The sequence below is a fragment of the Felis catus genome, chromosome B4, assembly GCF_018350175.1.
Source record: "Felis catus isolate Fca126 chromosome B4, F.catus_Fca126_mat1.0, whole genome shotgun sequence".
In the NCBI taxonomy this organism is placed as follows: domain Eukaryota; kingdom Metazoa; phylum Chordata; class Mammalia; order Carnivora; family Felidae; genus Felis; species Felis catus.
This window is the reverse complement of record NC_058374.1, coordinates 123,394,447-123,522,739: the sequence shown is the minus strand read 5'-3', so window position 1 is coordinate 123,522,739 and position 128,293 is coordinate 123,394,447. Positions and strand designations below refer to the sequence as shown.

The 128,293-nt window shown below is 41.2% G+C and overlaps 1 protein-coding gene across 1 annotated transcript; it reads left to right on the top strand.

The window, feature by feature from the left end:
• The first annotated feature begins 6,950 nt into the window (after positions 1-6,950).
• CB4H12orf42 (chromosome B4 C12orf42 homolog) lies at positions 6,951-87,624 on the top strand. The gene is given in 6 exon segments (XM_045033175.1): positions 6,951-7,087; positions 66,194-66,408; positions 82,825-83,216; positions 83,927-83,987; positions 87,002-87,249; positions 87,251-87,624. Coding segments are annotated over 6 exon segments (1,275 nt in total). The 3' UTR covers positions 87,473-87,624.
• Positions 87,625-128,293: the final 40,669 nt, after the last annotated feature.

The following is a 128,293-nucleotide window of genomic DNA, read 5'->3' as shown; positions in this document are numbered from 1 at the left end:
CTCAAAAAAAGGGTGCATGATAGTGGAGGTGGTAGGAATCTTGAGAATAGATTTTTGGTGGCAATCATCAGTGGTTGCATTTGGAGAATGCTAAGCTTGAGATGCTTAGTAGTTAATGTCATATTAGTTAGAACTTAGTCTCATGGTCAGTGAGACTGCAAGAGAGGTGAGGGAATGTCCACTAACTGGGCACATTGTGGCTTCAAACTAGTGCTCTATTACAGAGGAAGAGCAGAGAAAGAATGTGAGGGTAGGTGCCTTACAGTATCTGCCCCAGAAATAAATAATAAAAATATGACCCACAATATGGCTTCCAAAAATAATTACGTTGGAATGATTCATAGGTCAAAGAAGAAATAATGATGGAAAAGAAGGAAAATACTCAGGATTGAATGATAATAATTTTAAAAACGTGAGATGTAGCTAAAGTGGTTCTTAGGGGATAGATTTATGCCTTAAATGTCATATTAGAGAAGAATGGAGATTGAAAATTAAAGAGTGAGGCATTCAACTTAAGAGTTACTCAGACAACAAAATGAATTCAAAGGGAGCAGAAAGTAGGAACTAATCAAAGTAAGAAGAAAAAATCACCAAAATAGAAAACAAATGCAACTAAAGATAATTTAAAAAGCCAAAAGACTGTTATTTATTGGAAGGGGTGTATAAATGAGATAATCCAAGCAAGACTGGTCTAGAAAAAAAAGAGAAACAATATTATGAATGAAAAGGCAGATATAAGTACAAATACAATGGAGACTTATAAAATCCAGAGTCAATACTATATAAATAACTTGTGTCAACAATTAAAAACACACTACTGAGTCAATATTCAGAAATTTCCATACCCTCAAAAATAGCATGCTAAGAGTTTTGTAGCTGAGTTTTATTAAAATTTCAAATGTGAGATCACCCTTATTTGGAGAAAGAGAAAAAGCCCCCTAAGTTAATTTTTGAAATTAGCAAAACATTTAAAATAAAATGGGATAAACTATGGCTCAATCTCATTTATGAAGAATATTAAATTAAGAACTAGCCAAATTATATTCAGCGATGTATACAATAAAATACCAAGTAGAATTTATTCTAGGGATGCAAGAATAGTTTCATGTCAAAGCATCAATTCGTGAAATATATATTAATAGATTTACAGAGTAAAGTCATAGAACCATCCCAGTAGATACTTCAGCATTAATTTATGAGAGGAAAAAAATCTTTTTAGAATACTGGAAATAGAAGGGAACCTCCCTAACTTGAAAAAAATCTGGGGTGCCTGGGTGGCGCAGTCGGTTAAGCGTCCGACTTCAGCCAGGTCACGATCTCGCGGTCCGGGATTTCGAGCCCCACGTCGGGCTCTGGGCTGATGGCTCAGAGCCTGGAGCCTGTTTCCGATTCTGTGTCTCCCTCTCTCTCTGCCCCTCCCCCATTCATGCTCTGTCTCTCTCTGTCCCAAAAATAAATAAACGTTGAAAAAAAAAATTAAAAAAAAAAAAAAAGAAAAAAATCTATAAAAATCTACAGAAAAAATAATTAGATTTAACGGTGTGTTTTTGGAAACATCTACATTAAAGTAAGGGAAAACAAGGGGCTCCTGGGTGGCTCAGTTGGTTAAGCATCCAACTTCAGCTCAGGTCATGATTTCACTGATCGTGAATTTGAGCCCTTGTCAGACTCTGTGTTGACAGCTCAGAGCCTGAAGCCTGCTTCTGATTCTGTGTCTCCCTCTCCCTCTCGGGTTCTGTCTCTTTCTCTCAAAAATAAATAAACGTTAAAAAATTTTAATTAAAGGGGCGCCTGGGTGGTGCAGTCGGTTAAGCGTCCGACTTCAGCCAGGTCACGATCTCGCGGTCCGTGAGTTCGAGCCCCGCATCAGGCTCTGGGCTTGATGGCTCAGAGCCTGGAGCCTGTTTCCGATTCTGTGTCTCCCTCTCTCTCTGCCCCTCCCCCGTTCATGCTCTGTCTCTCTCTGTCCCAAAAATAAATAAACGTTGAAAAAAAAAAAGAATAAAAAAAATATAAAAAAAAATTTTTAATTAAAAAAAAGTAAGGGAAAACAAGAATGTTTACTATCTTTGCTTCTATTCAAAAATGTCCTGGGGGCCCAAGGCAATGAAATACAAGAAAAAAAAAAAGAGGTGTAAGACTTTTTTGGAAAAAAAGATAATATCTATTATGTACCCTCAAAATCTAAAATTATACTCATATTACTAAAACTTATAAATTATTAAAACCAAAAGTATAAATTACTTTGGAAAAAACCTAACAAAATGTTTGTAAGACCTACAAGGATGAAAGTACAAAGCATTACTTAAGGATATACAATGGAGGGTCTGAATACAGGAAGGGATGCTATACTAATGAATGAAAAGATTATCACGGTACTTTGATGAAGTTAAAGAGCTGATCCTACAAGTTACATGAAAGATAAAAGACTAAGAGAAGAAAGAATTATGAAGAATAAGATATGGGAGAGCTTATCTGACCAGATATCAAAATTTTCTATAAAGCTACAATAAGACAATGAGCTATTGGCTCAAGAATAAGTTGATGGAATATAATAGAATACATAAATCTGATGTGTGAAAGAAGGGACATTAGAGACTAATGGAGAATGGAAGTACTACCTAATTAATGGATCTGGACAACTGACCATTCCTACAAAAAAAAGGGAAATTAAATGCCTACTTCACACTATATAGCAAAGTAAATTTGGAGGGTTCCTGGGTGACTTAGTCAGTTGAGCATCTGACTCTTGATTTCGGCTCAGGTCATTATCCCAGGGTCATGAGATCGAGCCCTGTGTAGGGCTCCGTACTGAACATGAAGCTTGTTTGGGATTCTCTCTCTCTCTCTCTCTCTCTCTCTCTCTCTCTCTCTCGTTCTGTTTCTCTCACTCCCCTACTCCTCCCCTGCTTGCATTCTCTCAAAGAAAGAAAGAAAGAAAGAAAGAAAGAAAGAAAGAAGAAAGAAAGAAAGAAAAGTAAATTTGGCATGAGTTTAAGACTTAAACATGAAAGGAATAACTTTTAGAAGAAAATAAAAAACACTTTTGTGACCTTAAACCCTTAGGAAGGATTTGTTAAAGAAGGCATACATACAAAGCACAAACTTTAAAAGTACATCGATATGTTTACTACATTAAAATTAAAATGTTTTATTCACCAATATTTATAATAAAAGCCAAAAGACAAGTTATAAGTTAATGATAAATACTGGAAAAGCAAATACTAACAGGAGATTGGTATTTAGCATTTATGGAGAATTCCTAGCAGTTGGTAAGAGGAAGGTAAGTAATGAGGTTGGAAAATGAGCAAAGGATATGAATTGACAATTCACAAAGAGGAAACCTAATATCCAATAAGTGTGCAAACAAATGCTCATGCATGCTAGTGTTGAGGGAAATGCAGATAAAAACCATAATTAAGGATCGTTTCATATTCATCAGTTGACATGAGCTAAAAAGTTTGTTGATAACAAGTGTTGGCAGAGGTGTAGAGAAATGCTCATACCCACTGTTGCAGAATCGCTTTGGAGAGTGTTTTCAGGATCCAACACAGTTGTATATTCCACAGACACCTTTGACTCAACCATGTCCCCTCAAGTGTGAAATTTGAGACTAAGTGTAGTCAAGCAGACACATAGAATAGTTCTGTTGCATTGATTTTTGATAATAGAAGATTGAAAGGACATACATGTCCATTAACGGGAGAATGGATAAATACATTGTGGTCTGTTTATACAGTAGACTATTGCAAGTAGCTTAGAGGAATGAATGAAAACTACATATATCATCAAGGATAAATCTCAATAACCTAATGCTGAGTGGAAAAATCAAGTTATAGAATTAACTCCATGTTTAGTGTGATAGATAGTGTCATTTAGGGGATAAATTTATACGTCTTTGCTGTCCCTTCCCAGTTCAGAGTCATTTGAGATATAGACTCACAAATCAGACAGATGGTGGTAAAAATATATTCCAGGTCAAAGATGGACTTAAGGACTTATTAATGTTTCCCAAAATATAAACAGATCATATCATCTTCTGTTCACAAATGGCCAATGGTCTTCGATTTCACTTCCAATAAAATCCAAAGTCTTTATTATGACTCCAAGATGCTATGCAGTCTGGGCCCCACTACCCTTCTGACCTTGTCACTTACCCTTTTCTCTCCAGCCATTCACTACTTCAGCCCTTCATGGATACTTCCCTCCTAGTCCCTCTGCACTTATTGTTCTGTCTACCTGGAATGCACTTTGCTCCCTCCCTTCTTTCAGGGCTTGGCCCCACTTGCCTCAGAACCAGCAAAGCCTGGTCTGGAGGGACATGCAGGGCTGGTGCTCTCCTCGGTGAATGGATTTGAAATTACCTACCTGCTAGTCTGTGCCCAAGGATCTAAAATAACTGTGTCCAAATTTTAATTGCAAACTCTTAGCAATGAAAGAAAAGTTCCCATTTCCAATATATTTATATTTATTTATGTAACATATTCTACTCCATTCATTGGAATGTTATAACTATATTATAACTATATTATAAAATATGTATCCCATCAAATTTAAAAATAAATGGGACCAAAGTCAAAGTGAATATTATTTTTTCGCGTCTGATCATGATCATTTCATACTACCTTTAATTAATATGCTAAGAAATATTATACACAAGGGTCATTGTTAAAACAGGATATAAAATCTTTATATAAAGTCTTCAGTAAGTCTTCTTACTAAATTTCAAATATTTTGGCCAACTTCTTGACAACCCATTTGAGATCATCATTTTTTTTTACCCTGTAATGTGGTGGATGAAGACATTATACTAGAAAAAAGAGAAGTGCTAACACAGCCATTTTCTTCAACCGATTAATTCAACAAATATTGATTCAAGGCCTGCTATGTGCTAGAATGTAAACTTTGTAAGGGCAGGGTGTAGGCTATTTGTTTTACTTTTGGTTGTGTCTCCTTACTTTTGGTTGGACGCCTGATACATATTAGATGCTCAGTTGGTATTTGCCGAATAAATGAGTGAATGAGCTGGGCACTCTGCTGGTGCTAGAGATAGTCTGGTGAGCCTTTGTCCCTGATTTTCTACTGCTGTGTTTAGCTGTTGTTTCTAGCATGACCTTGCTTTGCTTTGCAAGCTCCCCCATCTGTACCACCACTTCCACTGGTCTTGTTTCCCAGCATGTAACCCCACACTGGATGGGATTTGTTCTACAGGGTTTGGAGTCAGCCTCAGTTGTTGCGTCCCTCCTCAAGGCATGGGGATGGAGAGGGGATTCCATCCAAAGAGCTTCCCACCAACTCCATCCTTCCAATGCTTGCTTTTCCTCATAGCATTGTTGGGATACAACTGTTGGTACTTGTGGAAAAAATTGCATTGCCTTCTGGAAAGTATGGTTTCAAGTGATTCCACATTTTAAACATTTAGCCAAATCAGTGATTGCACGCTAAGCACATATTTTAAAGTTATGTGCAATTCAAGGCTTGAATACAAGCTGTGGTGGTTTCGAATGGGAAAACATGGAGGAGAGTTGGTCATAAACAGGTTAGTAACTTGGAATGCATCGTTTCCATTGCAAGTATTAAGAATGAGCCAGGAAGTAGGTATTCCGTGGATGAGCTGAGGGCTGCGAGAAGTAAGGTAAATGTAGGGCAGGTCATGACACTTGTGACCTAGAAAAGAGCATCAGTTTCTCAGCAGGTGTGAGTCAGATTTGCACAGGAAGACATTTTCAGATCTTCTGTGAATGAGTAATTTGAGAAGTGGAGTGTCTTCATCTCAGCATGCCATGGTAGCAAGCTTGTTCTCTATCTCCTGTGTGATTTCGGCAGGAAATTAATCCTGCTGTGTCTGAGATGGTCTGGGGACACCTTTTATATTCAACTAAGTGCTTCTCCAGATGTTTAAGTGTGGCCCCTGGATGATTTTAGAAATGTTTGGCTTTTCTAATATCCACTATGAAAGTCTGAAAGAAAAAGAGAGGAATGTCCATTCACTTAGACCCAAAACCAATAGTAATTGGCCCAGATGATAACTGGCAAGTCAGTGCCCTACAGAAATGACACAAGGAGCTTATCTGCATCCCTGGAGGAGGTCCCACTAGAGACTCTGCTGGTGTCCAGGAATTGTCTCTGCCTGTACTCATAGGGTACGAGTTGCATTGCAGGGTGGAATCATTGGCATAGAAACTGAATGAACACCCTCAGTTTTGCCTTTTAACAGACCTGAGTTGTTGTCTGTGTTAAATGAGTTGACAAGAGTTAGATGTTTCATTCATCCAACAAATTGCATTAAGTGAAATATGTACCAGGCATGGTTTTAGGCAGCTAGCAGTGAACAAAATAAAAGACTGTGACCTCATGGAGATTCCATTTCAGTGTGAAAGTCAGACAGTACATCAACAGGTCAGACAGTGGTAAGTACTATAGAGAAAAAGTAGGACCAGAGAATGGGTGCATGGGCCATTGTTGATAGTGTATCAGATAGGATTCTTATTTGCACTCAAGAAAAGCTAACTCTGGCCAATTAATCAGAAAAGGGAGTGAGCAAAATGAAACTGGGTGGTTTACAGGATCTTCAGGAGGGCTACGGAACCAGATCCAAGGGTGAGCTTCCAGGAACAGTGACTCCAAGTCCACTGCAGAACTGAGCTGATAATCTGCTGTCACCTCCACACCTCCACAGCTGAGAACCAGATGCCCAGACCGCACTGCCGTCACTTCCATGCAACACTCTAACTTGCAGCAGAAGGAGAAAGAGCTTCCTGCCCTTTCCTTGCATGTTACCAGCTCATGAGTCTGGCTGCTGCTGTCAGTGTCTGTGCCTTGACAGTGTCGGTTAGTCAGATTTATTTCAAGATCAAAAGAGTTAGGGCTTTCTCTGCCCGACCGCCGCTGCACCACCATCAGGGTCATGAGCTGTGTGCAGTCTATCAAGTTGGCCTGGGTCACCAAGGATGTGTGGCAGGACCGGCTTCCAGGGACAGTGTACGCAGGTGCACATGCAGTTCATGGACGACAGGAGACACTCCATCATCTGCAACATGAAAGGCCCCATGTGTGAGGGATACGTGCTCACCCTTTTGGAGCCAGAGTGAGCAGCTCAGAGTTTGCATGAACCTGTGGCTGGGTCCTGGATGTCTGGGTTGACCACTTGGCTCACGGGGATGATCTGTGATTGTTAATAAAGTGTTTATGTTGTACGTTAAAAAAAAAGGATCAAATAAGTTAGGGTTAATAAACAACTTCAGCCAGGCTGCAGGACACAAATTCAACCAAAAAACCGGTTGTGTTTCTGCACGCTAGCAATAAACAATCTGAAAAGGAAATTAAAACAATTCTATTTACATATGTATCCATTTACATACTTAGGAATAAGTTTAACCAAGGAAGCTTAGGTTTTATATGTTGAAAATTATTAAAAAATGCTGAAAGAAATTAAAGAAGACCCAAATAAACGGAGAGGCATCTGCATTCATAGATCAAAAGGCTTAGCATTACTAATATGATACCACTATCCAAAGTGATCGAGAAATGTAATGCGACCCTATCAAAATCCCAACTTTTTCTTTTAAGAAATAGAAAAAAATCATCCTAAAATCCATGGAATCTCAAGGGACCCCAAATAGCCAAAGCAATGTTGAAAAAGTACAAATTAGGAGAGCTCACACTTCTTGATTTCAAAACTTACTACAAAGCTACAATAATCTAAACAGTGTGGTACTGTCATAAAGACAGACATAAAGACCAAAGGAATAGAACTGACAGCCCAGAAATAAACCCTCCCAGATATGGTCAATTGATATTTGACAAGTATGCTAAGACCATTCAATGTGGAAAGGTCAGTCTTTTCAAGAAATTGTGCTAGAAAAACTGGATATTCACATGCAAAAGAATGTAATTGGACCTTACACAATATATAAAAATTAGCTCAGAGTGGATCAAAGACCTAAACGTAAGAGCTAAAAAGGTAAAGTTCTTAGAATAAAACAGGGAAAAATCCTCATTATTCACCCTCATTGCCATATTTATGGCCATGACTTCTTAAATATGATATGACAGGCGACAAAAGAAAAAATGAGTTGGACTTTATCAGATTAAATACTTTTATGCATCAAAGGACACTATCAAGAGAATGAAAAGACAACCACAAAATAGGAGAACATATTTGCAAATTTTTATCTGGTAAGGGATTAATATCCAGAATATGTAAAGAATTCCTCAACTCAACTACAAAAAACAAATAATCTGATTTAAAAATTGGCAAAGGACTTGAATAAACACTTCTCTGAAGAACTTATACAAATGGCTAATAAACATATAAAAAAGATATTCAATACCATTAGCCATTAGGGAAATGTAAAAACAAAACCACAGTAAGATATTACTTTATACCCATTAGATGACTATTATTAGAAAAACAGAAAATATCAAATGTTGGCAAGAATACAAAAAAATTGGAACCCCCTGTGCATTGCTGGCAGGAATGTAAAATGGTATAGCTGCTGTGGGAATATGTCCAAATGAACTGAAAACAGAGATTCAAACAGATATGTGTGTGACAATCAGAGCAGCCCATTCACAATAGCCAAAACATAGAAGCAACTCAGGATCATCAACAGATAAAGGAATAAACATACTGTGATGTATACAAACAATGGAATATTATTCAACCATTAAAAGGAATGAAGTTTTGATACATGCTAACACACGGATGAAACTTGGAAGCATTATGCTAAGTGAAAAGTTCTTTTTTTAATTTATTTTGAGAAAGAGAGAGAGAGAGAGAGAGAGAGAGAGAGAGAGAGAGAGTAAGGGGAGGGGCAAAGAGAGAGGGAGAAAGAGAATCCCAAGTAGGCTCCATGCTGCCAGTGCAGAGCTTAATGTGGGGCTCGATCCCATGAACTGTAAGATCATGACCTGAGCCAAAATCAAGAGTTGGGTGTTCAACTGACTGAGCCACCCATGCATCCCCTGAGTGAAAATTATTGTATGATTACACTTACATGCAGCATGTTGCCCCAAGGTCAGGAACTAATTGGGTGCCTTGTTGAATGAATGCATAAACATTGGGTAGAAAGAAGAGGGGAACTCAAGGGCAGTTCTGTGGTTTTCACTCATGGAAAGAGAAAGAATGGAGCTGGTAAACAGGTCCTTGGACAGTCAAGTTAAGAAGGTCACTACATAAAGAGTAAGCATGTTCCAGGCAGAAAGGATGACAAGTGTAAAGTCCTGAGACAATAACAAGTCTAGGATATTGAGGGAATAGCAAAGCATCTGGGGTAGAGTCCCGAGGGGAGAGTAGTAGATGAAGTAAGAGAGGTAACAGGGACTTCCCTCTTTGCCCGGCAGAGTCCAGGTTTACACCTGTTGTTTCAGGATAATTATTGGTAGGCTCCCTTTTTATGCTAAAAAACACACTGAATTGGTCAAAGCCATTATGTGTGCACCAGATCCTGTTCAGATTGTCTGTATGTGTGCGTGCAGGTACCAGTCCTATTAAGTTCAGTAAGAAGCCATTGGGGATTGTACTCTGAATGAAGTGAGGAGCCGCTGGGGGGCTGTGAGTGGCAGGATATGATTTCCCTTTAACAGGACCATTCATCTGACTTCTGGAGGTGACAGACAAACTAGCAGGTGTGGATTTCCCCCCAAGAGAGGGGGCTTCTGCAGGAAGCATTCCCAGGGAGCTGTCCTGACTCTCAAGACATCCTCCCATGTCTAATACCTGGAGCCTCAGTCAACACTCCAGGGTACCTACTTGAGGGTGTTCAACCCACTTCAAAGATGCGTTGCCTTATGAGGGAGGGAGGGCGACTTCAGTCAGCTCTGTGTCTTTTAAGCAATCCCATAGTACAGGATGGGTTGCTATAATTGGGATCATGTCAACTCTCTTCTGTGATACACTTTATGCCTGAGGATCAAGGGCTCACATTAACAACTATTTCAGGAAGGCTGTGAGTGGCAGCCTCCTTCACTAATGGTGGATGTCACATTGTTCAGATGATTTTGGGGTTTTAGAATGTTGAGAAAGGATGAAATAAGCCAGAGATAACCAGGGGGCAGGACAAGATGGGTCTCCAAAAGGCCAATTCACTTCCAGAGTAGAGTTTGGAATTACCATTGAGCTCTTGCCTGTATTCCAGGTTCCTTAGCAATGTGATGCTGAGGATGTTGGCACCTGCTTTCAGATGGCTATTGCTAGACTGGGTGGCAAATGGAAAAAATGGTGAAGGGTGGTGATTATACAAGCAAATCCTGGGGTCAATCTTGGCTTTGCTGCTTTCTGCTCTGTGAGGTAGGTCTTGCCTTCCTATGTCTTAGCTTCCTCATCTGCAAGATGGGATGATATTAGCACCAACCTCGAATGTTGTTGTGGGAATTGAGTTCAGCGTATCTCTCAAAATTAAATAAATGTTAAAAAATAAATAAATAAACCTGTTGTCCTTTTGTTTTTTGACTCACACTAACTGATATTGAGTCATATAGACTAATGTATTGAAGGCTGGTTTTTTGAGACTGGCCCATTTTGATCACTGTGATTGAGATTGCTGTCGTCTTTCTGTTTGGGGAAGTAGGTGGGTTGTTTCCTATGGAGGGCTCTGCACGTCTATCAGCCAACACTGTTGGTTTTAAATAAAGCCAAGCTTAGCCTTTGTCTCAAATTTTCATTTTCATTTCAAATTTGAGGAAAATAAAACCAAACTTGTCAAATTTCAAGGTAAAACTTTTTTTTTTTAAATCTGATGAGACAGGTAAAATTTAGAACCTCGGTAAACAGAAATGATGACATCAATTATCCTAAGAAAAATAAGGCAAAGATTCTCTAATATAGAAGGTGACATCATTACAGTTCGTTATAATCATTTAAAAACTTTATTGAGTATGATCTGGATGTATTTATGAATCCTGTTTTGCCTGAGTAGTTTGCATGTTCTGTTAATGGGTTACTTATCACACAAGAAAGAGTACATCTCGAAGAAAGATATATTTGGATCCATTACTCATCATAAGTATAATTATTGTTTAACAATATTATGAAGGGCTAATGATGAGATGCAGGTGTTTAAACATGCAGTGCCAATAGATTTGACACGGTATTCAGTTCTAGGCATATACATTTTTAAAGGCTCCTATTCACCAGGGGGGACAATAAAACTCCACACAATGGTAAGTGTGTTTGCTAAAAACATGACGTGACTGGTTAAGTTTTAGTCTTTAGATTTTAAAATGGATTTTTTTTTTCAGTGATACTTGTTTCTTAACTCACTGGCCTATACTTTAAAATTCAGAGTAAAAACCAAAACAGAGCTATATTGATAAAGGCCACTTCTCTGGGCCCTTCCAATCATATCTGGAAGGTGTTGGGAGGTTGGAGGACCCATGTGCAGTTCACCCTCAGACTGAGCAAATAAACTCCAAAGTGGTGTTCTGAAGTTTTGACAAGTACCATTTACCTGGAATTATTGGTACCTTAGAAAGGATGCAGCTTCACCTTCTAGCTCCCCAAGTGAGAAGACCGAGTCTGGAAAAGGTCATGATTTGTCTAAGGAAACATGGCTGGCGGACCACACTTCGTAGACTCAAACCGGAGCCTTGAATTGTTGTGCCAGAACTTTTCCTAGTGTGCTATGTTGCCTCTTGTCAAACGTGAGACTCTAATTATTTGAATTCTTGATTAGTACACCCGATCGATAGACATTTTTAAGTATTTACTATGTGCCTAATTGAGGCTCTAGGATCTCTGAAATTCTCAGACTTGGTTTTGATGTAACTATTTTGCTCTTTATTTTCTTATGTGCTAATAATATTGTCTTCATTAAGTTCTGTGAGGGTGTTAATATGTTTTTGGCTTGTCTTGAATCTTTAGCCCTTAATTGGGAAGGAATAGAAGAAACCAACACTTACTACACAGTGCTTTACACTTGATATGTGTTACTTTTATGAAAAACTTACAAAGTTGACATTGCACCCTAGAAAAAGAGACGCTAAGTCATTTTTTAAAAACCTTTCTTCTTAATGTTTATTTATTTTTGAGAGAGAGAGAGAGACAGAGACAGAGCGTGAGTGGGGGAGGAGCAGTGAGAAAGGGAGACACAGGATCCAAAGCAGGCTCCAGGCTCTGAGTTGTCAGCACAGAGCCCAAGGCAGGGCTCGAACCCATGAACCGTGAGATCGTGACCTGAGCGGGAGTTGGATGCTTAACTGACTGAGCCACCCAGGCACCCTGGGAAGCTAAGTCATTTGATAAGGTTTAAGTATCTTTTAAGTGAAAATGAAAGAGATTTGTTTACTTAAAAGTTAGGATAAGTGTCTGCCATTCAAACCACTTAAATTTTGTTGAATGAATGAATGATTGAATGAACGATTGAATGCTGGGCTTTGAACTCAGGTCTATGTGGCTCCAAAGATCTTTCCACAATATTTAGTTGCCTTCTTTGTATCCCCTAAGGTCAAGAACACAATGGCTTAAATATTAGCTAGCATATAAGCAATGGTTTAATAAATGTTTTTGCTTATGATGGCATATCAATTCCCTAAGGCTTAGAATACTTTATAGCTGTCATTATAGATTTCTTCTAAGAATAGAAACGATGCACCTAAAAAAATTAATTTTTGAAATTGTCATTGGAAGATCAAAGGACATAACAATGGCCATAACAGGGCTGTGAATACTACCCAAAATCCTGGAGGCATGAACATGCCCTCCAGGGATTGAGGCAGCTCTTTCTGCACCAAACACTTCTGGTGATTTTCCGTATCCATGAAAGGGTCACGGCACCCAGACTCCACTTAAACATTTTATGTGGACATATGATTTTAGTTCAATAAAAGCTTACATTGGCCTGGGTTCAGCACCTTTTTGATGTCATTTAATCTAATCATTCAACAGTATTTAAAAGCATGTCCCCATTTTACAGGTGAAGAAAGTTGCATTCAAGAATGGCTAAGTAGAGATTAAATCCTATTGTACAAGCCCACTGTTATGTCATTTACCTTGGTTGTGGTTTATTATCACATTCCTAGCTATTTGCTGACTCATTCATTCATTCATTCATTCATTCATTCATTTAAAGAATGAGTATTAGTTGTTATTACATCATAGGAAGCGGAGCCAGAGAAACACAAGTCAAATTGTTGTCAAGAGCACATCTATACTCCCTCATGTATCAAGAAATATGTGGACAAGAAATATGTGGGCAATTATTCATTGCAGTATTCCTTAAGGTAGTCTCAAATCAGAAACAGCCTATATATTTACCAGCAGGGACTGGTTAAATGCATTCTCAACACTATATGATACCATGTCCTTTGAAAAAGAATGAGGCAGAACACCATGGGCTGAAGAGAAAACATGCCTGTGATGAATTCATAAGTCGAAGAAGCAAACTGTAGACAGTATCATATCGTGACAAGGGGGACAAGGGCAAGATGTGTGTGTGTATTCACAACCTTGACCTCTCCACTGGCTTTTGGAAGAGAAAAGTGCCTTTGCTGCTTGGGCCCACTAGCCATGTCCAGCTTTTCATTGGGTTCATCCAGTATTGGCTCTAGAGAAGAACTAAAAGAATCCTAGGAGGACTATTGATTTTGGAATGAGCTAAAGCTATGAAGGGATAAAAGTATATTCAGGAGAGGAAGGAGGAAAGGGGGGAAAACTAAAGCTAGCATGGATTAAAATTTGAAGAGTTTCTGTTTTTGTTTTTTGATTTTGTTTTGAGTAGGGAGGACAAAGGGTGTGAGAGAGGGGAAAAGGCAGAGGGGGTGGGTGGGAAGGAGGGAGAGAGAAATAGACAGAGAGAGAGAGAGAGAGAGAGAGAGAGAGAGAGGGAGAGAGAAAGAGAAAGCTATCATGGTGTGAAGAGCAGGACCTTAGGGAGAAAGGGGAAGATGTGAGACACAATTTCAGAACACATTGCTATTTGCCATGCAAGGCAATACTTCTTTTATTTGCTGATTGTTTATAATACTGATGGGAAGATTTTACTTGCTTTCCTACTAGTTTTTGGATGTAGGGCCTGGCCTTGCTTTCTTTTGAGTGTGGCACCCATGCTGAAGTGGTGGACCATGACAAAACAGTTTTATCTGGGTTCCATCGTGCTCTCATTTGTGTAAAAAAAATGTATGTGTATAATGGCAGTCTATATGCATCAAAACTTTCTGAAAGCAACCCAAGAACATTTTTGTAATTTTAATGACTTCTTGAGAGTAGTGGGATTGTCACACTCATCTATACTGTTTAAGATTTTTAGAGGGAGCACTCATTACTTTTATAATTAAAAAAAATAGGTGTATTTTAGTGATACCACTTTATTTCTGATAAATGGAATAGCAATATTAAGAGGAGGCGCTGCCCCAAGCAACAGTTATATTTCTTGCCTCTAAAGGCTTTAAATATGTAAGACTGTGGAGAAAACTGCTTCTGATGCCTATCTTAAGTTTAAACAATTGCACCAAGACTTACTGGAAGGGGAGCAGTGCACAGACCAAAAGGAAGATGTAGCTAAACCACCAAGGGTTTAATTCCTCACAATGGCTCTAGGGAGTGTATCAGGGAGAATCTTTATATTTTCAAACTGCAGAAAGGACCTGAGGGGTTCATAGCATCTAAGTGGATCTAGACAGCTGAGTTTGGAAAACAGCATGAAGGCATTTCTATAGGTTGAGAAACAAAGATATTTGCCAAGGGTTGAGGAGATGATGGAAGGTCTGTCTCTTCAATTTCTGCTGGGTGCTGCCTCCTGACATAGCGAAGAATTGGTTTGATGCTGAATAGACCAGAAAACAAAACAACCAACAACAACAACAACAACAACAACAACAACAACAAACCAGACACATGTTTATATTGGGGTCTAAGGGATCAATACACAGCTCTCATTTTTATTTTGCATAATTTTGAACCAGGGAGAGACAGAGTAGCTGGCTGATAGACATTGAAATATCAAATAGGTTAGGAATGTGATTTAGGTGTGTGGCCAAAATGGGCTTTCTATTCAGACCCCCAGAATGGCAGCCTTGCCTGAACCAAGACGATAGCTCTCGGAAATGGCAGCACTCCCCTGAAGGGTGGGAGACAACAGACAATTCCTGACAAGCTTCACGCATGACTAAAGGCAGACTGGAGTCAACTGATTTCTGTAGACCCCAGAGACGAAGGAGAGTGAACGGAGTCAACCATGCTCATTTCTTTCCTCCAAACTCCTCCATCAAGTAGGTCACTGTACCTGTAGAGAGTGATGAGAAGGCAGGACTGATTTTTCAGGCAGAGTCTTCTCTCCAGTATAAAACTGAAGCATATTTTTTTCTAAAAAAAAACCCTGAGAGGTTTAATGGGGGAGGACCTGGACTCTTCATATAAGAACTGGTGTCTTAGCATGAAGCCCTCTTGGGGCACCTGGGTGACTCCGTTGGTTAAGCGACTGACTTTGGCTCAGGTCATGATCTCATGGTTCATGGGTTTGAACCCCACATTAGGCTCTCTGCTGTCAGCACAGTGGCTACTTCTGATCCTCTGTCTCCCTCTCTCTCTGCCCCTCCTACACTTGCTCTCTCTCTCTCTCTCTCTCTCTCTCTCAAAAACAAATAAACTTAAAAAAAAAAAAGAATGAAACCCTCTCATTCTGTTTGGAGGAGCCCCAGCCAGCCCACCCACCCACCTAGAAGTGAAGCCAGTTGGTTCCATGTCTTGGCTGCCTCTACCAAGCTCATGGTCATGGGAAGAAACCCCGAATTCTCTAATAAGAGAAGCACATTTGCACAAACAGAAAGGAAATTCATCAACTAGGCTTTTATTCACAATACAGGCATACCTTGCAGATACTGAGGGTTCAGTCCGAGACCACTGCAATAAAGTGAATATCACAATAAAGTAAGTCAAATGAATTTTTTTGTTTACAGTGCATATAAAAGTTATGTTTACACTATACTATTATATATATAATAATTCTGTTATTATACAGAATTAAGTGTGCAATAGCATTATGTCTAAAAAAAACCCCATGTTTATACCTTAATTAATACTTTATTGCTACAAAATGCTAACCATCATCTGAGCTTTCAGTGAGTTGTAATCGTCAATCACAGATCACTATAACAAACATAAGAATAATTAAAAAGTTTGAGATATTATGAGAGTTGCCAAAATGTGACACGAACACAGGAAGTGAGCAAATGCTGTTGGAAAAATGGTGCCCATAGACTTGTTGTATGCAGAGTTTCCACAAAACTTCAATTTGTAAAAAATATAATATCTGTGAAGCACAATAAAGCAAAATGCTATAAAGTGAGGTATGCCTTTACCAAGAACTACCAGAATTTAAGGAAAGCTAATTGCACAAAAAGGACCAAGAAGACCCAATAGAGAAATTGACATTCGAAGAAACTGACATAATTCAGAAGCCAGAAGAAACTTTTCACTTTAGGAGATATCTAATTAGCGCCTTCTGGGGAATGCTGAGGAGATCTATAAAATAAGAACAGCTCTGTCCTTGAAAAAGAAGCGCGGAGCAAGTAGAAAGAGTTCATGGAATCAAATATATGCTGGCTAAAAGTAAGTAGTTTAACAGAAGACTGCAAGAAGAAGTTGCAAAATATCTCCCAGAATGTAAGGCAAAAAGAAAAAAACAAGAAAAATTCAAGAGGAAAAGTTAAGGCATGGGGAATCAATCAAAAAGTGATCAAAGCAAACATAGAAAATAGGAAGTCCACAGGGTGGACCCAGCCTGAAGCACCAATGATTCCTTACTGGTGGATCTGTGAGTCTGGCAGCAGGAGGCTGTAGGGCCGCCAGGCCCAGGTACCCACACTTGTCTCCTTCCATCAAGTTCTGTTATCATCCCCTCTCCTACTTCCATTGTTCCCATTTGACTTCTGTTTAACAGAGAGCTCAGTGATCCGCCCCAGGTCGGAGCGCTCATTGTTAAGGCCTGAGCCCACAGAACTACCCTGACCAGTCCTAAGGAACCTTTGGCTTCAGGATGGTGTCAGAGGGAGCATTGCTGTAATACAAGTAGCCTGGGTATAAATCACACAGAATAAATTCTGGAAGCCCCAGGGGAAAAATTATTTGAGCTAAAGTTTAGAAGTTTAATATCTAAAACCAAATCCAGTTATGAAGATGACTAAAATTGAGATTTTGTTAGATATATTTGTATGTGTGTGTTTGGAACAGTGGGAGCCATTGGGCAGTTACTGCACCTCTGTGGGATTCATTTTCCTCCTCTGTGAAATGGGAAGAGGAAAGTATTGGCTTCATCGGGTTGCCATAAGGATTTGATGAATTCCTATGTCTAAAGTATTTAAAGCAATGCCTGGTCTATACCAGGTACTCAATAAAATGTTTGTTGCTACTGGTTTATAATGAGTAGTAGATCATTAATAAAAGCTACTCCTAAAAAAATAAAAATCTATAGAGAAGGACAAGCATGCTTTTTCTTCTAAAAAGCAGGTGACTCTTCATGTTTTGGAGGATCTCAACATTCTTGTCTGAAATTTTAGAAATTTAGAAATTTAGAAATTTCCGAAATTTCACAACTTGATTTTCTTTTCATCCTCTTCATTAGATATGGGCTTATATATCAAACCTCTAACCCCTATTTCAAATAACTTTTTCCCCCTGAGTTCCCCAAATTTATTCTGCATGATATATGCTCAAGTTGCTTGCTTGTATTACAGCAATGCTCACTCTGATACGATCAGCTTTGCCAAGAAGTGCTTTTCAGTCTTCAGGTTTTTGGTATTGTTTGGTAGGAAGCATTGTATTTATTTTCCACAGCACAGGATTAAGAAATAACACCTTACGAAAGAAAAAAAAATCTCACGGCAGAAGCTTAACATCTGTTTGTGCAATGGCCTCAATAGGTAACTCTGAATCCCCTTTGGTAAACTTCCTATTAGAATTCTGGCTGGTCTACTTCTTATTTGTTAGAAATAACTTTCACCAGAGGAAATTGGGCCAAAAACCTTGCCAGCGCATTTAACTCTTGTCCTTTAAGAAATTATACTTTGATTTTCGAGGTTTGACTTTGCTAGATAATGAAATTATCATGGTGGAACAAGCCATAGAAATAATAAATACAGTAATTCTTCTTTGCCTATTGTGTGTCTTTGCTATTCATAAATTTTAGGGCCTTAGATATTAGATACACTTACGTAAGGCCTCACGAACGGTAATTATCTTTTGGCCAAAGAAAAAGCCCAAACGAATGCTAAGCTGCATTATCGCTTGGCTTCTGACATGAGCTGATAATCAGATTTTCTTGCTTAAATCCATGGTGCTCGAACAATGCTACCCACTGTCTGTGCTTCCCGATATTACCCTTAATTAGAAAGAACAGAAACACAAATCTGAATTATTTCAAAATCTGGTTTCCATGGTCAGTGGTTTGAAGGGCTTAACTTTATTATAAATAAACCTGGCTTTATTGGCTAATGAAATCTGAAATGTGAAGCCTGGGATACAGGGAGTGTAATACTCTGATGTTTACACATCAAAATATCCAGTGTGGGCAAAGTGTTTTGTAATAAATCTTTGGATAATTGAATTATGATTCCTTTGTCCGAGTACAATCTAAAACCCCAGCCCTAAGGAGAACCTGAAAGGAACTTCAGTTTACGTTTCCTTGAGACGTGACACCTTTAGGCTTAATAATGTATGTACTCATAGCTGTCAAGGTGTTGACCTTTTATTTATTTTCTTCCACTTTAGTAGGTTTTTTTTTTGACACGTTAGGGCACATAGTTGTAAGTGTGTGATGGTCTGGCCTTGTACACATACACATACATCCCTCAATGTATTAGCTTTAAATATTCACATTGGGCCCTTTGTGCTACGTAGAATAGTGTGTGGGCTGGCATCTGAGGATAAAATGAGAGATCGGTTGTATTTTTATTTATGGTCATGTAAAAAGAAGGCAAGGATACCTGACCCTATTTGAAGGGCTAATCAGTAACTAAGTGAAGATGGTGACTTTGTTAGTTTCCTGGAAAACAACATCGAAGCTAATTCCTAGAACTTCTATTGCATAGAAGGACCTCAGTGCTGTTGACAAATGTGTACACACATACACATCCCCCCCCCCAAATATATATACATATGTCCTATTTTATACATAGCATATCTCTCTATATCCTGCTTCTCTGTGGCTGGTGAGGTCCTAAGTATCAGCGTGTTTGTAGACTGTGGCCTTGATCCCTTTCATTCTCCGTTTAATGGTATTTTTTTCCAAGACCCTATCTTTTCTTCTTTGTGAATATTACGCTTTTCCTTTCAACCCCTCAATATTTTCTCCCCACTCATTCCTTCATGACCTCTGTGCTATAGGTGCTTTGTAGTTGCTTCATCACCTAAACATTCCTGGCAGCAGGAATTACTTTTCCATCTGTTTTCCAGAGGAAGATATTGAAGCTTAGAAAGATAGAATAATTTTCCTAGGATCACATATCCAGTAAATGGTGGAGGCAGGATTCCAACACAGATACCATTAATTCCAAATCCCATGATCTTGAGCACTCTGTTGTACTGTCCCACCAAATGGTATGTATGTTAGTTTCTTTGGGTTTATTTCCTTTGTCTTCATTGCAGTTCTATTTCATTGGCTGGGCTAGATGCCCTCTTTCTCCAGTTACCAGGGACCAGACTGGATTGGATTTGTCTGGAGTTCAGGCTCCTGTGATTTAAGAGTTATCATGGAGCTAGGTATTTGCTTTAGATGGAGGTATTGGGGTAAGAAGCATCGCTTTTACTACTTCCTGGGATAGCAATCATAAGTGCCTATGGCGCTCCTGGCAGGAAGTATCAGGAAGATGCCATTTGGAAAAGCTAGATGGATCCTCCAGGACTATGAAATGGATGATCACAGGGGGAAAAATACCACCTAACCTGGATAATATAGGAGACTGAGCAGTGAGCGGTGGCTGGTTAAACATGGTAGACTGACCACATCTACTTATCTCCTCTCCCTCTCTCCAAACGCCGCAGAATTAGCAACAGAACAAAGCCTCTCAGATGGTATGCTGCAAATGGGTCACAGGTGGGCAGAGATATTAATTTATTTAGTCCTCTTGATAGTATTATGAGGGCTGGGATAGCAAGTAAAGTCAGACCAGTTGGCCTTGGCCTTGAATAGTCTTATCCATTTACCCCAGTGTTCCCTACAAATGCCATCTACTTTTTGTCTTATGTGATTTTGAAAATAATTGGGAACCACTGCTTTTAAACAAAATGCATTCACTCACCAGAAAGAAAAACAAAGAGAGGAGATAACATCAAGTGAACAATCTGAACAATTCTTTTGAAAGCTGTGAAGTTGGCTAAAATGTGGTCGCTGACCTAAGAGAATGGAGTGATTCCCAACACAAGTCTACATGGGGGTCCTACAAGGAGAAGTGAATCAATTCATTCTACCACCAAGAAACCTGGGACTTGAAGGTTTCACATAGCGTCTAAAGCAGGAAAGGAGCAAGGGGCTTAAAACAAGGGGCTGGTGGCAGTCTGGATCCAGAACTCCATTTTTCCTTTGCTCACCCTTGCAGAGTCAGACAAGGATTCATTCTCTGGCAAAATTAAGGCAGAGTGGCTCTCAACCCAGGGACAGTGGGCTCAGAGATGAGGTGGACTCTCCAAATAGGGGTTTCTTGAAATTTTAGGTGGTAGTCTGTGGGACCTTCAGACCCTTTTTCCTGGTCTATTCCCAGAATTCGATCAACCAGACAAATATTTCCTGGAGCATTCTTCTGTGGAGAAACCAGAGAAATGCCCTTCACATTCTGACCTCGAGGGATCTGTCATGGGAAAGTCAAGCTCACTGCTTGTGATGCAACAGTGAAGCCGGGTAATCAACAAGCGAATCTAGAGTTTGCAGATAGCTTGTAGTGCCTTACTATTAAATATCAATGGATAGCCAAAATTGCAAATAAGTTTTTATAATTTTTAATTTTCAGAAGAATTTTTATGCTGATGCAACTGTTACTCAAGCTGTTAAGAGTATTTTTAGAGATGGTGACAACATTGGGACACATTTATGATAAATTGTTTTGAAATATAAATTTTAGTATGTCTAGAGTTGATGATTTTTGCAGACAATTTTTCTAAAAATATTTAACTCTTCATACAAATCTGTTTTGTGTAAATCTGAATTTAATTTTAAATTTAAATTTATACAATGGTATTTTCAGGTTTCCTCTGGACATTTCTGTAATTTGTGAAGGTCTTACAAGAAACTAAAAGTGGCTTGATGTTTTTCATATAATTCAAAACACTTGTTATGCAATTCCATGTAGATCTTCCTACCTCACTGCACATAGGGAGGCTGGTTTTAGCTCCTTACACTGTGGTTCAGTCCATATATTGACAACAGAAAAATACTCCTTTATTTTAGTTGTAAGGGTTTGTAGCAAATGTCATCTTTTTCATTTGGGGGCTAAGGAAATGACCTAGGATTTTTGGGCCCAGCTAATTGGAGAATGATGTCAACTAAGGCAAAGTGGGCCTCATCCTTATCAGTATCAGTACTATCTTTATCAGAATTGATCAGTTTTACCAAGAGTGAAATAAACCATTCCATGACCACAGAATCCTCATATCATAAACAGGTCCCTGGGCACCAGGCAGAACAGTCAAGAGAGTACACTTCACCCAACTCAAGCCGTCCTATGCAAAAAGCAATTCAAAGCCAACATGTGCTTGCCTCATTGGTAAGGTGGCGGTGGTGGCCCCGGAGTCTGTAGTGTCCCACTGTCAAACCTTGATACTGGAAGTCTCAACAAAACCTCATGATATCCCATTGGTTCTGAATTTCAATCCCTGCAGCCAACAAAATGTAATGGGCTATTGTAATCAGATGTGGACATTTGCTTTATCCCTGAAGTCTGGGGGGAAGCACTCAATGTAAACCACACGGATCAAGATTTGAAGTCACGTAGGGGTGCCTGGGTGGCTCAGTCAGGTGGCTCAGTCGGTTCAGCATCCCATTCTTGGTTTTGGCTCAGGTCATGATCTCATGGTTTGTGAGTTCAAGCCCTGCATTGGGCTGGGTTTCTCTCTCCCTCTCTTTCTGCCTCTGCTTGCTCTCTTTGTCTCTCAAAATAAATGAATAAACTTAAAAAAAATATTTGGAGTCACATGGATGCCTAAATACTTGTTCCTAGAAGTAGAATAAAAGTATGTAGAGTCTGAAAAGTAACAAATGCCTTCCCCAGGGGTGATGGTAATGGAGGCTGTACCCCTCTCATTGAGTGAGAAGTCAGCTTTGGGCTAGAGAAAGGGCTAAAGTTTTAAACGTAGACTGTCCCTACACTCAGTTTTTCATCGATGTTGGCCAGTCACAGTGACTGGCTGCAGTGCATTTTACTCTAATGTTGAGTGGGAAGAGATTAAGAGCAGTGATTAAGACCACACAGGGCATGATCCTACTTCCCCAAATGGTGGGTAATGCTTCACATAGAAGAAATAATCTTTTTATTCTATATTTATATTTAGACCCCCAGGGTAATATTCTAAGTGGCTATTTTCAATCACAATTCGAATTTCCTCTTGCTGAAATCCCATCCTTATTTCTTACTGTGGGTCTTCACGTTTAGTTAAAGGAAGGTTTTGGATTTCCCAAAATCAAGTTTAAGCACTCTGTGCCAAATACTACGGTATTGAGGAAATCCCAACTTTTCTTTCTGGATTGCAGCGGTGGTCCATTTTCATTATCACGTGGGGACACATACTCAGACAGAGAAGCCCCAATTTCTGTTCCTCTCTTCCCGTGTCTCTAATTACAGTTGCTGCTAGGTGTCCTGAAGTTGATGCTTCCCCTATAGATTTTGCCAGGAGAGAAAGAAAAGTCACCGTCATTGGCTACTGTACTTAGAATGGTTCCTAAGCCCAAGCAAGAAAACCACAGTGATGTTGGCAAGCAAACAATTGAACAGTACAGGTGCTGGCAGTAGGCACTGCCCCAAAATCAACATGACTTGGGAGGAGAGGGGGTTGGAGAACAATGAAAGGTGCTTTTCATTCAGAGAAATTTATTTCTTTTAAATATTTGCAATCTGCGGCCGATGGCACAGGAGGCCACTTGGCATTATTCCCCCACAAAGGGGAGGGCTGGGTGGTAATGAGCAGATGCTCGAGAGGCCTGTGGCGTGAGGTGCACCATCCGTCAAGAAGATCAATATTGACTGTTCTTGTATCTTTGTGGGGAAAGTTTGCTCTTCTTAAACAAAACAAAACACAAAAAAAGTGGGGGCTGTGCCTTAATATATAGAGCATGGATTTGACTTCAGGCAGTAAATCAACTGCGAACAGCAAGGACTTCAGAGGTGGAACTGAGTACTCCCCTCCCCCACCCAGTGAGGACACGTTCAGCGTTTTAAGGAATAAAATGTATCTGGCTCGTGACACTGATCGTCTTTGCTCCCTCCATTCTTTTTCACTCCAGCTAAATCAGACCTTGACGACGATACAATACGGCTGTAATACTGTACTTCAAAATCTGTTTAAAAATATGCGTTAATGTAGTTCACTTTGACTCCATGTGTATCAATAAAGCAGCATGTCTTTTGCCGCAGGGAGTGTGCTATGCACTGGGGTGACCAAGGTGAAGAAGACAGCTGCTTTTGTGCCTCAGTTTCTCCAGTGTGTCAAACTTAGATCACAGCAAGAATGCTGGTCATGACTGGCCTCTCATACCACGGAAAATTTTGTATTTGATTCTTTAGATCAACGTGTAGTCTACTTCTTTAATATGCATACAAATCAGGGCTGCCTAGATGGCTTAGTCAGTTGAGCGTGTGACTTCAGCTCAGATCGTGATCTCAAGGTTCGTGGGTTCAAGCCCCACATTGGGCTCCCTGCTGTCAGTGTGGAGCTCACTTCGGATCCTCTTTCCCCCTCTCTCTCTGCACCTCCCCCTCTGTCTCCTTCTCTCTCTCTCAAAAATAAACAAAATAAAACATAAAAAAAAAAAACATGCATACAAATCAGCTGGGAACTTTGTTAAAATTCAGATTCTTATTCTAAGGCCAGGCCACAGAGTCTCCATTTCTAACAAGCTCCCAGATGATGTTAATAATGCTGGTCCATGGACACACTTTGAGTAAGAAGAATCCACATATTATTGTACCAATCACCTGTGTGACACCTGTTAGCCATGTACATTCCTGGGTCCCCTTCTCAACTTTTTGAATCAAAATCTGCACCTTATTTACTTTTAAGTTTATTTTGAGAGAGAGAGAGAGAGAGAGAGAGAGAGAGAGAGAGAGAGAGAGTGGCAGAGAGAGAGGGAGAAAGAGAATCCCAAGCAGACTTTGAGCTGTCAGCCCAGAGCCTGACGCGGGGCTTGATCTCACAAACTGTGTGATCATGACCTGAGCTAAGATCAAGAGTCAGAGGCTTAACCGACTGCGCCACCCAGGCACCCCGATCAAAATCTGCATTAACAGGGGCGCCTGGGTGGCGCAGTCGGTTAAGCGTCCGACTTCAGCCAGGTCACGATCTCGCGGTCCGGGAGTTCGAGCCCCGTGTCAGGCTCTGGGCTGATGGCTCGGAGCCTGGAGCCTGTTTCCGATTCTGTGTCTCCCTCTCTCTCTGCCCCTCCCCCGTTCATGCTCTGTCTCTCTCTGTCCCAAAAATAAATAAACGTTGAAAAAAAAAATCTGCATTAACATGTTCTCCAGGTGATATTTATGCATACTAAAGTTAGTTGATCATCAATTAGTTGATGGGAAACCATTGGACAGTTAAGAAGGTGAGTGCTTTGTTTATTATTGTATTTATTATGTTGGATTGTAGAAAGAGGAGGTGTAAAGGGAATCCCAGTGAGGTGAACCACAGGCAGGAAATGGGTGGAGAAGCTAAGACAGGACTGTAGGGGGGGATGGGTCTGAAGGATACTGAGAGTGTAAGGCTGACAGGATTCACGCTTGATCTTAGCCAAAAGGCCAAGAAGCGATGAGGCTGACAGGATTCAGTTATGAGTGGATCTACGGGTCAAGAAAGTTGGGGGAGGCCACAGTGACCTTCTAGGTTCTGGTTTGGCTGTCTAAATTGCTGGTTGTGCCAATAAGATGGGGAAGCAATGGGGTGCGAGGTTAAGGACACGGGCTGGGGAGAGGGAAAGAGTAGATTTGATGCTGTCTTTAACGCTGACTACTTACACAGACTTGGCAAGTTCATTTTTCATCAGCAAAACATGGACGATGGTGTTTGTGAGGTAACATTAGGCCCATTTTGCAAAGGTAGAAATGGAGGAGTGGGGAGGGTGAGTTGTCCCAGCTCCCCTGGGTGGAGAGGAGTGGAGGTGAGGTTTCCATATGGACCTTCACTGTTTGGCAGTCCCCGCTCTGAACGTTTAGCTCCAAGGTTTGTCCACGGAGAGATGCTCTCAGGTAATCAGAGGTACTCACCCAGCTATGAAAAGTTCCTTCTCATTTCACATTCTCTCGAGGTTTCTTACTTCACCCCTGAGCTACCCCTGCCTCTCTACAACTGTAGAAAGCCCTTCCCTTTCATTTCCCTTAGCTCATCTAAGATGATTTTCAGAAAGACTTGACTTAAGATGGAACAAATACTGCTAGAAAAAAATGCTGGCAGTGGAGGAAATTTATAAGCTACAGGTTTCTGAGCTTGCCTCAGTTAATCTCTCACACCCTGTTGCTGGGGCAGCTGGCCTGGGGTACTCGGTTCCTGGCCCTCTTCCCACCTTTTAACAGATTATGTGTCCTCTTAAGTTTCATCCCTGCAGGTCTGCCCTGCTCCTTGGTTTGTCGTCATGGCCAAGGGAGAGTTCTTACTCATTTCCTCCTAAGATCCTCCTTCTCGGTGTAAAGGTTCTGGCTTGCAATACAAGCCCTTTCCTCAGGGAATGGATGGGCTGGGGGAGTATGGGTGTGCGGTGAAAACGTCACCTTTCAGGTAAGATCCTATTCCTCGTACAAGAGTGGTTTGGACTCATAGATCCACTGGGTTAACACCACCTTAAACATACAGCATCCAAACAATAATACCCAATCATATCCAAGCAACCAATCTCACACACAAACATTAATAGGAAGTTAGAACTGACTACATGTTTGCTGAATTGTTTTATTTAAAATTGAATCAGATTGTCCTAATTTATGACCTGATTCATGTTAATTATCTGATACCTTTCTCCCCTTTATTTTCCATTTTTATTTTTTATAATATTATTTCAAGATGGCAAAGCCCAACCTGAAACCTCCTTTTGCTTCAGCTTCTGTTTTCCTTCCCTATGGCCTGTGTCTCCCTGTGCCCTATGACTGTAGTTGGAGTTACCCCCATCAAGAAATCACATGGCTGCCCCGTCTCTGCTTTCGAATCTTTGCTTTAAAGCCCCCTTGTCCAAGAAAGCATCTCTTATTTCTGTATATAAATTAGTACACTATCCTTAACATTTTTCCATCCCCCTTACCTTGTCTTGCTTTTCTTCTTAGCAATAAAACAATTGTCATCAGATATATTATACATGTATTTATTTTTATGTCATCTCCACTAGAATGTCACTTTTATGAGGACAGAGACTTCATCTATTACCAGTTTCTAGAATAATGTCTAGTATGTAGTATAACTCAGTAAAAATACGTTGAATGGACAGATAAGTAACTTAATTAGCTGCATGAATAAAATATATGGGAAGGATGTGCATGTATAGGTAATGGAAGTTCATTGCTTTCAGGATCATCTTATTTAAAGGATAAAGAAGCAAAAAAAAAAAAATTAAAATATCACTTACTTATGGAAGTAAGAATGGCAGATGGCATGGATTATTTTAGGAACCAGAGACCTAATTTTATTTTGTATATTTCCCCTCTACCTTATAGCCCAGCACTTCTCATGAGAGAACTTGCTTACCTTCCTTCAGATTCTCTGATCACATGAAGAATTTGTTGTTTTCTGCATTTTCAGGTAAATTAAGAAACAATCCCAAGAAAGACCAGAGTTTCTTTAGAAACTCTAGAATATGTACAAATAAAAGCATAAAGACTTTGTTGAGGAGCATTTGAAATATGTTTCAAATAGCAACAATGAAGAATTCATTGGCCTATGAAGTTGGTAAATCCACGGGACCGACTGGGTCAAAGCATGGCTGGATCCACTCTTCACTGATATTATCACAATTTTCTTTCTTTCTTTCTTTTTTAAATCTCCATTTGATATAATTCTCACTTTGGGTTTATTTTCAGAATGGATAGCAATAATGGGTCCTGGCAGCTATAGGCTTATAAAATCCTTAGAGCTTCTAATTTGAAAAGCAGAGAAACCTTCTTTTGCTCTGCATCTTTAACAATCCTCACCTCCCACCCAGTGATTCTGCTTGGCCAGACTTGAGTCTCATGTTCATTTCTGGAGCAATCAGGTTTGTGGGAGAATAGAGCACACTGGTCAACTTTTGGTACTTTGGCATTTAACCTCGACGGCTGCATTAATTACACAAAATACATGTGTGTGTGAGGGGTGGGTGGGTGGAGAGGACAGTGGGAGGCATAGTTTCCCCAAATAAATTGATACAGGACATTTTACTTTGACATTTTGTGTCAAGCCAAAATAATACACACATGCATTAATTATATTCTATACAATGCGGCCACCTGAAGTATTATGACAACTTTGGACCATTTCGCTGACCTGAAAAGATAAATTAATTTACATATCCAGTTTCCTACCTAAGAGAAAATAAGTTTTTAGGGCAATTCATAAGGCTGATAACTGTTACACTCTCATTTGGACAATGTATCATTTTAGAATGTATTTGTTTATTTACTTGTATTTATATAGCAACAAGTCTGTTGCTTATGTGTAGATACCAGGATTATTTGAAAGGTTTTGTTTATTTAATGATAGTTTCAAAGACCTGGAGTAATGCAATTTGAATGAGATCTGTTGAGAATCACACTGTGATGCCCACTCAAACTCTTTTTTTTTTTTTTTTAACAACACGTTAGGAAACTGAGTGGAAGGCAGACATATATTCACCTGGTTCAAAACCCCAAATATAAAGAGGTATTGTTCCCCTTTGCTGAAGTCTGCCTCATTCCCCTTCCCCCACAGGAAGCCACTTTTCCTGGTTTCTTGGGAATCCTTCCACATTTTTCTCTACGCAAATAAACGTGTGTATATGAGCAAATACAAGCGTGCAGGTAAGCTGCAGCAGTCTGGACTTTGCTGTCTTCACTTAACATAATAACTTGGGGGCTCTATACATAGCAGTACACCGAGAGTTTACTTCTTCTTTTTCTTACAATTTCAGAGTAACATATTTGAAGAATATACCTTAATTTAGCCAGTCTCCTTGATGGACCCTGGTGATTCCCCCTCATCCTCTCCCCTCCCCAATTCCCCAATCCCAATGAAATAATTAGGATTTCATATTTTGAAGCCTTGATGGCATGTATTAAAATTTATTAAAAAAATAAAATATAAAATAAAAATTATTTAGATTTTTGACCCAGTCCACTTTCGTTAGTTTTATAGAGAGTAATTTGGGCTTAGTGCTAGCCAACTGATGTAATTCAATTCCAACCTCCTAATTATTTTCAAAATACAATGAAAGGATGGAAAATAACTGCCACTACTGGTCTCTGAAAAGTGTGTGGCTTCAAGAGTCGGTATACAGAATTTGATGGTTTTGATGGGCAACCATACCTTTGAGAAACATCATGGTTAACAATTACGTGGCTTGCTCTGAAAGCTCTAAATTCCTTGCCATGTTGATATTTGTCTTAAATTTGGGGACATGAAGTCTTCAGGCATGCCGGGATTGAAGGGGCACCCCCTTGAGGGGTATATGAAGACAGCAGGGACTCTGCAGAGATGAGGGGCTTACTTGGCTATAAACAGCACAGATGAGCAGCAGCCTTTGGTCCTGGGAACCAAATCTAGATAGGAGCAGAGCCCTATAAGTAGCAAGGAGGGCAGTTAATGTTAGGCACCTGGGAGCAGAGGAGAGTGGAGCTAGTTTGGTTCGGTTGTGAGGCAATGGGGAAGCATTTCTTTTTTCTTTCTTAAACAAAGGAGTGATGTAATTCAATTGTACCTAGCAGCAGCCATAGGCAGTGATTGAGGGGGCAAGCTTGCAGCCAGGAAAACCATTTTGGAGGCGATTACAATCATCTAAGTGAGGAACAAGGAGAGCAGAAACACAGCAGGGGAGTTAGAGGAAAGGGAGTGACTAAGAGAGACATTTAAGGGGTAACACCCATAGGACGTGACCATGGATTACAGATGAAGACTGAGGGAGAGGGCCAAGTTGGGGAGGGTTATATATTCATTAAGCCTTTCAACAAAGGAAGATTGAGCACCTATTTGGTGACTGGCCCCATGCTAGCTTCTGGAGACATACAAGGTTTCTGTCCTGTTGGGATGTGTCTTTTGAGAAAGGCAGAAATTACCAAGTGAACAAATAAGCAAGATGGGTGAGTTGCCTCATGCCTCTTCACAATCAGCTTCTCCTCTACCCCAGTCTGAGACAACCACTGATTTATTTAACGTTCCTATAGTTTTGCCTTTTCCAGAATGCCATATGCATAACTGTGAAAATGGTTACAAATTTGTATGTGTTTGATGAAACTCATACAGCTGGACACTAAAAAGAATGAGGTCTCCTCTATATAAATCATGCCTCAGTAAAACCCACATGAAAAAAGCCTGTATACCAAAAATGTAAAAAAATAAGAAAAAGATAAGAAAAAATGGATTAATGGATAAGAATAACCGGCATGGCAGAGGGCTGGGGGTATTTAAAATATGGAGGTCAGGAAAGCTGTCTATGAAGAGTTTACATTCTGCCCACGATTTGTATATTTCATGTGTTCGGGGGGGAAAAAGAAAAAGAGACCATTGTGGCTAGAATATAGTTAATAAAGAAGAGAGTTGCATAAACTGAGATTAAGAGGCAAGCAAAGTGCAGATTGTGAAGAGCTTTTTAGGTCGCAGTGAGGAGCTCTGGATATTATCCTAAATGTAACGGGAGGCCATTGAAGATTTTGGGTGGAGCTGTCCCATCTTCTGATTTCCTTTTTTAAATGATCTCAGTGTTGTCATTTGGGTAATTAACTATAAAGGGAACAAGTGCGAAAGCAGGGAGACCAATTAGGAGACTACAGTAAAAGTCCAAGTGAAAGATGAAGGGGAACCAGATGGCCACTATGGCAGTAAGATGGGAGCAGGTGGGCGGGAGTTAGAAATAAGTTGTAGATGGATAAAACCAATAATCCTGCTGATGGTTAGGATATGAGGATAAGGGGATCCAGAGTGATTCTTATTTCTTTGGTTTGAACCAACTGGATGATGGTACTGTCACTTACCTGGTTGGAGAATTAGTGAGGATTCATTTTAGGGAGGAGAGTAAAGAGTAGAATAAGATCTTATTTCCCTCATAGACACAAAGAGAGTCACAAAGTTTGGGAGATTTTGGAGGTTGCCATTGCCATCTTGATTAGTCTAGATCAATCACATTCACCCTTGAAATGGCTTCTCCCAGATTTTGTCTCTCAACGCACTGTTCCTTGAATAACCCCAGTAATCTCACATCCCTGGATCTTTCAAGCTTCTATTCTTGTGGACTAAGGACAATCCACAAAATTACAAAAATGGCTGCAATAATTCATTGCACCCCCAAAAGTATGCCTCTTTAAAATGGTTTTTTCGCTGTTTAAATTTTTTTTTTTCAACGTTTATTTATTTTTGGGACAGAGAGAGACAGAGCATGAACGGGGGAGGGGCAGAGAGAGAGGGAGACACAGAATCGGAAACAGGCTCCAGGCTCTGAGCCATCAGCCCAGAGCCCGACGCGGGGCTCGAACTCCCGGACCGCGAGATCGTGACCTGGCTGAAGTTGGACGCTCAACCGACTGCGCCACCCAGGCGCCCCTAAAATGGTTTTTTTTTCAATCCTCCTATCAAGAGTTAAAGCTCATTTCTCCACTCCTTGAATCTGTGCTTGGCCAAATGACTTATTCTGGCCATTGGAACCTTAGAAAACATGACCTAAATAGAATGTTGAAAAGTACTTGTACATTGAGGCTTGTCTCTCTTACTGAAGGAAACTCTTCCATCTTTCCATGAATGAGCCTACCTTCCTGGATGATGCGAAACTTGAGGTTGTCACTCCAGCTAACGTTATCAATAGAACATTAGCCTTGGACTTTCCTTTCTGGGCTATGATCGCAATGTCAGATGCCAGGCCCAAGATGGTGGCAATGGTCAAAGAAGGAGTTTTTGGAGTCCCAATTGGCCTACTAAGCAACCAGGATCTTCCCTTCAGCAGACAGATGGAATGTTCCTCTTGTAACACACCTAACCTTTTGGTTAAAAGCAACAAATGCACATTTACTTAAATAACAAGAAGGAATTAGAGTGCTATTTTTGCTCTAAATGAACCAAACCCAAGTGGCATGAAGAGAAAAAGGAACCTAAACCTATTTTCTTATTAGCTGAGCAGAAGTTAGCGAAGGAGACCGTTCTGTCTAATGGAACTGAACAGACACATTCAAATAGGCATATTTATAGATGTTTTATTTGTTTGTCACTTAGAATAAAGCTCTGAACTCGAGGAAAATATTGTGAAGTCCTGAGAAGGTTGTAAGGAAGTCTTGGGAGCAGATGACCTGATTAAGAAAGGGAAGAAAATCTGGGGGCTGAGATCAGAACTCAAAGAAATAGTATGTAAGGAGTATGCACAGGAGGGGAATTGAGAAGGCAAGATCTAGAATGGTGAGGAAGAAGCAGAAGCCAACAAGAGGCATGGCGATTTGAAGTACCCAATCGATATTTAGATTTTTGAGTTTGAATTCCAGAGTAACCAATGACTAGCTGTGTAATGTTGGGCAAGTTTCTTAACCTCTCTTTTCTTTAACTTTCCTAAGTTAAAATGGGGGGATACTAATATATTTAACTCCTAAGGTTTATTCCTAAGGTTTATTGTGTGGGATAAATATCACAATATAGTTAGAGTTTTTGGAACAGTGCCTGGCCCATAGTACATACCTAGTAATCATTAGCATTATTGTCATGACACTTAAAGGAGGCAATGGGTTTCAACAAGGAGTGAGAAACTATCTGTCATCAAATACTAAGGAAAGACGAGTAAGAAACACACTAAGAATGTTTATTTGATCTAATAACTAGATGTGTTGGGAACACTGGCAAGAATAGTTTTCCCAGAGTCATAGAGCTCAAAGTAGGCTGCTGAGACTTGAGGCTCAAGGAGGAAATGAGACTTCTGGTGATCCAGGCTTGGCTCCATCGTTGGCTGTGTGACCTTAGGAAGCTTGTGCAAGGATCAGTGTGTGTACTTGTGTACTGAAGCTGGTGTACTCATCAGTCTTCTCTGCTATAAAGCAGGAGGAGGAGGAGACTTGGTGATCTGTTCTCCATTTTGAAATGTTGTCAGTCAACCAATGGGAATTCAGATGGTCAGTCAGCAAAATGTTCTAGGAGTGATTTTTAAAAAATTTTTCAGATGGGAGGGTCGATGACCAGCCAAAGTTTATGGCTTCCCACTTCTCATTTTCCTTGGTGCTGCTCCTTTCAGAGCCAGACATGCATGCCAACATAGTAATAAATGCAGACGAGAGTGCGTTCATGTATGGGTGCACCAACAAACACAAATTGTGGTCCTGAGACCCATACAACAAGACTATACATAAGCAGATTATGTCACAGACCACAGATTCGATCCTCCACCTGCTAAAAACCTACCGTGTCCTGGGTTTTCTGCTAGATATTGGGGGACACATGGATAAATCCATTAGGATGGCTGTCATTGAAGAGCTTATAATTTAATGGGATGGTTAGGAATTTACCAAAGACAAGGTAGCTGACTGTTAATAAGATCTATGATACAATTCAACAAATATTTATTGAATGCTCTGTCAACAACTGTGCTGGGTACTGGGGAGAGAGGCCTGAGAAAAATAAGGAGAGTGTAAAATTATTTCTAATCAGAAGTCTCATAAACTTTGTTTTTTTTTTTTCTATGAGGTACGTTGATTGATAGTCACCAGGTGATCTCAACATGTCACCTGGGAGGTCTGCTGCTGGCCTCAGTCTTTGCAGTAGAGAAAGGGAACCATGGGAAGATGGGGGTTGGGATGGGGGGACAAGCTGGGATCTTGCTTTCCTACACTCACCCAGTTTCACTGGGAAGCCACCATTCTCTTTCCAGAACTGAGAGGGTAGCACTTCCCACATCCGTAAGTGTGCTTTGGGAAGGTTTCTGTGATCACTACCCTGCTCCACTATTCTGTTGGCACTGATATCAGCCTCAGCACAATTCATTGTCTGGAAAAGTCTCACCAAGTTTGGAGACCCCTGTGTTGGAGACCACAGAGGCTTCCTGGGGAAGACTCATTTCTGCTCTCCCCATAAGAGAGGAAATGGCTTCAAAATAAGGAGACATATCTCCTGCCAGTTCTCAGAATCACATTATAGCCGACTAAGGGCGGATGAAGCTGATTGGGTCTTGCAGGGTCTGTGTCCCTGAAGCTCTCTTGCTCTTTCTTTGTCATATCCAGAGGCTCTCATTCCTCTCCTACTAAAACTTGTGAGAAAACTCTCCGATTCTGACAAAACTCTTTCAGGTCACTTGCCCTCATGAGGAAATGGTGGCTCTCACTGGAACCTTAAATGTGTGGTTCTCACCCTTTCTTGCAAAGAGCTTGGGGTGAGACTTGCCATCCACCCATCCCTTGGTGAAAACCACTTTTCATGGGTTGACAGAAATCTGCATTTGGGGGCAATTTCCAGTCATTTGGCTTTTGAGAGGAAATGGTACAAATACAAATCCAGGGATTAGTTCTTGGGAAATTCAGGAAGTGTTTTGCAGAAAGGGAGGGGGAGAAGGACATTTGTCAAAGTGCCTGTGCTGCTAGTCCTCATATAAATGCTCTCTCTCCTTTGTTCCTACCGGACTCTGAAGAATACCACTCAAGCACAAAGCAAAGGAGGCACTGGCAAGTGAATGCAACAGTGTTTTCTAATCTGTGTGGATCAAAATCACACAAATTTTGATTCTGTAAAGAGTCTTCCTTAGCATGCTGGATTAATCGCATGGATTAATAAAACACAGTCGCCTCCACTCACTGGTGCCTCCTGGCCTTTGTACTTGCCTTTCCCCCACTGCCTTGCTTTTTTAAATTCTATGGAAAAAAAAATTCTATGGAACTTTGAAGGAACAAAAGGCATTTTCTATGAGTAAATTTCTCATTTTCTATGAGGCATTTTCTATGCTGGCCATTGGTCCATCGGTTCAACCCGCCTAGAAGGTAGGCTCTCTGAGTTTCTCAGTGTGCAGAACCCTTGTTTGAGCTTGTATGCCAACCTCTGTGCCTTGGGGAAAACCCAGGTGTCTTTTGGACCCTACACTTTGCATAGTTTGCTGTGAGTGAAGAGTAGCACATTACAGAACAAAGACTAAATTAAAGGCATGTAGTGCATGGTGAAGGATACTAGATAAGGGCTCGGTTAGGAATGTGTATGCTGGTCTCGACTCTGTTTTAGCCTATTTAACTTTCATAAACCCAAGCCGCCTTGTTTTCTGGGATAAGATCATTCAGCCCAGGTCTAAATGAACAACAACTAATTTTCGATGAGTGGGACTGTGGTACCGGACGTTGTTTTACGCCTACACCTGAAGTATTCATTTAATCCTCAGAGACCTTGTGAGGTGCCATGGTATAATTTCTATATTCTGAAACAGTAATTGGGACCAGCGATGTCCAGTATCTGACTGGAGTTCATGCCACTGCTGCGGGGTGGAACTGAGACAAGGCTGAGATCCAGCATTCTCCCAAGCTGTGATCCTAACCAGTGGTACTTCCTAGCCTAGAGCTGGTTCGTTTAAGCCTTGTTTAATGGTGCCTTCATCCAGTAGATAGATTTCTATGCTTCGTCTGCACACTTCTTTAAAAATTTTTTTTAATGTTTATTTTTATTTTTGAGAGAGACAGAGAGAGAGAGCATGCATGTGCACACACACACACACACACACACATGCATGAGTGGGGGAGGGCAGAGAGAGAGAGGGAGACACAGAATCTGAAGCAGGTTCCAGGCTCTGAGCTGTCAGCACACAGCCCAAACCCACAAATGGTGGGTTTGGGTCAGCAGGGACCAAACCCACAAATGGTGAGATCATGACCTGAGCCGAAGTCCAAAGCTTAACCAACTGAGCCACCCAGGTGCTCCCTTTGTAAAAAAAATTTTTAAATGTTTTATAAATTTATTTTATTGAGTCATCTAGGCACACTGAGGCAAGAGGGGGCCACAGGTGGGCTCCCCCTTTAGGAGCTACCTGCTACCCATCTTAGAATCTCCGGGTGGTGGGTACACGTGCCATCTTTTTCTTGGTCCAGCTTCAGCGTCCTCAGTAAAATACGGGGGGCATGCCCGTTGTCTCTCTTTGTGCATATATGGGGTAGCTGGTCTCTTTGCTTTTGATTCAAAATCGTATTTGCCGAGTGCCCACTCTGTGCCAACCACTAGCAAGCAAGACATGGTCTTTGACATTTCAGAACTGGCTTTGTAGGAGAGGATGCAGCAGATGAAGCCACTAAAATGTATAAGCAACATAATTATGGATTGTGCAAAAAAACACAATAGAGGTAAACTTGGCACAACTCCCTGCAAAAGTGACGGTTAAGTCTGTATCAGAAAAATACGGAGGACCTAGTTACATGAAGAGCTCGGGGAAGAAAAGTATGTTACTAATTTTTAGGGCAAGACCTAGGAAGTCTATTTTTAATAAGATTTCCTCGCATCTCTCTTTGAAAAAAAATAAAGTCTTCAGAAAGATCAATAGAATGTATCCAAACTGAACAGAAGAGAGAAAACGGACTGCAAAGAAAAGAACGTTCTAGTGGTTATGTGGCACAGGTACCAAAGTGTTTATTGTTGGAAGCCCAGAAAGGGGGGAGGAAGTGAGGCTGAAGAATAATTTGAAGCAATAATGTCTGGAAATGTGCTAAATTTGGTGAAAAATGTAAACACACACGTTCAAGAAGCTATGAGAATTGCAAATAGATAAACTCAAAGAAATCCACATAAAGACACATCCAAATTCAACTTCTGAAAACTAAAGATAAAATCACCATGATCTGTTACCCTTAAATGCCTGGTGTAAATTTTTTAAAAGTGCAGATTTGGGGGCACCTGGGTGGCTCAGTCAGTTAAGCATCTGGCTCTTCATTTCTGCTCAGGTCATGGTCTCATGGTTTGTGAGTTTGAGCCCTGCATCAGGCTGACAGTGGGGAGCCTGCTTAGGATTCTCTCTGCCTCTCTCACTCTCTCTCTCTCAAAATAAGTAAATAAATAATTTTTTAAGAGTGAAAATTTAGTGTTTTAAGGGCACAGAAAAAGTGATAACTGGTTGTATTAGTAGGGCACAGCAAGAAATATTTGGCACACATTCAAGGGTTTCACAGATAATAATTCAGTGAAAGGGACAATAGGCAGAGAGGGGTCTTGCCCATCTTGAGAGGAATGGCACATTCATTTATCCTTTCTTCTGAGGGAAGATTTTATTCATTTATTTTTAATTTAAAACAATTTTTTTAATGTTTATCTTAGAGAGAGAGAGAGAGAGAGAGAGCATGAGCAGGGGAGGGGCAGAGAGAGAGAGGGAAACACAGAATCTGAAGCAGGCTCCAGGCTCCGAACTGTCAGCACAGAGCCTGATGCGGGGCTCAAACTCACAAACTGGGAGATCATGACCTGAGCCGAAGTTGGACGCTTAACCGACTGAGCCCCCTAGATGCCCCTGAGGGAAGATTTTAATCTGTCTATACCTTTTCCTCCTACTGTAACACTCAGATTATAATAGGGTCTTATGTTAGCGGCAATCTTTAATATTTTATGAAATATTCTTCGATATGTATTTCTAGGATGGAAAATGTATGCAAAAAGTGTATTTTGCCTTTTCCTTCATAAGCAAGGAATTTAGCAAACCATGCTTATTCCCAGTGCCCCTTAACTTCCCAGTCTGTAGTTATGTCATTTAGAACTTGGATTACTATTTATTAAAGTAAATCTTTCATTTAATTAATTATAAGTACATTGATTTTAATTCAACTATATAGCTCCCCTGATGTGTTTGAACCATATTATTTACCACAATCATTTAAAACCAATTTTTATGTTTTCTGTGTTCACCCTCAGCCTTCTGCTAACTCTGATTTTTAATTTTTTTTTAAGTTTATTCATTTTTGAGAAAGAGAGAGAGACAGAGCATGGGCAGGGGAGGGGCAGAGAGAGAGAGAGAGAGAAGAGACACAGAAAATCCAAAGCAGGCTCCAGGCTCTGAGCTGTCAACACAGAGCCCTACACCAGGCTTGAACCCACGAACTGCGAGATCATGACCGGAGCCAAAGTCGGAAGCTTAACATACTGAGCCACCCCAGCGCCCCACCTTTCATTTTTAATTCTTACTCTTGATTAACTTTTCAGGTTATTAGGGACACTATCAAGTAAAATTTTAAACGAGTATACTTATTTGGTTTGTTCTTTTAAAAAATTTTTTAAATGTTTATTTATTTTTGAAAGAGAGACAGAGTGCAAGCAGGGGAGGGGCAGAGAGAGAGGGAGATACAGAATCCAAAGCAGGTTCCAGGCTCTGAGCTGTCAGCACAAAGCCCGACACGGGGCTTGAACTCACGAGCCATGAGATCATGACCTGAGCCAAAGTTGGATGTTTAACCGACTGAGCTACCCAGGTGCCCCTGGTTTGTTCCTTCTTTATTTCACAAGGCGTGAGCTTCCTGTTTGTCCTCCATACCAGAATTCTTTTAAATCCAACCAGCAGAAGCCTGCCAAGCGCAGTGCGGGGGCCTGCTTTCAAATTAGTTCCCCTCCCACTAGTAAGACAGACTTAACCTTCTAGAAGAAGAGCTGTCTTCCGGGTGCGGTCATCTTCCTGAGCAAACCCCTCTACGGAGCCCCCAGCCGACCTGCCTGCAGGTCTCATCGCATTTAACTGAGTCACGTGTCCTCCTCTAGGCTAATCATGGTGAACAGAATGAGATTATCATTAACAGAGATTTTTCCTCAGACTGGGGGTCAGGCTACTTCTCAGAGGTGTGGCTACCCGAAAGAAAGGTGGCTTCTGTTTGCAGACAACCTGGTGTCATGCATGCTGTAGCTGTTTTCACAACAGCGTCTGCTGCATTTTCCTTACTATTGATTTGGGGGTTTTGTTTTGTTTTGTTTTGTCTTTGTAATGTTGGTGATTCCGTTTAGTCATCTCAGGAAGATCTTGATGTTGTTATTGGACATTTAATTTACTTGGAAGTGGTCCTTATGGTGCTCTGTCTTGTCTCTGCTTACTAGCTTTGCCTGGCATCCTGTTGTTTTTAGTCACCAAATGCTTCTGTGCTTTTGTCTCATCCTGTTCTTTTGCAGGTTTCTGATCTTATTCAGTAAGGCTATGTTCTTCCCATTAAGGACGCTGAGCTCTGTTTTGTTGGTTTGTTCATTTGTTTTTTCCTTACTCAAACCCTACTTAGTCTTTCTCCATCAGACACTTTTATTTTCCTTCCAAATTCGAAGCTCCCCTCTCCGGAAATCTCTTCCGCTCTCCAGCGCAATGGTGCCTCCCTTCACGTGCATTTCCTGCCCTGAGCCTAAGACCGTCCAAGCAGTTTGACAGCTGGATCTACCATATCATCTTTCATCATTGAACTGGGCAAATGCAGACGTCTTCCAGCCAGCCCTGAAAGCCTGCCTCCATAGAGCCTTCGAAACCCTTCACGTCATCTCTCTCTTCCTCAAGGTCTTTCGGTGACTTCCAGTCTCACGTTCCAGTTTGTGAAAGGATGTCCTGCTTGCAGGACTCTGCCTCTCGCCGGCCAGGAAAACCAGTCTGTGTCTACATCTCCAAGCTCTGTTTTTTTCAAATTCCCCAAATGATTGGTTGCGGGAGGTTTTTTTGTGAGCCTTCAGGATGATTCATTCTCTCCTTCCTTTTGCCGTATGTAACTACATTTCCATTTTATACAGCATTATATAAAGTCATATTTTTTCATCTTTGAGTGAGCAGCCGTCTGTGGTCCTTGGTGCTTTCTAGAAGACATGATGTACAAGTGCCATTTGCCTCTGTTCATTATCCACCCGGAAGCTGTTAGAATCTTTTTCAGGCCTACTGCTGACAAGTAGGTTGATGGTACAGAGCCGGACCTCTTCCCAGGGTTTAGCCTCCATTGTACCCCGAACCACACCTCCACCTGGTGTTGCTTTCCCAAGGTGAGGTGGGACCTCCCACCCGCTGCCTGATTCTCTGGTACTCCTAGATTGTAAGAGGGATTACAACTCCAGCAAGCATCATTACCACGAAGTTAGCCTCTGTCGTAACACTTGACATATAGGATCATATCTTTTGGGATAGACTGTTCATCTGCTACTCTCCTCTGTCCCTCATAGATTCAAGCACGGTGTTAGGGCATGGATCAGAGAAATACATGGCCTGCCTCAAAATCTCGGTGTGCAGTACATAGAGGTGACGATTTGTTTTTATTTTTTTTCTGGCCCACAGACCCTTGTTATCGGGGCTGGGCTGGGTGGACAACTGGGTGGGGGAAATATCTCCCTCCTATTTTCCCATTAGCTGGGGCTCCTTTGTTAATCTTCCAAAGTAAGGCTATGGCATTGGCAGTTGCTCTCTTTCCATCTCATTCTTCATAAAAATGCTCTTAGAATTCATCATAGAGTGTCTCACAGGCTTAGCTTTTCATAAAATGTGAGGAGAGGCTGTACCGGGGAATGATGGCCAGAAGTTCACACTGTTCTTCCAATAATGGATTTTTACTCGGAAATGTTGAGATGATAGAACTTTTGCTGTGTAACCTCATTTACATTTTACAGCATCCACAAAAGTGGTAATTACATGGCACAGGCTGTCCGTGACTCTGTGATGTCAGCTCTGAGATGGGCTGACAACAGCTCCTCCATACTTCTCATGGCGTGGTAAATCACTTCATTTTTCACACTGAGCTTCTCGCCCCTTTCTCTCACCATTAAGGCTTGGAATGAGACTACACAGATAAGCAAGAATGCATTTTTGACGTTATGTAGTGAAACTTGTCTTCATTCATAAATACCTTGTGAGCTAGTCTTCGCTTCAACCTGTGACTCTACCAAGATTCTACCTGACATGACAACAGAATTCACAGGAGCAATGTCACAGAGCATCTGGACACAGGAGGCCTACTTAGTGAAATCATGTCAATTGCTGAGGGGTTCTGCCCAGGATGGCCAAGCCACTGGAAACCGATGCATTTGTGTAGGAGTGCCTCCTGAAGTCACACGGAGGCTTCTAGAGAGGAATGAAAATTCTTCTTTGCTAACTACATCTGTTAGAGGCTTACTTGATTTCAACATTTTCTAGCATGGCATTGAGATGATTTATAAAAAGAAAGCTCTTTTGCACATTTGAGTCTTGAGCAACATAAGTTTAAACCACATAGGTCCACTTATATGTGATTTTTAAAAACATACAGTACTGTAAAAATATTTTCTCTGCCTTATGATTTCCTTAATAACATTTTCTTTGCACTAGTTTATTTTATTGTAAGGATGTAGTATATAATACATATAACATACAAAATATGTGCTAATCGACTGCTTATGTTATTGGTAAGACTTCTGACCAACAGTAGGCTATCAACAGTTAAGTTTTTGGGGAGTCAAAAGTTACTGCTCAAGGGCTGATGCTCTTAACCCCAAGTTGTTCGAGGGTTAACTGTATATAGTTAAGTGCTAGTGTTTATAATGTTTATCCACTCATGCACCACAGTTATATGCTGCAATGAATTAAGGTGAGTTAGCCCACAGTTACATCAGCAATAACATATTATTTATTTAAAGATTTAATTTTTTTTAATTTAAAAAATTTTTTTTTGTTTTTTATTATTTAAAGATTTAAACTTTGACAAATTTTAATTTAACATTTAATGGAGTGTAATTAAGGAAAGTGACCACTGTCAAAACTATGGAGGAATGGGTACCTGGGTGGCACATTTAAGTTAAACATCCAACTCTTGATCTAAACGCAGGTCATGATCTCACAGTTTGTGGATTCAAGCCCCACATCAGGCTCTGTGGTGATGGCATGGAGTCTGCTTGGGATTCTGTCTCTCCTTCTCTCTGCCCTTCTCCTGCTTGTGCTCTCTCTCTCTCTCTCAAAATAGTAAACTTAAAAAAATTCAAAAAAAGCAACACGTTAAAAAAAACTGTGGAGGATTATCATAAGCTTCCTCTATATTTGAAAACAACAGGACTTGTTTTCTATGACTTTTTCATCATTAAATGTTGGAAGAATCTAATTAATAGATCACAATATAATTATTTATATTATTATGAAAAAGTCATTGCAGAAAGTATGGCCAAAGCAGTGAGTTTTCAGATCCTCCTGACTTGACAAAACTTATCATTGTTTCAAAGACTTATTTAGACTTTCCCCATATGTGTAGGTATTACCAGAACTTCAATCATAGAAAATGTAAAACTGTATATATTCTGCTTTAATTTACCATCACATCATTTTTCTATAATGCCTCATCGTGTTGTCCAGCAAACATTTTTACATATTTTTTAAAAAAAATATTTATTTTGAGAGAGGGAGAGAGAGAGAGAACAAGCAGAGGAAGGAGAGAGAGAGGGGCAGAGAGAATCCCAAGCAGGCTCCATGCTATCAGCACAGAGCCTGATGAAGGACTCAATCTCATGAACCTTGAGATCATGATCTGAGCCGAAATCAAGAGTCGGATGCTCAGCCAACTGAGCCACCCATGCACCCCCATTTTTACACATTCTTTTAATGGTTCAACAATGCTATACCCAGTTGGCTTTCCATCACTGAATTAAGCATCTCTCCCTTATGGGACAAACAGGTTGCTTTTATTCATTTTTTTCCTTTCATGAATAACTTTGAAATGCTTGCCTGGATAGAATTCAAGAACCACATTAACATAAACTATTGCTCTGTGTCAGCATATTTAATAGGAGTGTCAGCAAGAATAGCCCTAATGAAGCATCCAAGATTTACAAAGTCCTGAACGGAGGCAAGAATAATTCTATCATTTGCTGATGAACTAGCTTAATCTGCAAAAATGGTGATGTTGAAAGCACTGCCGGGTTCTGCAAAGCACTGGGATGACAGTAATAATAGCAGTAGTAATTAACAACAATGTCAACAATGCTAATAATGACAAATAAAATTTATGAGCCTTCACTTTATGCCAGGCGCTCTTCTCTGTGCTTTCTGTGTTCTTACAGCAATGCTGTGAGTTAGATATCATTATTATTTTTATTTTGTAGAAGTGGAAACATACACAGAGAAGTTAATAATTCCTTATTATTGTAGAGCTGGTAGTTCTTGGATACCTTATGTCATTGACTTTACTAACTGCTTTACATGTATCCTTTTATTTATTCCTCCCCAAATCCTTATTAGGGGTAGAATTTCAATTTTTCATGTGAAGTATTTGAAGTCAAAAAGGACAAGTCAGGTGACTGAGGTCACAGTGCTTGTGAAGATCAAAGCACAGATTTATTTATTTATTTTTTTATCTTTATTTTTTATTTTTATTTTTTTATATGAAATTTATTGACAAATTGGTTTCCATACAACACCCAGTGCTCATCCCAAAAGGTGCCCTCCTCAATACCCATCACCCACCCTCTCCTCCCTCCCACCCCCCATCAACCCTCAGTTTGTTCTCAGTTTTTAACAGTCTCTTATGCTTTGGCTCTTTCGCACTCTAACCTCTTTTTTTTTTTTTCCTTCCCCTCCCCCATGGGTTCCGGTTACGTTTCTCAGGATCCACATAAGAGTGAAACCATATGGTATCTGTCTTTCTCTGTATGGCTTATTTCACTTAGCATCACACTCTCCAGTTCCATCCACGTTGCTACAAAAGGCCATATTTCATTTTTTCTCATTCAAAGCACAGATTTAAACCCAACTTTGCCAGACCCCAAAGTTGCTGAAGAGAGCTTAGCTGTGAGCTATACTGTCAGCATGGAACCAGAAGTGAGCAAAGTCAAATGATTTATACGGAGCTACCTCATGAACAGCAGAAGATCCTGGATTGGAAGGCATCTGCTTTCTCCTAGGCAAATGCCCTTTCCCGCACCCTGTTGTGATTTCTATTGTCTTTTCTCATCCCCTTTTCCGGGGTTGCTCACGTGCACTCGCTTTCTCTCTTTCTCTCTCTCCTTCTTACTCCACGCACACCCGCTTCACTCTGCTTCTGTAGACCACCTTCCTCTGCTGCACTTATACTTGAACTATCACAGGCAGCCCCAAGTGTGCCCTTATCCACGGGTCTACCAGACTTTTCGGCCAGTTGATTTAGTCCCTGGGTCTGGATTTCAGATTTCTGAGACTGGGGGGTCTGTTTGGTCCAATCTGGCCCAGGATTATCCAACCACACCCATGCTGGGTGAGTGTGGGTCACATGGTACAAGGTTGTGGTGGGCCTGTTTCTCTCAGGAGGGGTATGGGCAGCAAAGCAGAGGGTGACGTATTTGTTACTGATTGGAATCAGGTAGGCAAACCTCAGAGCTTCCCAAGGAGAGGACAAGGACTGCCTTGCCACCTACTGGCGCTTTTGTTGATCAGCCCACAGAGTTCTCACACACAGTGAAGACTCCTGGAAGACTTCAGTGTCCATTGGCCACGCTCTGGCATCATCATGACCATTTCAGCAGTGGCCCCCTTTGTGCCATGAGAACACAGCTTGGGGACACTTGATTAGATTAGTTTTCATCTTTGTGGATGAGGTCTGGCAGATTTCTTTATTTTGATCCAAGACCCAGCTGCCCCACCTTCCCTATTTATTTGTATAACAAAGATGAAAACCACCGAAAAACAATTTAGTTTTTTTAGAGAGAGAAAGAGAGAGAGAGAGTACAAGCGGGGGAGGAGCAGAGGAAGGGTGAGAAACAGAATATTAAGCAGCCTCTACACTCAGCACAGAGCCCAGTGTGGGGTTTGATCTCATGACCCTGGGATCACGATCCGAGCTGAAATCAAGAGTCCGACGCTTAACTGACTGAAGGAGAGGCTTCAGATGCATGGCCTTTCTCTATTGTGGTCACATCAGCTGGTAACATGCTTGAACTTGGCCACTACTTCTTGTCCAGATTTAAAGATGAAAAAGATAAAAACCTTTGCTTCTGGATATGTACATTCAGGGCACATAGATATACTAATTGGTAGTGCTTATTGTGGTGCCAGTTCAATAAGTTTGTACCATTAAAACTAGCAGCCCTGGAGAAAAATGTTGGACTTTCTCCCCATGATTCTTTTCAAGCATTACTACAATTCTGGTTTCTGAAATGCCATTAAAATGCATCTCAGGAAGTATTCCATAGCTGACCCTACTGCTTCTGTTAAGATGTTCAACTACATGATGACTTTTATAAATATTCTGTTTCAAATGGAGAACTTTGTCCACAGTCTGATTTGAGAAAGATCTTTGATTTTTCCCTTTTTAAAGCAAAGTTTTAATTTTGTGGCACTGAATCTTCCCCCAACCCCTCGCAGGGTAAAAAGAAGTCAACTCGAATTGATTTTGTGCTTCAAATGCCTATATGGAAACAAATTAAAAGAAGATATTAAATATCTCCTTTTTTTTTACAGGAAGTTATTTGGGGGAATCATTTTGTGTCTGCTGGAATATAGAAGAGCTTTGCTTTCATTCATGAGCATTAGAACTTCATCTTGTTATATAACGTTGGCCACAAACATTGAAATTTTGAAAGTGGATCACTGTATTTGGATTTGTACTAAAATTCTAACAGTTATGTATTTTCCTTTTATTTTTTTCAATATTACAACATCTCTGACAGGTTTTTAACGTTTTATTTATTTTTGGGACAGAGAGAGACAGAGTATGAACGGGGGAGGGGCAGAGAGAGAGGGAGACACAGAATCGGAAACAGGCTCCAGGCTCTGAGCCATCAGCCCAGAGCCTGACGCGGGGCTCGAACTCCCAGACCGCGAGATCGTGACCTGGCTGAAGTTGGACGCTTAACCGACTGCGCCACCCAGGCGCCCCATGACAGGTTTTTAAAGCTCTCTGCCCTCTGGACGCAGAGTAGGAGTTGTAAGCAGGGAGCAGGCAAAGTGCTCTCAAGCAGTGCCCTTGAATCTGTCCCCGGTGCTTGTCTGGTTATTTTCTTTCTGGCGTCTGGAAGGGTGGCAGAGACCTGGTGACAGGACAATGAGGTTTTCCTATCAATGCTGACCCTCAGAAACTGACGTCATCTCTGTCATTTAATTCGTCTAGCTGTCTCTGCATTCTGTAGCCTCTATCGTGGAGTTTTGTTCAAGAGTGGGCTTGTTTTTATAGAAAGATAGAAGAAAATGCGTATGTGGTCTTTGAATTTGCATTTTTTTTATCTTCAAAGAGCAAGGGTGTTTTCTAGTTAACAAATTTTCAGATTAACTTCGCTCAAGTTTCTTAAGGAGCATGTATTATGAGGTAATAATACTCAGGTACATTTGAGGACTGGAGATTGTATATATAGAATACCTAGTTCGGTGCCCAGTATAGTAGGTTCTGAATATATATTCATTTTTCTCTGTCACCTCTGTATTTGAGCATCATTTGTAATGGGATCTGGTAAGGCATCCTTCCTTGTCTAGATCTCCATAATCCCAGACTACACGGGATGAGAGATGAAGTGTGACACCGCTGCTTGATCTCTTTACAAGCTTTTCAGTCTTAGGAGATTGTTTCTTCTGTTAAAAGGTTGAGAAGGCCCATAAGTGTTTTGAGTATCTACTGAGTCTTGAGGTTCATCATGTGCTAGAGGTATCCAACCCAGTACCCTTCTAGCCGGGAGATCTGTAGAAATGCAAACACGCTTGCAAATTGATCAGTTTGGTGTAGATGTTTTATCCATCTGTCCAGCCAGCCAGCCAGCCAGCCATTTCTTCCTTTATCTTCTTCCTTTTTTTCTTTCTCCCTTCCTTTCATCCTTCCTTCCTTCCTTTGTCTCTTTTTCTCTTTCTTTCTTTCTTTCTTTCTTTCTTTCTTTCTTTCTTTCTTTCTTTCTTCTTCCTTCTTTTCTTTCTTTCTTTCTTTCTTTCTTTCTTTCTTTCTTTCTTTCTTCTAGTTTTTATTCTTTCTCCTCTTCCTCTTCTTCTTTATCATCATCATCTATTTATTTATTTGAAGTATTGATTATACTAGCATGGTAGGTAGTGAATATCATAGACTAGGAAGAAACTGAAAGATGATGGGCCTATAACACCAAAGTACATTCCCTCTAGTTAAGGGAACTTTTCTCTCTTTCTTTTTAAAATGTAAAATGGACTTAAGCTAGGCAATCTTTTAATCAAGGCATGATTGGCATAAAATAAACTGCACATATTTAAGGTACACAAATATAATAAATTTTGACCTATGTATACACCTGTGAAACCTCCAGCTCACTTCATGACAGTGAATATATCCATCACCCCCCAAGTTTCCTCATTTTTCTTTTGTAATCCCTCCTTCCCATCCCTCCATGCTTCCCTTCCCCGGGCAACCACTCATTGGTCTGCTTTCTGTCACTAAAGGCTAGTTTGCATTTTCTAGAATTTTATGACAATGGTGTAACAAGCAGTATGTGCTGTGTTTTTTTGTTTGTTTGTTTGGTGGGTTGGTTGGTTTTTTTGCGGGGGAGAGGACCTGTCGTCTTTCAGTGTCATTATTTTGAGATTCATCCATGGTGTTGCACATACCGGGGGTTTGTTCCTCATCCTTGCTCAGGAGTGTAGCGTTTTGTAGCACATCACGGTTTATTCATTCACCTGTTGAAAGGGATTGGGTTGTTTCCAGTTCAGAACTATTACAAATAAAGTTAGTGCAAACGTTTGTGTACAAACCTTCATATGGACATATGTTTTCATTTCTCCTGGATAAATACCTATTAGGGGAATGGTTCGATTGGTAGTTTAACTTTATTTCTTCACGTTGATCTTTGTAAAGTTCCAGCAGCAGTGGTGAAAGTTCCAGTTGCTCCATAATCTCCCCCAAGGGTTCACTGGTTTTGATTCTCATTCACACAGGTGAGTAATGGCTTAAATTTGCATGTTAATGACTAATGTTGAGAATCTTTTCACATGCTAATTTGTTATCCACAGATCTTCTTGGGTGAATTGACTGTTCAAATTGTTTGCCAAGGTTCCCCTATTGGGTGCCACCAGGGTGCCAAGGCTCAGGGCTCTGTGAAGGTGGTAAGCTGGACAGTCTCAAGGATCACCTCCGTCTCTGTCACCCCTCCAGTGTCACTGTGCTTTCTGATTTACTTGTAAATTTTTTTCCCAACAGCTTTTAAGAAGTCTTCTCCACTTCCCAACAAACACTGTTCAATGCATTTTATAATGTGATGATAGTTTATTTTACTTAAATTCCGATGGAATTATTTGAGTGCAGTGTGTCTTTTGAATATCACTTGCAGTTCTGAAATAAATATCCTTGCTAGAGAAGCACGAAGATGAAATGTAAAGTCAAATACTATGTATATTTGAATTTACCCAATAATATATGCATCTCAGTATGTCATCCTACCTTAGAGACCCAAAATGGAAAAAAATATTTATGTCTTAAATTATTCTTATTGTGAAAGTAAAGAAAAGAGAAGTCTTCTAAATGTAATCTGTTTGGAGTTTAAAAATCAGGAAAATGATGAAACTTGGGCATATTTACATTAATTAATTCAAACAAATATTCCAGATGGCTCTTCTAAAAATGTGCTTTTCTGGGGCGCCTGGGTGGCTCAGTGGGTTAAGCGTCCGACTTCGGCTCAGGTCATAATCTTGAGGTTTGTGAGTTCGAGCCCCCCGTTGGGCTCTGTGCTGACACCTCGGAGCCTGGAGTCTGCTTCAGATTCTGTGTCTCCCTCTCTCTCTGCCCCTCCCCTGCTCATGCTCTGTCTCTCTCTGTCTTAAAAATACATAAAACATTAAAAAAATTAAAAACGTGCTTTTATATCAATCTTTACCATAAAAGAGACAGAAGTTCGTGCCCTGAGACTAGGTGGCTTAACAGAATTGGATTCAGCTAATAAGTTGGTAAAAGTGTTGAGTAATTAGTCACAATGTCTCCTGTCATCGTCCGCCTCTCTGGTCCCCATTCCTGCCACCCCGCTTCCCATTCCAACCTCTCTGTCTGCAAATGGATATATCACCAGCCTTCATGAACTGAGAATCAACCAGAGGATCCACCAAGCACCTCTGTTATTGGACACATGCCAGGGACCCAAGAACTATAGGCAACGAGGTGAAGCTGTGGTCCGAAAACTGAAAGGAGTAAAGTGTTGGAAGAAAATAGAAACACGTGAAGAAGCTCTTACCTTGAGAAAGGGCTTTATGAAGCTCTACAGTCTGGAAGGACAGGATTCTAAAGATTAAATGCAACAGAGCAATCCCAAGTGACCAGAAAACACTGCTTCAGTCCTCATTAGAACAGCTTGCTGTACAGAAGCCAGACGCTACTCTGAACTTTGCCAGGATGACATCAGTTTCAAGTGCGTCAGTATAGCAGTAAAACACAGAATCTGAAATGTCGAGTTCCAGGTGTTGGTCAGAGAGTTGTTAATAGATTTTCAAAGGCAACCAGGAAACATGGGGCTGTTTCTTTGTCCTGTTAGAGAGTATGGTTGTGCTCTGAAGAGAAGAGATAGGGCCAGATACAAGAGAGGGTAAAGTCTCTAAGGAAGGATATACCAAAGAAGAGACAGAACTTTGTGGCTGTGCTGCTTAAGATACTAGCCACTAGGAACGTCTAGCAATTTAAATACAACTTAAGTAAAATAAGATGTAAAATTTAGTTCTTCAGTTGCACTAACCACATGTCCTGTATTATCAGCCACATCTGGCTAGTGGCTGCTGCATTGGACAGAACATTTCCATCTGTGCAGAAAGTTCTCATACAGTGCTGCTTTAGGAGATGCTTATGTTTTAGACAGGTGGAGGGTTAGACAGAGATGGAAGGAGAGCCAGTAGACAGAAAATGAGAAAATCAGAAATATGGAGGGTGAAGCAGAGAAGGCAATGTCTAAAGAGAAAGGACAGTCGTGGAAGCAAAAAACATACAAAATGGCAAAATGCTGCAAAAAAAAATACAGTGAAATGCTGCCTGGTGGACAAGAAGGAAGAGGACAGAGAAGTGGTTGCTGGGCTGGGGGACTGTGGTGTGGTGACGGACATCAGGAGAACAGTGTCAGGAGTGGAGGCAGAATTCAAATAGAAGATTAAGGACTAAGTTGGGGGTGAGAAAATGGAGGCATTCGGAATGGAGAGGACGCCCTTTCCCCAAAAGTTTTGGTAGTACAGGAAAAAAGAAAGGTCAGATAGCAGTATCAGAGCTAAAAGATCTGAGTTGTCTATAGGTACAGAAGAGATGGAGATTTCCAACAGGAATGGGGACAGTCGACACAATGAGGTGATGGGAGAGGTAGCAGAGGATGAAAGGAAGAGGCCAGGTAGAGGCTCACCTGTGTCCTGACAAGGAGGAGAGAACAAAGAGTGGCTGGGTAGAGGCAGACAGAGGAAGTCCATAAAGGGGTTCATGGTAGAAGGCTTAGTGTACTGGGTGGGGTAAGGCTCAGGCTGGGGATGAGGTTCTGGGCTTGAGGAAAGCAGAGGAAGCTTGCATGGCTACGATGGCAAGTCCACAGAGATGAAGTAGAGTGAGAAGGAACCCATGCAGCATCCCCTTCCAAATAAAATGTTGGCTTTCTAATGGAGAACTTCTAGAGGCAATATCTTAACCCCAAGACCATGAGTATGTAAGAGTAAGAATTCCAGGGTAACCTAGTGAGCCCAAGTAAAGACACACGTTGGGAAGGGCAAGGAGACCTTAGAGCACAGGTCAGCTCACCGCATGTGGGTCAGGACCCACTCCAAACTCTGTCGTATTAACCCCGATTGTCACCTCCCATGTACCCCATCAGCTCGTTCGGAGCAGGGCAGTCTTCCTCAGGGGAATATTCAGAGAATCATTTTTACACAGCAGTCATTTAACCATGGATTAGGGAGGCTGGGTAGCATGAGCATGGAGAGGGAAGAAGAGACTGGGCTTGGACTGGTGGGGGGTGGGCATGGTGCGTGTGGCTTACTAGAGGAGACCCAGCTAGGGGGACACAGTCCAAAGGAGAAACCACATCTTACATTAAAATTCCCTGGCCCTCCCAGGTTCCTGTCTGCTCCTCTGCATGGTCCCAGACCCTCGTCCCCAGCCCTACACCAGGGACTCCTAAGCTGCCGGGTCGGAACAAACTTTTCAGCTGTGCACAAAGGAGCAGACAGCACCAGGACAGAGAAGGTCTGCCAGCAGTGATCTTCTCAGTTACAGTGGACTTGACACTTTTGGCTTTGGTTTCTCCTTGAATACCTTTCTCGGCTGTAGACCGATCAGAACAGCAACTCTGCTTTAATAAGTTTCCAGCTCATTTCACTGTAACGTTGCAGGATCACGTTTTTGGTTATGCAGCAGAAGTATTTCCATTAAGAGCAGTTTCTTTGGCGAAGCACCCCAACTTTCCCTCAAGGGCTGAACTTTGAACTAGGTTTGATGCCCACCAGCAGGATGAAGGTAGGATGCCAGAGATTTGAGAATCCTTTGTTTGACCAAGCTTTTGCGAATTCTCTTCAGGATGGAAGCAGAAGGGGGCTTGTTTCTAATGCCCTGTGTGAGCCATGAAGAGGGCTACTTTAAGCTGTTTCTTTCCCCAGTGATGCATTTTTAGTGTTTTATGAGTTGATAACTTACGGGGGGGGGGGGGGGGGTGGGAAAGGCTTGGCTCAAAATAAGAGAGTAGACCCATAATAAACTCCTTTCATGTTCCAAGTTAGCATTTATTAGCGGTTCCTTCAAATAAGAAACTCTGGGATCAGACAGATTTGATGTTTTGAGAATAAATTCATTGATTGTGAACTCAAAAATAGCCAAGCTTTGTAATCTATATGTTCAGCATCACCCTAAGTAGTTTGCATCACTTACATTTTAATCCACAAAATGCCACAAAGGAGGTATTATTTTATTTGTTTCCTACCACCTTTTATCAACAGATAGGGAAACTGAGGCTTGGAGGAATCAAGAGGGAGTTAGTCAAAGGTGAAGTGTGGAGTGAAGCGTGAGATATATGACTTTCAAATTATGCTGTTGCCCCTAGATTTTCTGGCCAAAAAATGTATAGAAAACACTCTGTCAGCTGCTCTCTGACCAAAATAGAGCATGTTTTTTCATTTTATTTCTTTTTTCTTTTACAATTAAAGTTTTAGAGCAGAAACACAGGAAGACTATAATTATAGGCCAGTGGCAGTCAGAAGGACGATACCATTAAATAGATGTAATGTTCAGTATCAACTTACCGTGCCCACTGGCAGAGTTCCAACTGTGATCTATAAAATGCTCATGGGTCCTAGACTCGTCTGGTGTCATATTCAAGATGATTTAAAGTATTGGGGCGCCTGGGTGGCTCAGTCAGTTAAGTGTCCGACTTCGGCTCAGGTCATGATCTCTTGGTTCGTGGGTTCAAACCCTGCCTTGGGCTCTGTGCTGACAGCTCAGAACCTGGAGCCTGCTTCAGATTCTGTGTCTCTTTCTCTCTCTGCCCCTCCCCTGCTCATGCTCTGCCTCTCTCTCTCAAAAATAAATAAACATTAAAAAAAAGATGACTTAAAGTATTGAAAGTATTTATTCAACGATTGCTTATTGAAAACGTATCCATCGTAACCCCAACCATCTAGCTGGTACTGAGCTCTAGCTACTAAGAATACAGCAGCGAGCAAAAAGAAGCAATCTATGTCTCCAATAAGTTTAGAGTTTAGAAGAGGGTGCAGGTATTATTCTAAGAGATCACAAACATAAAAAGAGAATGACAGTAGTCATTCACTGTGTCTGGCACTGACTCACAGTTTGCTTGTGAGATTCCTCTCAACTGTCTCATTAAATCAGTACCCCTCTGGTGATTTATTCCAGCAAGGCCTTTCTTTTTTTACCTGCAAATAAGAGGGAGGATCTTTTGGAACTTCTGCCATGGTACAATGGTCTGCAAACTGAAGATGTTTGAGAACCACTGACCTATAGCCGGACTCTGAGAATTGCATTAGAGAACATGTCAATTGCCTATCTTCTTTTTCTCAGGGTTGGTAATGTTTGCATGCAGAGAATGTGAAGGCCAAGGTCAGAAAGCAGTCAGATGCAAAAGAAAAAAAAACACAAACAACTTGTCAGGGGTAAATCCGTGTTGTTGCCCTAGAAAATGCAAAAATGGGTGCAAACTTAGGTATTTTTGTCTTGCAGCATCTATACTAAATGCATGTTTATTTTCTGACTGTACAAAGATCTTTTTCTCTTGAGAGAAATTATCTGCCTACTCAGGCTTTTACTCTTGGGGTAGTGAACTTGAAATCTTAACTGGGTTCTTAAATCTTCCCGCTAAAGAACATCAAGTGCATTTTCTGTTGGAGTAAGGAGGTAGGCGTTTATTTAAAGAGGCCAAAAAGTGCATCCTGCTTGAGACAGCACTAATGGCATTCAACCTCTTATGCATCCAGGGCAAAAAGCATGCAGGTACTCGGCTTTGACGTCCCAATATCTATATGGACTGCATTGGTCACTGTTTAAAAAAGTAGAAAGCCATTTGATGAAAAGAAAGATTTTTGGTTTTGAAATCTAGGCTTCTCCCATTGGGTTGTGGCATCTCATTAAAAAAAAAAAAATTTACAGTTTGCTCCTGGACTGTCACCTACTTGAAAGGAAGCAGAGCGAAAGAGACAGAGCTTGAAGCTGGAAAAGAAAAAAAAAAAACCCCAACTTTTGTTAATGTATAGGCATTCAGCTCCCACTGTTCATTAACACACATATTGCTAATGCTTGGCAATGAAGCGGACATTTTTCTTGAGTGGGGTCGAAAAACTCATTATTCGCCATATGGTGGTTGGCCAGCAACAATTGCTGAAGCCGTGGAAGCAAAGGGAAGTTGGCCGAGCGATTTCTTTGGGCAGTTTGCACAGCTCTGACTCTCTTGACATATGCCATTCATGTGGCCTCTGGAGAACAGATGGACCAGGGCTGGGAACGGAGGGGAAATCATGGCTGGGATCTGGTGGCAGCCCCTGTCTCTTTATCCTTCAGAATGACTTGGAGTCACATGGCATGTGAAAATAACAAGCAGGGGATTGTACTCAGAGGATTTCCCTGCCTTCTTTTATAAAGCCACAGCGTAATTTTGACTGCCTTTTCGTATTTTGTTTATTAAAGGGATCAGGGTTTTAGATGAAAGAGATTCCTTGGTTGTGGGTAGGGTCTGGCCTATGCCAATGACACTTGCTCATTGTCAGCAGGAAAAATGCTGGCAGTTTGATAAGGGATAAGAAAATAGAGGGTTTTTTAAATTAAAATTTAAATTACTCTTTATTTGTTCTCTTCCCGTTTGTAAATCTCACATAGGCAAGTTAAGATAAGAGCTGGTTTAGATTCGGGATACTCAAACCTCCTGAAAGGAGTTAGTGTGGGCTATTTTTTTTTTTTTCCCTCTCCTGAGGATCGAGGGCAGCAGGAAAGCCAGGGGTAATGTGGACATCATGCAGGCACAGCTTGGGTGCTTTCTGGATTTTACATTGTCCAAAACAAACCAAACGGGAGAAGGAGAAGATGTTGCCGGTTAGAGATTAACTGGGCATTTACATGCGTAAAAACAGCTTTACCTAAAATTGTTCACTCAGCAACTGAAATTTTAATTGAGAGACACTTGCGGTTAGAGCAGCAAAGTTACGGCCCCAGGAAAGTATTTACTGCTATTCTTATTTTCACTTATAGCCCTGCTACCTCCTAAATATGAGGAATTCTTCTTGGTCTTAATTCTGGAGATTGACTTCCCAAGCGAATTCCTCAGAGACACATCCTGATTGTCAACTGCAGTGGTTTACAAGTTGTGAGCAAAATCACTTGGTGATTTGAAATGGAAGAATTATAGGTCTTTTTTTTTTGTTTTTTTCTTTTGACTTTTTAACATTTTGAATTTCTAGCGTGGCACGTTTGGCTCTAAGACAACAAGATGATAGGGAAAGAGGACACTGGGAGTTTTTCAACTCATCCAGGAAGTTGTTCTGAGTTCTTACAGTGAGAGCACAGTGTACCTGCTTAGAGCTGAACAAGGAAAAATGGGTTTTGTTCTTCCTTACGTTTCTTCCCTGTTTCCGAAATTTATTTTTAACCTTCGGTAAGGTTTGGGCAAAAGGCCATTACTCTGTTCTCGAATTTGTGTACTTTTCCTTTGTGGCCCAATGAGACAAGCATTTTATGGTTTCGTTTCTTGCCATCTGAAATCCCTCTCTTTGTTGTCTTCAAGCTCCGTGTTATGCAGTTTGGAGTGGCTCCCTGACTATTTGATTCTCAAAACAGAAGCAGACCTTTTAATCCAAGGTCAGCAAATTTTTCCGTGAAGGTCAAGATAGTAAGCAATTTGAGATCTGCAGGACGCAGGTGGGCCAGATTTGGTCTGTGGGCCATAGATGGTGGATTTATGCACTGCTGCTGGCCAAGTGTTCTAGTTCGCTCAAGTATTAACATATTTTCAGCCAGGTCATTTTTCATTTCGGGCTTCTTTTGCTTGCTGAATCCATCCTTGAGATTGCCTTAAAAACAAATGTTTTCTAGCCCCTCCCTCACTGCTCAAAGTATGGTCTGAGGACCAGCAGCTTGGGCATCACCACTCAGGAGCTTGTTGGAAATGCAGCCTCTTACCCAGATCTCCTGAAACAGAGTCTGCTTTTTAAAGGTAAGAGGAAGCACTGGTAGACAACAGGGCCTGCTCAGAGATGTCAAATAACTACCCAAAGTCACATAGCCAATAAGAAACCAAGCCCAGATTTTTCTTAGGCCTGTCTCGTTCAGTGGTTTACTTTTAACCATTCTGGTATACTGCCTACAGATCTAAAACTCTTGAAGTTGAGGATCCACAATGGGAATCTTCCCAAATTGGAGTGAATCCTTTCAAGAATGACTTTTCAACTTTGAAACAGAAACTCAGACTGGTTCCTTCATAACGAGTCCTGTTGATGCTTCCAATGTGCCTCCTTCCCATTCTTTCCATCCATTCCCGCATTCAACTCTCAATTCTTTCAACTTGTATCACCTCACAGTTCATTCATTTAAATTAAACAAAATTTTTTTTAACATTTATTTATTTATTGAGGGACAGAGAGAGAGTGGGAAAGGGACAGAGAGAGAAGGAGTCATAGATTCCAAAGCAGGCTCCAGGCTCTGAGCTGTCAGCATAGAGCCTGATGCGGGGCTTGAACTCACAAACCATGAGATCATGACCTGAGCAGAAGTCAGATGCTTAACCTGGATGCTTAACTGACTGAGCCACCCAGGTGCCCCTATTCATTTCGAAGACAGTTGTCAAGTGCTGTATTCGTTTCCTAGGGCTGCCATAAAAAAGTAGCCCAAACCAGGTGACTTACCCAAGTTCATTCCCTCACAGTTCTGGAGGCTGGAAGCTTGAGGTCAAGGTGTCGCAGGGCATTGCGCTCACAGCAGGCTCTGGTGTCTGGTTCTCTCTAGCAGTCCTAGGTGTTCATTCCTTTATTTGCAGGTGAGTGGCTCTAATCTTCCTCTGTCATCAAACCACCTTCTGTCTGTGTGTCTCTGGGTCTCTTCTCCCTGTCTTAGAAGGACACTGGTCATTGTAAATTAAAGGCCCTCCCTATTTCAGTGTGAGCTCATCTTTTTTTTTTTAATTTTTTTAACATTTTATTTATTTTTGAGACAGAAACAGAGCATGAACAGGGGAGGGTCAGAGAGAGGGAGACACAGAATCCAAAACAGGCTCCAGGCTCTGAGCCATCAGCACAGAGCCTGACGCAGGGCTCAAACTCACGGACCGAGAGACCATGACCCAAGCTGAAGTCGGCCGCCTAACCGACTGAGCCACCCAGGTGCCCCCATTGTGAGCTCATCTTAACTTACATCTTGATTACATCTCTAGAGACTTTTTTTTTTAAGTTTTATTTATCCATTTTGAGAGAGAGAGCAAGAGAGTATGTACTTTCATGAGCAGAGGAGGAGGGGCAGAGAGAGAGGGAGAGAGAGAATCCCAAGCAGGCTCTGTGCTGTCAGTGAAGAGCCCAATGTGATGCTTGATCTCACGCCCATGAGATCATGACTTGAGCAGAAACCAAGAGTGGGACGCTTAACCAACTGAGCCACCCAGGCTCCCTGACTCATTTGTTTTAGTTGTGTGTGTTTTTTTTAATGTTTATTTATGTGAGAGAGAGAGAGAGAGAGAGAGAGAGAGAGAGAGAGAGTGTGTGTGTGTGTGTGTGTGTGTGTGTGTGTGTGTGAACAGGGGGAGCGGTAGAGAGGGAGACACAGAATATGAAGCAGGCTCCAGACTCTTAGCTGTCAGCACAGAGCCCAATGTGGGGCTCGAACCCACAGACCGCGAGATCATGACCTGAGCCGAAGTTGGATGTTTAACCTACTGAGCCACCCAGGTGCCCCAACTCCTTTCTTTTAAGTTAATTAATTTATTTTTAGAGAGAGAGTGAGACAGAGTGTGCATGCACGCATAAGCAGGGGAGGGTCAGAGAGAGAGGGAGAGAGAATCCCAGTCTGGCTCTGTGCCCAATGTGGGGCTTAAACTCACAAACCGTGAGATCATGACATGACCTGAAATCAAAAGTCGGACACTTAACCAACTGAGCCACCCAGGGACCCCTAAAGACTCTTCAAATAAGGTCACATTCCCAGGTGCCAGTGGTTAGGACTTCAACATCTGCTTTCTGGGGACACAATTCAAACCACAAGTGCCCACCATGGGACAGGCATTACTGAGGATAAGTGACAAACCAGCCACACAGAGTCCTGCCTTTAAGGAGCCTCCATGAACTAGAAAGATAAGCACATAAAATATTTTCAGATAGGGATGAGTGCTATTTAGAAAACCAAACAGGGGAGGCACCTGGGTGGCTCAGTTGGTTGAGTGGCTGACTTTGGCTCAGGTCAGAATCTCATGGTTTGTGAGTTCGAGCCCCACGTCAGGCTCGCTGCTATCAGCACAGAGCCCACTTCAGATCCTCTGTCTCTCCTCTCTGCCTCTCCCCTGCTTGCACTCTCTCAAAAATAAATAAACATTAAAAAAGAAATAAAGAAAATCAAACAAATATAAGAACTCAAGTGACTTTTTTTAGTTGGGGAAGTCAGTTAAGGCCTCCTTTGTTTCCCCAGATTTATTGAGGTATGATTGACAAAAATTATATATATTTAAGATATATATATATATATATGTATAAGTATATATACTTACAGTATAAGATGCTGTTTTGATATATGTATACACTGTGAAATGATTACTGAAATCTAGCTACTTAACACAGCTATCATTTCACATAGCTTCTATCTCTGTATCTATGTATCTAACTATCATCGATCCATCTATTTATCTATCTATCTATCTATCTAGTTGTGGTTTAGTGTGTGTATGTGTGGTGAGGACACTTAAATCATACTCTTGTAGCAAATTTCAAGGATGCAATGCAATATTATCCACTATAGTGGCCATGCTGTATGTGAAATCTCCAGAACTTTTAATCTTGTAATTGAAAGTTAGTACCCTTGGACCAAGGTCTCCCCATTTCTTCTACCCCCCGCCCCGGGCCCCTGGGAAGCACTTTTCTACTCTGTTTCTATGAGTTCAGCTTTTGAGATTCTACATATGAGTGAGATTGCGCATTATTTGCCTTTCTGTGTCTGGCTCATGTTACCCGGCATGATGTTCTCCACACTGCCAGGTGTATCCATGTTGTTGCAGATGACAGACTTCCTTCTTTTTAAGACAGAAGGTGGTTGTACATACATACCCCATTTTCATTATCCATTCATCCACCGATGCACACGTCGCATCCGTACCTTAGCTGTTCTGAATAAGGTTGCAGTGTGCATCGGAGTGCAGGTATCTTCTCAGACATCTTCACTCCATCTTCATCTTTTGGAAATATACTCAGAAGAGGGATTGCTGGACCATATGGTATCTTATTTTAAATTTTTTGAAGAACATGTATATTGTTTTCCATGAGTGTACCAATTTATATTTCCACCAACAGCGTAGAGGGGTGCCCTCGTCTCTACATCCTTGCCAACGTTTGTGATCGTACGACTTTTTGATAATAGGCATTGTAACAGGTGTGGGATGGTATCTCATTGTGGTTTTGATTTGCATCTCCCTGGCGATTAGTAATACTGAGCACCTTTTCATGAGCACCTGTTGGCTATTTGTAGGTCTTCTTTGGAAAATTGATTATTCAGGTCCTGTGCTCAGTTTTTAATCAGTTTGTTTCAGTTTGTTTTTGTGCTGTTGGGTTGTATGGATTCCCTTTTATACTTTAAATGTTAACTCCTTATCGGATACATGGTTTGCAAATATTTTCTATTATTCCATAGATTGCCTTTCGTTGACTGTTTCTTTCGCTGTGCAGATTCTTTTAGTTTAATGTAGTCTCCTTTGTTTATTTTTGCTTTTGTTTCCTATGCTTCATGATCCTTTCAGTTTGCTAGTACTTCGTTGAGGGTTTTGCATCTATGTTCATCAGGGATATTGGCCTGTGATTTCATTTTCTCGTAGTGTCCTTGTCTGGTTTTGTATAAGGGTATGCTGGACTTGTAAAATGAGTTTTGAAGTGTTCCCTCCTCTTAAGTTGTTTTGAAAATTTTGAATACTGGGGGCGCCTGGGTGGCGCAGTCAGTTAAGTGTCCGACTTCAGCCAGGTCACAATCTCGCGGTCCGTGAGTTCGAGCCCCGCGTCGGGCTCTGGGCTGATGGCTCAGAGCCTGGAGCCTGTTCCCGACTCTGTGTCTCCCTCTCTCTCTGCCCCTCCCCCGTTCATGCTCTGTCTCTCTCTGTCCCAAAAATAAATAAACGTTGAAAAAAAAATTAAAAAAAAATTTGAATACTGGTATTAACTCTTCTTTAAATGTTTGGTAGAGTTCACCAGGACCAAAACCATCTGGTCCTGGGCTCTTTGTTTTGGGGGAGAGGGGAGAGATTTTTGATAGTTAAGGACTCTTAAATGTCAGCAACCTCCCCATACTGTCCTTCATCTGACACTTCAAATTCACCTTGCACTTCGTTGCTCAGGGAATTTGCCCCAAACACTGATTTCACCATTCTGACTTATTGAGTCTGGAATAAATTGGTGTGGTGAATAAGCCAGAGAGGTCACCACTTGCTTTATGACCTTAAAGTAACTTTTGAAGAAAGCTTCAGTACTGTTATCAGTGAAATGGTAATATTGTGAAAGTTAAATGAGCCAGCTTGCATATGGTACCAAGCCCAGAACCTAGCTCTCAGGAGCTTGATAAACAATTTCTCCACAGGGTACAATTTTTCATTTTCTTCTTTTACCTCTCCTTTATACTTCCTTTTGCACAAATTGCTTTCATTGTCATTCTCTTAATTTCTGTATCTGTATGTCTTTCCTAGAATTCTTACATGTTTCATACTTACATGTTTCTGTTTGTAGCTCCTTGTCTATAGGTAGGAACATGAATATGAACATGAATTGAAGCAATATGTTAGAAAAAGAGCAATGTGTTCGATAGTTTACCAGAAACTTTCTTACACATTGTCACCTCCTTCTCACATCAAGTTCCTGAGATAGATGGCAATAGTTATTTTTCTTTATGTGTGATATTATTAAGGTTAGGAGAGTTTTGTTTCAGTTCACCTGTCATGAATAAGCTAGTATTCACCTCCAGGTCTTCTGTTGCTAGGTTTAGTTGTACCCCTACAGTGCTGAATACAGGTAGTAGGTTGTTGTTTAAAACATTTACTGTTCTGAATTATGGGAGGTTCATGCTTCTCTGCCTCATTGACATCAGGATTGGCTATGTGATTGTTCCAGTGAAGTATGAACAGAAGTGTGTCACTTCTGAGCAGAAGCTGTGAGAGCCACGGCCTCTTTCCCCTGTGTTATGATACAAGCAGTATCCCACATAGAGACTGTTCCTTCTACATGACACCAGAATGACACTGATGTGGAGCAGAGCTGAAGCCAACTTGCTAATGAACATGAATTGTGAATTATCGAGAATAAATTTTTTTCTGTGAAGCACTGAGACTTGAGGGTTGTTATTGCAGCACACCCTAGCCTTAACCTGACTGATAAATACAACCTGAAATCATATGCTAGGTGATTTCCCGTGAGCCATAAGGTCTAGAAGAGAGGTTCAGAGAATCATAGTGTCAACATGGGGTGAAGCAATCTGACAGAGGCCTTAGGGAATAATGGATGACATCCTCAATCATCTTAGCTTCCTTTCCCTTCCAGGATAAATGAAGTCCTATGATTCCACAGAGGTACCATTCCGTAGTGCAAATGCAGTGGACCAGAGCTTTCTCTAGCTCTGCATAATGATCTTGTGTCACTTAACTTTGGGGAGCTTAGTGTTTCTGAGCCTCAGTTATCTCATCTGTAAAATGGGAATATTAATGTCTGCTAACTCTATGTTCCAGGGCTACAGTGAGAGGCTCCTATCCTACTGGTGCAGGCTTCCATGACAGCCTTTGTCACACCATGTGGTGATTATTTAGTTATCTTGCTGTCTCTAGGCTGGAGCCTCTAGAGGGTAGAGATTGGGCTTCATTTATTTATCGGTTTAAGACCAACATGTAGCACAATGCCTTGCATGTAGTAGATGACAACAGTGCCTTGTTACGTGAACTTTGAAAGTTGTAAGTCCTCTTTGGGAGTGAGTGTGGCATGGGGTCAAGGCCTTTCCATGAGGTGATGTGTGTGTGTGTGGTACAGGAAGCTGATTGCACTCTCACTGAAGCCATGTCTGCCTTTGTGTATTTCCATAGAGTGGGAGTGATAGAGGTTTGGAGGTAGGCAGTCACTAATCCCTCCCCGTCAAATTGGCAATCGACACAGAGGCCAGAATAGGACCAAAGCCTCAGTTTGATCAATGAACGGTAAACCCGGGTGGGAGAATGTGGCAGTTTGGCCTGGTGTGCTTATAGCATGGGAAATGGAGGCACCAGTGAGCCTGCTGCACACAAGAGCAGGCATAGAAGAAAATAGGGGTGTGGCAGGAGGCATAAATCCTATTTTCCTGCTTTGGGGTACAGTGATCCCTATAGCTGATAATCTGTCCAGCCTTGAAAAAGGGAGAAAGAGAGAGGACTGGCAAGACCTTGACATTGAGTTCCTCCTACACTTAAGTTTAGATGCATCGAAACAAAATAGATGAGGAAGACATAAATAATCCTTGCAAACAAAAGAATCAGGTAAGGACACCAATGCCTGTAGTTCAAGATAATATAGGTGATGAGAAATAAAGCCCCACGGGGAGTTAGAACACAGAAAGATCACAAAAAAATACAATTGCAAAGCAGAAGATGAGGATTTGGGAACAGTGGTGACAGTGGACAAATGGCCTTCATCCTTCCCCACAGAATCATGCTTGTCTTGGCCAACTGTCTGAAATAAATTCAGATCCAAATAGTGTTTCTATGTTGTGGCCTGAGCAGCCAACTATATCAGTTTAAAGTTAATGGTTACAGATTATCCACACTTTGACACCAAGGGATTTATTGAGACTAATGGGTCTAATCCTATTAGAACTCCCTGTGCCCTCCTGGGTGCAATTCCTTTACCTCCAATGGAACTACCTCCTCATTTTTGAATTTACAAAATAAGATAAGATAATCTGAAAATCATTACTGATATTTAACACACATGGACATCTGTGAAGTCAAGAACCACAGCCTCTGTATATAGGTCCATCTGGAATAAGATTGACTCATTAAATTCTTTTCAATGGAGTATTAAAAGTAACTGATATTCATCCCAACCCACCACTATAAATATAATAAAGAATGCTTTGATGCTGGTCTAAATGTGAAGGAAGACATTATGAAATCACATGAGAGTTATTTGTTAATTATATTTCATAACTGCTTCTATACTTGGAGAGGTAAATGAGCAAAGGAAGTCCAATGACATTTTTATCTCTCTTAAAGTTTATGGCACTTCAATTTTCTTAAATTTTTTGGAGTTGTAAATCTCAGTCTGTTTTGAATTTGACGTCTTTGCCTGCCAAAATGAGTCATTTCACTTGACAATTTCTTTTTATTGCTTCTGTCAAAAAGACTGTCCAAAAGGAATGGTGATATTATCATACAGCAATATTATAGAGTCATAAAAAAGTCTTCAAAGGAAATTTATTGGCATTGGAAATGTCTAATGATGGAGGGTTAAGTTAAAAATAGAATATAAAATCATCTATATTACTATTGGTGTCATATATATCTCCATGGACATACACATCCATTATACATTTTATATATACCACATTAATACATGTATATTACAATGGTCTATTTTTAGACAGAGAAAGGAGGAAGATTGGATAAAAATAGCATAAGAGTGCTAATAGTGGTTATGTATTTTTCCCCTTTTCCCATGTCTTTTCTTTATTTGCCAAATTTTGTACAATGAATATGTATGCTTTTATTATCAAACTAAAAGCCTTTATGTTTTATAAAGAGCGATGCGATGGCTCATCATTTAGTCTCTTTTGGACTATCTTAGTAACCATTGAAATGGCAAGGTGACAAACTAAAAGATGTTGCAAATCCTCGCACACAAACATATGGCCCTGCATTATGAAAAGCATAGAGATGAGAGCCCTCCATGTGGCCCCCTTGTGTTAAGTACCATCTCCTGGGCTGCCATAGCCTTGAATGCATATCTGCCTCACTATACTCATCACATCATTTTATCATCTCTGCATTTTGTTTTCTCTCCCTCACTAGGTCAGGATAGTCTGAAGTACATGAACCATGCTTTAGTTACTTTTGTCTTCCCGGTTTGGGGCCGCAGTAGCGGGGACATACTAGCTGCTCAACAATCATTTTCAATTCAGAAACTTTCAAGAAATACAAAGGAGGTCCATCCCCCTCTCTCTCTCTCTTTCCAAGGTACTGAGTTCCTAGTGTTGGACTGGTCTGTGAAATTGACCCACCCTCACCTAGAACAGGCTGCCTTCCTCTATGACTTGCACAATCCTGGAGGTGGGAAACCACTGCCCTTAGAGGCAACCTATACCACCATCGTCCACCTGTATTTATTAGAAAGGTTGTCTTTCTAAAGAATTGAAATGTTTCCTGTTCAAGAACTGTTTTCACTCAGTGGAACTGAACAGTGGGAAGGGGGCCGATTTGGGGAGGTGGGGAGACACATCTTCCTAGTGTGAAGGAAGAACTTGTTGAAATTGTGAAGGCATAGCTGGAGCAGGATGACTTTAATAAAAGGGTGTTAGCATGTGTCATGCTATTAATATCACCGATGTAGACTGAACTTGAAATATGGGACTCTCTGGTATTTTATCTGCCCAGCATCCAATACCCTTTTTTTTTCTAGTAGCATCACCCTTCTCCCCCACTTTCAGTCCCTATAATTTGGGTGGGGCTGACCCTACTCCCAATTTCATGAGCACATGACCTCAAGAGTCTCATCAGAGCACTTGATTCTCCTGGGCACAGTAATATTGGTTTGAGGCTTGGCATCTGACCCAAAGCAGGCCATGAGATGATGTCCTTGCAATTTTGCTGAAATTACTAAGAAGAAGAATCCTTTTCTCCTGATTAGATTGCTGACATGTTAGGATGTTGGCCTGGAACACAGGTGATCATTCTATCACCATGAAAGAGGAGATTGCCTGAGAAGGAAGCCAATGCGGGGAAAAATAGTGCTGAGACATGGATCTGAATCCTGATGACATAATTCCTACACTCCTGAATTCACTCATTCCTGAATCAAGAATGTCCTTTTTTTTCTTCAGTGCAAAATAACAAACCCAGTTTTTTGCTTAAGCTCATTTGTGTTGGATTTTGGTTACTTTCAATGAATGGAGTCCCGTCTAATACAGAGGAAGTCTGTCTGGTCTCATCCCTTCTGGCCTACTGAATTCTTAGTGTTGGAGCAGGCTTTGGAACCAATCCACACTCACCCAGAACAGACTCCTTTTATCAACTTTCATTCAAGTCTTTCAACAGTATGGCTTGCACACGCCTGGAGGTGGAAAACCACTGCCATGAGAGGCGACCCATTCCACCATTGCCCACCTGTACTTACTGAAAAGATGGCTTCAACATCTGGTCTTAGTTCTATCCTCTAGAGTCACAGAGACTAAAGATCTTTTTCTCTTCAGATATTTGAACATCCCTGCGAATCATATCTCTTTCTCAATCAAAATTATTTTCTCCAGACTGAATATCATCACTTCCTTTACCACAGGGTTTTTCTCTAAGTGTGACACATAATGTTTTCAGATAGAATATAGGACACTCAGTTTATCCTCCAGATTAATTTTTAGTATAAGCATGACCCCTGCAATACATTGCTTATCTGTTAACTAGGCATCCTATGGGTTATTTGCTAAATCTGACAACCTTATCCACATATCACCTGAATTAGCTTCATCTAGGAGCTTCCCACGTGAGAGATTCTGACACTAAAGTGGGTTGTTGTTCCCTGGAGTTTGAGGACCGCTTCTTTAGGCATTTCTTACACTCCTACCTGTCCTGCTTTGAGCATACTTGTGTTGCCTAGTGTTCCAAATTTTAGAGAGTTTTGCCATCTTAAGCAACATCAGGGCTCTGGGATAATTTGTAGAATGTATTGAGTGTTTTTTATATGGCAGCATTGGTCTAGGCAATAAACAACACTGAGGATCCTACTTTACAGAATGTACATTCTGATGGGACAGCCAGACTACAGACAAGCGAACAAATAAATATTTCATAACATAATTTCAGGAACTGGTAAGTCCTGTGAAGAAAAAATGAAAGCAATAGAAATAAGAGATGCCCCATTTTATTTATTTATTTATTTATTTATTTATTTATTTATTTATATTTATTTATTTTTAAGAGATGCCATTTTAGAGGAAATGATTCAAGAAGACCTCTCAGAGGGGGCAGAGAGCCTGGAGGAGACAAGAGGTTGAGCCAATACCAAGGTCTAGAGAAATAACATTCTAAATTTTTTTTTCAACGTTTATTTATTTTTGGGACAGAGAGAGACAGAGCATGAACGGGGGAGGGGCAGAGAGAGAGGGAGACACAGAATCGGAAACAGGCTCCAGGCTCTGAGCCATCAGCCCAGAGCCCGACGCGGGGCTCGAACTCACGGACCGCGAGATCGTGACCTGGCTGAAGTCGGACGCTTAACCGACTGCGCCACCCAGGCGCCCCTAGAGAAATAACATTCTAAAGGACAGGCACCAGCAAAGGCATGGAACCTGGGTGGGAACAAGTTTGGAGTGGTCAAGAAGCTGGAATGGAGTTGAAAAGATGGAGAGTAGCAAGGTATGTGGGCAGAGAGATGACAGGGGGCTAGACTGTGTAAGGCTTTGTGACGGTGATAAGACATTTTGATTTTTTAGATAAGTGCAATGGGATGCGATTGGAAGGGTTTTAGTGAGGAAAACAGGATCTGATTTAACTTTTCAAAGGATCCTTCTGGCGGCTCTAACGAGAATAAACTGAAGAGCACAAGAATGGACACTGGACCCTGGTTGTGAGGCTATTGGCAAAGTTTTGGTTCTTGCCTTTGACAACCTCTTCTTGTCTTGCTGATCTTTCTCCAGTTTTTTCAAGAGCACCACAGTATAATGGTGAGAGAATATGGGCTCCGAAGCCAAATGGCCTCGGGTTTGAATCCCAACTCTGTCAATTACTATCTGTGGGATGTTGGCCAAGATTTTTAACTACCCTGGGCCTTGTTTTCTTAATTTGAATAAAATGAGGGCAATAATTACACCTACCTCATTAAGTTGTTGTGGGGAATTAAATTAGTAGATACAAGGAAAATGTTTTGAACAGTTCCTGGCACATAATGAGCGCCCAATAAATGTTAGAGACCATTATTGAGCATAACGTGCTCTTTTTTGTCTTAGGACACTATTGTCCATTTCCCCTCCATCAGGCTAATTTCTGCTCATCCATCATGCTTTGAGTTGGCACAGGAAGCCTTTCCTACCTTTAACCACATCCTTGTGGGCAAAATGAGTCACATGACCAGCCCAGATTAAGGGGTGGGGAAACACACTCTATCCTGACATGGGGCAAAGTCACGCTGCGGAGGAAGGGTGGAGAATTAGGGCCATTTGTGCAATCTACCACCAGACATGCCGAGAGAACTATTGTCAAATGCTGCCAGGACACCCACTTCTGGTCACTCACGTGCCCAAAGGACCCTGCCTCAAGACGGTTTCAGCATCACGTTGTGACCTTCAACCTTGGCGTGGCAAGACTCGGCTTTCCTGCTGTCCAGAATGCTGGCTATTCTCTTGGCTGTAGTCGCTACCTTCTGGATGGAGAAGTTGTCGACAGCAGTGTGGGTGCGTGAGAGCGTGATGGGAGGTGTGGAAGAGAGAGCGTGTGTCCCAGCAGCCGCCTGCTCTTCGGCCAGCTGATTCCTCAGTGGAGAACCCTCCAGCTTGGTGCCAGATCTCAAGGGCTCAGGGCCATGGGGCCTTGAGGTCTGTAAACATCAGATGCTTTTAACGCTGCCATTCTTGCTTTGCCACAGGAGCGGCGCTCAAAAAGGGAGTCCCTCCCTCTGTCCATGAATAAGGCCTGCCTGCCAACACCAATTCCAGCTGTGAACATGTAATCAGCTCTTCTATGGCCCGAAAAGGGGAGTCCCAGAGGCCTAAATTTAATTTTCATGCATATTTGTCTTCTCCCTCTACTTTATGCAAACACTATTTTGTCGCCAGCACAGGCGCCAACTGTTTTGTTTGGATAATTGCTCGAAGTCAACCCCAAACTACAGGGAGCTCGGTTTTTTCAGAGAGCGCATTTTGGTTAATTTTCGGTTAACCAAATGATCTCTTCCTTCAGCTCTGCCTTCAGGGTTTCGGCGATGATTTCTGTAAACATTTTATTCGTTTCGAAGCAGTTCACCACCAGCGTCAGGTCTATTATCCTCTGTCCTGGGTCGGTTGGAAGGAGCAAAGAAACAGGAGTTCCGCAGCCCCACGGATCATCTGCTACTGCTGTTTTTCTTTCAAATAATTCTCTATTCATCTTGCCACAATCAGCGGGTCCTAGAGTGGCTGTAATAACCCAAGTAGAGGTTCGTGGCTATAATAGGGATGAGGGGAGAGGGAAAAATGAACTCTTGTAAAACAAAGATCTTATTTTTATGGAAATGAATAGAAACTCTAAGTAAGGATGAGACATATGGAAAAGCATAAAATATGAACAGAACGTTTTAAAATAGAAGGTCTTCAGAAATGCTCCATATGGCCCAGCAGTATTTAAGGTAACAGAAAATAGCTCATGTTGCAGCTGCTGGCGTTCATTCCTGGGGTTCAGGACTCAGTCCACAAAACTGTACTTTCCAATTTGTCTTGAAGAATGCTTCCTTTGTCTAACTCCTGGGGCTAATTCTTTTAGGGTTTGGGGGAGAGTTAAATGCAGTAAGTTATTAATTAAGACCTACCATTTTAATTCATTGTATCTCATTCTTGACGAAGGGAGAAATTACTCATATGTAATGTCTCTTTCTACCTTACGTGATAATCAATAGTTATGAAATAGTTATGAAAACTTCATGCAGTTTTAGAGCCTGTTTGGAGCTTAGGGGATGTAGATACTAGAGCACAGCGATAACACAGCCCTCGTAATGGAAACATCATTCTAAAAGTGACACAGGACATTAAAATGACATCTCCTAAAAGCCCAGCCCGCATACACCACTAATACCGAGTAGTCAACGATTACTACATAAAGAGTCAACCAAAACAATTACGCACTTTACCGAAGATTGTCAGATTGTTGCCATGGTATTAAAAATGACTTGGGAAAATCAGTGTGGGAACATCAAATGAGTTTTGTTATTCAGAATTCTCCACAGATAATATGCATCTCAGTATACTTCTTGCCCGGTCGAAAATGAAGGGAATATTTACTTCACCAGATATGAAACGGAATCACATTGAGTGATTGCATCATGATATGTCATATGCCAGACTTACTGTAGGAAAGCGCTTCTTTTTAATATCCTGGACTAATATGTGACTCAGATCTGTGGATACTGGCTTGGATTTTTCTTGATTTCCATCTTCAACTGGAATGTGGAAAATGAAATAGAAATAACAGAGGAAACAGAGGAACGTAAAACTCCACTCAAAATTAAGGAGTCTATTTTTGTTTGTTCAATTTTTCATTTTTCTGACAGCTTCAGCAGTCTCACTCTTACTTTCCTTGCCTTTAAGTTTGTAAATTCTGCCAGGACGTTTACCATGCTATTGTAGGGCCATTCGTTTCTCGTTTTATTTTGTCTGCACAGTCCTGATCAACTAATTTCATTTTTTCCTGCCGCTAAACCATTTTTTTTTTTTGGCTGAATTGACTGGATGTTTGGCTTTGTGTAGACACAGCCTCACTGTAAGTTGGCCCCCTAATTCAATAATTCACCATGAAGACTGGTTTTCATCCTCAGTGTGTTGAACAGGCATCTAATCAACCATTAATTTCCTTTTTGTTGGATGAACATAGTAACTATTTCTTTCCCTCTGATGAGAAGCAGAGGCAGAGAGGATTAGAGGTTGCCCTAAGTCAGAAAGGGAAGTTGTAGAAGTCAGCCTCAGGAATACCTACAGTCTTCAGGGGTGACGTGGTGGAGAAAGGCCAGAATTGGGAAGAAAAATTGATGGAGAAGAACTGATGGATAGGTGCACCTGTGGGTTGCTAGACATGGTGTTCGGCACTTTGAATGGAGCCTAGAAGGTTCTTCTACCAGTGAAGAATTGGACAACCTTGCACACGTCTCTTAGCTTCTCTAAAACTCTTTCTTTGTCATCCTTGAGTGGAACAGAGCAAATTTAATTTTCTTATAGTGCATCATGGCAGTATTTCCAATGGGAAATGGGAAATTATGCAGATCATTACCTGGTACCTTGTCAATATCACTCTGGTCTTTTGAATTTATTAAGAGATGGTAATAAATTTTACTATATTTATGAGTATGACTTATAATAAGTTACTTCATAACTTATCTATCTTTTTATAAGCATTCCATTTATTTAAGAGAAATAGCAGATGAGCTTAATAGCTTTCTTATGAATTGAGACACTTGTGATGGAGACCAGTTCAAACTTAAAAAGAAGTGCAGTTATAATTAATGTGATATGGTTATACTGGCTAGTTTTATTCAAGGTATTTTGAGTAGACATGGGTATCAATCTGAATTACATTGATCTTATTTTTCTAAAGTAAATGGAGTTTGGGGTGAAGCCTCAGGGATGATCTGAACCAGGGAATCTGAGAGTCTCTAGGACCCTCCATCATGTACCTGTCATTCTTCCTGCATGTTGCCTTTGTTTCCTCAGAGTAGCTTCTTCAATGAGGACGAAAACATGGTCTCTAATAACTCACAGCTCATATTTCAGAGTATCTCTCTTTGGGAAGGAGTAGAGATGTGGTCTTTTAGGTCCTAAGAACAAAACTCTGTTGAGAGACTCTGATTGTCCAAGCTTGAGTCAGTTGCACAACACCATGTGCAGGGAGTGTGGCACCAACTTGGATGATTTTCCCATTGTAGTTGAAGAAGGGAATATTCTAAAAATAAGGAAGCTCTTCTTTAAACTGCTTTGACTCCTAGGATCATTGGCCTAAACCAAGTGTGTGTGTGTGTGTGTGTGAGCAGACAGAATAAAACATGATTACTAAATAAGTTTAATAACGCATTGTCAACAGAAATTCTTATGAATTTGCTTAAATACTTAGAACAATGACTTTTGTATGTTAATGCATTTATTTAGAAAACACCTTTTGAACCCTCACAGAGTGCAACATGCTAGGCACTGGGCTGGACTCAGAGAAGCATAAATATGCAGATTCTTTCCTGAAATAATTTACAACTTTTTTTGGTTAAAAATGGCATACTCACCGAAGACTTTGAATTACAATGTGCTCGTGTCCAGTGAGAATACAGGAAGAGGTTAGTGTCCAGTGAGAATACAGGAAAAACTAGAACCACTTTCTCTGAGTATTAGCAAAGGACTGTGAGCCTGCACAGCAAGCGAAGGCTTCATAAAAGGAGTGGTAGTCATCCTGCGCCTTGAAGACTAATAGGATGTAGACAGGTAGACAGTATTCCAAGTGGAAGACATTCTAAGTGGAGTCAATGTACAGGGGTGGAAAGGAGGACTCAATGCCAAGGCAAGGGGCTGAGTGTTTTGAAACACCATTATTCTGCATAACTTTGTACCTGATCTATTATGTACACAGTTATTTTGCTTAGAAAATGCCCCATATAAAGATAGTTCAAAAGTTGACTTCCTTTTAATCCTTATCTGCTTATCCCTGTTCTGATGAATTTGTGAAGCTGTATTGCAGTTAGTGGGTGTCTTGTCTACAGTACAATAAAGGCGAATTGCTCCAGTGCTGAATCCTTCCTTCCTTAATGAGCATGAAAATTTCTTTTATTTAACAGAAACTTATGAGCCAAGAGGTGGTATGTTGAGAGTTTGATCCCATTTTATTATTGAAAGTTGCTATTTACGTACAAGTTTTATGGAGCACCCACAGTGATGAAATTGACATATCCAGTCTCTCTCCTTACGAAGGTTGGAGTAATTTTGAAGACAAGATAATTCAATAAGCAATTTCAGGTGTTGATTGTTATTATAAAGCTAGTCCAAGGAACTATGAGAACATACAGAAGAAGGAGCTAAGCAGTTCAGAAGTTAGGGGAAAGAAAAAAAAGAAAGAGAGAAGTAGAAATTGGTCAGAGAAACAGGGTCTGTGGAAGAAATGCCAGATAGAAAAAAAATGGCTGAATGTCAGGAGACAGTGTCAGAAGTATGATGTATCCAAGGAACTAAAAAGAACTCTCTGTCGTCTTTCTCTTTCCCTTTCTTGTCTCTCCTTTCTGACTCCCACCATGATTATGATTAAGGTCAGAGAGACAGAACTGAGAGATATATGCTTATTCACTAATTTTTTCTCTTACACTGTTTTCAGATCTCTTGAAATAAATTCCAGTTCCTTCCTAAGATGGAGCTTAATAACCAGAACCCCATATTTCTAATATTGAACATAAAACTGATTCTGACCAAGACTGTCCAATAAGGAAGCTAGCAATGTGCTCTTGGGTTTAGTAATAAATGCATGTGATACAATTAGCTTTATTCAATTCTGCCATCACGCTTCACTTTGGATCGCCTTTAACCAAGACTCAGTGTTGTCAATGACCCAGATCTTTGAGTTCTTTTGTGCCAACTTTATCAAATCTCACTGATAGAAATTTCATGGACTTGTTGGTGTTTACTATTAAGAAGACCATTCAAGACCCTGAGATGTTAAAATAAGTGATTTCTCTTTTCAGTGTGGAAGGTTATGCCTGTCAGGAGGAGATGCCATTCGGTCTTAATGATTACATGTTATTAAATTAATATTTTAATTGGGTTGCCTGGTTATTCTAACCCCCTATGGCCTCAAGGTATATTTCTTTAACGTGATCTCTCACCATAATTGTCTTCTGCTGATTCAAAGAAGTGGAAGGATACTTGTTAAAAGAGGAGATCATCACTCAAAATCACTTGCCTTGCTGGTGTCAGCCATCAGGCTAATACATTTATTTGGACAACAGTGGGTTCTGACAGAACTTAGAAATTTCTCTTTCTCGGTTGTGAGATATGATGGATGTGCCATACCGGTGACCTTTACACAGGGCCACATGTTAATATTCAGGACCTCCCTTTTGTTGGCCTCAAACAATGGCTGTCATTAAGAAAGCTTGGTTTGCCAATATGCCCTCTGTTAGGATGCTGGACCACTCCTGATTGGTCACTGGGAAGTATCATGTGCCTTTGATGGAAATGACATGGAAGATGTATGGTCAAAGTGCTGTGCTCAGCACCACTGCTGTGCAGGGGAGAAAACCACTATGACCCAAATAGCCCTGCACTCAAACAATGTCGCACCAACCAAAGACAACATATTGGGAAGAAAAATGCTTGTAAACTGTGTGTGTTGGAAGATGTATTGGCCAGACGGCCATAGGGCAATCTTTGAACCATTGAAATCTTTAGAAATATTGTTTGGTTCTGAAACAATACTTACAAACCTAATTAATCAAGCATAGATGGTTTATTTTCAGGCGTTCCACAGTGTGTTGCTTTAATGCAAGAATAGGGTCTGTCGGGTTCTTTTTGCTGTTTCACAGAGGCACGCAGAAACTCAGCATGGGCATTCATGTTCATACAAGTTGAAGCTCTAAATTTCAAAATAATATCTACATAGATCTCTGGTGAGCCCGTCAACAAAGGCCGGGGTTAGGGGTAGCCTGGATTCCTTTTTCAATTGTTCCTGATTCCATGTGTGACTTTTTCCCCCCACCTTTCTCCTTCATTTTATTTGTCAGAATTATTTATTCACAGAATCACTGAAGAAAGATCACCATTTCTGTGGCATTTTCTAGCTTGAGGGGAAACACTTTTACTTTTTATTTTTTTTTTTATTAGCAGAATAACTGTCATGAAGGTTGCCTTTCCTGAATATGTGCTACTGAATCACCATTCTTTTCCAGTCTTAGTATCACATTTTAAAAGGGTCATCGGGAAACCACACATCCCCCGGGGGAAGGGTGAAAGATGTGAAAAACATTTCATCTTAGAAAGTAAGGTGCCATCTGGAGCGATACCACAGGCAGGTAGCACAAGCCTTTTGTGTCTCAAGCAAGCTGTGGCTGAGATAAGCTCATCACTCAGATGAAAGAATTGTCCAAGTACTTAGTTGCATGCAAAATCGTGCCGGGTCAGAGTTTTAGCAAGACATGAAATATTACACTGGGTCATGGCAGTTGAATTGTGTGAGTACAATCCCCGAGGGTCAATTCCTGGTTATTTATTTAGGGGCAGGTTATCAAGTTGGTGGATTATCCAAGTGCTCCCCACTGTGTCCTCCAGGGCTATGTCACTATTCACCAGCTGGTTAGAATTTGAAGAGCAGGAGAAGGCAAAGGGGCTGAAACTCAACCCATGACTATAAAGCTTGCAAACAATTCAGATGAAAGATTTGGTGGGAGGAGAGATGTTCAAGCTCATTATTTATCAGGAAAGTACAGGCTAACACCACAACACAGTACTGTTTTATACCTGCCCGAATGGCAAAGATTGAAAAACATAATCAAGTAGTAGCAAGTGTTGGCAAGGTTGTGGAACAATAAGAAGCTGGTGGGAATGTAAATTGGTAAAAACACTCTGGAAAACAGTGGGTATTATATAATAAGGTGGAAGATGTGCATACCCTGTAACTTGGCTATTCCACTCCTAGAGAAACTAGAATACACGCAGCAGAGACGTGTGCAAAAATGTTCACGGCAGCCTTGTTTGTAATATTGGAAAACAAAACAAAACTGGATTTCACCCAAACACCCATCAATGTGAAAATGGATGAATAAATAGTGGATATTTATATAATGAAATTGGGTTGGTCTGTGGCTATTTGTTTTCTTTAAACTATGTGTATATGTCATATATACTCTTGTGGGCATATTGAGTGGTAAAATATGAAATTGCCTACATTTGGCCATTTTTGTCCTACAAAATAGCAATTGCATATGGTAACACAGTGTTCTAAAAATAAGGAAGAGCTTTTTTAGTGTAGTTCAGAGACTCATAGGACTGGAGGGCTCGAAGATAATTTATAGATCATTTTAATTCATCTATAGATGAGGAAACCAGGGTCTGGAAACATTCATTCAATGAATCCACCAGCAACTAAGTGCATTGACTCTCAAATTACACTCCATGTTTGAAAGGATCTGTAGTCTAACTTAGACGTTTAAAGACAAAACGTTCCACTCCACTTCTATGTCCCTAGGTTGAAAAGTTTCTGTGATTCTGTGTACTTAAAAACCGAGTAAGCCTGAAGTATCATGGGAAAAGAGGTGGTGTCATGGGAGGACGGTGAGTTACTTTTGAATGCCCTTCAGTCACTTTCTGATGTGTGGTGAGAGGTGGAAGGTGGACTCTGTGTCCTTTCACTAGAGTGATACCAGGACAAGGACCATCCCTCCTCCAGAATGCAGGGACAGGCACCTGCACACTCAGCAGAGTACCTGAGCTGTGACAGGTGCCTGCTCCTCCAGTAGCCACTTCATTGTCCCACATCCATGGTGGGTATCAGCAACTTCCCCATGAACCAAGGCACAGACCTGGAACTCCCTTTAAAAACTGACTGGGCTTCTGGTGTTTGAGATGAAACTTGTTTGCCCTTTTGATTGGGGACAAGGCTCTAGAGCTGGTGACTGTGGTGAACTGTCTCTCTGAGAGAAACAGGCTTGCTGGGTACTTACTTATGTGCTCTTTCTTTCCCCGAGGAAAGAAAAGGGAAGTGGTTACCCTCATACAGGTCTACTGAAGGGGAGGATGGAGGGTGATGTGCACGTGGAGAAGGGTAATGCTATAACGCTAAAGAGCATCCATTGGAGGGGTGAGCAATTCATTCACTCATTTGTTTTTTCTAGGAGAGGTTTCTGAGTGTGCACTATCTGCCTAGTGTTTGAGATACTGTGGAAAACGATTCAGAGATGGTACTTGCCCTCATAAAGCTTACATTCTAGCCAGGAAGATTGGCATAAACTTGAAAACAATTAGATATATAAACTATTGTTATACTGAATAAAAATCAAACAGGGAAAGGAGACATGATGGAAGTTGGGAGGCCATCTTGGAATGAAATGGGGAGTAAGCTTCTTTTAGAAGCAGTTACCTTTTAGATCAATTAAAATAAAAAAATTTAAGATATTTATTCTTCTCTGAGTTCTTCCTTTCTTTATGTAGATCTGAGTTCATGACCTCTATTGTTTTCCTTCTCAATGAGAACTGATTTTAGCATTTCTTGTAAGGCAAGTCTGCAGACAATAAATTTTCTCCACTTTTAAATTATTATTTGAGAAAGTTATTTCTCCTTAAGTGTTGAAGTATAATTTTGCTGGATATATAACTCTAGGTTGGTGTGTGTGTGTTTGTGTGTGTGTGTGTGTGTGTGTGTGTGTCCTCCAATATTTTGTTAATGTTTCATTATACTCTCTTCCTGCTCATAGTTTCTGATGAGAAATCCACTTTGATTCTCATCATTATTCTTCTAAAAGGTGCTCCCTGCCTCCCCCACCCCCTGTTCTTTCAAGATCTTCTCTTTGTGTTTGGTTTTCTACAGTTTGAACATGACATAGTTAGATGTAATTTTTTTTTCTTTTTTGGCATTTATCTTGCTTAATATTCTTTGGGCAGCCTGGATCTATGGTTTGGTGTCTGTCATTAAGTTTGGAAAGTTCCCAGCCATTACTTTAAATATTTCTTCGGTCTCACTGTCTTTTTTTTCTCCTTATGGTATTCCAAATAGGATATGTATGTTATATCCTATAAAATTGTCCCCTACTTCCTGTATGTTCTGTTCTTTTTTAAAAAAAATAAATTTTTAATTTTTTCCCCCATTCCTTTCTCTCTGAATTTTCATTCAGAAGTTCTCACTGACCTCTCTTCATGCTCACTGACTCTTTCCGTGGCCATGTTCACTGTACTGATGAGCCCATTAAGTACATTCCTTATTTCTGTTACAGTGTTTTGTATTTTCAGCATTTCTTTTTTTGTTGCATTTTTGGTTTTTTTTTTCATTTTTTAATAAAAATTGTATATATTTATAGTGTACAACATGATGATTTGATATGATTTGATGCGTGCACACACACACACACACGCACACACAGTGAAGTGATTACTGCTTTAAAACTAACATGCCATCTCCTTACATAGTTACCTTTTTTTTTTTGGTGTGCAATGACAGCACCCGAAATCTACCCCCTTGGCAAATTTCCAGTGTTCCAGTATTGTTAGCTATACTTACCAAGCTGCACACTAGATCTCTACATGTGTTCATCCTATATAACTGCAACTTTGTACCCTTGGATTAACATCTCCTCGTTTCCCCCACTTCTCTGTCCCTGGTAACCAGTATTCTGCTCTCTGCTTCGGTGTGTTGAACTTTGTTGGATTCCACAGTTAAGTGAAATCAAGTAGCATTTCTTTTTGATCCTTTATTAGCGTTTCTGTCTCTCTGAGAGAAACAGGCTTGCTGGGTGCTTACTCATGTGCTCTTTCTTGTTGTCTGCTTTCTCTATTAGAGCCCATCACCTATGCATTGCAGTTATTCTAAATTCCTTCTCTGATAATTCCGACAGCTGTGTCATAGCTGAGTCTGGTTCTTATGCTTGCTTTGTCTCTTCAACTGCGTTTTCTGTTCTTGCCTTTGGGCATGCCTTATGATTTTTTATTGAAAGCCAATCTTGATAGATGAGGAAATAGGAACTGAGATAAACAGATCTTAGATGAGGAAATAGGAACTGAGATAAACTGATCTTTGTGGTGGTGGGGGGTGTTTATGTTAATCTGGCTGGGGGGTGGGCCACGTTTAATGTTTGTTGTAGCTGTAGATGCCAGAGGCTCCATACTTCTCCAGTGTTCTTGCTTCTGTCTCCCCTCTGGACTTGGGCTTTCCCTCACTATTCTTCCTCAGAGAGAGTCTTCATCTTCAGCTTTTCCAGCTGTAATACATTATTATTGCACTGGAGACCTAGTGGTGCAATGATAAGGTGTAGGTGGGGAGATGTATTTTATGATTTTACGATTAAATCTCAGTCTTTTAGTGGGTCTGTGTTTTTGGGTTGTGACCTTCCCAAGTATTTCTTGGCTTTTCTTTTCTCCCCCTTATGTGAGGCAAGATGGCCAAATGGGGCTATGGTGGGACAAATGCCCTTCCCTTGGCTGGGATAAGGCTCTGGTATGCCTTTCTTATGGAGACTGCTCTGGGCATAATTTGCAGTGACTTTTCTTCCCTTTTCCTGTGTCAGAATTGTGAAGGAATCTTTCTCAGATCCTCAGCTTGAGAAACTGGGGTGGGGAGACAGGATTCTTCTTAGGCAAAACCTACTGAAGTCTAGAGACCCCATAAAACTGTAGCCCTCAGGAGCTTCTCGCTCTCAAGCTGCTCTACGCTTAGCCTCCAGCTTCATCAAAATTGCCATTTAAATGATCCTACCACTTATGGCTTCAGAGGCTTCTACTCTAGGTGCGTTGATCTTGGTTTGATTCTCTGGGTTCACCTGTGTCTCCAGGTGGGGTGCCAGTTTATCCTGCAAACTCAGTTCTCTGGGTTCAAGTGAAGTTGTTGATTTTTATTTTGTTTAGCTCTTTCCTGTTGCAGGGATCAGAATGTCAATTTCCAAGCTGTTTCCATGTTGGAGCTGAAACTGGAAGTCCATTTCTTGTATTTTCCCCCATTTTTATGATCATCATCCCCATTTTACAGATGAGACAGACCTAACACCAACTGGCTAGCTCTGAACTGCTATATAAACTACCATTCGCGTCCAAGTTGCCATCCCTGCAACCTTTGGCTGACTGTCAGCTGCCTTCTGACTGGCTTCCACTCTTGCTCCCTCCTGCCCACCTTCCCCCCTCCTGCCCACCTTCCCTTAGAGATCTTTCCAAAGGTGAGTGCGGCTGTCATGGCTCATCTATGTGACACCGTTAGTAGCTCTCCATCGTACATTGTGCAGCCTCCAGACCTCGCCTGCTCCTTCGCTCCCGCTGACTTCCATTGAGCCACTGGGGCTGGCAGTGTTTGGAACACAACTCAGTCCTTGTCAGGCTGAAATGCTCTTTTCCCCACTCCTGAACAACTAAGTCCTTTTCAACCTTCGGGTCAGTGTCAGAGTGAATGTTGCCTTCGTGAGTCCCCACCCATGTTTCTCTCTGTCAGCCCCTTGTATTTTCTATGCCTTCACTCACTACAATTTGTAATTGCTTAGTTGTGACCTATTTTTGGCATCTTCCCCAGGAGCTTGCAAACTCCATGAGGTCAGGGGCCACGTTTGTCTTATTCTGTTGTGTTCCCAGGATCAAGCACAGGGCAAGACACAGAGAAGGCATTCAATAAATATTTTTGAACAAATAAAATGAGGCAAACTCTGGATGGATGAAAAAGATATTGTTTTATCCTTCAAGTCCTTATTGCTGAAACAGGCCCTTCAGGAGCTATAGAAGGAGAGATGAAGGGACATTGTCAATAACAACAATAATAATAAGAGCTAAGGCTTGCTGGGTACATCCTGTGTGGCAGGCGCTGCTCTGAGCTGCTTATTAACCTACTCTGCATCTGAACCCCATATGGTAGGTGTTCTCATTACTGCTATTTTATGAGTGTGGAAATGAGGACAGAGGGCAGTGGGGCAGCTTGGCCTGGTAACACAGAGATTTCTTTGACCCAAGGAGTCTGGGCACAGAACTTGTACACTTGGCCTCTGAGCTCTACCACTGCTCAAGGCTTGATGCTTCACAGACTCCTACCGTGGGCTCAACCCCATTGGCTTAAAAATGACTCAGTCCACAGCTAGAAGACATGCTGAGTGTAAGGTGGCAGATTCCATTAAAGTTCACGATGTGGTCAAAAATCCTTTTAAAGAGTGTATCGCTGGAGTTCTCAGCATTAATTAAAGACCTGTTTAAGGGTTGTGTTTGATTTTAGATACATAGGAGATGACATCAATTAACTTTAGCCCCAATTGGTGCCAACAGTTAAGGGCAAAATGAACCTTGGGGAATTAATGGTCCCTGGGTTTCAGTAATCCTTCCAGGACAGCTGCCTCTAGTTTTCCCATAACATGAACACGCCAGTGAGGAGCCCAAGAAAGTGAAGAGACTGAGGGGGAGGATATAGACACGAAGAAGTCATATGCTGAGGGATAGCTGCCGGGCATGGGCACAAAGTGGGGCAGCACCTTCCTTGTTGGCATCTAGAGGGGCTGAACATGCGGGAGTTACCATATTTGTCATTTTCTTTTCTTTTCTTTTTTAACTCTTTTATGTTTATTTATTTTTGAGAGAGAGACAGACAGAGTGTGAGTGGGGAAGCGGCAGAGAGAGAGGGAGACATAGAATCTGAAGCAGGCTCCAGGCTCCGAGCTGTCAGCACAGAGCCCAACGCGGGGCTCGTACTCACTAGCCTCGAGATCGTGACCTGGGGCGAAGTCGGATGCTCAACCGACTGAGCCACCTGGGCGCCCCACCATATTTGTCATTTTCTAATGAACAGAAAATGGATAAAATGAATAAATCAGAATCTGTCATGACTTATCATGAACTACTTTGCTGCCTGAGAGAAAGATAAATTGCTTCTGTGAAATACATTCAGCTCTGAGGCTTATTTTATTGTACCTTGAAATCTCCTGTCTGCCACGATATTACTTCAAATGAAATTAGCAATGGATGGAAGACCTGAGCTGCGAGATGACAGGCAGAGTCGCCTACACATGAAAAGAACTTGTAAAACTGGGATATTGGGAAGAATTTTTTTTTTAAACAAACCACTCCAGAAAACAAAGACCCCAAGTATAGGAAAAGTTGGAGGGGCAGCCTGGGAGAGCGGCTAGAATGCGGGCTTTCATGGAAGCTGATTCCAGTCATTGGGCCACAGGCAGATGCCCTTTCTTCCTCTGTACATTAGAAGCACTGCCGATAGCATTTACTATGGGCCAAGGCATGGGTCCCAGGGCAGTGCCAAGTCCATGGTCAAGTGCCACAGCTTGCTAGCTGTTATGGTGGGCATTTATATTCCTTCCTTCGCCAAACCCACTTCATGACAGTTTGCTCTGGCAATGCTGACACTGATTGGGTAGTAGAAAAACAAAAATCCCCTCAAAATCTAAGACCTGAGTCCCCAACCCTAGCTTCTCTGATGTTTGGCTAGTGACGTGGACAAGGTGTTTACTCTCTGACCTCAGTTTCCTCCTCAGGAAAATGAGGAAGCAGGAGGGTTATTGTCAGGCTCAGGTGGGATTACTGATGGGAAAACATAACATATAAAGGAATATGCAAGTTGCAAAGTGATACAGAACGTTGGTTTCTGAAATGAAGACTTGTCCACAGAGAGAGCGGAGAGAGACATTTTGACTTCACGCTTTGGCACGTTCATGATTGTTTGGACTGAATAATATTTATAACAGTACCTGAAATTTCTGATGAGTGAATTAGACAAATGTTTCCCTGATTGCTTAATATAATACCTGCGGGGTTTACGAAGCCACAGGTCCTGGGGTCCTGGGACCACGTATCTATATTTTTTAAAGCATGCCCAACATTGGCTAATGTGCAGTCAGGATTGGGAAATACTGCATTAGATTCAAGAGATGTGTAACCTAACAAAGAGCCCTGGACTTTAAATCATGAACAGTGGATTTTGGCTCGAGTTCTGTCACTATCTTGGTAGATAAATTTGAAAACTTTTTTTTTTAAAGACTGGAAACCACTGGAGTTTGCAGAACGGCCTTCCATTTTCCACAGTCTCCAGTTGTTTAATGCTAAAACAACTGGTTGTTCTATGTGATTCAGGCAACCTGGTAGTTGTGTCATAGAGGAAACTTGAAATTTGCTCTGGTGTCCATAAACCTGAGAGGCTCTGGGTTTCTGTGCTGAAATCCATTTTGCTATATATCAGCTGGTCAATTTAGTCTCAAAATGATCAATTCTGTTGGCCTGAGTAAACTTTTGTCACTGGATTAGTATCTGGTACATGACAGGAGCTCAGTAAATATTGGTTATTCAATTAAATAAGCATAGTCACCACCTGTCCCAACATCATCCAAGGTGGCTTTAATATTATTCCTCATATGTAGTATTATATATAACCATGTATATATATGTGTGTGTGTGTGTGTGTGTGTGTGTGTGTATGCTTATCATACAGCAAATACAGTGTTACTTATTTGCCCTTCTAATAAGATGAAATCCCTGATGCAGAGATAGTGAGATTCAGGCTCCTAGAGGTATTTAAGCAGAGGTGGTTGATGAGGGTGGTGGGGTTGAACTTTAGATAATCTATAAAATCTCTTTCCACTCATAGCTTTTAGGATGTGAAGGTGTGTAGAGAGCCTTTGAGACTTCCCTCCTGTTCTTGATGGTTGAACAACAGAACAAGGGCAGATCAAATGCCACTGGTTCTAGCTTTGTAGGTTTTCCTTTGGGATCGAGAGTCCCGGAGCTACTGTTTTGAAATATTCTAGATGGTTCTTTGCATTTGGGAAAGCCTGACGGATTTGTGCACCATTTCAAATTCTGGACTTCAAAATGAAATGAGGCAATCGATTAAAATGAAAATAAAAGCTCAATCTTCCTAAAGTGTTGGAGGTAGACAAAACGTCTAGAACCCTCAATCTGCGTATGCACAAAGCTTGCATACGCATTCCCATGGTGCCTAGCTGAATACTTATAAAACCATATTCTGAAATGAAGATGGTGTGAACAGAAGCAAATGATACTGTGACTTTTACAGGGCTGGCCATAGGCCAAAGATGCAAATTGATGGCCTGTGGTGATTCAGAGAGCAGATGTGTTTTGTGGAGCCCACGCTGTGTTTTTTAAAAAACTCGAGTGAGTTACCAACACTTAAAAATCAGAAGTTTTTACATAAATAAAAAATATACTTCTGCTTCTCCTGAAAATCCAGAACAATCCATCTAGACTGGGCTCACATGCCCTCACGGCCACATAAAACAAGGTCTGAGAAGTGGCCGGCCCCTGTGGAAGGATGGCATGTACTTCCAGGGTACCCCCTCCTTGGCCCTTTCTCCCCTTTCTGTTATCTGTAAGTCCCCTTGCAGGGACATTTGCTTTGATTCCTCCTTCTGCAGACAAGGCTGTGGTTTAAGAGGAGGGCTTCCTGGTACCTAACACAGCCAGCGCCCTCTTCGCCACTTGACAAACACCTTGAGAACAGGGAATAGGAATCTGGTAAAAAACTTGTGTGCCCTGGCACCATTTCTGCCACACAGAAGAACTCGTGGAAGTAGACTCGCTTCCCTTTCCCATCCCACACCTCCTGGCTTTTCCTCTTTTCTACCTTCTACTCCCCAAATCTGAACACCTTATTTTTCCCCCCAGACTATTAATAACTCTTCAGGGGCAACGTGGGTAAATTGGAACTATTGTGGATCCCCAAGTTTCCTAGGCCTGATGTAAGAAATAACTACAAACTGGATGGCTTAAAATTGCTTTCTCACAGTTCTGGCAGCCAGAAGTCAGAAATCCAGGTGTCAGCAAGACTGGCACCTTCTGAGGGACAATTCACTCCATGCCTTTCTCTTAGCTGTGGGTGGTTGCCGTAACCCTTGACGTGCTTTGGCTTGGAGATACCGTGTTCCAGTCTCTGCCTCCGTCATGACGTGGTGTTCTTCCTGTGTGCCTGTGTCTGATAAGGACACTGGTCATATTGGGTTGAGGCCTCGCCCTAACAGCCTCAACTTGATTGCATCTGCAAAGACTCTATTTCCAAATAAGGTCACATTCACAGGTGCAGAGGGTTGGGGCTTCAATATACCTTCTTGGGAGACACAGTTCAACCCATTAGCCTCAAACTAGTTTTCTAACCTGTAAAATGGAGTAATAATAGCATCTGTGAGACATGGTTCTTATGAGGACTGATTCGTCTTGTCCAGGTCTTCACATGGTGCTTACAGCAAAAGCATGTTCAGCCTTTTGCGTCATTTGCTGTATCTTTTCCCTCCTCCACTTTTTCCACTTTGGTACCCTGGTCCTTGGCTTCTCTGTCATTTCTTTTTTGTTCAGTATAGAAATAGCAAACAAAAAGACAAAATCAAATATTGCTTAATTTCATCCTTCCCATCATTAATTTAGTAGGTAATACTGAAGTCCATTCTTTTAAATGAATGTGTTTGTTTTTTGCAGTGTTTCCAGGAAAGGTTCAGACTCCAGGGGCATGTAGAAGACTACTTTGTGCTCAACAGTACAGTATACCCAGGTCTCCTGCTCCTGCTGTAAGTACAGCTTTTTCTGAAGAGGAAAGCCATGGAGAGGCCAGTTTCTCCCAAACACCATCCAGTGAATGGGACGAGACCCGACTGATCTTTGCTGTCAGACAAGAAATGAAAAAGAGAGCCAGAGGAGCACCCAATGCGGCCTGGAGTTGTCCACTTTTGGAAAAGTCCATGACAAAAAAGCCTATTAGACCCAGTCACAGTCATGCCTGTGCATCTAGAGGCTGCAGGAACCACAGGAATAGACACGTGAGGATTCAGAATCAGCTTCCTTCGATTCCAGGGGCGATTATGCCCCACTTGGTAAGGATCACCTTGTGGCTCTTAATTCCTTTTTTTTTTTTTTTCAATTGGTCACATTTTGTTTTTAACTTCATACAAACAGCAAAGCTACTGACCCAATGGCAGGTCTTATTCTAGAAGGTTCTATAAGAACTGTATCAGTCAGTCTTGAATGGAAGTCTTCTTGTTGCCGGGTATCATATTGGAGGAGAGAACAAGTGTGATTTGATGACAAGTAATGTGATGATTCAGGTGTTGCACCTGATAATGATAATGATAATGATAGTGATAATGACAATGACAATTCTTACTATCACGATTGCTTCATCCCCCATTTAACAAGCTCTCACCGTATGCTGTATACTGTGCTGAGCATTTCACATTATTTTATGAAAGCCTCATATAACACCTTTAGGCAGGTATTGTTATTATCCCCATTTTACAGATAATGAAACTGTGAATTCATAGCACAGGATAATGTATATTATCCTGTCAAAAATTCTCATGGGAGTAATGATTAAAAGTAAGGAAACAGACCAGAAGGAACGAGCTTCGAAACCTTGGAGACGTGGGCTCCAAACTGCTTTGTCCCATCTCAGTTCTGTAGCCATGATCAAGTCCTATAAGTGTTCTTTGAGCCCAGTATTTTCATCTGTTAACTAATGACAATTACTGCCTTGAAGAGATGTAATTAGAGGATTGCTCTAAATGAAGTTCACTGAACACAGCAGGGACTGAATGGTGGTGGTGATGGTGGTGGTGGCATTTATGGGGCTGTTGTTCAGATAGGAGGTGAGAAAATGTGAGGAAACAATGTATATTCTAGACACTCTAGAACTGTCATGTAGAAGGATTATAGTAGTCTTACATAGCCTTTTTTTTTTTGAAAATCTTTTTGGTATATTTCGCTTCAAATGTTTATAGTTTACTGGAATTGACCAATGGAAGAAAGAAACAGATTTTGACTCAGTACAAAGAAGAACTTTCTTTGAACTAGAGGAGAATGTACTGCTTGGGCTCAAAGTGGTAAAGGAGGCACTGGTAGACCTTCTACCAAAGATGCTGATTCAAAGATTTCTTCATTTCTGGGAAGCTGGGCTTGAGCATGGGATGCTGAGGATACTGGTTGGGTAACATGTTTTTCTCTTATTACGTGTAAGGCAATGTGCTAAACTCTGAACATACGTCTCCAATTTTGATCCATATGGCCAGCCTCTGAGATAGGAACTGCTATTTTCCCGTGCTTTGGATGCAGAATCTGAGGCCCGTGGAGATTCTGTAACTTTAGGGCTGGAGTCAGGATTCAAGCCCTCCATTTCGACTCCAGGTCAGAGTATACCTCTATTGATTTTGAATATGACAATAATGGCTCTTGGGGATTGAGCACTTACTACGTCCTAGATGCTTTAATTTTAGCATGTTCTTCTCTTGGATACTTAACAAGTTTGCTTTTTCACTTCCTTCAAGTGTTTATTGAAGCTGTCACCTACATGTGACATTTCTTAACCCCCTTTCCCGCATTATTTCTCTGCTTTGGCTTTATTACCAGCTGATACTTACACATTTCTTCATTTGCTTATTAAGTAGTCCACTTCCCCATCCCCACCCCCTCTCCCCATAGCTAGGATGTAAGTTCTGTAAGTGCAGGGATGTTTCCTGCTTTATTCTTTTCTGTATCTCTAATGTTTAGAATACTGGCAGGCATATAACAGACGAGTATTAGTGAATGAACAAATGAATGAACAAATTTAATCCTATTAGTGACCTTTTGAAGTAGGTAATACAACCCTTATGGTTCAGGTAAGGACAAAGAGGCTTAGGGCAAGTGATGTGCCAGGATTTGGATCTATGATGGTCTGACACCAAAGGCTTGTTTCTTCTATGACACCACACTTCTCTGTAAGACAGTTTGTTACAAAATGCATCATTACCGCATTGCATTCAGGGAAGGAGTTCCTATTCTTTGCTTATGACCGAGCCTTGATGTGTCTTGACCTGTCTAGGTTATATTCTATTGCGCAAAGTTCCAGAGCCACATCCACGTTCTTCTGTGGAATTCCCTTGCACTGATTTTTGAAGGCAACGAATTAGTCATCTGCCAAGGCTGCAAGTCCAAATCTGCAAATGGTTATTAAGCATCTAGTTTTCGGAAAGTGGTATGTCCGGCATTCTAAAAGCTTTTACTTACCTGGAGATAGAGAAATGGAGATATAGAATTATTTCCAGGAAATAATTCTCACACTGAAAAATCCAATTCACTAGAAGTTTTTCAGTGTTTGGCTTAGGTATGTTGAGTGTATAGTGGGAGGTGCCCAATACATACCGGGCACAGTATGCGATGAACTAATTGAATTGCCGAGAGATGGACTGGCTCTTGGACACCCACTGTAAGGAAGGTACTGTGCACTTTAATCTCATGCATATTTTTTGAAATGTGAATGATCCCGTAGGTGGTTCCAAATACTCTGTACATCTACACGCTATTCAGTGTCCTCTAAAAACTTGTGGGAAGTGGTTTAAAACACATAACTTGTCTCACTGTACTATTGAAGAATTAGGCTATTAGGAAAATGGGCAGAATTTCTCAGGGGAAAAACCCTACATAGGAAAAAATAGATATACATGGAAATCAGATGGAATATGTATATATTCTTTTTCAGTATTGGCTGTATTGTAAACATATCTCATCTTTTACATAAAAAGTATTTGGTTGGGCAAAGAAAATCACTGAATTTATTATTAATATTAGTGTGTATGTAGGTGTTGTATAGACCTGGATCAGCGAATTCCTGGATTGTTTTAATTTTCAGCTGGTTTGAAACTTCTTTTTTTTTAATTTTTAAATGTTTTTATTTATTTTGGAGAGAGAATGAGCAGGGGAGGGGCAGAGAGAGAGGGAGACACAGAATCTGAAGCAGGCTCCAGGCTCTGAGCGGTCAGCACAGAGCCCTACGTGGGGCTGGAAGTCACGAACCACAAGATCTTGACCTGAGCCCCGCGAGATCATGACCTGAGCCGAAGTCGGACACTTAACCGACTGAGTCACCCAGGAGCCCCATGGTGTGAAACTTCTAATAAAACGTAGGGAGTATTGCCTTTTGGATGTTTCAATTACTAGTTGGGAGTCTACATGGCCTGTGGATCCACTTGTTGTGTATGTTCTCTGAGGCCACTTAGTTTTCCATGCAAAAGCTTTTCCCTGATTCCGAATTGGAGGCTCTATTTTAGTCATGGATTCTTCTGTTTCCCCTCTCTTTAGCAGTTTTGAACAGTTTTCCTTGAACTACAAAGGTTTATGAGGATCTTGTAAAAACTATTTCTTGGAGGGGGTGCTTTTAAAAAAAAATTAATGTTTATTTTTGAGAGAGATTAGAGGCACTGAGCTGGAGCAAGGGAGGGGCATAGAGACTGGGAGACACAAACTGAAGCCGGCTTCAGGCTCTGAGACACCAGGCTCCAGGCAGGGCTCAGACCCAAGACCCTTGAGATCCTGACCTTAGCCAACGTCTGATGCTCAACCAACTAAGCCACCCTGCGCCCCTGGAGGGGGTGCTTTCAAACAGCAGGAAAGGAATAGATCGCATTTTGTTTTCTTAAAGCAATGTGGGGAACCATGGAAGGTAATGCCAGGGATCTCTCTCTTGCTCTCTCGCTCTCTCGCTCTCGCTCTCGCTCTCTCACTCGCTCTCAGCACATTGCAAATGTTGATTTCTCAAACATCCAGTCATCAGCGGAGACCTGCAAGTCCCGGCGGGGCGGGTGAATTCCACCCATTTCAGTGCCACTCCTCCCTGTCTGCCTTCCAGGTTCCCCTGCGAGGCCTCCCAGCGCCACAGGCCTCTGCAGGAGAAGCCAGGCCCCGTCGGCCTCTTCGGGGGTCTCCCAGAGTCCCCCAGAGCCCAAGCTGGAGGACAGGGTGGCAGACGCAGTCGTCGCTCTGGCTGACCCACCTCTCCAAAGCCGGCCCTGGGGCGCGTCCGGAAGTCCGGGGTGGGGGGGCGCGGTTGCCATGGCACCGGAGATGCTCCCCAAGCATCCTCATGGGGGGGGGGGGAGGGGGGGAGAAAAGGGGACCCAAGGCAGACGCCTCCCTCCACGGCAATCTGGCAGGGGCGCCCGTTCCTCGGCCCGCCGGTGCTCCCACCCACCTTCCCTCCAAGAGGTTAATCAAGGTTTGCTCTTCTCCTCCCACCCCCCCCCCCCGCCCACCCCAGCGTTTCCATACGGCTTGTTCACAGGCCCCTCCTAGGCCGAGGGTGAATGCTCCCTTACACTGACCGCTGCGAGGGAATTGTCCGCGAGTGCTGCCCATTTTCGAATCAATGCCTGCCCAGAACAACAGAAAGGGCCTCAGATGTACTGGTTTCCACAGAACCATTGTTCGGCTTTTGTGGAGCAGTTTTGAACCTAATAAATAATGTCAAAAGTCTCTATCGCCGCCAAAAATGTTCCTTTTGAAGCATTTCTAATAGTATTTCTGTTCTGCGGTGTCTCCCGGTGTCACAAAGAATTTGTGCCTCACAATGGGGATGGGGTACACGGCGTGCCACTTCGCACCGCGCCTGCAGGGACTGTGAGGACCCCTCTCTGTTTGGCTCTCGCAGGTAAACGGCTTCATTTGCCAACTCGAGCTGTGGTTTAGGGATGTTTTCTAAGGGCCTTTTGAATTTCTAAACAGAGGGTTGGGACACCTAATTGAATGTCTGTAATTTAATAGTTAACATGAAATTTGATTACTGCTGAGGTGCCTAGGGGAATTCTTCAGACCATATGAAGGTCTTTATGTCAGAAACCCGAAGCTGGATCCTCCCTTGAGGTCCCGAGACTCTTGGAACTAAGTTTAATGCAAAAGACATACTGAGTTCTCTTTTTGGTAATAAAGAAACACTGGAGAACCTTAGCTAACATTCGATCAAATTGGTCATTTTAGGCACTACTTTTTGCTTCGGTTAACTTAGGTTAAACACGGCGTCTTTTCACCATGATTTAATGCGGAGACTGACTCTATCAAATGATTTAATTTTACTTCAGTTTTTCACATGTAGTATTCTTTTTCTCAGCATTGAAAGAGAAACGCAAATCAATGAGACCAATACATCCCTATGTTCATAGGACACAAGTGCTCCCTATGGAGATTCACACTCAAGTTCCTTGCCATTTTCCTCCCCCAGGCTTGTATTCAGAGAGTCTGATAAGTGGAGTTCATAAATCCTCCTGCATTCTGACCCCCCCTTCATTTCAAATTAGTATGTAGAATATGCCTATATTCAAGACTTATCAAATCTAACGTCCACATTTACGTCTCAAATTTTAATAGGAATGAAATGTAATAACCAGTAACTGCTTAACATTTAGAAGTCTGGTTAGTCCTTTGAGGAAGATTCGATTTCCTGGCATTCGCTAGGGGTAATGCGCTTTAAAGGAAAAAAAGGATCCCCGAACTTTAGAGCTTACCTTCTTCCAGACTATGGTTTTATAATAAATACATTTTTTATTTTTAGTATTTATGTATTAACATGACTTTATTGTAAGAGAGCATATGGGTTATCAGTGGTGGTCGCTATTGTTTCCTGAGGGGATAGTGGCACCTGCTCACCAGAGTTCACACAACAATTATAAGTTCAACTTCATGCCATTTGGTTGGAGAGAAATGTGTGGTTAACTCCTGGGTGTACATAAAATTTTGATTTTGGGATATTTTTTTATTATTTTTTAAATATTTATTTATTTTTGTTACAGAAACAGAGCACGAGTCGGGGAGGGGCAGAGAGAGAGACACACACACACAGAATCCCAAGCAGGCTCCAGGCTCTGAGCTGTCAGCACAGAGCCCAATGCAGGGCTCAGATCCACGAACTGTAAGATCATGACCTGAGCCGAAATTGGACACCCAACCGACTGACCCATCCAGGCATCCCTTGATTCTGGGATATTTTAATTTGCTATCTAATGATGAGTTAGTACAACTTTTTCAAATCAAGAAACTATTGCTTTAAGTGATTGTAAAACAGTTAACCAAGAAATTTTTTTTAAAGTTTATTTACTTATTAAGAGAGAGAGAGAGAGAGAGGGAGAGAGAGGGAGTGGGGGAAGGGCAGAGAGGGGAGAGAGAGAATCCCAAGCAGGCTCTGCACTATTAATGCAGAGCCCGACTGGGGGCTCGAATTCATAAACTGTGAAATCATGACCTGAGCCGAAACCAAGAGTCGGTTGCTTAACCAACTGAGCCACCCAGGTGCCCCAATTAACCAAAAATTTATAATCGTTAATTACAAGGGTGGAGAATGTTTTTGATATCATCAATAGATTCACTTGTGGAAGTGAAACACTGAATTTACTAAAAATACAATACAGAGGAAGCAATTCTATTCATAATTGAGAAAAGGGATACAAGCAAAAGATGTGAAATGTGTGGTATGCCATATTGTAAAGAGGTTTCTCAAAGTGTGTTCCATGGAACACTGGAATTACAAAGATGCTTTGTGAGATGGGGAGTCTATAGATAAATACGTGTGAGGGATGTTGTCCAGCATGCTCCCTCCTGGAGAAGCACAGTAACATATTAAGAATCCCCAGAAATTAGCATGATAAAAAAATCTGATAACTCTGTTTAGCCTAGTGTTTTTCAATTTACTTTGGTCAGCAAATCCTGATTTACGTGTGTATTTGTGTGTATACACACACACACACATTTTTAATGTTTATTTATTTTTGAGAGAGAAAGAGACAGAACCCAAGCACAGGAGGGTAGAGAGAGGGAGACAGAATCCGAAGCAGGCTCCAGGCTCTGAGCCAAAGTTAGATGCTTAACCTACTGAGCCACCCATGTGCCCCAATGTATATATTTTTAAATAGCACTTATCGATATCTTGTAGCACTTGTGTCCTATGAACACAGGTGAGAAAACTTTGCTTAAACTCTATTCTAAATATACCAGAATTCATGTAAACTGGTAAGGTTCAGATTAAGGATTTCTTTTCAAGGTAGTAAAGAAAGTATCAGAACTAAAGAAAGAAACCCTTGGGGTGCCTGGATGGCTCAGTTGGTTCAGCATCAGACTTCGGCTCAGGTCGTGAGTTCAAGCCCCATGTCGGGCTCTGTGCTGACAGCCTGGAGCCTGCTTCAGATTCTGTGTGTGTGTGTGTGTGTGTGTGTGTGTGTGTGTGTCCCTCCCCAGCTCACATTCTGTCTCTCAAAAATAAAGTAATTAAAAAAAAAAAAAGAAAGAAAGCATCGCTTAATAAATACCTCCAGGAACACATTCGTCCTTGGAGGAATGTAACAAGCTGTTTCCAGTTATTTTTTTCTCATTTTGGATACACATGGTTGGGAGAAGTTTGGTCAGTCCATCCATGACCATGCTTTGATAGTGATGGATGAGGGACGTTTTCAATTTGACTGTGACACTCATGGGCTGTGGGTGTTCCAGTTCTGAATGGCGACTACTTTTTTATTAGAACTTAGACACAAATGCCCCAATGTAAATGCTGTTAAATCTTTCTCAATGCCATTATTTCTGAAAACAATGCTGAATTAAACAACCATAATTGAGGATGAATTGCTTTTAGGATATAAATAATATGTATTTATTTATAGTACTATCACTGAGGAATAGAAAAAAAGTCCTATAGTTTAAAATAATTGTTACTAAGGTTGTGAATTACAACTTGCTTATATTTCTTCAGGGGTATGTGATTCAACTTATGGTACATTTTACCATATAGTGTAAGTGTCTTGTAAGGAAGATGATATGCCACTTTAGCAAAAAATGTTTTACTGAAATTTGCATTAGAAAATAGATATTGATGGGGCATCTGGGTAGCTCAGTTGGCTGAGCATCCAATTCTTCGTTTCAGCTCAGGTCATGATCTCACAGTTTGTGAGTTTGAGCCCAACGTTGGGCTCCATGCTGGCAGTATGGAGTCTGCTTGGGATTCTCTCTCTCTCCTCTCTCTCTCTCTCTCTACCGTTCCCTGCTTGCTCTTGCTCTTTCTTTAAAATAAATAAATAAGGGGCGCCTGGGTGGCTCAGTCGGTTGGGCGGCTGACTTCGGCTCAGGTCATGATCTCGCGGTCCGTGAGTTCGAGCCCCGCGTCGGGCTCTGTGCTGACAGCTCAGAGCCTGGAGCCTGTTTCGGATTATGTGTCTCCCTCTCTCTGACCCTCCCCCATTCATGCTCTGTCTCTCTCTATCTCAAAAATAAATAAACGTTAAAAAAATTAAAAAAAATAAATAAATGAACTTAAAAAAAAAGAAAATAGATATTGATAAATTTTTTAAATTGGTGCATTGAAGAAACTAAATATTTAACACACTCTTCAGTGAATAATGTTTACAAACAAGGAATCCTTTGATAATATATAAAGTAAATAATTATAATGACAGGTGGCATTTATTAAGTGTTATTATGTATTAGGGACTGTTGTAAGTGTTTAGCATATATTAATTCATCTAGTCACGATGGCTTTATGAAGTACTCACTATTATTATTATATCTGTTTCATGGATAAAGGAAGCTTTATTTTTAGCAGTTGTAAGATACATATATATGTATGTGTAGGTATATAAACACATATATGCACACACACACACATATATATATATATATATATATATATATATATATATATATATAAGCTTTGCAGGGCACCTGGCACTTAGGCACTTGGGTGGCTCAGTCAGTTGAGCATCCAACTCTTGATTTTAGCTCAGGTCATGATCCCAGGGTGGTGAGGTCGAGCCCCACAGCAAGTCCCACATCAGGAATCAGGCTCCGCACTGAGTGTGGAGCCTGCTTAAGATTCTCTCTCTCTCTTTCTCTCTCTCTCTCTCTCTCTCTCTCTCTCTCTCTCTCTCTTTCTCTCTCTCTCTCTCTGTCTCTCCCTCTCTCTCTCTCTCTCCCTCTGCCCCTCTCCCCGGCTCATGAGCTCGCTCTCTCTTGCCAAAATAAATTTAAAAAAATAAAAAATAAATAAAAACTATATTAATGTTATATATTATGCAATTTATTTCATATACAAAGCTACATTATTATATAGTGTATTATTAAAGTTGACATATATGTACATATGTGTGTGTATTCCACTAACAACAGACAGCATCTATAAATCTGTAAATATACCATGATAGGGGTGCCTAAGTGAGGTAACTATAGAAAGTCTATTCTTATCCCTTTCCTCCTGATAACAAGGTACAGAGTGGGAGTTGGTAACTATGGGTTGATGACATATAATACGTTTCAACACTTTGAAGAGCAAAGTGGGGTCTGAGACTATTATCACATTGTTCTTTTTGTTTGAAACACCATCTCTGTGAACGAAGGCTCAGAAAATAAAAGAAGAGAGAAGGTGGTTTTGAGGCTCATTAAAGACGGCAGCACTTTTTCAAGGCTACTGGAGCTGACATCAGATTTGTGGAAGGGATGGGGTGCTGCAGAGCGGGGAGTTAAGGAAGAGCTAAGGTGCTGAGATCCCCCTGGATCCAGAGAACCAAGAATGCATTCTGGCATACGTGAACCTGAACTCAGTGTCACTCCATCCTTTGGCTGGACTTTCGTCACTGTGAATTTGGGATGACATGTTTTGTTTACAGCAAAGGTGATTTCGGGAGTTAAGTTTTCTATCAAATCAAGGCATTTTGAAAAGTAAGAACATTATGCAAACGCAAGTCCTTCTTTGGTGACCAATACCAACAGTAACTGGCACAACACTATCATTGGTTATGCAGGGCTGATTTTTTTTTAAGTTTTTTTTTTAATGTTTATTTATTTTTGAGAGAGAAAGACAGAGTGTGAGTGGGGGAGGGGCAGAGAGAGAAGGAGACACAGAATCCGAAGCAGGCTCCAGGCTCCAAGCTGTCAGCACAGATTCCAAGGTGGGGCTTGAACTCATGAAGGGTGAGATCAAGACCTGAGCCAAAGTCAGCCGCCCAACCGACGGAGCCACCCAGGCTCCCTCTGCAGGGCTAATTTAAGGACTTTTCATCCAACGTCTGCTCACACTGCCAGGGAGTACTATTTCTGATGATCATGTGATCGTGTCCCTCTATGAAGTACTGTACCTTCATCACAGCGCTTGGGGTAAGTCATAGTATCCCATTTACTGGTGAGGAAACTGAAACAGAGAAGCCAATTCGCCGCAATGATGACTGCCTCCAGTACCCACGCTTACAGACATTGTGCATTAAAAAACAATATATGTAGTTGATAAATTAACAAACCATTCCATTTAGAACCTCCAATTTAGAAAAGTGCAGTTTTTAAAAAAAAAAAAAACTTTTTTAAAGGTTTATTTATTTTTGAGACAGAGAGAGACAGAGCATGAACAGGGGAGGGGCAGAGACAGAGGGAGACACAGAATCGGAAGCAGGCTCCAGGCTCTGAGCCATCAGCTCAGAGCCCTACGCGGGGCTCGAACTCACGGACGCAAGATCATGACCTGAGTCGAAGTCAGACGCTCAACCGACTGAGCCACCAAGGTGCCCCAGAAAAGTGCAGTTTAGAGCACAGAATGCCAGTCTGCAGTATCGAGCATCACATCTAATCTTTTAGCCTGATTTTCTATAAAAGTCTGAAACTACCCAGAAAAGGGGCAGAATGACACAACGTTTTTGTAAACTACGTATGCGATGTCAAGGGTTCTAAATCACACGGGGACCCAGGAAAGGGGTTGTTGTCAGGAGAAGATTTGACATTAAGAAAACTGCCCCAGAATTTTGAAAGGATGTGGCATCCCTGTTGCACAGGCCAAGGTCATTGTGGAATACAAATCCTTGCACCTGTACTTTGGTACAAGTTTGTCACTATGTCTAGGCTCTTCCTCCTCTCGCACCCTCCATCCTCACTACCCGGTGCTTTCCCACTCCTGTGGGAATCAACCTGATTTTGTAAGTCAGCGATATCGGGATCAGCTGTAAAGTGTCTACCGGGTACCTACGAGTCTAAGTAGTCATTGCGAGAGAGTTGAGAAATCTGGTTTCACTCAACCAGCATTTATTGGTGCCAGACGCTGGCCTTGGTGTTGGGGATATTGACTGAAGAGGACGCAATCCTTTTCCTTGACAAGCTCAACCTACCATAGGACTCAGTTCTTTCATTATTCATTCTATCAAATTACAGTATAGTGCTGAAGAGTCATCTTGGTCAAGTAAAACCTAAGGGGTGAGACATGAAATAATGACACAATGATGTTAAAGTCTATAATCCTTTAGTCATAACTCAGGAATCCCAAATCTCTGAAAATTGGAAATTCTTTTAAAAAATTTTTGCCAATTCTTAAAGTTTTTTAAAATTGAGAGAGAGAGAGAGTGAGGGAGAAAGAGAAAGAGAGAGCATGTGAGGAGGGTAGGGGCAGAGAGAGAGGGGGACAGAGGATCTGAAGTGGCCTCTGCACTGAGAGCAGAGAGCAGGTCATGGGGCTGGAACCTATAAACTGCAAGATCATGACCTGAGCCAAAGTCGTACACTTAACCTATTAAGCCACCAAGCTGCTCCATGGAAATTGAAAAATTCTTTTATAACTCATTTGGTATCAGTTATGACCCAAACCAGGGTGAGGCATTGTACAGCTTTGTCTCACTGGAGTGAATAGTAACGTATATTGACAAAGATGCATTAATATATTTGATTGGGGGGGGTTACCTTGGACCTGATGGGTAGTGTTACATAAAAAACAATTTATACACCATTACATAATATATAGGGCATTTTATACACTATCACGTACAAAAACATTTAAATTCCTGAACGCAACCTGGAGGGTTTTGGAAAAAGGATTTTGAAGTTGTCTAATGGATAAAAGCAGTGGCAACTTAGAGAAGGGAGAAGTCAGTCTGAGTTGGAGCAGTCATAGAAGGCTTCCTGTGGCAGGATTTGAACTTTGATTTTGGAGAAGGAACAAAGAAATGAATGGAATGGGAAGTAGCAATCAGGAAAAGATTCCCTTTTATGGGGCCTAAAGCTTCCACATTTTGAGGGGGGCTTTTTAAGGAATAGAATATAAAGCTATGGATATTATTGGGTAGATAGCCTGGGAAGAACCTCTGCAGATGGAAGGCCCTGAAGCTTAAATGTTGTTTGTTTCTTAGTAAATCTATCTCTGAGCAAGGCCAAAAGCATAGATCATTTATTTTACAAAATGAAATACACCTGTAGATCTATGTTGGTGAGGAAGAAAGAGAGAAGACTTGAATTCTCATAGGAGAAAGGAGTGAATTTGACCATTTTCATCCTTTTGAATTGTTTGAGATTTTGAAAATTGATAACCACAATAAACTCTTTTTTTTTAATCAAGGCGTAATATGCATGGCCTTTGAAAAATGGTCCAAAGAGGTTTTTTTTTTTTCCTTAAAGAATGAATCCAATTATGAGTGTATTTCAGAATGAATGACCTTTCTCAATTTTCCCATGTTTGATTCTGTAGCTAGTCAACTTCTAAAGCTACAAGAAGATTTGACAATCATAAATAATTTAATATACTTAAATGACAGGCTCTTTAAAGGAGAGGAAAAGCTTCATTTCACTTGAAAAAAAATTTTTAAATAGACTAGGCATAGATTGTCTTTAGATCTTAGGGGATACACTTGCATTTACAAAAAACCTTCAGAGATGAGTAATTTAAGATTAAATTGGAAATGTCAGTCTATTAGTCAGACTACATAGCAATACTTTTTTCCAAAGCTATACACAATGATTCATATTTATTCATACAAATAATACTGATAGTCAATGTTTTGTGCAAACTCACTATGGACCAAGTGCTATGCTGATTCCTTTATCACAGGGTATCTCCACCCTCCTCTCTTGTGTTTTGTTTTTGCCGTGAAGATCTGACGGTCATTCCTGCTTGGCTCCTTTTATTTGTTTATTTATTTTTAATAGCTTTCCTAAGATATAATTCACATATCATGCAAATCATCTGCTTATAGTGTACATTTTACTGGTTGTTAGTATATTCACGGATCTGTGCAGCCGTGATCACAGCTAGTGATCACACGAAAATGTGCTCCCATAGAAACTCTATACCCCTCAGCTATTATCTTCCACCCCTCCTCTTTGCCCCTGCTCTAAATGATCACTAATCTTTCTGTCCCTATAAATGTCCCTATTCTGGGAACTCAGTATGAATGGGATTATATAATATGTGGCATTTTGCGGCTGGCTTTTTCCATTTAATGTGATTTATCACGATTCATCCATGTTGTAAGCGGGTGTCATATATCATTCCTTTTCACGGCCAAACAATATTCCCTCATGTGGCTCTGCCACACTGCATTTATTCATTCTTCAGTTGATGGACACTGGGGTTGTTCCCACTTCTTGGTTATCACGAGTCATGCTGCTATAAACATTTGTGTGCAAGTTTTTGGGGAGACATCTGTGTTCATTCTTCCTGGAGGCCTTAATACTCTCGGCGCTCCTGTGGCTTATCGTTGTTACCCCCTTAGGCACAGGTGGAAACAGAATTGTGAGGTTCAGGCTGTTGTCCAAAGTCACCTGACCTATGCAGGCCATAAACCTAGCGCTTCTCTCTAGACCAGCTCTTCTCAGAGGGGTTTCTGGGCTTTCCTTTTAAGGATGGCTAAGAAATTGTACAAAAGTAATAACCTCCATTTAAATATACACACACACCCCCCGCCATTTACCTGTCATCCAACTAAATGCTACGTATATTTCCTAAAGAGCATCCATAAAATATCATTCTTACAAACATAGCCTGCTTGGAATTAGCACCCCTTGCACATTTTGTATCATTTTTTTAAAAACTCACATTTTTGTCACTTTGCCCCAAATTATACTTCTATTTCTAATACGTATTGTGGGTAGAGGTTTGGAATGGCAAAGGCCATCCCCAAACTATTAACAAGTCCTCTCCCCTCTCTCTAATTTTTCTTTGGGATGAAATCAGTATTGCAAGTTAGTGCCTTCCTTCCCACACCTCCTCTAGGTTAAAGTTGAATTCTTTGAGATCGCGATTTTGTGTGTGTGTGACTTTAACAATATTCTCTTCACATGTCCTTGCATAAGCCCAACAATTGCTTGTTGACCCATTTTAACCTCTTTTGAGCGTCATCTTCAAAGTGTAACTGTCCTTGACAATGAAAGAGACCTTCCTATTGTCCGGTCCTTCCAGGCAATCTTTAGCATGGCGCTAAATGGCTTTCAGATGGAGGAGTTGGCCAGAGGAAGGAGACAAAGTAAGCTGTTGTTCCTGAGTGACTTTGCTAAAGTTTCCCTTTTCTTTTGCAGAATGGTGCATTTCTATAGAAGATGACAGACGTTTTGACAGGTGCAATATGCTTTGAACTGTTGTGTCCGATAATTCTTTTGTCTTGGGTTTTCCCAGCGGAGTGGTACATCTTAGGATGCTGATATGCATACTGTTTGCCTTTCATTTAGTGTGGTGAGCCTTCCTCCTCACTTCCCTCCACTTCACCCTTTAGGCCCTTTGCATGCAGATGGGGAGGCTGGCCTTGGTGCAGGAACCTCTCCCCTAACCTCTCCCCAGCTTTTTTTTTTCTCAAAATGGAAATCACTTCTTGCATAGTTTTATCATTATTGTTAAAAAGGAAAGAATGGCAAAAGAAATTACTTGGAGTGGGAAAAAACACAGTGGCACATCAGAGGCAATGGCTGACAGAGCTAAAAGCCTAATAATAATAATAATACCTAATATGTATCAGCACTCTCCATGTGTCAGATACAATGCTCAGACTTTGACATGCCTGGTCTGTTGTGGAAAAAGTGGAAGTTATCTATGACCTAATAACCCAATGATCACCATTGTTTACATTTTGGAGCATATCCTTTCATATCTTTTTCTTAGCTTATTACATTTTTTGCACTTTTTTTTTTTTTGGAAAAATTAGACCATACTGCGCACACTGTCTGGATTTTTTCCCTATCGCAATGAATGCGGATATCTTTGCCAAATCAACAAATAGTTGTTATCATACCATTTTAAATACCTACACGGAATTTCATTTTACCATCATAATTTAATTAACCAATTCATTATGTTAGGACATTTTTAGGACTTCCAAATTTCACTACTGCAGATACTTTTTGTGATGAATATGATGAATATATTTTACATACCCTTATATGTACTTTTCTGGTTATTTTTGTAATGACAATTCCTAAAAGTGGAATTGTTGTTCAAAATGCATGCAGGATTTAACTTTTGATTATCTTTTGCCCTGTCCAGAAAGATTGCTAAGTGTTTCATCTGACATGCTCTCTGACTTCCAGAACTTAAAGAAGAGGTGATGTTACAAAAGATTTAGCCTAAATAAAGATAGACACCAGAGATCCTAAATTAAATCATTTTGCCTCTTCACCTTTTGTCATGGTGAATTAGATCTACATAGATTTTTCTTTATTGAGGGAACGTTTTTACAAAATTGAAGATTTCTCTCACTTCAGAAACTAAAACTGGGAGCTTCCAAATATATAATGAAACAGCACTAATGTTCCATATCTGAACTGATATGGAAGCAGAAACTTAACATCGTCCAGTTTGTTTCTCTGGATGTTCTTTTGTGTATTTCCATTAAATGTGGCTGTTGCCAAGGACTGTGTCCCACATATGACTAAAAAGAACACGGTGACCCATGATAGGAGGGAATCATTTATAAAATGAAATGAAATGAAATGAAATAAAATAAAAATTGCCCTGTTCCTTGTAATAAGTAATTTTACTTTTCGTTCTAATTCGTATTTTTCTTTGTTTTTTATTTTATTTTTTCATGTTTTTCTTTAGTATTAAGAAAATGTCAGAATCGGAGGAAGAATGAACTAACGGGGAGCTTGGATTTGAGGTTTTGCTAACGTTAGAAATAGTTAGAGATGCTGAGATGTTTATGTATTTACCTTCAGAGCCATCTAAAGATACTTATAAAAAAAGTGCCTTACCTATAAGCAGCATCAAACAGAAGTCAATGAAGAGCAAGTTCTGTCACAAGTCTGGCATAATGGCGTCTGGTTTAGAAAATGCCTGAAAACTCAAAATACCGTGCTCTGTGCAAAATGATGAACTCTAGCATCTGTGGTTTGGGTTGAAAAAAAGAAGGCAGGATTAAATTTGAATGTGTATTGAAAATAACGAGTGAAAGTACTGAGAACTCTCATAAGGACACGTTCAATGAAATTGCATGGAGTGCTAAATGTAACGTGTATTTCCAATTTTTTTTCTTGTAAGCTGTATGGCCAAGTCCCCCGCCTGACTCTGCGACGCCCCAACCCTGACCTTTTAGCCCCCACCTCTAGCTTTCTACTTCGTTTTACTCCGTGGCTCTCTGCAGTCTGAACTGAAGGGTGGAGATGAGAAATCAGTGTGGGTTGTGAATTCCGCGAAGCGGGAATAGTTACAAAGTCACTCCTGCTTTCGTTGGAGCAGCAGGACACTGGCCGTTTGGCAGGCCGTGGGTCATGTGATCTGCTGACCTCTATCTGGGCTCCGTGACTCTGCCTAGTAACAATTGATTAATGGTGGATGGTAACTCTGAGAGCAGGGCTCATCCGTTCCCCTGAGTTTGAAGACTTCCTCATTATCTTAGGCTTTTCACTGCTGCCCTTAGGAAATTTTACTCACAAATTAGGTGGAACAAAGTCTTCTCAAAGAAAATTATTTTCGGTGTTTGGTCATCAGGGAGCAGAAGGCTTGATGGTCATTTACTGCATTGACAAAGGGTATGGGAGGCAAGTGGCGATTAGAGGGCTGGACACCGTTCAGGCCCCCTTCCTCTATACTCCGGGGCTGGGTTTTCAGAAGAGGCAGTGTAACAAAAACGATCACTCAAGTGACAAGTTGGCCTCAAACATTTTTGGGGTGGGGGCAGAATATCTGATTTTTGTGCTGGCACAGAGGTTATGTACACATGTATTTATTGAGCTTTAGTATTCAATAGCCATCCGGATTTGTGACAGGCACTGCTAATTGTCTACCCAATATTCATTCTCTGCTTCTTAGTAACAGAACCCCAGTTTTATTTAGGGCAACAATACGCTGGGTTAAAATTATTCTCATCTCCGTATTTCCTTGTAGCTAGAGTAGTTGTGTTAACCTGTTCTGGTCAACTCGTTAGAAACAGAAGTCTACTGGAAAGACCACCATTTTCCTGAAAAAAAGGGAACAGATTCAGCTGGCATGTCCTTTGTCCCTTGCTTTTCTCCTTCTTGCTTCATGACAGATGCAATACCCAGCGATGGAGCAGCCATCCGTCTCCTGACCCCGAGGACAAGAGCCACAAGCCAAGGATGGTACAGTTGAAAGCTAGAAGGAAACTGAGCTGGTGTGTGAGCCCTGAATTCTCTACCCTTGGATTTCTACTTACATAGGAAGATTATACTCATTTGGTTAAGCTACTGAAGTCTGGTTTCTATGGTATAGAATTGAATATACTTAAATCCTGGCCTATCATTTCCACTTGGGTGATGCCCTCTGAGCTTCGGTTGCCTCATCTACCAGGTGGGGTCGTCAAAAGCCATCCCCACCTTATAGGGTCATCCTGAAGATTAAACTCAATAGACAATGCACATCAAAGTCTTAACGGAATATCTGACACGTGGAAGGTATTGATCATGTATTAGCTATTATTATTATTACTAAGGATTTAGCTCTGGCTGCCATTGCCTCTGATGTGCCTTTGTGTTTTGTCTCTCTCTGATATTCAAGTTTATCCCATCATTTTTAGGATCCAAAAAATGATCAGATATTTATGTATTCATGTTGAGATAGCATTTGACACATCACTTACTTCTCATCTATTGTATATGTATCCAGACCATGGACAAACTGCTAAATCAGGAAACAAAGCCAATATATACTATTAAATATCATTGGATTATGATTTGAGTGGCTGTTTCTCTTTCCAGAGGGACAAAGAGACTGGACTTTTTCAAGGGAAAACAAGCCATGATTGGAACCCAGACCACCTATTTGAGTACTGAATTAAAGATTCCTCTTTGGGGCGCCTGGGTGGCTCAGTCGGTTAAGCGTCCGACTTCGGCTCAGGTCGTGATCTCACGGTCCGTGAGTTCCAGCCCCGCGTCGGGCTCTGTGCTGACAGCTCAGAGCCTGGAGCCTGTTTCAGATTCTGTGTCTCCCTCTCTCTGACCCTCCCCCGTTCATGCTCTGTCTCTCTCTGTCTCAAAAAATAAATAAACGTTAAAAAAAAAATAAGATTCCTCTTTGTTACCAGGGGCAAGGAATCAAAAGTCCAGTTTGTCATTAAAGCACATGCTATAGATTAGGAAGTCTTTTGAAAGCAAGTTATGTCCCCTGGGCTTTTGTGTCACTCAACTAACCAAAGAAACTTTGGAATTCTCTGTTGTTAACAGTCAGAAAACTTCTACTTATTAACCCCTCCTGGGTCAGGGTGGAGGGATAAAAATATGGCAGGTTGACAGCAATTGATCCCACAAATAATTTGAGTCTGTTTTAGGTATTTTTTTCTCTGTTACCCCGAGAACGCATTTTCATTACATTTTTTTTAAGCCTCAGCTTTAGGGGACCTGATTTCTAATTTAAATTCTGTGTTACCTTGAATAAGTTATTTCATTTCTCTGGGCCCTGGGTTCCTCATTTGAAAAATGAGAAGGACTTTCAGAGCTGATTTTCTCCAGCTTTGCCCACCTCCCTCGACTCTACCTTCTCCATCCTGTTTTAACTACGTCCATTTATTTGGCACCACCCTTCCTACTTGCTATCCCATAGAATACTTGATTTTATTCCAATTCACTCCCATACTCGCGGATCCATTAATTTTTCTTCTCTATGTCAGGCCTTGGAAAAGAGGGGCAAACATCTAGAAGTTGAGTCTTAATCATAAAGAGAAACTACAGATGTTTTGCTTCTTTATTCCAAAGTAATAGTAATAATAATACTGATAATGATGAATGGCTGAAGTGTACTGATTACTTAGTATGTGCTAAGCACTTTAGCCACACCTCTGACCAGTGGAGCATAAAAGAAATCTGTTGGGCTGCTCAGGAAAGGTCTACTCATCATTGTTAAAGGAGAGGCATGTGAGAAGTCCCAGTTCAGGGCAGCGGCAGCCGTCTTTACTCTGGATAGGCAGGTCAAGAGAGTTCCAGAGATGCTGGATAATGTCCCTGTTATTGCTAAACAGGTGATGGACAGCCCACCTCCAGACTTCTTGTCAACAGAATTACAAGCGTTTACGTGATTTCAGCCACCACTAGTCGGGTTTTCTGCCCCTTATAAGCAAAAGCATTCCATTGGACGTAAATCATTGTAGCCAGGTATTGCTAAACCTTTTGTGGCCATTATCTTTTTAATCCCACAGCAATTCTAAGAGGTAGGTGCTGTCACTTCCCTAAATTTTGCAGGTGAGGAAATAGATGGAGAGGGCTCAGGAACCAGACCCAAATCACAGATGGTTAGCGCCTCTGTGATGATGCCCATGTTCCCCATAAAGCCCTGAGCCACCTGCGGTTGGGGAGTGTTGGTCACTTCTCGTTGTATCTCTAGGCAGCAGGTGGATCTCCAGAAAGCCAGTGGAATGATTACTGAATGAATGCTCTATGCTTCAATTTTAGTTCACTCTACCCTTTCCTTCAGATTTGTCTCAAGCCAGTACAAGATCATGGTCAAAAGATGATGATGCTCGTGAGCAAAACATTCTGTTTCCCTATGCTTATAAATAGGCATGATGGAATAAAAAACACAAACTCCAAATAGTTATTTATATCTACAGCAGTTTTGAAATTCTGGAAAGATAAGAAGCCCTTGCCATGTCATTTAATGTTCTCAGGGGACAGCTTTGATTAGGACTACTCAGGGGTCAGAACTCAAGAAAGATTCATATACTCTGTCACAAGTTTTTTTTTTTCTTTCTTTTTTTAATGTTATTTATTTTTGAGAGAGAGAGAGGGAGAGAGAACATGAGTGGGGGAGGGACAGAGAGAGAAAGGGAGACAGAGAATCCCAAGCAGGCTCTGCACTGTCAGCACAGAGCCTGACATGGGGCTCAAACTCACGAACTTTGAGATTATGACCTGAGCTGAAATCAAGAGTTGGATGCTTAACTGACTGAGTCACCCAGGTGCCGCTGTCCCAAGGTTTAGACGCGACTCTGCCACTCAAATTTCTTCTTTATCCCCAAAGTTACCTAAATTGTGCCTTAGATGAAGTTGGCACAAAGGTTCCAGGCTAACTTTTTTTTTTCCATCCTAATAATTAGAATGGACTGTTAAGAAAATATGTGTTGCATTTGAAAATTCTTGCAAGTTACTTATTCTCTCTTGGCTTTAGTTTACTGGACTTGAAAGAAGACGAACGATTTCCTAGCTCATTCATTCTGTCATTTACAAAGCATTTATTGAGCAGCTACTGCATGTCAAGGAAGGTGTGAGGCACGAGAAACAGACTGGTACAGAGCAGACATTACCTTTCTCCTGAAGGAGCTCAGCACCAGTGGGTGGGAGACACACAATGCTGTTGGCTTCAGAGAAAATTGACTTCTTCAGGGGGTTGAAACAAGAAGTTAAAGGGAAACAAGGTGAAAGGGAAGAACATTTCAGGAAGGACATTAGCTGGTCCAAGAATGGAGAGGAGATAAACTAGCATGTGTGAGGCCAGTTTGTCTGGGACACAGAGAGTGAGGAGACTGTGGTCAGAGATGAGGTTGGACACACTGATGGGGGCCAGACCATGAGGGCTTTGGACTTGCTTTTGAGAATGTTGATTTTCTGCTGAGGGCGATAAGCCAGATGGCGGTTGAGGGCACGAACAAGTGGACAGATTCTGTTGGTGCCAGCCACTGACTCTTGTGTTCTCTGTCAGCACCTCACTCCATGCCCACAGATTATGATGGTGACACGCTGAGGCACAGGATGGAATGCTGGGGAACCTTGTCAATTTCAGACGTCAGTTTGAGATGTTGTTTTATATTACATTAAAAAGGATAGGGGAAAAAAAATGAAACATTCATATGACATTTTAAAGCCCAAATGGAAGACTTCAAAGACATTTTCGTTTTGGGCCAAGATCCTTTGGGCTCTGCCTCCTGGTTTCCGTGTATGGGTCTGTGCACTCACTCGCGCACACGTCATTTACCTCTGATAATAAAGGTGTTTCTGTGGAATAACTTGAAAACCATTGTCATGAGGTGTCATCAGACCCTCCTCCCCAGGGTGTCTTCCCCACATAGAGCCTTTGTGAAATGTCCACGTTGCTAATGTGAACAGCCAAAGAGGGGTTTGTCTCGTCTACCTGTCTTTGCCTGCTGTTTTGAATCAGTATGTACCAAGAGGTGATGGGGCATCTCACTCGTGCTGATGACAGACACAACGTGCCCAGCCAGAGCCAAGTGGATGAGCAGAGACAAGCCATCCAGCATCCCCAAAACTCCCTCCAGTGCTCCCTTTGCCTTCCTTCCAGATGACGGTGCAGGCTTCATTTTTGCAAATCCCACGATGCTTCGTCTGTGATATTACCACTTGGACTGTTTTTGCTTCCTCTTTTTTCTTAGTGGAGAAAAAAAGAGATGATTTTTTTAAAGCCTCTTTTTGTCCAGTGGAGGGGAAAAAAATGATTTCTAGAAGTATATCTTGAAAATAGCTATTTTCAATTTCATTTACCATTTAAAATCTTTTAAATGCTTATTTATTTTTGGGAGAGAGAGATAGAGCACGAGTAGAGAAGAGGCAGAGAAAGAGGGAGACACAGAATCCAAAGCAGGTTCCAGGCTCTGAGCTGTCGGCACAGAGCCCAACGCAGGGCTTGAACTTACCAACCGCGAGATCATGACCTGAACCAAAGTTGGGTGTTCAACAGACTGAGTTATCCAGGCGCTCCCATTTTTCTTTATCATAGAAAGATCCAATCAATAATCAAAAATGCTGCTGAGGCTTCCCATAGAAAATATTTCCCATTTTTACATTTGTTAACATAATGATTAATTTTATGTATTAACTTGGCTAGGCCATGGTACCCAGATATTGGGTCAAACATCTAGATATTGATTTAAAGGTATTTTTTACATGAGATTAACATTTAAATCAATAGACTTTGAGCAAAGTGGATTATACTCTATCTTAGTCAGTTCAGGCTGCTATAACAAATTATACTGGGTGGCTTGTAAGCAACATAAATTTATTTCTCACAGTTCTGGAGGCTGGAAGTCTATGATCAAGGTGCCACCATGGTCAAGTTCTAGTGAGGGCCCTTCTCTGGGTTCCATCTGGGCCATCTTCTTGCTCGGTCCCCACATGGCAGAAAGAAGGTGAGAGAAATCACTGTCAGGTTCCTCCCCTGTAAAGTCACTCTTTTTATTACCTTTCCATACTGTCCTCTTTGGAAGGAAGTTGCTCTGCGCAGCCCAAACATCAAAGATGGGGAGTGATGGTCCACCTCTTTGAGAGATGAGTATCATTTGTGTGTTTTTGCTGGTATTAAGTTATTGATGCTTTAGTTGATTTTATATCCAGCAACCTCCTTGGACTTTTATGAGGGCACTAATCCCATTCATGAGAGCGCCACTGTGATGACCAATCACCGTCCCAAGAAAAGCCCTCCCCCACAGCACCATCACATTGGAGGTTAGGATTTCAACATATGAATTTTGGAGGGACATGAGCATTTGGACCATAACACCCTCCACAATGCAAATGGGCTTCATCCAATCGATCGAGGGCTATAAGGAAAAGACTGACCTCCCCAGAGAAGGAGGGGACTCTGCTAGCAGACTGCCTACAGAATGAAGCTGCAACAGATACATAGATGATAGATACATAGATGATAGATAGATAGATGATAGATAGATAGATAGATATTATACACACACACACGAGTGTGCACACATGCACCCTGTTCGTTGTTTTTCTGGAGAACCCTGACTAATACAGGCAAAAACAAGCACCCTAAATAACAATTAATGGTCCTACATTTATAACCTTTTGACTCTTAAATGGATTTTCTATAATCTACATGAGCCCGGGTTAGTTGATCCCTTTGAAGGCAGTAAGTTAACAAATCAGATATTTCCAACATGGCAGAGTGCTGTATATGACAGAAATAAAAATAGGTATGACTTTTGTTAAGAGATGAATGTTAAAATCCTTAAGATTTAAGCTTCTGGCTCAGAATAGAGGCATAAAAATATTTGAATGGGTGAACATTATGTACAGCAACCTTTCAAGAGTATAAACTTTCGTCAACAAATAAGCTTCTAGAAAGTAATGACCAAGTTAAGATTTTTGTTTTGTATTTTCCTCACTGCTTTACATACCTCAGCACCTTGGTGTTGCCCTCAGTACAGCAAGATCTTGGGCAGAGCAGCTACTGGCAGCAGAAAGGGTGAATCAGTGGAAATGGCCAACCATTATTTACTTTTCATTGAGCCTCTATTGAGTAAGGTTATTGTTGACGTTACTGTCATAATTGCATTGAGCTATTATTTAGAATCCTCCTTGTTTTCCTAGGAAGTGGGTTGTGATCACCAGAGAGCTTCTTGCTTGCCTAGCACCCAGAGAAAGAATATAAAAGTTTGGAAGGCATGGGATACAACTCATTTTCCCAGTTTAAGACAGGGCTATACTGGGGGTGGGGGTGGGTGGGGAATCCTAGAAAGTGAGAAGAAGGAAAGCAAGGTATGAAGACTGGGCAGGGTGTTGAGCAAAACAATGTAGAATATCTATTTGGGAGAGCAGGTGGGGGTCCTAGGAGAAAAGACAAGTCAGTTATTTTTGAGGTTGTGCTCTCCTGTAGAATGTATGATGTCAAAGATTTTACTGTTTTTCATTACAATCTTGAGTAAAATCTCTATCAATCACTTGTACTTTTCGGCAGTGGATTCTGTCTGGGAAAGTAAAGAGGGGCTGAGATTTACATTTTGCTAGGGATTGGAATAGCACATAATAGCACATCCCACATGGATGTCTGGGTTGCACAGGGGTAATAATCAACACCTGACCCTATGGCTTTCAAACTCAAATCTGTAAGAACGAAAGACAAAATGAAAATGGTTTGGCCTATTTTCTTTTCTTTTCTGGCAACGATAAAAGACAACAATTATAGTTATGAACTTTGCTAGTGTAATTAAAAGTTGTGGTTTGCTCTTGAAAAGTGATCTTGCATAGACATATGTTTGGTCTTTCAATGAATAAATATTATCTTAAGTATGTTACACAAATTAGTTGATGCAGTACTGATACATTTTAAGACTCCTGGTGAAAGACAACACTGAATTCAAGTCAATTCTTGGGCAAGTGGTGATGTCCATCAGGGCCAAGGGGAGTCTCACATGTGGGAGCTGGCCCTGGTGATCAGGAGGAAAACTGTCCCCTCATTTGCTGATACCACATCTGAAGATGAACTGAACCAACTTTTCTGAGAGATTATTTCCCCCGTGTGTCCATTGAGTGGGGTCACTTTGGAGGGATCCATGGAACAGCTAAAGAAAGGCCTTTAAAGTGAATGCTTGCTGAGCCAATGCAAACCTTCTGGAATTCCAATGAGAATTCCCTCTTCATCAGGTCATACTGTTGATGGAGTACTGCTTAAGCCATGTGGGTCCTCTCCAGCATCTACTGAGTGGAGCCAGTTGGGTGTCCCAAGCCCTCAGCTGAGGGATGTGACTAGATTTCACAGCTTTGTTTGAGTCAGAAATCTGAGGAGATCAGAGTCATGTTCTGATGCCCTGTTTCTAATATTACATGACTTTTTCAAAGAAGAAATGTTTATTTAGTTTTTAAAGTTTTATTTTAGTTTATTTTTTATTTTATTTTATTTTTGAGAGAGAGAGAGAGAGAGAGAGAGAACAGGCATGTGCAAACAAGTGGGGAGAGGGGCAGAGAGAGAGAGAGAGAGAGAGAAAATCTCAAGCAGGTTCTGTGCTGTCAGTGCAGGGCCCAACATGGGGCTCAGACTCACAAACCATGAGATCATGACCTGAGCCGAAATCAAGAGTTGGACGCTTAACCAACTGAGCCACCCAAGCTCCCTGTAAAAGAAGAAATGTTTAAACTGGAAAACCATTTTATCTTATCCATCCCAATGGTACTGCACTAGAGAACTCCTGCTCCCACTGTCAATTTCTGTCTTTGGAGGCCAAGGCTGGTGGTAATGACAGTATAATTTAAATATTGTTGTTCCATAGCAACCCCTTCAGTCAATGTTTTTTATCATTTACCCTTAGTTTCACAACTTTGTAGAATTACATTCTGATAAGATGAGAACAAAACACTTTAAACATAAAAATTAGTAGTTTTCAATAAAACTACGTGGTCTTACAAAATTTTTTTGCTCTCCTTAAAAATTTGTTATTTGTAGGGGCGCCTGGGTGGCGCAGTCGGTTAAGCGTCCGACTTCAGCCAGGTCACAATCTCGCGGTCTGTGAGTTCGAGCCCCGCGTCGGGCTCTGGGCTGATGGCTCAGAGCCTGGAGCCTGTTTCCTATTCTGTGTCTCCCTCTCTCTCTGCCCCTCGCCCATTCATGCTCTGTCTCTCTCTGTCCCAAAAATAAATAAACGTTGAAAAAAAATTTAAAAAAAAATTTGTTATTTGTATACCTCTATTTTAATATTTTCATTTTTGAATGAGTTCATTAAATTCCCTCACCCACTTCACCCCCCGCCCCAAAAATCTTGCTGGAATTTTTTGTATTCATTGAGCAATTTTGAGACAGAAATTTACTTTAAACAATGTTGTCAATCTACCCATGAAAATGATTTATTTTCCATCTTATTCAGGCCTTTGTTGTCTCCCTTAAAAGAGTTAAAAATTATCCTGATCAGGGTCAGATGTGTTTATTTATCACTGGTTGTCAAGTATGGTCAGAAAGCTTCTAGTGGTCCCTGTAACCCTTTCAAGGAGTCTGCAAGATAAAAATGATTTTCATAATTATAGTAAGAAAGTTTTTTTAAGTTTATTTTTTAAAATTTATTTATTTATTTTGAGAGAGAGAGAGAGAGAGAGAGTGTGTGTGTGTGTGTGTGTGTGTGCGCACACGCACGAGCATGCACACGCAAGCAGGGGAAGGGCAGAAAGAGGAGAGAAGTGAATCCCATTCAGGCTCTGCACTGTCAATGTGGAGCCTGACAACGAACTCGAACTCACAAACCATGAGATCATGCCCTGAACAGATATCAAAAGTTGGACACTTAATTGACTGAGCCACCCAGGCTCTGCAAAGAGTTATTTATTTTTTTACTTTCACTTTCCAGAAGCTAAATGACATGCGATATAATAAATTGAATGCTAGAACTTTATTTTGAGGGGAGAGAAAGGATTTTATGCGTATGATTTCATTATCTTTAATAGGTGGGGCATTCAAGGTTTCTGTTTCTTCTGGTGTCAGTACAGACTTTTTACATTTTTTCCAAAAATTAATGCGTTTAATGTAGACTTCAAAATTATTGGTGTAAGGTTTTTCATGATATTCTTTTACAGTATAAAAGATAACTATTATATCTTTTTCCCCTAATTCCATCAACTTTTTTTTCTTTCATCTTAAATGATTTTTAATTTTCAGTGAATTTATTTTCAATCAAATTATTATCCCAATGTTTCTAGATGAATTATTCCCAGAAATAAGGGTCTTCTTTTCCAGAAGTCAGTCATAGGAAAATGGAGATATAGGATACACCAATGAAAATGCAGAATTGGTAATTAAGGATTAAAATTCAGCTGAACTTAGGTAAGGCATTCACTTAAGTCTTTTAAATAAGCCATAGATGAGAAAAAAAGGAGTGATTTTTTTTCCCCAAATATTGTCTCTTTTCTCACAAAAGGAAGCTCTGAAATGTCCTAACTGTACATAGAACCAAGTAGTTAAGATATCAGGAGGAAAGAGACTTCGATTCTGGCATATCGGTCAGGACCTTGGAAACTAAAGGAAACAAATTTCAAATTGAGCATGGAGTGTTTGGCTAGCTCGAAAGAATAACAGCTGGAAACTTCTGCTTATTAAATCTGAACAAGCTGTATTTCTGGGCTTTTTTTTCCCAGTAGCAAATGCTAAAACTTGAGAAGGATTCATTTATTCAGTACATATGAAAATATGGTTCTACACAGTGTGCATGCGTGCGCGCGCACACACACACACACACACACACACACACACACTGACAAACCTCAGGCAAACAAATACCTATTTCTTTTAATGTTTACTTATTTTTGAGAGAGACAGAGAGAGTATGTGAATGAGCAGGGGAGGGACAGAGAGAGAGAGGGCGACAGAGGATCTGAAATGGGCTCTGTGCTGTCAGCAGAGAGCCCAACGTGGAGCTTGAATTCACGAACTGTGTGCGATATCATGACCTGAGCCGAAATTGGACGCTTAATTGACTGAGCCACCCAGATGCTCGAACCAATACCTGTTTCTATGCCCAGATGAGTCTTGGTTTAAAGATGCACCCGACATTAACCATCTCATATGTGAGGACCCAAGAGGGTCTGATTCTGGACAGCCACGTATACATTTGCGAGCACAGACACCGCAGCCACACTGTCTGACTTTGAACCCTGCTCTACCACTTGACAGCTGTGTGGCCTTGGGTATGCTACTCAACCTCTCTGTGTCTCAAATTCCCAGTCTGTAAAACAGAGTTACTAACAGTACCTACGTCCTAGGGTTGTTGTGAGGATTAAATGGAGGAATGCATGGTAAAGCACTCGGAATGGTTTCTGTCCCCGAATAAGGCCTCGGTAATACCCTGTTGTGAATCTGGAAAGGGGACAAAATGGGGAGGCAGGGGAGGGCATAGGGATGCTCTTGGGAGGATTTTTCTTGACCCTAGACAGCACACTGAATACTTAACAATTCTGCTTTCCCTTCTTGGACTTTAACTAGAAAGTAAAAGAACCAGTATCGGGAGACATTGCGCAAGTGTGTCAATTCTGAAACTGTGGACATGTCAACGCTGCCTCAGACCAATTCAAAAATCAAGTATACACTGGGGTTTCTATTCTTCTCCTTCCCACACCATCCCTCTGCCTCTGCCTCCACCCCCTTCCCCTCTTCTCTTTTACTTTTCCCCAGTTTCTGGTTTTTTAATTTACTGGTCCTATTCCCATACCACCTCCTTATTCTTACTCCTTAGACCTTTATTTATTTATTTATTTATTTATTTATTTATTTATTAAAATTTTTTTGTTAACGTTTATTTATTTTTGAGACAGAGAGAGACAGAGCATGAATAGGGGATGGTCAGAGAGAGGGAGACACAGAATCAAAGCAGGGTCCAGGCTCTGAGCTGTCAGCACAGAGCCGGACGCGGGGCTCGAACTCAGGGACCGCGAGATCATGACAGGAGCCCAAGTCGGCCGCTTAACCGACTGAGCCACCCAGGCGCCCCACTCCTTAGACCTTTAGACACAGCATCCTGCATATTAACAAACTTGACAGATTTTTCAGTCATGAAATTAGGAATTAAAGAGTCTAGACCTGGGGCGCCTGGGTAGCTCAGTTCAGTCAGTTAAGTTCGGACTCTCGATCTCAGCTCAGGTCTTGACCTCAGGGTTGTGAGTTCAAGCCCAGCATTGGGCTCTTCGCTGGGCATGAAGCTTATTTAAATAGATGAAGAATCCAGACCTTTGATTTAATTGATGAGAACATGCGCCAGGGGAGTTCAGTGATGTGCCGAAGACGACAGAGGTGGTGAAGCTAAAATGACGACACGGAGACGTGTCCCCAGAGGTTTCCCGCCCTCCATTACGGCAGGACGTGGCCAATATTCAATGATGTGTCTGTTTTTAAAATAATTCCCCAAAGCAATCGTTACAGCCATCAACATTTTATTTATCGTTTCACTAGGTAGTAAATTATGTACATGCAACACGTTCTTATTCTTTTATTACCTTTTTTTTTTTTTTTTAACCTCAGTGGCTAAAAGGTTACAAAGGCTTCGCCCACTGGGTCCCTGGAGGATCCAGGCTGGAAACATGAGTTTGAGCTGTCAGATGCCCCGATACTGAGTCACGCCAGCGTAGAAAGAGTGACTAATATCCTGACAGCTAAACATCAGCAGGTGTTAAGATGTAAGAAAGAAAACAACCTGCATTAAAAAGACTCTTCTGCCTCGTGTCTAACAGGGAGCACACAGGGAGCTTGAGAATAAGCTGGAACAAGTGAGCAAAACTCAACTTCATGTGTGAATATGATGCACTTGTGATTTCGTGGAAGCGGAAAGCCTGATCAAATAGTGAGCAGACAGCACGCTTGGGTGACAGTCAAGAAACAGAGAAAGGCAAGTCCCAGGCCAGTCAGGAGGCCTGAGTGGTTCTGCCTCTCACCAGCCGCGTGTCCTGGGGCTATTTTCTCCTGGGTGTAAGGAAAGGTTCAGATGGACCGGTCCCTAAATTCTCTCTAAAGAAAGAGACCTTCAACAATTCCAAGTGGACAGTTCTATCTCGTTTTGATCTTACGCTACTTTCTACGAGCCTACTTTCTGTAGGAAACAGAAACCACTGCAGTCCCTGCAGTATGTGTCCCAAGTTGTTCATTAGAAAAGAAGAGTGCTCCTGTTGGTGGGAATGCAAACTGGTGCAGCCACTCTGGAAAGCAGTGTGGAGGTTCCTCAGAAAATTAAAAATAGACCTACCCTATGACCCAGCAATAGCACTGCTAGGAATTTACCGAAGGGATACAGGAGTACTGATGCATAGGGCCACTTGTACCTCAATGTTTATAGCAGCACTCTCAACAATAACCAAATTATGGAAAGAGCCCAAATGTCCATCAACTGATGAATGGATAAAGAAATTGTGGTTTATATACACAATGGAGTACTACGTGGCAATGAGAAAGAATGAAATATGGCCCTTTGTAGCAACATGGATGGAACTGGAGAGTGTGATGCTAAGTGAAATAAGTCATACAGAGAAAGACAGATACCATATGGTTTCACTCTTATGTGGATCCTGAGAAACTTAACAGGAACCCATGGGGGAAGGGAAGGAAAAAAAAAAAAAGAGGTTAGAGTGGGAGAGAGCCAAAGCATAAGAGACTCTTAAAAACTGAGAACAAACTGAGGGTTGATGGGGGGTGGGAGGGAGGGGAGGGTGGGTGATGGGTATTGAGGAGGGCACCTTTTGGGATGAGCACTGGGTGTTGTATGGAAACAAATTTGACAATAAATTTCATATATTAAAAAAAAAAAGAAAAGAAGAGTGCTCTTTCCACATGTTCACTGGCTGATGAATGGATAAGGAAGGTGTGGTGTGTGTGTGTGTGTGTGTGTGTATACACATACTCGGCACAATGCAATGTTACTCGGCGATCAAAAAGAATGAGATCTTGCCATTTGCAAAAACATGGAGCTAGAGGTATTATGCTAAGTGAAATACATCAGTCAGAGAAAGACAAATATATGATTTCACTCATATGTGGAATTTAAGAAACACAACAGATGATCATAGGGGAAGGGAAGGAAAAACAAGATAAGAACAGAGAGGGAGGCAAACCATAAGAGACCCTTAAATACAGAGAACAAACTGGGGGTTGTTGGAGGGGTATGGAGGGGATGGGGCTAAAAGGGTGATGGGCATTAAGGAGGACACTTGTTGGGATGAGCACTGGCTGTTGTATGTAAGCAATGAATCACCGGGTTCTACTCCTGAAACCATTATGACACTATGTTGACTAACTTGAATTTAAATAAGTACATTTTTTAAAAAAAGAAAAAATGAAAGAAAACAAAAGTGCTCTTTGCGTAAAATGTAGTAAGTGAAATCCAGTTTTCCCACCGGGGCAATTCAACCTAATGACTGGTGCATAAGCGTCGGAGGCAGACCCCTGGTACCATCACCGATTAGCTGCTTCCCAGTTATCAAGGTGTGAAATCGCTGTGGTCCTTGGTCAGTTGGCTCAGGGGGGCCGTGGGGAGGGTGCAGGGATTTCACACAGTGCTGGGCACATGGTAGGCACTCAGTGTTCTGGTCATTTCCTTACTCGTTCTAAACATGTTCAGCTCAACAGACTGCGTGAGTGTCTCTTTAAGGTCAACACCGTTGAGTCAGTGCTAAAGAAGGGCACGGGCAATGTTATGGCCCAGGACAGCGTGTTCCTCTTCCATGGCGCTAACGTCATACTTAATTTAGTCATCCAATTTCACACCACCTCTTTATTCTCACCTCTTAGGGCTTTAGTCACCGCGTTCTGTATACTGGTAAACTTGACAGATGGACAGACATGAAATTAAAGAGTGCGCATCTTTCATTTCATAGATGAGAAAATGTGCCAGGGCAGTTCAGGGATGCGCCCAACATCACAGAGTTGGAGGTGGAGCCAAAATTATGTTGGTCATAGCAGTGTGGCCAACATCAGTGCTGTGTTTATTTCTGAAATAATAATCAAAAGCTAGCAACATGGCAAAAATAAGTGAGACCATTAAAGGAACCTCCTGGAAGGAAGTGTCAGTTGCAGCCTGCCAGTGGCGAAGACTGGCTCAGAGTGACTTACTCCTTCGTTGGCTAGTGACCTCGTTCTTACTCATTGTGATGTAGCAATCCAGCCTCGCCGTCATCCACCCAGAGTTTCCATTTACTCTACAGTCTCTAAAATGCTGGTCATAGTTCTTTATCTCCTCATAAAAACCCAGGGAAATAGGCATCAGTGTCTCCATTTCACAGAAGAGTAAACTAAGGCTCAAACAGAGTGTCTTGCTGAGTCCCACAAGTGGCACAGAGGCAGACCCAGGATCACAGAGGATGGCTCTCTGCTCCTGTGCGATTCACTTTCCTGCTCTCCCTCGGATTCAAAGCCACTCTCTAGGGCTGCCTGTGAGGCACAGTCAGTCTCAGCGCTGTGTGAAAGTTGCATCTGAACATTGTATTTTCCCAAGGACGATGATTTCAAAGTGGCTTGTTTGTCTGGTTGCTGTGGTTAGGCTATTAGTGTACTCAACGTAGTAACAAGTGATTTCCAACTTCGAGTGCAGACCCCGAGGGTGGGTGCTGAGCCCTCCAGCGGAGAGGAGTGTTTCCAACGCCCTCCCTCCCCCTCTGCAGGGGAGGCCACTGGGGCTGGTGAAAGTTACACAGCTCTTTGTGACACACAACAAGGTACCCTCTGGCTAATTTAGAGCTGAGAAAAAACCAAACACTTCCAGAATTATTGCTTTGTCCCCAGCAGAGGAAACAATAGGATCCACATTTCTGGGTTCTTGCTTTTGTCCTCTATTTCACAATTCTTTCCTACCCTGCTCCAGGAAACTGTCAAAATGATCTCACTTTTGCTACTGCTGTAACTAAAGAACAGCAATAGGCTCAGTTTGAATAAAGTGAGTACTGGTTACAGCTCCTTTTATGTATCAAGTTGACATGTTTGGGATTTTGCTTTCATTTTTAAGACCTAAATTTTGTAAGATTATTGAGAACAGAAAACCAAGAATCATAATCTAATCGGAGGTTTCTTTAGTTTTTCACAGCTCTCTGGAAATTTTCCTTTCCTTTCCTTCCTTCCTTCCTTCCTTCCTTCCTTCCTTCCTTCCTTCCTTCCTTCCCTCCCTCCCTCCCTCCCTCCCTCTCTCCCCACCTCCTTCTTTCCTTCTTCCTTCCTTCCTTCTTTCCTTCCTTCCTTCCTTCCTTCCTTCCTTCCTTCCTTCCTTTCTTCCTTTCTTCCTTCCTTCCCTCCCTCCCCACCTCCTTCTTTCCTTCTTCCTTCCTTTCTTCCTTCCTCTCTTCCTCCCTCCCTCCTTCCTTCCTTTTCTCCTTCCCTCCCTCCCTCCCTTTCTCTCTCTCTCTCTCTCTCTCTCTCTCTCTCTCTCTCTTAATCTTTCCCCAACACCCCCAGCCCAATCTACTGGAAATGCTTTCCATTCCCTTTGTGTCTGGTGTACTCCTACTGGTCCACTAAAACCCATCTGAAGCGTAACGACTTTGCTCTACCTCTCTCCACCCCCAGGGCAAAGAGCTGCTTTTTTATGTTTGCATAGTACTTCGATCGTGTTTCTCTCACAGTGCCCACCATATTGTATTATAAATATTTGCTGCCAAATGCTTATGGGCCACATGGCTCCTCTGCTCAAATCCTTTAGGGACTTCTTCTTAATTTCAGTATAAAGTCTAAAGTCCTTAGTCTGAAATCCAGAATCCTTTGTCATGAAACCCTGAGAAGCTCTCACTTCGTAGCTCACCATCCACACTTTTATCCTGAGCTGCAGACATAAAGCTGAGATGCTAGAAAGGGTTATGCTGTTCATGTCGACATCTCTAGCTCATTCTTTCCCCAGCACCCAGAGGACCTCCCCTCCTCCACCCTTTGCCAGGGGACTTCTGAACGTCACCACTCTTGGGAGCCCTTTCCTGAGCTCACTTGGTTCCCAAGGTACAACTTCCGTGCTTTCCCATGACACCCTGGTACCATTACCACCGTGCTGAGCATATTGCATTGACTTTGTCTCTCCCCCACCACACCATTACTTCAGGGGAAGTTCTGGGTCTTCTGTCCATGTATCTCCAGCACCCAGCTGAGCGCCAGGCACTTTTTAGAGGCTCAGTAAATCCTTGTTGAATTTAACCAATGAAGAACATCCATTGCCCGTGGTGATTCCAATAGTCATTGCATGAATATTAAAAACTGGTTTATAAACTTGTCGTAGGATAACAGAAAAGATAACCTGTGGGCGGACAGATGCAAATGGAACAGACTGATTCCGAAGACCATGATTGTGATTGCTACTTACTGTTCTTCATTTTTTTCTGAGTTTCGGAAGATGAAACACAAGATGAGTGTGCCCCTCTTCAGTGCAACTGGTGGGAGCAGCCACACCAGAGGCTTCCCCCGAGGCCAGCCCAGATGCTTGCTCTCAAACAAAGCTCCAGCCACACTTCACCTTCGCTTTACCCTGTCATTTGCCTACTTAGGACATTTATTTGCTTTCACTGACCGGTTCTCTCTCAACTCTGATTTTTTATTTGACTTTGGCAGGTGTAACATAGCATTTTGTGGTAGCGTATGATTGTTTTAAAACAGCCCTTCATCTGCAGGTTACAAAGCTAACAGAGACCCTTGAAATACCACAAAGATCATGAAGACAGAAAGTAAACACCTCTGGAGTTGTAGTCAGAAGTCATTTCCCTCCTAGTTTCTGGTTACTTTCCTCTTAATTCCTGGCAGCCTGCAATCATAGGGCTCTGGTCGCAGGCACCAAATGGTAATTTATCATCTTTCTTGGCAGGCTTCCTGCTTCATCCTGCACCTGCCTTCTTGAAAGAAAACAAGACATCAGATACTTATTCAAATAATGGAAGAGCTGATCAACTAGGTCTCCACACAATAGTGAGTTATCCATGATAAAAGGACAACTTTTTCATGCAGTGTATGTGACATATGCATCCCTTCTCTTAAGATTTATGAACCCATGACTATTAGTATTGTTAATATAATCAAACCTTTTACAGCCTCACTCCGAAGCTTAAACGTATTATCAATTGGCTGCTAGGGGGAGTCAATCAATTTCATAAATGCTTAAACACCTGCACTCTCTTCGGATCAGGGGAAAAAATCAATACCAAGTCTTCATTTTTCTCCAACTATAATGCCACGCAATGTTGCTTACAAGTTTGGGAGGACTTATAATTAAGACAGCCACACTTAAAAGATATGGTGAGCTTGATCCCTAGTGGTGGTTTTTGTGGTGTGTGTGTGTGTGTGTGTGTGTGTGTGTGTGTGTGTGTGTGTATTTTGCAACAAACATTTATTACATACCTGTTAACAAATCAAGGTGCCAGTCCTTGAATATACAAGGGTGACTGAGACAGGAGACCTACATTCAGGATGCTCAAGATTACAATCAGGATTACAAGACCTGTAAACTACTTGCTGTAATAGTTATATAAATCAGAGTAAGTATTTGCTGAATGTAGGGACAAAGAAAAGAAGGGGAAAAGCAAAGGAAAGGAAATGAAAAAGAAAACAAAAAGAAGACAGCTTATTAGATGCTAATCACCAATACTAATGCAGGCTACAAACTCCACTTCTCGATGACATTTAATTCTTGCAGTATATGGTGACAACAGGGAGAGAAGTGTAAGCATTCTTAAAATGCTATCGATTCCCTTTTTGTCATAGTTTTTTCCTTCTTTGTTATTTGAAAGATTTTTTTTTTCAAAATGCAGAAAAGCAGTATCACATAGAGGAACTGTTTGCTCATCACCAAGAATTAACTGAAGTTCACTTTTTGCCCCTTCAGCTTCAGATTTCATTTAAATAGAAGAAATGGAATGTTGCCGACAAACTTCAAGTCACCTTGGTTCCTTTTGCCCACCTCACGCCTCATCTTTCCTCCCTCCCTAGAGGCAGCCCCTTGCTGAATTTGCTGTACCTTCCAGGTCATGTGTTTATAGATTTATGCCACTTACTGATTCTTTGCATTTGTCATCTGTACAAAGAAGTCATTAAGGGGCACTTCAGTTGGTTAAGTGTCCGACTTTGGCTCAGGTCATGATGTCACAGTTTGAGAGTTTGAGCCCCATGTCAGGCTCTATGCTGACAGCTCAGACCCTAGAGCCTGCTTCGGATTCTGTGTCTCCCTCTCTCTCTCTGCCCCTCGTCTGCTTGTGTTCCTCTCTCTCTCTCTCTCTCTGTCTCAAAAATAAATTTAAAAAATTAAAAAAAAAAGAAGTCATTAAAACTAGCTGTCCTCCCCATCCAAAGGGACTTCTTTGAGCATCCGATAATATCCTGATGTGAAGGTGCTTTGTAGACTGTAAATTATGATTGAAATGTTATTTGTTATTATTTTTTAATAACTCGAATCCAATTTATGAACAATTGTGATACTGCTTATGTGCTTGTAACTTGCATAAATTCACACACACACACACACACACACACACACACACACACACACTACAACTCCTCTTTTCCCTCCTCAATACCTGGTTTTGATATATATATCATGTTAATGTGTATCACTGGAATAGGGCCCGGCCCACAGTAGGCACTCAATGAATGTTTGTTGAATGTGTGCTGTCTATCTTTTCATTAGACGCTCAGTAATATGAGGCCAGTGTCTATTTTCATTGTTGCTGATCCCTTACTACCTGAAACAGTGTTGGTGAATTGACTGGAACCAAGGAAAGTTTCTGGAAGTGATAACATTCTACCTGAGACTGGAAGTCTTTCCACAGGCGAGTGAACGATGGATGGGCCCTGCCTCTGAGAATAACCTTAGAAAAAAGCTGGGGACGCTGGAAACAGGCACTGTGTGCTTCTACTCTGCTCTCTATATGCTTCTCCCTGGGTTTGGATTAGAAGGTGCTCCTAATTAGCATATATCTTTTTAATAGTCATATTTTCTTTGTAGTTAAGTTGCAAAGCGAAATGGCTGCCAGGGGTTAGGATAATAACTGTCTGGTCTTTCTTGGAATTTTCCCCAGATACCCTAGAATGTTATTTTTCCACTTTTTACACCTGCTGTTTGATAGTGTGACACCTGGTGACTGGAATTTTCTAGCTCCCCACCTGTTCACAAAATATGTTATTTCTTTAATCTAAAAATACTCTACTTTTTTTTTAAAAAGATGAAGAACAGAAAAGAACCAACTTAGAAAGTTTAAATAGTCAAGGTAAGCAAGAAACATTCAAGACTAACCTGGGTTCCGACTGACTGATGTTTTTACACCCCAAATCTATACAGGAACGGAAGAGATGGCCCCACTTTTGCGCACGCTTACCTTAACCAAGTTGACGTTCCTTTGCTTTGCTTTATATTATTTTTTAAATTTGTTTAGAATTTAAAAACCACAAAGAGATACAAACACAGCCGCTTTGACAACAGGCAAAAAGAACTTTGCAGAAGGGGCTGCTCAGACTAGATAATCTAATAGAAATTTCCCCTCCCTGACTTCTCTGGTAACACAGTGCATGCACATTCTCTTGAATAATAGCACTCAGCTGGACGGTCCAGGACTAGGCCATCTGCCCTGCAACATGAAAGATACACACATAAATACAACCAGCCCTGCAGATTGAGTTTTATAAGATTTCTTCCTTCTATTTTGGATATCTAGTTTTCAGAGCTTTGGCATCATTTCCAAATGAAAATATATTTTTGTATTCAATTATGGTGATTTGATCTTAAAGAGACCTCTTCAGTAATCACTTGTTTGGTGCTTTTAGAAGCTTCTGGTGGGAGTTAATAGAAGGAAGACACAGTGCCTGTATTCAAGGAGCATAAACTCAGAGGATGTTGGCAAACTTGTCTGGACAAACATGCTGTTCTCTGCTTGTAAAGCTGATGGATCACACCCTACCAGGGGTCTCCCACCAAAAGTCAGCGAGAGGATATCTGTTTAGGGTGATCAAAGGTAGGGGCCCATGCGGGGGCTCTGTCAGTGGAGTGTCTGACTCTTGATTTCGACTCAGGTCATGATTGCAGGGTGGTGGGCTAGTGTGAAGGCTGTTTGGGAATCTCTCTCTGTCTCTCCCTCTCTTCTGCCCCTCCCTCATTTGTGCTCTCTCTCTGTCATCCTTAAAAAAGGATGATCAAAGGTAGCTTTGGTCAACAGACCTTCCAAGGCAAGATGTTCAGGCATGGAGGTCAACAGCATGTGACAATGGCATGAGTCCTGTAAAAGTCAAACAAACAAATCAACTAACAAACCAGTCTAAGAAATTTTGAAGGGTGATGGCAGGCAGTGCGTCTGGACTGTATTTTCTCTAGCAGATGCTAACCCCTGTCTTCTCCCTTTTCCCACTTGCCATGCCCCCCACCCAATGTGTGTTTCAGTTTCTATGTACCCTCGGAATGACTCCAGCTGATATCATTCTGTTCAATGCTTTGCCTGTGTCATCTGTAAAATGATGTCAGTAAAACTAGCCTCCCCTTTCCTACTCCATGGGACTTTTTTTGAGCGTCAAATAAGATACTGGGTGTAAAACTACTTTGTTAATGTTCAATTATTGTTAAAATGGTTTTTTATCACTTTTTAATATAACTCTAAATCTATTAAAATGGAACAGGATGAAATAGAATCAAAATAGGGGCTCCTGGGTGCTCAGTCAGTTAAGCATCCAACTGTTGATTTCGGCTCAAGGCACGATCTCATAGTTCATGAGATTGAACCCCACTTTGGGCTCTGTTCTGAAAGTATGGAGCCTGCTTGGGATTCTCTCTCTCTCTCTCTCTCTCTCTCTCTCTCTCTCTCTCTCTCGCACACACACACACACACACACACACACACACACAAACAACACAAACACATGCACATACACTCTCTCTCTCTCAAAATAAATTAGTTAAAAAAATAAGAAATAGAATCAAAATATTGTGAGGCACTTATCTGCCACTTTGGTAAAAGGTAAACAGGTCAGGGACATAATCAGTTTTATTTATTGTCACATCCCTGACACTTCCCATAGCACCTGCCACATGGAGCTCACTTGATAAGTATTTGCTGGAGGACAGCAAGTACTGTAGAGAACGAGTGGCAATGTTCTTGGTTCCGTGTGCCCAGGTAGCCAGATAAATAAAGGAGAGGAGGAGAAACCATAAGAGATGGAGACAGTCATCCAATCAGATGAAAGTACCATATGATCAGGGTGTGATTTCGCTTTAGACTTTAATTTGGGAGTTATAAGTAAACAATCATTTCTTAGCTCTTAAGTCCATCTGTTTTCTATTCTTTGGGACAGACCCTACCCAGTCCAGTCTTGAAGTAAACTAGTTGCACACAAAGATCACATGACCTGCTAAGTTGTGAATTCGTGAACGGGAAACGTCAGCCTTTAGGAATTTGTAGGCTACACTAGTTTAAATTGTGTGGAGTGGCATTGAAATCCATTGTTGAGTCAGCTGATAAGCATGTGTGGAGGGTCTGCTGTGTGCCTGGGCCATCGGGAACTGCGGGGGCCGAGGTCCCCAGGGCTCTCTCTTTGGCTCACTCCTGATGGGACAGCCACTCGTTTCCTTTCTGAATCCTCTGAGACACAGTAGTCAGTGGGGCAGTCTGCTCTGCCTTAAACCCTTTCCTCTTTCAACCATTTCAACAGTATGATTGGTTTCATTTTACCCCGGCTACGATGGCATAACTTGATGTACGGTGGCACTAACTCTGGGACCTACAGCGTGGGGAGGCCTCATGTGTGGGTTTACTCGATGTACGTGTTTTAGAAGCATTGTCATGCCATGAGGTTTGAAACTAACAATTCCACGCATTAAAGAAATATATTTCCAAGACAGGGTACATGGTGATGGCTGAACTCCACCGGAATTGGGTATTTTGGGGGGGAGGGGGTGGAGGGCGACAATGTTTCACAAGCCACAGTGAGAAACACAGAGGTAACTCACCCTCCAGCCGGTGGTAGAGAATGAGAAAACAGCCCCTCTCTGGGGCGCCTGGGTGGCTCAGTCAGTTAAGTGTCCGACTTTGGCTCAGGTCATGATCTCACGGTTAGTGGGTTTGAGCCTCGTGTTAGGTCCTGTGCTGACAGCTTGGAGCCTGGAGCCTGCTTCAGATTCTGTCTTCCTCTCTCTCTCTGCCCCTTCCCTGCGTGTGCTTTGTCTCTCTCTCAAAAATAAATATTCAGGGGCGCCTGGGTGGCTCAGTCAGTTAAGCGTCCGACTTCGGCTCAGGTCATGATCTCGAGGCCCATGAGTTCAGGCCCCACGTCGGGCTCTGTGCTGACAGCTCAGAGCCTGGAGCCTGTTTCCGATTCTGTGTCTCCCTCTCTCTCTGCCCCTCCCCCGTTCATGCTCTGTCTCTCCCTGTCTCAAAAATAAATTCAAAAACGTTAAAAAATAAAAATAAATAAATAAATATTCAAAAAAATTAAAAGAAAAACACCAGTCCCTCTCAACTAAAGGATGGCTCCAGGAGACAGTCAGGCTTCAGTTAAAGAACAAAAGTGAAGGAGACGCTCAAAGAAGAGGTGGCCAATGTAGGGCATGCTGCCGCTGACCAAACAGCCTTTCCCAGGCTGCAGTAGAAGTGTCTGGAGTCATGAAGGAGCACGCGAGATTGGGTCAGATTAGGGGATGCACAGAGATGCATAGGGGTGAGAGTCAGGGTGGCATGGGAGGACCTGGGGTCATAACCAGGTATGCAAGGGCATGATGGGATTAGCCTCGTGGTCTCAAGGCCAGGGTGGGCAGGCGGAGAGCGTGTGGAGCAGGAAGGGCACACTGCCTGCAGGGACCATGTGGCCAGGCTGCCAAGGGTTATCTTCTTGGAGCCTTTATGGTTCTGTGGGTGCCCCCTGCCCCCGTTTCTATCCAGACAGGAAAGACAGCCTTACAGCAGATCAGCCATGAAGAGACCATCCAAAAGTTTGAAATAGAGGCGTATTATGGCTTCACTTAACTCAAATTTGTTTTCTTGTGGGTGGCTGTTCAGCTTGGCCACTGGCCAGTGTACCTTGAATAGAAGGTATTCTTAAGATAACATTTCTTTTCCCTCTACTTTTATACGTGCATATATGTTTTATAAAATTAGGTATGCAGAAAAAAAATAAAGAAAATTAAAAACACTGGTAATTCTATTCTCAAAAAACAGACCCAACTCATCAGTGTGGTTATAATCACACTTACAAGTTTGGTCTACTTTTTTCAGACCGAAAGGTACCACCTCACACATCCAATTTCATTTTATTAAACTGAAATTAGACTGTAGGCAATGTACCTTTTAAAAACTTAACATTAGGGGCGCCTGGGTGGTGCAGTCGGTTAAGCGTCTGACTTCAGCCAGGTCACGATCTCGCGGTCTGGGAGTTCGAGCCCCGCGTCAGGCTCTGGGCTGATGGCTCAGAGCCTGGAGCTTGTTTCCGATTCTGTGTCTCCCTCTCTCTCTGCCCCTCCCCCGTTCATGCTCTGTCTCTCTCTGTCCCCCCCAAAAATAAATAAACGTTGAAAAAAAAATTTAAAAACTTAACATTATACTAAGTGAATTTTGCCCCACGACTCCACATCCTTTGAAACTGCATTGTATTCTACCGGATAGGTGTCACATAACTTGCGGTGGGACATTTTGATAAAAGGCCTGCAATAGTAAACTTGCACGTGAATCTTTGTGTGTATCTCTCATTATTTCCCTAGGATACACCCCTAAAAGTAGAATTATTGAATCAAAGCGTGCACGCAATTTCAAGTTTCTCGGCTGTGATCATAAACATTCTTCGTGCGGATTTATTTCTCTTCTGTTGAAGTAGAGGCACTGTGACCAGAAATAACCAGTAAGCGTTTCCAGGCACAGTACATGGCACGCTCTGATGGCCTTCTCGTCTACAAACATCCTAGAAATTCTAAGAAGTCACTCATGACAGGGAAAGTCCTGGAACCGAAGTCAAGAGATCTGGGGGTCAGTCCCATCGCGGCACCAACCCGCTAGTTTCCCTTAGGCTCCACACTATTTTTGCAAACTTACTTTTGCAATCTCTTGCAAAATCCCCTCATCTTCTCTAAAATCGGTGTGTTGAATGAGTAACCCTAGGCACCTCCCATCTGTGAAATTCTATGATTTTGTTTTTTTGTAATTCTGTGAAAAAATTGCTTTACGAAGAATAGAATATTAACGTGTTCCCAGCACACGGTACAGACTCAATAAACGTTTGTTGAATGAGGGGAAAAATGAAAACTACAGAATTTAGTATATAAAGCAGAGTTAAATCTTAAAAAAATAAACAAATTTATTTCCACTCAAAGACTATTTTACTGCAAGTCTCCCCTGGATAGTAATCACTGTTAAGTTTTACGAAAGACAGGAATATAAGCAGACAAGTTTTGTAGCGCTTTTGCATAAAGAATCATAAATGAATTTTGATGGGGAGATAATTTACAAATAAATCAGAATTATGACAGTTACTCTTAGGGTTATATAATTTCATACACAGAGACAGAGTTTGTGACCCTAGTGAAATACATTGAATAAAGTGGTAATAAAATGCTAAAGGTATAAATGATACACTAAGAAATGTTGTAGGAAGTGTTCTGTGTATCCTAAGTGTAACACTCTTAAATTTCTTCAAGGAAAATATCAGATGAAATAATGTTCTATTTTTAGGAAAAAATGTCCTCAATTTTGTTAAACTGAGAATTCAAGGGACCCCTAAGATGAACATAAAAACTAGCTGAGTATGGGCACCCCTGGAAACGGTTTCGGAAAAAGTCGTACAAGAACAGCTATGCACTTGCATGGTATCCTAATTGCGAGTTTCACCTGTTGGCAAGGTTCTCAAGATGTCTTTGTCCACATTTAGTAAGGACCACATGATATTCAGCAAATTAATTTCCTGGCTATTTTTATTTGGGCTCTTGTGGTTTATTATTATTATTATTATTATTATTATCATTACTAGTTTTTCATTCATTGGGTCACCTTGTGCTCTCTGCCACTGGTTAGCATATCCTAATTTTTCCAAGGAACAGTTGAGTAAAAAATCAATTACTTAAGACAACTTTGAATGCCCATGACTTAGAAAGTTCGCTCAGAAGCCAAAGAGCAGAATTAATATACAAAGCTTGGCGTATCTGGTTGCCTGGGCAAGTCGACTTGCCTTGCATATGTGAAGATATTAAATTCCTATCCAGTTAATTAAAAGAACTTCTTCATGTGTCAATGCAAGACCTACTCCATAAACGGGGCATTAGGGGCTTACTCATGTTTCAGGACACAGCACACTCTCCAAGTTTCTCACACTTAAAAAAAAAATTTTTTTTTTTTGTTTTGAAAGTGCCTGCTGGTCACCTGTGCGTTTCTTAGCAGCAGACTGGAAATGTTTATTACAATGCTGTTGGTTTAGTTCTAGAATGATATTTTTGGGAGAGATAACTGGTTGCTTTGAATTTATTCAGATTATGTAATTTTTCCTTTACTCTGATTTTAAGGTGAAAACATACGATCTCAGTTTCAACCAGGGAAATGACAATATTTTATGGAGAGACTGTGGAGTAGTAAGTAAGAGACCAGGTGCTGCTGTTCCGCAGATGCAGATATAAGTCCTAACTCCATTACTTACTCTCCAATTGACCTTGATCTTGGGAGAGTTACTTAATTCCTCCTAACCTCAAGCCTGTTTTGAGCCCTGGCGTGATAGTGAATAGAAGTGGTGATGGGGCATCTCTGACTTGTTCACAACTTCAAATTAAATGTTTTGTCACGAAACGTAACATTCGCTCCAGGTTCTTGGTATGTGACATAGTTCTTGCCATTATGACCACATTTTAATCTACATTATGATATCTACATTATCTGAGCATCCATCTATTACATAATATCCTCTCTCCCTCAAGCTCGTATTTAGTCTTAGTCCTTCATTCATTTAGGTTGTTTGAAACTTATTCTGTAGTAAATTCCTCAGGAAGGGCCCTTTAGAATAGTATTCCATTCATTCTTTTTAAAAAAAAATTTTTTTTAATGTTTATTTATTTTTGAGACAGAGAGAGACAGAGCATGAACGGGGGAGGGTCAGAGAGAGGGAGACACAGAATCTGAAACAGGCTCCAGGCTCTGAGCTGTCAGCACAGAGCCCGACGAGGGGCTCAAACTCACGGACCGCGAGCTCATGACCTGAGCTGAAGTCGGCTGCTTAACCGACTGAACCACCCAGGCGCCCCAGTATTCCATTCATTCTTGCATGTTGATAACAGTTCATTTGTGTCCAGTATTCTTTAAAGTCAGTTTTAGTAAATATGAAAAACATTGCTCATACTTTTATCCTTTAAATACCTTAGTATTTAAAGTGATTTAGTATTTAAAGTATATTTAAATTGTGATAAAAGTATTTAAAGTATTTAGTGGTGCTATCTATTTTCTTTAGGAATAAAATAATTTCCTGTCAAAAGTCTGGTATAACTCTAATTTATTTCCATTATAAATCACATGATCTTTTTTAGTAGATGCCCAAAGGATTTTTTTTCCCTTTTTCTTGAAAGTTTATTTATTTTGCTAGGATTCTTCTTGATAGTGGTCACTTTAAGTAAATAGTGTCAGGTAGTGACAAGTTTTTTTTTTTTATTTCAGCTTTTTTTTTTAATTAAAAAATCTGCACATGTCCTATTCTTTTGCTCTGGTTTTATTCATCAGGGACTCCTAGTATCTGTATGTTAGATCTTCTTTGTCCATTTTTGTATTTGTCACTTTCTCTTGAAGCTTTGTAATATCTTTATTTCCCCTGATTAAAAACAAAATAGTTTTCATTTTCTATTTCCTTTCATTCATTTGCTGTGTATTTTTTCTACACTGTATCCTTCTATTTTGGTCTTAATTTCTTAAAGCATATTTTTTCTTATTTTTAATACTTTCCTGAGTTCTGTCATTTCAGGTCTCAGCTTGAAAAATTCTGATTTATGTTATTTTTTAATATCCTGTATAATTTTCTTGGTGTCTTTTAATTAAGTTTGAAATGGTAAGTTGCATGTTGATCTGTTGGTAAACATAGTTTTCAGGCATGCTTTCATCATCTCTAGAAATGTTATGTTCCATTTATGTTCTCTAGAAATGTTGCCTCATTTCTTATTGTAACTTTACATGGGATTTGCCCTTGAATACTTCTCTGTTGCTCATATTTATGTGAAATTGGTTATCCTGACCTTTCAGAATGAGGCAAGATTCAGGGACGCTATTCTAATGTCACAAAGCTCCCTCTTCTGTTATTTTTATGTAATGTCTAAAAATATGGCTCCTTGTTTCCTAAGATTTCCTGACTGTCTTCCTTACTCCACTTGGATCTGAATCTTCTCTTTTTTTTCATCTTAATTTTCCTTAAATTGCTCAATTTTATTCTACTTCTAGTAGTTTCTCCACAGCGTGGTTTCTTTATTGAAAGGAAGAGCATTTCAGGATTGAAAGCTCATAAGGGTTAAAGTGCTCCAACTCTTTCAGCCACTTGGGATTAGAGAGAGAAAAATCCATTCTCAGTGTTGTCTGGTGGTCCAAATTGCCCCTCTGTGCTTCCCAGTAAATGACTGTTGGTTGTTTGGGGGTTCTGGTCAACAGTAGACACAACCCTATTTGCTTCCCTCTACTTTGTCCTGCACAGATGCTGATACCACGTGTGTCTTGTGACTGTTGCTGGCTTGTCTCCATTTGCTCCTTTAGGGCATACGTTGTTGCTAATTTTATTGTAATTTTGTACATGGATCTTTGGTTTCGCTATTTAATTGCTGTGTCTGCTTTAATGTGGGGATTCAAAAAAGAT